The following is a 106,429-nucleotide window of genomic DNA, read 5'->3' as shown; positions in this document are numbered from 1 at the left end:
AGGAGGCCCAGGCCCTCGTTGGTTTGGTATAGATCAGGAAGAGAGCAGGGAACAGAATGGATGTGTCCACAGTGCAATCCAGGGGAAGGCAGTCCGATTTCTACAGCCTGAGGACCCTACACAGCCGAGCTGCTTTCGGCAACAGCAGAGGTTGAGACATGTTGTTTTCACTGCAGAGACACACAACTTTCCTACAGGTAAGAGATTAGGTAAAGTTAGGGAGAAAGGGAAGGTCAAGGGCCCAGGACTCTGGGCTGAGCCTGAAACAGGGAAGCTGTTTGTTCTTAATCCTATGGGTGGTCAGGGTTGGGTTTGTCTCTGTGACACCCACACCTCTTCCCTTTTGCCTTGCAGGAGTGGCCCCCTTCAGTGGAGCAACCACGGGCACAGGGGGCCGGATACGAGATGTCCAGTGCACGGGCCGTGGGGCCCATGTGGTGGCTGGCACTGCTGGTTATTGCTTTGGAAACCTGCACATCCCAGGTGCCATCTCCTTTCTACTCACCTTCTTTCCAGATTCTTTGTTCTGGCAGGCACCAAACTTTTTTCTCATAGGACAAAGTCATCTGGATGTCTTTTCTTAGAACTGGCTTTGTAGAACCATAATTTTTCTTTAGAAACTACCATCCAGCTGGGCACCTCATGCCTGTAATCCTAGCTACTCAGGAGGCTGAGATCTGAGGATCATGGTTCAAAGCCAGCCCGGGTAGGGCAGGAAAGTCTGGGAGACTCTTATCTCCAATTAACCACCAGAAAACTGGAATTGGCACTGTGGCTCATGTGGTAGAGTGCTTGCCTTGAGCTAAAGAGCTCAGGGACAGCACCCAGGCCCAGAATTCAAGCCCCACGATCAACAAAAAACAAACCAAACAACAAGTGGCTCATGCTTGTAATTCTAGCTACTCAGGAGGCTGAGATCTGAAGATTGTGGTTCAAAGCCAGCCTGGACAGAAAAGTCTGTGAGTCACTTGTCTTCAATAAACTACTCAGAAAAAGTTGGAATTGGTGATGTGGCTCAAAGTGCTAGAGTGCTAGCCTTGAGCACAAAGAGGAGGCTGGGGACAACACTAGGCCCTGAGTTCAAACCCTAGGACTTGCAAAAAAGAAAGAAGAAAGAAACTACCGTTCAGGGTAGATCTGTACATCAACACTTTTGCCAGAAATTCAGTTTCTTTTCTTTTTCTTTTTTTTTTTTTTTGGGTCCAGTCGTGGGGCCTGAACTCTGGGCCTGGGCACTATCCCTCAGCTCTTCAGCTCAAGGCTAGTGCTCTACCACTTGAGCCACAGCACCACTTCCGGCTTTTTTCTTTTTGCTTATGTGGTGCTGAGGAATCGAACCCAGGGCCTTGAGCATGCAAGGCAAGCGCTCTACCACTGAGCCACCTTCCCAGCCCCTCTTTTTATTTCCTTTTATTTTTTTGCTGGTCTGGTGCCTTGAACTCAGGGCTTGGGCTCTGTCCCTGAGGCTCACTATGCTCAAGGCTAGAAGTCTACTACTCGAGCCATAGCACCACTTCTGGCTTTTCTGTTTATGTGGTACTGAGGAATCCAACAGAGGGCATCATGCATGCTAGGCAAGCACTCTACCACTAAGCTACATTCCCAGCTCCAGAAATCCAGCTTCTTAAGCTTGAAGAAGTCTGATTCTGGGACTGGAAGGTGTATGTAGCTCAGTGATAAAGAGTTCTTGTTTAGCATGTGCAAAACTTTTGAGTTTCATCCTCTGTCCCATGAAGAAATCTGATGTTGAGAGGAAGGAAGGCTGGTGTGGGAGGTGAAGAGCAAACCAGTACTCAGCAGGCTCTCCACCTCCCACCCACCAGGTAGTCCATGATAGCTTATACTTTTCCCTGCAATGCATCCTCTGTCTTTCATCTTTACAGTCTATTCAGGTTTCTTCTTCCCTCTCAGGTTACGATCTTCCCTGGGAAGATCCAAGCTTCCAGTACCCTGGGAACTTTGCCCGACCCCTGGAGGTTGCCATTGAGGCCAGTAATGGGGCTTCAGACTATGGCAACAAGTTTGGGGAACCAGTGCTAGCTGGTAAGCCTGGGGAATATGTGAGAATATTAGACGTCAATCCTAGAGGGACTTGGAGACAGTGTGGTCCAGGGGTGAAGATACTGGGCTGGGGACTAGTCCCTTCTTCCCACCTGTGATGTTTACATTCCAGGCTTTGCCCGTTCCTTCGGACTCCAGCTCCCAAATGGTCAGCGGCGTGAGTGGATCAAGCCCATTATGTTTAGCGGTGGAATTGGTTCCATGGAAGATGAGCATGTGGGCAAGGAGCCCCCAGAGCCTGGTGAGAGCCTGCCACTTTAATCTGTCTAGCCAGCTTCCTAGTGCAGGGCAGCTGCCAGGAGAGGGTTGTGAAGCCCTTTGGTTGCAGTGTTTTTTTGGTGTTTGTTTTTCCGTTGTCACTGGGGCTTGAACTTTGGGTCTGGTCATTGTCCCTTAGCTTTTTTACTTGAGGCTGGTGCTCTACCACTTGAGTCTCATGGACCTTATTGCCTGTGCTAGCTTCAAACACATCCCCAGATCTTAGCCATTCTCCTAAGTAGCTAGGTGTATTTTTTTCCCTTTTTTTTTGTTTGCAGTGTATGTCAATAAGAAAGAATTGCCTAATCCAAGGTACAAAGATTTACTTGTATGTTTTCTTCAAATACTTTTGTAATTTTAATTTCTATCTTTAGGTTTATGATGCATTTTTCTTTTTCTTTTGATGATTGAACCCAGGTCTCAAAATGCTAAGGAAAATATCTGCCATTGAATTACATCCTTAGTCCCTCTGATACCATTTTGATTTTCTTTTTTGTTGGTCGTGGGGCCTGAACTCTGGGCCTGGGTGCTGTCCCTCCGTTCTTCAGCTCAAGGCTAGCACTCTACCACTTGAGCCACAGCACCACTTCCAGCTTTTTCTGCTTATGTGGTGCTGAGTCGTCGAACCCAGGGCCTCATGCATGCGAGGAAAGCACTCTACCACTGAGCCACCTTCCCAGCCCTTGATTTTGTGTGTGTGTGTGTGTGTGTGTGTGTGTGTGTGTGTGTGTGTGTGTACACACGCGTGCACGCACAGGCCAGTCTGGGGCTTGAACTCAAGGTCTGGATGCTGTCCCTGAGCTTTCTTTGCTCAAGGTCAGCATTCTACCACTTGAGCCACACCTCCTTTTCTTTTTTCTTTTTTTTGTTTTTTTGTTTTGGGTCCGGTCGTGGGGCCTGAATGAACTCTGGGCCTAGGTGCTGTCCCTCAGCTCTTCAGCTCAAAGCTAGCACTCTACCACTTGAGCCACAGCGCCACTCTGGCTTTTTTCTTTTTGCTTATGTGGTGCTGAGGAATCGAACCAGGCCTCAGGCATGCAAGGCAAGCGCTCTATCACTGAGCCACCTTCCCAGCCCCCCACACCTCCTTTTCTAGCTTCTTTTTGGTCTTTAATTGGTGATCATGCCTGGGTTGGCTTTGAACTATGATCCTCAGATCTTAACCTCTTGAGCAGTTAGTATTACAGATGTGAATTATTGGCTCCAGCTAGGTTGAATTATTTGAAGCATTTTCCCAAAGAATAGCTGTGTTTGTGTACTTATAGGCACATTGTCCTGTCTAGAGATTAATAGTTGGCTCTCTTGTCTGCCCAGTGAAGTGCTAAGATCTTGTTCCCCTCATGTTGCCTTTCTCTGTCCTTACACTGCCTTACTTTAATGGCCTCTTGTGTTGTTGTCCCCATATGACCTGATTCTACACCACTCCTTCCTTGTAGGCATGGAAGTTGTAAAGGTTGGGGGTCCTGTCTACAGGATTGGAGTTGGAGGAGGAGCTGCTTCATCTGTGCAGGTGTGTGTGAGTAGCTAGGGTCACAGATTCTGTGTTGTCACTGTGCTGCAGAGGTGGGTGGGTAGGGTGTGGCTTTTTTTTCTAGCCTTCATGAACTGAGCTATGCTTTATGATCCTCCAGGTACAGGGAGACAATGCCAGTGACCTGGACTTTGGAGCTGTGCAGAGAGGAGACCCGGAGATGGAGCAGAAGATGAACCGTGTGATCCGGGCTTGTGTGGAGGCTCCTAGGGGAAACCCCATCTGCAGCCTCCACGACCAAGGAGCTGGTGGCAATGGTGAGCACTGGACCTACCTTGTCTCCCGATAGCTTTCACTCAGGGCAGGTATCAAGGATCTGCAGGCTTTGCCCAGCTCCACATTGACTTCTTTACCCACTGTACTCTGTGTGGATGCACATGCGAGTCTGTGCTGGCACTAGGTCTTGAACTCAGGGCCTGGGTGCTGGCCTTAGCTTTTTTTTTTTTTTCTCCACTCAAGGCTGGCGCTAAACTGCTTGAGCTACACTTCTACTTCTGGCTTTTTGTGGATTAATTGGAGATAAGAGTCTTACAGACTTTCTTGCCTAGGCTAGCTTTGAACCACCATCCTCTCAAATCTTAGTCTCCTGAGTAACTAGAACTATAGGCATGAGCCACTGGCACCTAGCCCCCTTGTACATTTTGGACAAGATTGGGTAGAGAGTGGAGCCAGTTGCCATGGGACAGTTGGACATTAGGGACTGAGAGTCCTTTGTTTACATGGAACTAACCATGACCTGGTCACCACCATCCCTTCTTATAATCCCCTCATTAGGCAATGTTCTGAAGGAGCTGAGTGACCCTGCGGGAGCTGTCATTTACACAAGCTGCTTCCAGGTGAGTGTCTTCCTACCTCCCCCCAGCACCTGGCCTTCCCTATCTTCCTTCCATTCCCATGTGAAGCATGGCAGTGCCCACTGACCTTTCTCCTTCCTTCCTTCCTTCCTTCCTTCCTTCCTTCCTTCCTTCCTTCCTTCCTTCCTTTCTTCCTTCCTTCCTTCCTGTGTGGCTGTGCAGCTGGGTGACCCAACCCTGAATGCCCTGGAAATCTGGGGGGCTGAGTACCAGGAGTCAAATGCACTTTTGCTGAGATCCTGCCACCGGGACTTCCTGAGTCGTGTCAGTGCCCGGGAACGCTGCCCTGCTTGCTTTGTGGGTACTATCACCGGAGACAAGAGGGTAAGTTGGGAACAAAACTTGTAGGCAGGCTTGAGTTGTCTGGGAGGCCAAGGGAGGGAGAAGAGAAGAGGATGGTGATATGGCAAATAGATATGGGAATAGACGTAGGCAGGAGAGAGAAGGTGGGATTCTGCAGAGGAAGCCAAACAAAGGGTGGAGGGAGCATGTCTGTCCTGACATGTGTGTGCGCGCGTGCGCGCATGCGTGCATGCATGTGTGTGTGTGTGTGTGTGTGTGTGTGGTATTCCTTGCTATATTTGTAGTCTCATTCCTTCTGGTCCATAGATAGTGCTGGTGGATGATCGTGAGTGTCCTTTGGGAAGAAATGGCCAGGGAGATGTTCCCCCAAGGCCTCCCCCAACCCCTGTGGACCTGGAACTAGAATGGGTGCTGGGCAAGATGCCTCAGAAGGTATGTGGAATAGAGATGGGAATGTGTTTTCCCTATGGCCATCTTCCAAGGCCCCCCACCCCCACCCTATACACAGGTGCTTTGTCACCTGTGTGCCTCCATACTTGGATTCTCCAACATCCCAATTGCTGTTTCCATCACAGGAATTCTTCCTCAAGAGGAACCCTCCTCTGCTACAGCCTCTGTCCTTGCCACCTGGGCTGAGTGTGCGCCAGGCTCTTGAGAGAGTTCTAAGGCTGCCTGCTGTGGCCAGCAAGCGCTACCTCACCAACAAGGTTTCCCATGCCCTACTAGGACCCCTACATCCTTCCTTCTGCTTATGTCCTCCCTGGCATCTCCCCCCCCCCCACCCCAGGGACTCAGGTAGAGGGCCCTAGGCCTGAGGGCAGGGAGGTACGTGGCAGGGACAAGGTACCCTCTCTCATGGCCTGGTCTCCTTGCTGTTCATCCTCTGCATGCTCTTTCCTACAAGTTGGGGAAAGCCAGATCTCCCACCAACCTGTGTCATCTCCCTGTCCCTTTACCCTCTTGCCAATTGTCCCTGGGTCCACAGGTTGACCGCTCTGTAGGTGGCCTCGTAGCCCAGCAGCAGTGTGTAGGGCCCCTTCAGACTCCTCTGGCTGACGTGGCTGTTGTGGCTCTAAGTCACCAGGAGCTCATAGGGGCTGCCACTGCTCTGGGAGAGCAGCCAGTGAAGAGCCTGCTGGACCCCAAGGTTGCTGCCAGGCTGGCTGTGTCCGAAGCCCTCACCAATCTGGTGTTTGCTCTAGTCACCGATCTCCGCGTGAGTCTCCCTGACGCTTCTGCCCTGGCCTTTTGGCTATTTCACCATCAGTGGCTTGTTCTCCTTCTTGCTCCGTCATTTTTTTAAGCTCTTAAGCTCCCAGACTCTGTGTATCTCTCTTTGCTAATGCCGACATCACTGTTCCCAGGATGTGAAATGCAGTGGGAACTGGATGTGGGCAGCCAAGCTCCCAGGGGAGGGTGCAGCTCTGGCTGATGCCTGCGAAGCAATGGTGGCAGTGATGGCAGCGCTGGGTGTGGCGGTGGATGGTGGCAAGGATTCCCTCAGCATGGCTGCCCGGGTTGGCACTGAGACTGTGCAGGCTCCTGGTAAGGCATGGCGCTCCCAAGAGGGAAGGAGAAGGTTGTGGGGCTGATGTCGTGTTTAATTCCATCCTCTTCCTTGTTATTTTACAGGGTCCCTGGTTATCTCAGCCTACGCTGTCTGTCCAGACATCACAGCCACCGTGACCCCTGACCTCAAGCATCCTCGGGGAAGAGGTATGTATTCATTCCCTTCCCTGCTCATTCCCTTCCCTGCATTGTTTGATTCCATCCTCGGCCTTGTGAGTCCTAGGCACCATCTTCTCGGCACCAGGCCGTCACTTTCTGGCACGGGCAATCGGAGGCATTATGCAAGGCTGCAAATGCTTTAAGGACGGATCTTCCTCTCCCTGTCACCCCATGCCTTCTCCCCAGGCCATCTCCTCTACGTGCCTCTGAGTCCTGGGCACCACCGCCTGGGGGGCACAGCTCTGGCCCAGTGCTTCTCCCAGCTTGGGGACCGTCCTCCCGATCTGGACTTTCCTGAGAACTTGGTACTAGCCTTTGGCATCACCCAGGACTTGCTGAAAGGTGAGTGAGCCTGGGTGTGTGTGGTGATAGGGATTCACAAGCTGAGAGAGCTAGTATGGAGCGAGAGCAATTCAGGCCTTACCCCTGGTTCTGCGTATGCCTGCCTTCTCCCCCCTTCTCCCCAGCTGTTCAGCAGTGTGTGGAGCTGAGCGTCTTCTCCTTCCTCTAGACCGCAGCCTCTGCTCGGGTCATGATGTCAGTGACGGAGGCCTCATCACCTGCCTGCTAGAGATGGCCTTTGCTGGGAATTGTGGGATAGAGGTTGATGTGCCTGCCCCAGGGGTTGATGGTAAGATACTGAGGGTCTCTCTTAGGCCTTAACTGCCTTTCCCACCCTGCAGACCCCATCTGGTAAAGAATAGAATATCTCTGGCTTGTTTGCTGAGTCTTCCCTGTCTTCCGTCCACATCTACCCAGTGGCACTCTGTTTCAGACTACAGCCCTCTCTCAGACTTCCCACAGTCCCTGGCACAACTCCTAGTCCCATCTGCCAGTTCTTCGTCCCACCCTGAGTCTTGGCAGTACCCTTGTCCCCTTGACTCACCCACCTTGCTCCCTCAGCGCTGACAGTGCTGTTTGCTGAGGAGCCTGGCCTAGTGCTGGAGGTGCAGGAGCCAGACGTGGCTGGAGTGCTGAAGCGGTACTGGAGCGCTGGCCTGCACTGCCTGGAGCTGGGCCACACAGGGGCGCCTGGACCTCAAGCCATGGTGAGGAAGCCAGGGAGAGAGCAGTGCCCATGGGAAGCTGGGAGTTAGGAAGCCTTGGGCCACTGTGTCGGCCATGGAAGGATGGTTCTTTCTTCTAGCCCTTGATTGATTATTTTCCCCTCTCCAGGTTCGGGTGTCAGTGAATGGGGATGTAGTTGTGGAGGAATCTGTAGGGCAGCTGCGAGCTCTCTGGGAGGAGACCAGTTTCCAGCTAGACCGGCTGCAGGCAGAGCCACACTGTGTAGCAGAGGAGGAGCGGGGCTTGAGGGAGCGGACAGGTCCTAACTACTGCCTGCCTCCCACCTTCCCCATAGCCTCCGTGCCTAGGGAGCCAGGTAAGGGCTTGGCTTGCTTGGGCTTGGAGCATGGAGTGAGAAGCCTGGATGCCTGGGCCAGCCCTGGAGAAGTTGTTTGGGGAAATAACCCTCAGGTCCAAAGTCACTTCTTCCAGGTGGTCCCACCCCCCGAGTTGCCATCTTGCGAGAAGAAGGCAGTAATGGAGACCGGGAGATGGCTGATGCCTTCCATTTGGCTGGGTTTGAGGTGAGCAAGGTGGCTGGCCAGGGCTGGGGGCCTTGCCTCAGCAGCCTTAGCCTGTGGCTCTTCTGACTTTCTCCCTGTCCTGCTAGGTGTGGGATGTGACCATGCAGGACCTCTGCTGTGGGGCCATTGGGCTAGACACGTTCACTGGTGTGGCCTTCGTGGGTGGCTTTAGCTACGCAGATGTCCTAGGCTCTGCCAAAGGTTAGTGTGCAGACTACTGCAACTCCATGTACATAGAACTGAGGAGGTACCTTGGCCCTCTTCTGGGCTAGGAATTGGCCTGTTATCTCTACAGAGCCAGAGAAGAGTGAACAGTCTGGCTCAAGGTCAGATACTGGCAGAAAGCTGAGGTGGGTGGGCTGGGTGGGGCTATGCCAACTTCGAGGGTGCATGTCCTATCTAAAGGGGCAGCTGCCACCCAGCCTTAGCAGATAGTCTTGTGGGGAAGATGGCTGCGCATGCTCAAATCTTGGAGTTCTTGAGGCAGGGTGTTGCCTTGTAGCCCAGACCAAAATCTCTGAATCTTCCCATCTCAGTCTCCTAAGTGCTAAAATTACAGGCATCCCTACCATGCCCAGCTAAGGCCAGATTTTTGGTGTTTTGAGACAAGTGAAAATATAGTGGGTTTTTTTGTTGTTTCTTCCTACGTGGTGGTAGAGTTTGAACCCAGAGTTTTATGCATGCTAGGTAAGCACTCTACCCCTGAGCTACATGCATCTTCAGGCCAAATCTCATTTTTATTTGTTTTTTAGTTTTTAAAATTAGTTTTTTTATCTGGTTGTCAGTGGCTCACACCTGTAATCCTAGCTCTGAGAATTGCAGTTCAAAGTCCCTGTGAGACTCTTACCTCCAATTACCCACTCAAAAACCCAAAGTGGCGCGGTGGCTCAAGTGATAGAGCACTAGCCTTGACCACACAGAGGCTCAGGCACAGTGTCTAGGCCCTGAGTTCAAGCCCACAACTGACAAAAATAAATAATAAATTATTTTTTAAATTATCTCTAAATCATTGTACAAAAGGGTTTTTCAGTTGGACATGTCAGTTCATGTATGCAATATATCTTGATCATTGTCACCACCACCCCCAAATCTTATTTTTAGTTGTTAGGTAACTAAACTTTTTGTGTATTTGTGTGTTGGTCCGGGGGCTTGAACTCAGGGCCTGGGCATTGTCCTTGAGCTTCTTTTGCTCAAGGCTAGTGCTCTAGCCCTTGAGCCACAGCTCCACTTCCAGTTTTTTTTTTTTTTTTGGTTAATTAGAAATTAGTCTCACACACTTTCTTGCGCAGGTTGGCTTTGAACTGTCATCATTAGATATCAGTCTCCCGAGTAGCTAGGATTGGATTACAGGCATGAGCCATTAGCACCAATAGGAAAAATTTTTTTAATGTGTCTATGGTCAGCAAAAAAGAAAATCATGGGCTGCTTTTGGCATTAGTGACAGCTAATTAAAACAGATGAGGAGGGCTTAGGGTATAGCTTAAATGATAGAGTACTTGAGGCTGAGTTCAAACCTCAGTATTACTTAAAAAAAAAAAAAAAGATAGGGCTGAGCATGGTAGCTCACTCCTGTAATCTCAGCTACTTGGGAGACAGATTAGGAGGATCACCAATTGATGTCAGCATGGGAAAAGTTGGGAAGATAACCCCCCCCCAATCACAACCAATAGGCTGGGCAGGGTGGTGTACCCTATCATCCCAGCTACCAGGGAGGAGCAAATAGAAGGATGAGGTCATGGCTGGCTTGGGCAAAAATGCTGACCAAATCCCCCAAATACCTAAAGCCAAAAGGGCTGGGGACATAGCTCAAGCGATAGAGCACCTTCCTGGCCAGGACAAGGTCCTGAGTTCAAATCAGGTTCACCAGAAAAAAGAGAATGGTAAATAAGCAAATAAGACCATTTCTTCCCTTGAGCATTCCCAGACTTCACAGAGAGGGCAGGCTTGCAGGCAGGAAAGAGCAGTTGCCCCCCTTCATTCTTCATTTCCCCTTTTCTCACCTCAACCTTCATGCTTCTCCTAGGATGGGCAGCTGCCGTAACCTTTAATCCTCAGGCCAGGGCTGAGCTGTCGCGCTTCAGGAAGCGGCCAGACACCTTCAGCCTAGGCGTGTGCAATGGCTGCCAACTGCTGGCTCTGCTAGGCTGGGTGGGAGGCAACCCCAGTGAAGAGGCAGCGGAGAAGGACCATGATTCCTGGCCAGCCCAGCCTGGCCTTCTGCTCCGCCACAACCTGTCTGGGCGTTTTGAGTCTCGATGGGCCAGTGTGCGTGTGGGGCCGGGTCCTGCCTTGATGCTGAGAGGGATGGAGGGGGCTGTGCTGCCAGTGTGGAGTGCCCATGGTGAAGGTGAGACCCGAGAAGACCCGGGGGTGGGAGGGGTGCCCCAAGGCTGGGGGGGGGAGGGCCCGAAGGAACTTGGCTTTCACCATCGTTTCCTTCCAGGTTACATGGCATTTTCTTCTCTGGAACTCCAAGCCCAGATGGAGGCCAAAGGCTTGGCTCCCCTCCATTGGGCAGATGATGACGGGAACCCCACAGAACAGTACCCCCTGAATCCCAATGGGTCGCCAGGGGGCGTGGCTGGCGTCTGCTCCCAGGATGGCCGCCACCTGGCGCTCATGCCACACCCTGAAAGGGCTGTGCGGCCTTGGCAGTGGGCATGGAGACCCCCTCCGTTCAGCACCCTCACCACTTCCCCCTGGCTCCAGCTTTTCATCAATGCCCGGAACTGGACCCTGGAGCAGCGCTGCTGAGCAGGCTAGCGATGACCCCGGCCCACAGCGCGTCTTCCAAGCGCTTGCTGCCCTCTCCTTCATCGCCTTCAGGAGCACCCCACAGGCTTGCCTCCTGGATAAGCAAGGACCAAAATGCCCATAGTAGCTCAGTTGTTAATCTGCATCTGTTAACCTGTTCTCTATTCTGTTTCCTAACCTGGTTTGCCTCCTTCCAGCCCCAGGAAACAGCTTGTAGCTAATAAGACAAGAGTTGGAGGTAATTTTGCTGCTCCCACCTCACTCTCCAGAAATTACCACATTGTGTCTTACTTCCCTCATTTGGGCTCTAAGAGATGTTTTGGGTCCCTGACTCCTTCTCTCCCCCATCTATTTTTCTTTCTTTCTTTAAAAATTGTTTAAAACAGGATCTTACTTTGTAACCCAGGCAGCTTGGAATTTCCTTCCTGCCTCAGCTTATTGGGCCTATGCCACACCTGGCATTATGTCCCCCTTTTCTCATTGGGGTTTAAAGTGTGGAGGGCATATGCAAATCTGCCCTTCTGGAAACAGCAAAATGTATAGTGGTAGAGGTGAGGAAGTTGCTTGCAGGATTTTCTCGTGATGGGATTTTAGGCCATGTCTCAGAGACATCCTGGTGCCTGCCTCTGAAGTGCATATTCCTGAAATTTGTTTGTCCTATCTTCAGTTCATTAATGTTTCTAGATTAGCTATGGTACCCAGCAGTAATGCACCTGAATTTAAAATAACACCACTGAGCCAAGCCGGTGTTGGACCTTTAATATGTATTCTGAGCTCTCATGTAAATTTAGCAAAGTACTTGATAGTTCCTCTTCCCCTTTCTAACAAAGGAAGGTTTATGGGTAATTTTACTGCTGCGAGTTGGTCACTGAATTTCTAAGGAACAGCTGCTTCCTACCACCAGGAGGTCACACTTCCTGGAAGCAGCTGCTCTTGCTGGCAGCTGTCATTCATCATTTCTTGTTTCCTTTGCTCCCAAAGATGTACCGAGGTCACTTCCTCAGGCCTGCTACATTGTTCGAGTTGAATTGGTTGACTCTCTCAAAAAAAGTTGGGACATGTTGATTAAAGAATTTTTTTCCTAAAAAATGAAGCTGGTAATTTTTTATTTATTATTATTATTATTTTTTTTTTTTTTTTGTCAGTTGCAGGGCTTGAACTCTGGGCCTGGGTGGTGTCTCTGAGCTCTTCAGCTCAAGGCTAGCTCTCTATCACTTGTGCTACAACTCCACTTATGGTTTTCTGGTGGTTAATTGGAGATACGAGTCTCGTGGACTTTCCTACCTGGGCTGGCTTTGAACCTTGATTCTTAGATTTCAGGCTCCTGAGTAGCTAGGATTTGTACAGGCATGAGCCATCGGTGCCTGCTGAAGCCTGTAATCTTATATCCCTGAAAGCATGGTACAGCGGGTGGAGGGAGCCTCTAGGAAAAGAAAAAAATGATGGACAATGTCATATTGTAGGTGCCTGCTCTGTAGGCTGGCTTGGCTTACCTTGAATGATGCTCTACCATTTGGGCCATGCCTCCAGGCCTGCTTTTTGCAGATTATTTTGGAGATGGAGTCATGGGCTTTTCTGGAGTGGTCTTGAATTGCGGCCCTCTGGATCTCAGCTTCCTGAGTAGTTAGGATTATGGGTGTGCACCACCAGGGCCTACCTTGCTGTGGTTATTTTTGACACAGTTCTCACTTTTTCCTCAGGACAACCTTGCCGGTGAGCCTCCTGTTTATACTTTTACTATAGCTGGGATAACGCATATACCACCACTCCTAGCTTTTGTTGAGGTGGGGTCTTGTGAACTTCATGCCTGAGTTGGCCTAGAACTGTGATCCTCCCAATCTCAGCCTGCCTTATAGCTGGACTGATAGGCACATATAACTATCCTTACTATTGATGGAGATGAAGGGGGTCTCGAACTTTTTGCCCTGGCTGCCCTTGAGCTTTGAACCTTGATCCTCCTAATGTCAGCCTTCAGAGTAGCTAGGACTACAGTTATAACCACCAGTCCCTGTCCTCAAAATTTTGGAGGTGGGCTGGGAAGATGGCTCAGTGGTAGAGCGCTTGCCTTGCATGCGTGAGGCCCTGCGTTCGATTCCTCAGCACCACATAAGCAAAAAAAAAAAAAAGCCAGAAGTGGCGCTGTGGTTCAAGTGGTAGAGTGCTAGCCTTGAGCTGAAGAGCTGAGGGACAGCGCCCAGGCCCAGAGTTCAGGCCCCACGACTGGACCCAAAAAAAAAAAAACTTGGAGGTAGTTTTTGGTTTGGTAAATAATATTCTCAGCCAGTATCCATATAGTCCTGTCCTTGGCCCAGTTCTTCTCTTCCCCACCTGAGACTTTAGCAAGTCACTTAGGGGAGGGAGCTTTTCCTTTCCTCTGCTTCCAAGTAGGGATTTTAATTTGATAACTTCAACATCACTGGGGAACTGGTGCTGCGACTCCCTGGGCTACCACTGCAAACTCTTCTACCCTCTTCAAAGAAAACCTTGCCCAGAGGCTCATTGCCATTCTATTACACAATCTTCACTCCTCAATGCTACTGACTTCCACATTTCTCCCTGCAGAAGAGATTGCCAATTGGTCTCCAATATCTGATAACCCTCTGTAGATACAGAACATCCAAAATGTTCACTAGGGTTGTGCTCACAGACAACAACCAAGGCCTTGTGGTACACACTTAGACCTTAGATACTAAGTAATTGGATACAGAAGATCATAAGATAGAGGCCACCTCAAGGAAAGGTATTAACATCCTCATCTCTAGCTGAGAGCTGGGTATAATTCTAGCTACTATATAATATTAGCCCTATAATTCTATCTACTCAGGAGGCTGGAAATCTGGAGGATCATAGTTTGAAGCCAGGCTGTACAAAAAATTCTACAAGACTCCATTTCCAAAATACCCAGCAAAAAGTAGAATTGAGCCAGGCATTGGTGGCTCATGCTTGTATTCCTATTTGGGAGACAGATCTAAGGATCAAGGTTCAGTGCTAGCCTGAGCAGTTAAATCCATGAGACTGGAATAAACTGTTCAGAAAAAGCCAGATGTGGGCTGGGAAGGTGGCTCAGTGGTAGAGCGCTTGCCTTGCATGCCTGAGGCCCTGGGTTCGATTCCTCAGCACCACATAAGCAAAAAGAAAAAAGCCGGAAGTGACGCTGTGGCTCAAGTGGTAGAGCACTAGCCCTGAGCTGAAGAGCTGAGGGACAGCGCCCAGGCCCAGAGTTCAGGCCCCACTACTGGACCCAAAAAAAGAAAAAAAGCCAGATGTGGAGCTGTGGCTTAAGTAGTAGAGTGCAAGCCTTGAGCAAAAGAAGCTCAGGGACAGTGCCCAGGCCCTGAGTTCAAGCCCCAGGACTGTCGCACGTGCACACATGCACACACACAAAGCAGGACTGGAGGCATGACTCAAGTGGTAAACTGGCAACCACAAGGCCTTTCCTCAGTTCAAACCCATTTCACCAAAAAGAAAAAGACCTCATATAAAAATAAAAAGGCTAAGGGTGTGGCTTGTATAGTAACATATTTGCCTAGCCTGTGCCAGGCTGAATTCAATCCTCATGCAAAATAAATATAGCATCCTTTATCTGTATGTGTGTGCATGCACACTTGCATGTATGTGTGCAGACACTGAGGTTACTGGGGACTGAATCAAGCATGTCAGACAATTTTCCACTTGAGCCTTGTTTGTATTTTGCTTTTGAGATCAAGTCACTAACTGCCTAGACTGGCCTCAAACTCTGGTTCCTCCTGCTTCTGTTCTCCACCTATTAGTAGTTGGGATTATAGGTGTAAACCACTGTGCTTGGTTTTCTTAATCTCTGTTAATTTTGATGCTTTATGTCTCTAATAGCAAAACTAGTCTCTCTCTCTTTCCCTCCCTCTCCCCCTCCTTCCCTCCTCCCCCCCCCTCCTGTGCTGGTTTGAACTCAGGGGCTGGGCATTGTCCCTTTGATTTTTTGCTCAAGGTTGTTGCTCTATCACTACAACTGTACTTTCAGTTTTTAGTGGTTAATGATCTCATGGTCTTTTCTGCTTGGGCTAGCTTTGAACTGCAATCCTCAAATCTGAGTAGCTAGGATTACAAATTTAGGCCACAGGTGTCTGGCTCTTAATCCTCTCTTCAAATGCATTAGCCCCTGACACCATTTTGCTTTTCACTGAAGTCCCTTCCATTCATTATTCTGGATCATGTCAATGACCACCCAAAACTCACGACTTTCCTCCAGTAGTTTTCTCCATTGTACCTTATCTTGGATTTTGCCATCACCTGATCTCCCACCTCCAGCTTTATTTATTCAAAAGCACCCTGTATCATACCATGACCTTCCTTCCATGTTGCTGCTGCTTCAGAGCCATCAAGGTCTCTGGTCCAACAACTATTTTCTCCCAATCCATCTTTCCTTTTCTCTTTTCCTTCCTCCTCCAACTTCCTCTTCCAAGGTCCTTTTACTTGATTCAGTATCCATTCAATATCGTACCCATCTCACAAAATTTCAACTCAACAGCTATCTGAAAGCTAGAATATGGTAGAGGGCTGGGAAGGTGGCTCAGTGGTAGAGCGCTTGCCTTGCATGCATGTGGCCCTGGGTTCGATTCCTCAGCACCACATAAGCAAAAAGAAAAAAGCCGGAAGTGGCGCTGTGGCTCAAGTGGTAGAGCGCCCGCCTTGAGCTGAAGAGCTGAGGGACAGCGCCCAGGCCCAGAGTTCAGGCCCCACGCCCAGACCAAAAAAAAAAAAAAAAGTAGAATATGGTAGAATATGTGTCATTATGAAAACAGAATGGAAAGGAAAAAGAGATAAAGGCCCTAGGACTACAGCCCAGGCCCAGAGTTCAGGCCCCACTACTGACCAAAAAAAAAAAAAAATCTCTTGAAGTTTTCTGCCCAGGCTGCTTTGAACTGCAATCCTCAGATCATAGCTTCCAGAGTAGCTAGGATTACAAGGGTAAGCCACTACTGCTGGCTTCAAAGTTATCCTGTGTGTGAGTATGTTGGTACTGGGGCACAAAATTAAACACCTGCCTTGCAGGGTACTGGAAGTGGAGATGGATTGAGTGGTAGAGCACTAGCCTTGAATAAAAAAGCCAAAAGGATGGTTTCTGGGCCCTGAGTTTAAGCTCTACTACCAGAGCGCGCGCGCACACACACACACACACACACACACACACACACACACACACACACACACACACACGCCTGCCTGCCTGCCTAGAAGTTTTGTGTGTCTTGAACTGAGCTTATATATATATATATTTATATATATTTTTTTGGGGGGGAGGGAGATGGGGGAACAGTCCTGGGCCTTGAACTCAGGGCCTGGGCACTGTCCCTGAGCTTCTTTTGCTCAAGGCTAGCATTCTACCACTTGAACCACAGTGCCACTTCCAGCTTTTTCTGTGTATGTGGAACCCAGGGCTTCATGTATGCTAGGTGAGCACTCTATCACTAAGCCACCTTCCCAGCCCTAACTGTGCATATATTACTGTCAGTTTTAGTCTATGCCTAATTACAGGAAGTGGACTACTGGCAGGGGTGGCAGGGAGGCAGCAGGCCAGATGCTGGATCCAGAGAAGGCGGTCTCTGGGCAGGCGGTTCAGAGAGGCTCTTTAGTGAGGGCAGTTTTCTCTAGGAAGGCCCCAGCCACAGTATCCTTTGCTTTCTACTAAGGCCAGTCTTCCACTGTAATCTCTCCAAACTTGGACTGAGATATTGAACCCAAGCCAGGGTATGGTCAAGGGGTTGAGGTTGTTGAGAAAGGAAGTGAGTGCCAGGCAGTTGCGAGTCTCCAGGGCTGGTCAACCTGGCTTCTCAGCTATCTGCTGTTCTTTGGTGGCAGGGACCCAAGAACAAGTCTGTCACTGGACACTTGGGGGCAGCAAATAACTGGAGAGTGGAGAACGACGGTGGTGGTGGTGGTGGGGTTGGGCAATCCTTGATGTCTCCTCTTGGCTTCTGGAATCCCCTTCCTTCTGTAGGAATATCCAGGGAACAGAGTCACCCCCCAGGCAGGCAGAGGCTTAAGCAGCTTCCTCTTCTTATTTAGACTAGCGTAGCAGACAGAACAGGCACCATGCTGTGAAACCAGGAGCCCCATACAGCCAATCAGGTGAGTGTTAGCATGGGTCTTGGCCTGCCCCAAGAGAAATGCTTGTGATTTCAAATGAGGGCCTTTTAGGGGTAGATTAGGGCACTTTGGGTGCAGCCCAGACTTTTGGAGATCATCAAAGGAGGTGTGGCCTGATCACAAGTTAATACAAAGGGATTGGCTGGGAGTCAGTGGCTCTAACCTGTATTCCTACCTCCTCAGGAGGGTGAGATCTGAGGATCTTGTTAGAAGCCAGTCTGGGAAGGAAAGTCCATAACACTGTTATCTCTAATCAAATAGCAAAAACAGGGACATAGAGATGTGGCTCATGTAGTGAAGCAAAAAAGCGCAGAGACAGTATCTAGGCTCCAAGTTCAAACCCCAGCACTGGCACACCCATACCCACCCACACTCCCCACCCCTCTCCCCACAATCCAAGGGCAAGTAAAATCTCTAGGAAGGGACAGGGAGGGGGACTGAGAAGAGGGGAGCCAGGCTACTAGCTTGGGTCGCTGGGCCTGTGAGTAGTTTTCTTACTGAAATTAGATTGGAACACACTCAGGAAGAAAGCTGTCTTCGTTTAGGAAGCACTGTGTTTGAGGTGTTGCTGGTACATGGTTATCTAGAGAGAAGAGTGTGGGTGACAGAAAAAGAGGAAGCTGAAAAACAATGAATAGTTACCACTATCTTGTCTAACTAGTTGGGTGGCTTTCCACCCATCAGAACCTCTGGACTATTCTGAGATGCACCCAGAAGGCATCCAGAGCAATGGAAGGAACTCTTTCTCCTTCACAGAGTCCTAGCTCAGCTGCTTCCAGTTTTACCCTGAGGTAAACTCCTCTCTCTTTCAGATCTTTTCCCAACAAATGCTCATAGCTCTTCCCTCTCACCTGTCAGAACTTGCAAGGAAATGGCCTTGGTCAAATAAAGCAGAAGGAAAACAGACAAACAAACAAACACACCTCAAATGGTAAGACTTAGGGGGCGGGGACAGATGGACTTCCCAGAGCAGTTGGAGGAACAATAGGAGGAAGAAGACAGCCACACTTGACACTAGAATGGGGATCTTGGCTTGTAGATGCCAAATATTCGTTCCCATCCTGCCATGATGGGTCTCTGCTTCTCCACCAAGGTCCACCGGGGCCATCAGGGCTGCTATTTGCCACCATACCTCCATTTTCCATTTGGGTGTCTAAATCACTTCCTTCCCCATAACTAGAATCTGTGTTTGGGAGGGGAAGAATTGGTGGGGGAAAAAAAATCACAACTGCTGACTGACTACATCTATAATCCTAGTTACCCTGGAGGCTGAGATCTGAGGATTGTGGTTCGAAGACAGCACAGACAAGAAAGTCCATGAGACTCTTATCTCCAATTAACCACCAGAAAACTGGAAATAGAGTTGTGGTTTTGAGTGGTAGAACACTAGCCTTGAGCAAAAGAGCTTAGGGACAGCACCTAGGCCCTGAGTTCAAGTCCCATAGACTATGATGATGATGATGATGATGATGATGATGATGATGATGATGATAACAATCACAAATGCTGAGCCCAGTGGCTCACACCTATAATCCTAGCTACTCAGCAGGCTGAGATCTAAGGATCACAATTTAAAGCACCAAGAAAAAAAAAATCACAATTCAAATTAAGGGCTGCCAAAACCAAGTTGGGAAGAATAACATATTCAGGGAGTGGTAGGGACAGGTTCTGTTAGCCAGCTCCAGACCCAGGGTCTTTAGGACAAAAGTCCTAAGGTTTATGGTGCAGTTGTCCCTGCCAGGCTGGTACTATTACTAGAATGAGTCTCAAAACTCACATTGAGGCTGGGTGCTGGTAGCTCACGTCTATAATCCTAGCTGCTCAAGAGGCTGAAATCTGAGGATCATTGTTCAAAGCCAGTCTGGGCAGGAAAGTCTGTGAGCAAAGAGCAAAAGAGCTCAGGGATAGCTTTCAGGCCCAGAGTTCAAGCCCCATGTCCAACAAAAAACCAAAACAAAAATAGAAAAAATTTATATTGAGGCTTGATCTCCAATACCATAGTGTTGAAGGTAGAGCTTAGTGACAGGTGTGAGAATCATGACAAAGTCTGAATGAATGAAACTCTTTCAGCCATCAGTTCTCAATGGTGGAACTAGACTGGTTAGAGTAGTTATGGCTAGAAGAGGTTGTTATAAGCAAAGTCTTCCCTATATTTTTGGGGGGCCTGATCCTGGGGCTTGAACTAGATGCTGTCCCTGAAGTTTCTTTCTTATTTTCTTTCTTTCTTTCTTCTTTCTTTCTCCTTCCTTCCTTCCTTCCTTCCTTCCTTCCTTCCTTCCTTCCTTCCTTCCTTCCTTTCTTTCTTTCTTTCTTTCTTTCTTTCTTTCTTTCTTTCTTTCTTTCTTTCCTTTCTTTCTCTTTCTTTCTCAAAGCTAGAGCACTATCACTTGAGGCACATCTCCACTTCTGGCTTTTTGATGGTTACTTGGATTTAAGAGTCTCAGGGCTTTTCTGCCTGGGCTGGATTTGAATCACAATCCTCAGATCTTGGCCTCCTAAGCAGCAAGGATTTTAGATGTGAGCCACTGGCCCCAGGCCATCCTAGGGTTTTCTCTCTTATGTACATGTCCACTTATCTTCTATTTTCTATCATGAGTTGAATCAGCATGAGGTCCTTACCAATTAGATGTGGCTACCAAATCATAACTATGAGTTGAATAACCCTTTTCATCTCCCTGACACTGGGGCTTGTATTCAGTTCCTCATACTTGCTCAGCTTGCTTGCTCTTGCCTGTTTTGGCAATGGAATCTCATAGACTTTTCTGTCAGGGGTGGCTTTAAACCTCACATCTCAGACCCCTGAATAGCTAGGATTACTACAGATGTGAACCACTGGTGGACAATTAGACCTTTTTTTTTTTTTTTGGGTCAGTCGTGGGGTCTGAAGTTTGAGCCTGGGCGCTGTCCCTCAGCTCTTCAGCTCAAGGCTAGCGCTCTAACACTTGAGCCACAGCGCCACTTCTGGCTTTTTGTGTTTATGCGGTGCTGAGGAATTGAACCCAGGGCCTCATGCATGCAAGGCAAGCGCTCTACCACTGAACCACCTTCCCAGTCCCCAATTAGACCTTTTTGGAAATTTTTTTTCATGGTGGCATTCAAGTTTGAACTCATGAACTCACATTTTCTGGGAAGGTACTGTACTGATGATAAATCTATTTTTAAAAAAGATGTGAATGGCAGAGTCAGAGGCATTGGACCCCATTGTTAGGGAGGACATAGGGTCAACTGTCTAGTGACTTATGGGTAAGAACACAGGCACCCTTTCCCTTTCATTTTTTCCTCTCCTCACCATTAAATCCCCCATTTTCCTATTTCGGTCATTGACATCTCCATTTCTCTTGGCCAGGCCTCTTCCTTTAGTGTGTGTGTGTGTGTGTGTGTGTGTGTGTGTGTGTGTGTGTGTGTGTATGTGTGTGTGTGTGTGTGTGTGTGCGCGCGCGCGCGCTGCCACTAAGGCTTGAGCTTAGGGCCTGGGCACTGTTCCTTAGTTTTTTCTGCTCAAGGCTGGTACTCTACCACTTGAGCCATGCCTCCACTTCTGGCTTTTTGCTGGAGATAAGTGTCTCACAAACTTTCCTGCCTAGGCTGTTTTTTTTTTTTTTGTCGGTCGTGGGGCTTGAACTCTGTGCTTGGGCGCTGTCCCTGTGCTCTTCAGTTCAAGGGGAGCACTCTACCACTTGAGCCACAGTGCCACTTCTGGTTTTCTAGAGGTTTATGGGAGATAAGAATCTCACAGACTTTCCTGCCCGGGCTGGCTTTGAACCTCGATCCTCAGATCTCAGCCTTCTGAGTAACTAGAATTATAGGCATGAGCCACCGGCATCCGGCTGTAGGCTGGGCTTACTCTGTCTTCAGATCTCAGTCTCCTGAGTAGCTAGCCGGTTTCTATCTGTAAACCTGTTTTTCATACCTGGTAGGGCACCCATATTCAGACAAGGCATTAAAGAAGGGGATGTCCCAGGGGTACAGAAGCAGCCAGTTGCAGGTCTACAACTAGAAGGCTGAGACCTGGACTCACAATCACACCGAGGAAAGTGGCTAAGGTCCATCTGGGTTAACAGATCTGTCGAGTGATACCTATTATCCTGGACCTATTATCCTGTGGGTTTCTCCTCTAATCTAACCTCTTCCTCTTGATTCATAAATAGGCCTGTGTCCAGTCCTGATAATTCTATGTCTTTGGAGGTCTTTTTAAAAAATTGCTGATCTGTGTGGTTGCTTACAAGCAGTCAGAGCCAGTATTGCCCTGGGAGGGGAGGAGGAACTGGTAGTAGTTGGGCAGAAATGGGAAGAAAGGACAGAAAGGGTTTGTTTCTCCTTGTCTCAGTGAGGAAGCACAGAGGAGGCCCTTATAATAACCCAGTGTCCTTGATTTTTCATGACCAGTCTTCTCCCTCTATGGCCTACAGAATTTCCCTCTAAAGTTCCTTAAGGAACAAAATGAGTTCTGTCCTGAAACAGTTTCAAATTCAAGTACAGCCAATCTCACTTAATCCTAACAGTATTCTAGAGATGAGAAAAGAGGCTCAGAGAGAAGTCTGATGTTTGCAGTAAGAAATGAGTTTGTAAGGCATTGGTGGCTCTGTCTGTAATTCTAGCTACTCAGGAGGCTGAGATCTGAGGGTTGCAGTTCAAAGCCAGCCCAGGCAGGAAAGTCCATGAGACTTTTTTTTTGTCAGTCATGGGACTTGAACTCTTGGCCCAGGTGCTGTCCCTCAGCTCTTCAGCTCAAGGGAAGTGCTCTACCACTTGAGCCACCGCACTACTTCAGGTTTTCTGGTGGTTAACTGGAGATAAGAGTCTCACAGACTACTTTCTTGCTTGAGGTGGCTGTGGACTGTGATCCTCAGATCTCAGTCTCCTGAGTAACTAGGATTACAGGCGTGAGCCACTGGTGTCCGGCTCCTGAGACTCTTTTTTTTTTTTTTTTTTTGGGTCCAGTCGTGGGGCCTGAACTCTGGGCCTGGGCGCTGTCCCTCAGCTCTTCAGCTCAAGGCTAGCGCTCTACCACTTGAGCCACAGCGCCACTTCCGGCTTTTTTTTTCTTTTTGCTTATGTGGTGCTGAGGAATCGAACACAGGGCCTCTGGCATGCAAGGCAAGCGCTCTACCACTGAGCCACCTTCCCAGCCCATCCTGAGACTCTTATCTCTAATTAACCACCAGAAAAACTCAAGTGGAGCTGTGGCTAAAAGTTGCAGAGTGCTACCCTTGAGCAGAAAAGCTCAGGGAGAGTGCCCAGGCCCTGAGTTCAAGCTCCATGATCAACCAGAAAACAAGAAGAAAAGAAAAGAAAAGAAAAAATGAGTTCAAGCTGGACATGGTGGTGCTCTCCTGTAATGCCAGCATTCAGGAAACTGAGGCAAAAGAATAGCAAGTTCAAGATTAGCCTAAACTATATAGTAAGACTATGTTGAGAGAGAGCGAGAGAGAGAGAGAGAGAGAGAGAGAGAGAGAGAAGGAATCGGGGAGTCCAAGCTTCTTACGTTCTACAAAAATTCTGTAGAGAGCTGGGGTGAAGCTCAATGGTAAAGCATTTGCTTAGGATGTGAAAAGCCCTGGGCACTTCAGCAGTACCTAAATAAGCAAACAAGCAAACAAAAACTACCTGGGTTTTGGCAGTACAGGCCTATAAAAGGCTGGAAAGGCAGAGATCTGAGGATCCTGGCTCAAAGCCAGCCTGGGAAGACAAATCCTTGAGACTCTTATTTTCCAATTAAACATCAAAAAATCTAGAAGTGGAGGCATAGCTTAAGTGATAGAGAACCAGAAGTGAGCAAAAAAGCTCAAGTGAGAATGAGAGGCCCCCAATGCAAGCCCAACACATACATACACACGCACACACAGAGCAAACCAATAAAAAAAACTAATCAAACAAAACCCTGTATTTGGCAATGTTCATTGCTTCCTGTTGCCCATTTCTCCCTCCTCCCTCCCTTCTTCTCCTTGCCAAACTGATATACTGACATTCCCCAGCACATACTTTATCTCCAAGTCTTCCCACCTACATTTTATTGGCTAGAATACCATAGGGTGCCCTGGTGAATTCTCTCAACCTTACAATTGGGGTGAAGGGATAATGAAATACAATAGAAGGAGTGAACTGTTTAAATGAAATATAATAGAAGGGGTGAACTTAAAGAACACTGTACGTTTGTATGGAATTATAAAAATGAAAACTTTTTTTTTTTTTTTTTGGTCGGTCATGGGGCTAGAACTCTGGGCCTGGGCACTGTCCCTCAGCTCTTCAGCTCAAGACTAGTGTTCTACAACTTGAGCCACAGCACCACTTCTGGTTTTCTGGTGGTTAATTGGAGGTAAGTCTGATGGATTTTCCTGCCTGGGCTGGTTTTGAACTGAGATCTGAAGATCTCAGCCTCCTGAGTAGCTAGGATTACAGGCATGAGCCACCAGTGCCCCGGTAAGAAAACTCCTTATAGTATCAATGTATTCCAAAAGAAAATGGAGGATTACAGGTGTTAGCCACCAGTGCCAGCTCAGAAAACTCCTTATAGTATTAATGTATGCCAAAAGAAAATGGAAAGGCCTGGCACTGGTTGGCTTATGCCTGAAATCCTAGCTACTCAGGAGGCTGAGATCTGAAGCTCATGGTTCAACGCCAATGTGGGCAGGAAAGTCTGTGAAATTCATCTCCAACTAACCACCAGAAAAGCCTAAGAGTAGAGCTATGGCTCAAAGTGGTAGGTAGAGTGCTAGCCTTGAGTGAAAAAGCTCAGGAATAGCACCTATACTGAGATCAAGCCTCATGACTGACCAAAAAAAGAAAAGAAAATGGAAGGAAAGAAGGAAGGGAAACAAAGGAAGGAGGGAAGGAGAGGGCTGTGTCTCAAATTTCCTCTCTATGGTCAGCCCTTCATATAGGGATTGTTAATGTAAGGTTCTAGTAAGTATGTACCCTTTAATTTCATTTTACTCAAGTGTTAGGCTCCAGATGGCATCAGTATGGGAATCACTTTGTCTAGTTCTTCCTTGGGAATAGGGACCAGAACCTCTGAGGGCTTAGTGGCCTTCAGGGTTCCAGACACTGGCAAATATAGGTTTATTCAGTCACTCAACAATAGGCTTGTTATGCTCTAAATTCTGTGCCAGGTGCTGGGGATCATGATGAATAGAGAAATTAATTGGAAGGTTATGGTTGAACAAATACTTAAAAGAACACTCTGAAAATCTGTAAAAGAAAAACAACAGAATTTAATCTATGCTTCCGTCCAGGTGTGCGGGTAGAAGAGCTTGTCCCAAGCTTTCCCAAAGTGAAGATTTAAGGGGATTAGATTTGTAATCTCAGACAGGGTGTCGCTTTCAGGAAGTAGGTGTGAGGCCTGAATCTTAACCGAGACCTACACCTGGACCTCTTGTTTCTTTAATTCTCAGCATGGGACCCAGGGACCCGTGGTCTGGCTAGCAGCCCACTCGCTGTCAATTGGCCCCAGGACACCCCGTAACGACTCTCTGGACTCGGGAGACCGCACCTAGACACGGGAGCCTTCGATGGATAACTGTCCTTAAGAAGGACTCCAAGTGACCTTGTTAGAAGGTGCGATCCCTTTAAAAGGAGGAGTCCGGCGGGCGCAGGCGTCACAAATCCTAAATCCAGACTGGACCTGCGCGCCTGATCCGGAGGTCCCGCCCCGCGCCCTCCCAAGGCCCCTGCTTCCCAGAGCGGCCTCGCCGGGCCCCGCCCTCAGAGGGCGGACGCTGATTGGCCAGCTCGACGGCGGGGCGGGGCTGAATCTTAAAGGACCAGGAACTAAGCAAACGGAGAAGACCGGGTGGTGGCTTCGAAACCCTGGGGGTGCGGGTGGGAGATGCCACGAAGCCCCATATGGGTTTCTTTAAAAACCCTTTAGTCTCCATACCCTAATCCCGGGACCATGGAACCCACAAGAGACTTCCCATTGTTTGGGGGCGCCTTCTCCGTCATCCTCCCTCCAGGGGCTATTGATGTCAGGTGAGAAGGTCCAGGCGCCCGTGGAGCCCGATCGGGTGGGTGGCGGGAAGAAGCTGGAGTCACCAGGGTCTACTTCGCCTCTTTCCTCTAGCGACCTTCGACCGGTTCCGGATAACCAAGAAGTGTTCTGCCACCCAGAGACCGACCAGAGCCTGATCGTGGAACTTCTGGAGCTGCAGGCCCACGTGCAGGGCGAAGCGGCTGCGCGGTGCGGGGGGCCGCCCAATGGGCGGGCCCGGGCCGAGGAAGCGGGCGGGGCCTGGGCCCGGAAGGCTTTTGTTTGTTTGTTTTGGCTTTATTTTGTTTTCCTGAAGCAGAACTTAAAGGCCAAAAAGTGAGAGACCTAGACTTCAACATGCTCAGGGGTGGGGTGGGGCGCCCAGGGGCCTTGACCCTTCTCTCCCACCCCAGATACCATTTTGAGGACGTCGGCTGGGTGCAGGAGGCTAGGATCCAGCAGGTGGAGTCGGTGCAACCCCTCACTTTGGAGAACCTGGCCCTGCGGGGCTGCTGCCAAGAAGCCTGGCTCCTCTCTGGGAAACAGCAGATAACTAAAGGGAGCCAGCAGGTGAGGGGCTGGGAGGGTAGGATGCCCTAGAAGGGTGTGTGGCTCCAAGGGTCCAAATAAACAGCCTGACTTATCCTTTTAGGTAGCAAAGGATGTGACACTCCATCAGGCTTTGCTTCGGCTGCCCCAGTACCAAACTGATCTCTTGCTCACCTTCAACCAACCCCCGTAAGGAGGCAGGAAAGGGTGGGAATGTTATGACTGGTCTCCAGATTGGGTGGGCAGAGCAGGGAGATGGGCTGGTGGGGTCCTTTTCAAGGAGGGAGGAATAGGCCCGAGGTTTGGGATCAATCCCTGTGGGTCCTAAGGAACCGGAAGTGGGATCTTCCAAACCTCAATCCTGGACGATGTTCTGTCTTCTTCTGTTTTCCCACCCACAAGCTCTGAGAACAGGTCATCTCTTGGTCCTGAAAATCTGTCACCTCCACCCTGGAGCCTGAGTAACTTTGAACAACTAGTGACCAGTCTGACCCTCCATGATCCCAACATCTTTGGTCCCCAGTAAAGATTCCTGAAGCATTGTGTGATGCTGCTGAGAATTTAGGGACCCAGTTCTGGAAGGGTGGAGGAAAAAGAGGTGAATACCCGGGGTTCCTTTTACTTCTCTGTGCATAAACATAAGACACCTCCTCTCTGCAGAAATAAACTTGCTTTATAACCAATATCATGATTGTGCCTTTGAATCTAACAGGACACCTGGTTCTTCTCAGTTCCCTTTGGTCTTGGATGGTAAAGTTTTAAAGCTGTGCGTGGGAACAAGAGGAACCTAAGGCTGGCAGTGGAAACAGGGAAGAAATCACTTTGGAGTGACTGGTTCAGCCCTGAGACGGGTGCGGAGGATACAAGGGGTTGAATGGGAAGGTTTAAAGCAACAACACCCAAAGAAAGAAAGGAAACTACTACTTGGAGTGATTCAACTCTGAGAGAATAGGTAGAGGGTGGGGTTGGCTCTCCCGCTTAGGCGGATGAAAAGACACGTGGTTTATAGTCACCAAGGCATAGTAGTAGAGGCAAAAGTATGTGAGAAAGTGTCAATTTGGTGGCACGTGCGAGAGCCGCTGTTATTTAGTGTATGTGTGGTAGAGAAAGCGCAGCTGGTCCCAGAAGAAGAGGGAGAGGATGGTGTGGGGCCCAAGGCGGAAGTAGGAAGCACCTATACCCTTGTACATGCCCCAAATGCCCTCTGTCCGAGCTGTCTGCAGCAGAGCGTCCAGGATTCCCCGGTACATGAGGCCCTGGACATGTTGGAGGGGAAGGAGCTTGTCAGAGTCCAGCAGCGGTCTCATCTCTGCAGACTGCATTTGAGGCTCTCCCTTCTACACCCACAGTCTGCTGCTCCCTGCCCCCCTCCCAGATTTGCCTGCCTGTCTGCACCCCAAAGCACTCCCTTACCTTGCCATGAGCATCTGTGGGTTGGTTATAGAGCCTGGTACTGGCCACATCGAATGGTGTCATGGCCATGACTACTGCAATGCCACTCACCATGGCAGCGGCCAGAGCCACTTTCCAGCTCTGGGGAGGAAAGATCTACAGGAGAGAAAAGCTTAGTCAGTTTTTGTTTTTTGGGGGAAGTCCAGTTGTGGGGCCTGAACGCTGGGCCTGGGCGCTGTCCCTCAGCTCTTCAGCTCAAGGCTAGCACTCTACCACTTGAGCCACACTGCCACTTCCCACTTTTTTCTTTTTGTTTATGTGGTGCTGAGGAATCGAATCCAGGGCCTCTGGCATGCAAGGCAAGCGCTCACCACTGAGCCACCTTCCCAGCCCCGCTTAGTCAGTTTTATAGTGAATTATTCATCTCCTAGGGCAGGACAGGCCCTGCTTCTACCCTACTAGTATGATAACAGTATGTGGGAGGAAGTTCAGCATGCTCTGAGGGCTCCAGTATCCCTTTCTACGTGGAAGTGACTAGAGAATCTTGGGAAGAACCTGAGAAGTCAGTGAACCCCAAACTCTCCTATTGCTTGTTCCCTTCCTTACATCTGAATGTTGACACCCTCCCCTCACCTCCCTTGGCCCAACCCCTATCCCATTCCCAGGAAGGTCCCACCCCTTCCCAGGAAGTACCTCCCACTGGCTCAAGAGGTCCTTGGTGGATGAGAAGGTGCACAGCTGGGTAGAGGAACCGACGGCAACTCTGGGCAGGCCTCCCAAGGCCCCACGCCATAACCCCATCAGACCATGTTTCTGGCCAATGTCCGTTAGTGCCTGAAACATGCCCTGGTGGGGGGAAGACCATGGGGGTGGGGTTCAGTCACCCCAGCATCAGGGGCTGTCACCACTATCACTGGCAAGGATCAGTCTTTAATAAGCACCTATTGTCCAAACAACCAATTCGATGTGGGCTTAGAGCCCGAGAATATGGGCCTTCAGTATTTGCCACACGTCCCCATCCCAGAGTAAGGGCTGAAGTAAGAGGGAAGTGAGGACATTAGTAGAGCCAAGAGAATGAGGCAGGAGAAATGGGCAGAAGGGTATGTGAGGGTCCAGGTGGGTCTGGATTAATGTTATTGGATAGAATAGTGGTCAGGGTTGGAGCGGCTGGGGGCAGGCAGAAAGCTGGGGGGAAAAATGGGAGAGGGTAGTCAGGTATAATGGTTTGGGGAACCCTCACCTGGTGCTTATACTGGTGCCCTACGGCAATTTCAGAGGCTGCTTGTGCCTGTAAGTGCGTCTTCACCTGGGGAAGAGAGAATATTACAACTTGTACCCCAGTGGCCACTGGCCACTGCCATTGCCACAGGCCATTGCCTGACCCGCTCCCCTTATACTTCTTCCAGGGTATTAAGCAATGAACACCCCCCCCCCCCTTTAATCTGATAATTATTGTTGTTCCCACTTAGCAGATTGGTCTTGAGACTCTGTGTCCCTTGGCTGCAGTCCCAAGGGATAGATCTCCTAGCACTGCAAGATACCCTGCCCCCTCCAATTCCTCCTTCTCCTGGGGCTGAGGGGTGGGGGTGGGGTGGAGAGGTTGGAGAATGACATTTCCTAAGACTGGTTGTTAAGCAAGACCTGGGTTCTGTGCCTCTTATGCCAGTTCCCATTCTCAGGTCAGATTTCCAGCTACCACCTCAATCAGATTCCCCTCTTAGACTCTGGCCACCGTGAACTTTCTAGCTACCAGGGTCCATAGGGGCAGATGATCAGCTGACTTTGAAGAGGCCACTGTCTCTAAATTGAATACCTTAGAAGTGAGACTAAGTGGGCTTTTCCACAAAATGCACTGCTTCTCACTCTCTTAACTACACTAAGCATGGCCTAGCCTCAGCAATAAATAGCTGTGTGACCTTGAAGCGGTCACTTTCCCTCTCTGGGCCTCATGTTCCCAGCCCTTGACCTATAGCTAATAATTCAAAAGAGTACACTGTGAAGTTGTAATTCTGGGGTACCCTGGCCTTCCAGATCCCTATAATCACTGATACATGTTACTCAAATCTTCAGCTTCCCCTCCACAAATCCAACCTAAATAAATAGCATAAAACATTAGCAAAAGGAGGCTGGGAAGGGATGTGAAGGGTAAACAAAGGAGGAGGCTGCAATGCTTGGTAAGAAATGTACGCATTATCCTGCCCATGTAATTGTCACCCCTCTGTACAGTATGTTCGCAAATAAAATTAAATTAAATTAAAAAAAACATTAGCAAAAATAATAAAAGCAGTACTATTAAATGCTTATCTATGCCAGGATTTGTGCTAGTGTCCTCATTTGTCTCCCTCAGTGCTCCCTAGGGTCACAAAAAGGTTGCTGCAATTATCTCAATTTCACAGGTGTGGCAATTGAAGAATTGAAGTTCAACAATGAATAATTCTCCTCTCTCTCTCTCTCTCTCACCAGGGCTTGAACTCAGGGCCTGGGAGCTGTCTCTTAGCTTTTTTGCTCAAGGCTAACACTCTACCACTTGATCCACAGCTCTACTTCACTTTTTCGGTGGTTAATTGTTTTGTTTTTGTTTTTTTTCTTTTTGTTGGTCATGGGGCCTGATCTCTAGGCCTGGGCGCTGTCCCTCAGCTCTTCAGCTCAAGGCTAGCACTCTACCACTTGAGCTACAGCACCACTTCAGGATTTTTCTGCTTATGTGGTGCTGAGGAGTGGAACCCAGGGCTTCATGCATGCGAGGCAAGCGCTCTACCACTGAGCCACCTTCCCAGTCCCTTAGTAGTTAATTGGAAGATAAGAGTCTCACAGACTTTCCTGCCTGGGCTGGCTTCAAACAGTAATTCTAAGATCTCAGCTTTTGAGTAGATAGGATTATAGGTGTGAGGCACTGGCACCCAGCTACAGTGAGTAATTTTCAAATTCAAGCTATGTGTGCCAGGAAGACTGATTCCCATAATCTTGACTGAAGTCCATAATCTTCTTCAACATATCTGACTATTTGCACTGTTTGGGTGTGCACAGAGAAGATCAGAAGGCCTTAACAACCTACCAGCAATTTTGTAATACTCTCCCCTTCTTTGCAAGGGGACAACACCCTGCCACTTGCGCTCTCGTGAAGGACCAGACCCTCACTCTACCCCAAGGTTCTGCCCCTGAGGACCCCAGGTAAGACCACCTCTTTCTCCTTACCATGTAGATGGGACTCCCCAGATAGGCTCCCATGATTCCAGCCAGGGCCCCAGCTGCTGCGCTGTGGACAGGACTCAGGGTGCCATCAGCTGTGTGCAGGTAGCCCTTAGCCTCAGCTAGCCCATAGGTGCCTAGGCGGATGCCATTCATCAGGAATTGGTATAAGAGCGCAGGCGCCAGGCCTTTCTGTAGTGCAGCCAGGCCATCCACCTTGCCGATAGTGAAGAAAGCGTGGAAGACATTGCGGTAGTGTCGTTGGTAGGTGCCCGGGGCCTGCAGTTCTCCCTGCAGTTGCATTCTGGTTTTTACAACCTCCAGGGGATTGGTGAACACACAGGCCCCACAGGCTGCTAGACCGCTCATCAAGAAGTCCATGGTGGGACAGCAGTTGGCCAGCAAAGGGAAGCAAGGGAGCAGGCTTGAAGTCAGGGGAAGACTTGGTTTCTGCAGCCCAGGCTGCAAGAAGTAAGAATTTAGAGGTTTCAAGTTAAGTGTCAGGGTCAAACGTCAAGGAGTGAAGGGTTAGTTCGAATTCGGGAGTCAGAAACTGGCTTAGAGAGAGAGAGGAGTGTAGGAGAGTCTGGCGAGGTTATGACGGGTCCCTGGCGGTCAAGAGCTGTGGAGTCAAGGAAGGGCAGAAGTCAGGAAGGAGGTGGCAGGAGGTGACAGGTGGGATGCACGGGGTTAGCCGCGGGGAGCCGGGGAGTCGCAGGAGGAAACGCAGAGCCGGGATGTGAAAGGTGATGAGGCAGGGGGAAAGAAAGCCCACAGGAGAAAAAGGATCCGCGATCCGCAGGTGTCCTCGAGAAAGTCACCGGGCTGGATCGAGAGAGAAGTCGGGACCCCGGCTCGGGGTGAGCTTTCCAAGGAGCTACTAGCGCCCGAGCACCGCCGGTGTAGTCTTGGGGAGGCCGGGCCGCCACACTCCTGGCACCGCACCGCGGCGCCAATGGGGATTCTCTGACAGCTGCAGCGGGAGCCTCAGCCAATCAGCGCAGAGACAGTCGGCAGCCAATGGGAGGAGCCTTCGGCAACCTCGCTCCGGAACCGGTGACGAACCTTTCGGGATTAACTCTCCCCACCCCGGGGCTGGGGGAGGCTGGAAGGGGGCGGGCGGCCCTACGGCGCTGTGCAACCGCGCGCGCGCGCGCACCTGGGCGCACTGGGCGGGTTTGTTTCTGGCGGGGAGGAGGAGTTGGATCTGGGGCGCAGAAGCAGCAGTACCTCGGGGGTACCCACCCTGAGGTTCTGTCTTCCTCGGTGCATCTCGGGGTGGGCGGTCTAAATGTGTCGACGCCCACCTCCAGCCAACCGGGAAGCTACGTCCCCAGATGGGACACAGCTGCTGACTTGCCACCCATCTCCTAAGACTAAATAAAACGTTCTAGGGTTCTAGCGCCAGGAGTGTGGTTGTGCCTGAAGGGAGCTGCATTCCCATTTGGATTCCTTCGGTCGTGAGGCTTGAACTCTGGGCCTGGGCGCTGTCCCTCAGCTCTTCAGCTCAAGGCTAGTGCTCTACCACTTGAGCCACAGCACTACTTCTGGTTTTCTGCTGGTTAATTGGAGATCAGAGTCTCGTGGACTTTCCTGCCGGGGCTGGCTTTGAACTGTGATCCTCAGAGCTCAGCCTCCTGAGTAGCTAGGATTACAGGCATGAGCCACTGGCGCCTGGCATCTGAGTCATTCCTTTTGTATTTTGCTTTTTGAGACAGGATCTCACAAGGTAGATACTGACAGAGGACTGAAGTGAGGAAGGAATGGGAACTTGGAGGCAGAACATCTGGCTGTGTGTGTGTGTATGTGTGTGTGTACATTTGTACTGGAGCTTGAACTCAGGACCCCAGTCTGTCCTTTAGCTTTTACACCTATGGATGTTGCTCCACCATTTGAGCCATAGCTCCACTTCAGCTTTTTGTTACTTAATTGGAGATAAGAGCCTTACAGACAGGCTGGGATCTAAGGATTGAGGTTTGAAGCCAGCCCAGATAGGAAAGTCTGTGAGCCTTTTATCACCAATAAGCTAACTCAGAAAAAGCCTGAAGTAGTACTGTGTCTCAAGTTGTAGAGCCTTGAGCAAAAAGAAGCTCAGGAGGGCTGGGAAGGTGGCCCAGTGGTAGAGTGCTTGCCTTGCATGCATGAGGCCCTGAGTTCGATTCCTCAGCACCACATAAGCAAAAAGAAAAAAGCTGGAAGTAGCGCTGTGGCTCAAGTGGTAGAGCGCTAGCCTTGAGCTGAAGAGCTGAGGGACAGTGCCCAGGCCCAGAGTTCAGGCCCCATGACCGGACACCCCCCCCCCCAAAAAAAAAAAAGAAGCTCAGGGATAGTGCCCTGGCCCAGAGTTTAAGCCCCAGGATTGTAATAAAAAAGAAAAAAAGTCCACAGAATTCCTGCTGGTCGAACTGTGATCCTTACATCTCAGCCTTCTGGGTAGCTAGGATGTCAGGTACTAGACTGAACATCTTTTTTTTTCTTTTGGGTCCGGTCGTGGGGCCTGAACTCTGGGCCTGGGCGCTGTCCCTCAGCTCTTCAGCTCAAGGCTAGTGCTCTATCACTTGAGCCACAAGCACCACTTCTGGGTTTTTTTTTGCTTATGGGGTGCTGAGGAATCAAACCCAGGGCCTCATGCATACATGAGCCACTCTACCACTGAGCCACCTTCCCAGCCCTAATATGGTTCATTATTATGTAGATACATTATTATTAACTTCGAGTTTGGGGGTATAGATTAGTTGCACGCAACAGGCTCTAGGTTCAATCCCCAGCTCCAGATAAACAAATAAACAAACATTATTGCTTGACATATGGATAGCTCATGTCAGTAATCCTAGTCACTCAGGAGGCTGAGATCTAAGGATCATGGTTCAAAGCCAGCCTGGGCAGGAAAATTTCTGAGACTCTTGTCTCCAATTAATTACCAAAAAGCCAGAAGTGGAGAACATTCTGGTCCTTACTTCAAGTCCAAGTACTGGCACACAGACACAGACACACACACACACACACACACACACACACACACACGTTACCAAAACAGGAGAATACAAGAAACAAAGTTTATTAGGAGAAAGTGAGGGAAGGATGGTATTGTCAAAAAAGAAATGTACTTTATAGCCAGCTGCTTGTGGCTCTTGCCTGTAATCCTAGCTACTCAAGGGGCTGAGATCTGAGGATCACAGTTCAAAGCCAACCCAGGCAGGAAAGTCTGTGAGACTCTTATCTCCAATTTACTACCAAAAAAAAGAAGTGGTGTTATGGCTCAAGTAGAATCCAACCCAGGGCCTCATGCATGCAAGATAAGCACTCTACCACCGAGCCACCTTCCCGTATTACAAGACACTTTAGGCTCATTTTATATATTTTTTTGTCTTTCCCTGTCCCTCCATTCTACCATCAGCCATTTTCCCAAGATGTCCTATTTCCCTTTCTTGGGGAATTTTTTTTTTTTTTTTTTTGGGTCCAGTCCTGGAGCCTGAACTCTGGGCCTGGGCGCTGTCCCTCAGCTCTTCAGCTTAAGGCTAGTGCTCTACCACTTGAGCCACAGCGCCACTTCCGGCTTTTTTCTTTTTGCTTATGTGGTGCTGAGGAATCAAACCCAGGGTCTCATGCATGCAAGGCAAGCGCTCTAACACTGAGCCACCTTCCTAGCCCCTCTTGGGGAATTTTTAAAAAATGTCTTTTATTTTGTGTGTGAGATAGGGTTTCACTACGTTTCCCAGGCTGGTTTCAACTTCCTGGGCTCAAGTAATCTTCCTATCTCAGCTTCCCAAATAATTGGGACTTGGCCTCGGGAACTGTTTTAGAAACCAAGATCTGGATAGTAGGTGTGCTTGTAGCATTTAGGTGTCATTGTTTCTAGAGAGCAAGGAAACACCTGTGTATATATTAACCCATGAATATATACTCACAGGTATTTCTATATGTAATCACTCACATCTCTATTTCCCTAAACATGAATTTGTAATGATGTCTCCAACTCTGATCTAGCTACTCACTCTCTTATCTATGAACAGTAGGAAACCTGGCTCTCATCACTTACCATCCATTCACTTAGTTGTTTAATGCTTAACTGACAATAAGGACATCAGAGTTATTAACTCATATCTGTGTGGGAAATGTTCTTGTTAACTAGAATACATGCTACATGCAGTTCCATTGCTTTTTTGTTGTTGTTGGTCATGGGGCCTGAATTCTGGGCCTGGGCGATGTCCCTCAGCTCTTCAGCTCAAGTTTTTGTTGGTCATGGGGCTGAACTCTGGGCGCTGTCCCTCAGCTTTTCAGCTCAAGGCTAGTGCTCTACCATTGAGCCACAGCACTACTTCCAGCTTTTTCTGCTTATGTGGTGCTGAGGAATAGAACCCAGGGCCTTATGCATGTGAGGCAAACACTCTACCATTGAGCCACTTCCAAGCCCCAGTTCCATTTGCTCTTGATCTGATTAACTTTTATTTCCAGAGTTGCTATGGTCAGCACTGTTCCCATCAACTCCTTTAAGAAAAGATATTTTAGGATGCAAATACCACTTAGTGGTAGAGTGCTTGCCTAGCATGCATGAAGCCCTGGGTTCCATTCCTCAGTACCACATACACAGAAAAAGCCAGAAGTGGTGCTGGGGCTCATTTGGTAGAGTGCTAGCCTTGAGCAAAAGAAGCTCAGGGACAGTACCCAGGCCCTGAGTTCAAGTCCCAGGACATGCCAAAAAAGACAAGAAAAGAAAAGAAAAGGTATTTTTATACAATTATAATATCATTAGGTTTTCCTTTATGTTTTTAGTGCTGGTACAGGGGTTTAAACTTCACACCTCCAATTCTGTTTTGGTTATGGCTTCCTTGCTCACAGCTGGTAATGTGCTATTTGAGCCATGCCTTTGGTCTGTTATTTTTTTTTTTTTGGTCCGGTCGTGGGGCCTGAACTCTGGGTCTGGGCGCTGTCCCTCAGCTCTTCAGCTCAAGGCTAGCACTCTACCACTTGAGCCACAGCGCCACTTCCCGCTTTTTTTTCCTGCTTATGTGGTGCTGAGGAATCGAACCCAGAGCCTCAAGTATGCAAGGCAAGCGCTCTACTACTGAGCCACCTTCCCAGCCCTTGGTCTGTCATTTTGCTGGTTAATTGATTTGTTTGTTTGTTTTTACCAGTCTTAGGGCTTGAACTCAGGGCCGTGCACTGTCTGAGCTTTTTAGCTCAAGATTTTGAGTCACAGTGCCACTTCCGGCTTTTTCTATTTAGGTGGTGCTGAGGAATTGAATCCAGGCCTTCATGCATGCTAGACAAGCACTCCACCACTAAGCCACATTCTCAGCTTTGTTGGTTAATTGATTATTGAGTTTCCTAGACTTTTCTGCCCAGACTGGCTTCTGAGATCCTTCAGGTCTTGGCCTCCTGAATAGTAGAATTATTTTAGGCATGAGCAATTGGGGTCAGCATGGTTAGTGTGTGTGTGTGTGTGTGTGTGTGTGTGTGTGTGTGTGTGTATGTGTATGTTTGTGCGTGTGTGTGCGTGTGTGCTGGTGGTCCTGGGGCCTGAACTTGGGGCCTGAGTGTGGTCCCTGAGCTTTTTAGCTCAAGGCTGGCACTCTGCTACTTGAGCCATAGCTCCATTACCTGATTTTTGATGGTTAGTTTGAGATAGGAGTTTCATGGACTTTCCTGCAGAGGCTTGGTTCTAATTGTGATTAGATCTCAGCCTCCTGTATAGCTAGGATTACTTACAGTTGTGAGCCACTGGCACCTGGGTTTTACCTTTTTTTTTTTTTGGTTGGTTGTGGGGCTTGAACTCTGGGCTTGGGTGCTAGCCCTGTGCTCTTCAGCTCAAGGCAAGCGCTCTACCACTTGAACCACAGCATAACTTCTGGTTTTCTAGTGATTTATTGGAGGTAAGAGTCTCACGGATTTTCCTGCCCGTGCTGGCTTTGAACCATGATTCTCAGATCTTAGCCTCCTGAGTAGCTAGGATTACAAGCATGAGCCACCGGTTCCTGGCTTGCTTTTTTTTTTTTTTTAATGCCAGTCCTGAGACTTGAATTCAGGGCCTGGGCACTGTCCCTGTGCTTTTATTTGCCCAAGGCTAATGCTCTAGCACTTGAGCCATGCTCCACTTTCTGTCTTTCTGGTAGTTAATTGGAGATAAGAGTCTCATAGACTTTCCTGTCTGGACTGACTTTGAATTGTGATTCTCAGTTTTATCTTCCTGAGTAGTTAGAATTACAGGTGTGAACCATTGGTACTCAGCTTAGCTTCTTTTAATTCCAGAATTTTTATGTTGACTTATCTATTTTTTGGGGGGAGGTGGTGGTGGTTAATTGGAGATGAGATTCTCATGGGCTTTTCCACTTGGGCTGGGTTTTGAACTGTGATCCTCAGAGCTCAGCCTCTTAAGTAACTAGGATTATAGATGTGATCCCCTAGTACTAGGCTTCAATTTTTTATTGAATTGGCATGATGGTTTTGGGCCAGAGCCCAAATTTCATGAAGTAAGGAAAGACTTATTTTAACAAAGTCTGCATTTCTTTCTTAGTGGGGGCTCAGATACTTCCAGGGTGTTTGAACTTCATCTTCCCCAGGGGAGGATAGGGAAAGAAGCCTTAAGGGAAGAGGATGATGTGATCCCATGCCATTTATAGCAGCTTCTAGGTTAGAGAGATTTCCTAGCCGTAGCAGAACAGAAGAAAAAGGCAACAACCAGTATATGTTCTTTGAACATTTTGGAGACCAATCTTTGTATCAGTTAAGTATTTGCAATTTTTTTTTTTTTTTGTTGGTTGTGGGGCTTGAACTCTGGGCCTGGGCGCTGTCCCTGCACTTTTCAGCCCAAGGCTCTACCGCTTGAGCCACAGTGGCACTTCTGGTTTTCTGGTGGTTTATTGGAGATAAGAGTCTCATGGACTTTCCTGCCCAGGCTGGCTTTGAACTGTGATCCTCAGATCTCAGCCTCTTGAGTAGCTAGGATTACAGGCGTGAGCTACTGGCGCATGGCTAAGTATTTGCAAATTTTTAATCAGTCGGTAGCTTGTCTTTTAATTCCCTTAACATTGTTTTTGCAGAGCAGAAGACTTTTTTTTGTTTTGTTTTATGGGGCTGGGACATGTACCAGCCTTTTGAGTATAGTAAATTAAACTATTTTTTTTTTAAATGACAGGCTTGGGGCCTGAACTTAGAGCCTGGCCACTGTTCCTGAGAATCTTTTGCTCAAGACTAGTATTCTATCACTTCAGCTACAGCACTACTCTGTATATGTGGTACTGAGGAGTCAAACCCAGGGCTTTATGCATGCTAGGCAAGCACTCTGCCACTAAGCTACATTCCCAGCCTCTTTTCTTTTCTTTCCTTTCCTTTCCTCTCCTCTCCTTTCCTTTCCTTTTCCTTTCTTTTCGGCCATGGCGCTTGAACTCAGAGCCTGCAGGCTGTCGCTGCCTGGTCACTGTCTGAGCTTTTTGCTCAAGGCTAGCATTCTTGCACTTGAGCTACAGCTCCACTTCCAGCTTTTTGCTGGTTAATTGGAGGTAAGAGTCTCAGGGACTTTGTTGCCCAAGCTGGCTTTGATCCTCAATTCTCAGATCTCAGTGTCTTCAGCAGCTAGGATTATATTCTTTTGAGACAGGGTCTTACAATTGTTGTCCAGGCTGACCCCACACTGAAGTTGCTTCTAACCCACGTACTGGTGACTCATGTCTGTAATTGTAGGTATTCAGGAGGCTGAGATCTGAGAATCATCATTTGAAGCCAGCCCACACAGACAAATCAGAGACATTTTTTTTTCTAGTCCTGGGAACTCAGGGTCTGGGCACTGTCCCTGAGCTTCTTTTGCTCAAGGCTAGCACTCTACTACTTGAGCCACAGAGCCACTTCTGGCTTTTTCTTTTCTTTTCTTTCCTCCCTTCCTTCCTTCCTTCTTTCTTTCCTTCCTTCCTTCCTTTCCTTCCTTCCTTCCTTCCTTCCCTTCCTCCCTCCCTCCCTCCCTCCTTTTTCTTTCTTTCTTTCTTTCTTTCCTTTCCTTACTTTCTTTCTTTTTTTGTCAGTCCTGGGGCTTAAACTCTGGGCTTGGGCACTGTCTCTCAGCTCTTCAGCTCAAGGCTAGTGCTCTACCACTTGAGACACAGCACCACTTCTGGGGTTCTGGTGGTTTATTGGAGATAAGAGTTTCATGGACTTACCTGCCTGGGCTGGCTTTGAAACTTTATCCTCAGATCTCAGCCTCCTAAGTAGCTAGGATTACAGGCGTGAGCCACCAGCACCCAGCTTGGCTTTTTCTTTTTTATGTGGTAGTGAGGAATCAAACCCAGGGCTTCATGAACGTTAGGCAAGCACTCTACCACTAAGCTATGTACCCAGCCATCAGAGACATTCTTATCTCCAAGTTACCAGTACAAAGCTGGAAGTGGAGGTGTGGTTCAAGTGGTAGAGCACCAGCCTTGAACAGAAAAAGCTAAGCAAAAGTCTGAGACCCTGAGTTCAATTTCCAGTACCGACATATATACACACACAAATACCCCAAAGTTTTAAGTTGCAAAAGCTGACTTACCAAATTTTTCTTTTAAAAACAGCTTTACTGGGCTGGGAAGGTGGCTCAGTGGTAGAGCGCTTGTCTTGCATGCATGAGGCCCTGGGTTCGATACCTCAGCACCACATAAGCAAAAAGAAAAAAGCCGGAAGTGGTGCTGTGGCTCAAGTGGTAGAGCGCCAGCCTTGAGCTGAAGAGCTGAGGGACAGTGCCCAGGCCCAGAGTTCAGGCTCCATGACCGGACCCAAAAAATAATAAATAAATAAAAATAAAAATTGCTTTATTGTTATTATAGAGATGATGCACAGAGGGAGTACAATTTTATAAGTCAGGTAATGAGTACATTTTTATTTTGTATAGTATCATCTGTTCCCTCATTCTCTCCCGGTCCCTTCCTCCTGTCTCCACCCACAAGTTGTATAATTCACTTTAATCAGTGTCCAGTGAGCTGCACTTTTTCATCCTTTTTCCTTCGAGTTCTGTGCCCTCCCCCAACCCTTCCAAAGATATACACATGAATACACCATACATTAGGTAAAGAGGGCAGAATCATCAAAAACTAAAAGCTATTTTAAAAAGTCTTTTGTTTCCATATCTTGGAGTTGGTTTTAGTATATATAATATTATTTTATATAACTATGAAGAGGCACTTAGGCATTGTGCCTTTGTGATTCTCTCCTAAGACTATCATCTTTTGGTTTCACTGTGAGTACCTACAATCTTCAATAATTTGTTATTAGCTGGATGCTGGAGGCTCATGCCTGTAATCCTAGCTACTCAGGGGCTGAGATCTGAATATCACAATTCAAATCTGGCCCTGGGCAGGAAAGACCCTGAGACTCTTATCTCCAATAAACCACCAGAAAACCATAAGTGGTGCTGTGGCTCAATTGGTAGAGTGCTAGCCTTGAGCTGAAGAGCTAAGGGACAGCGCCCAGACCAGAATTCAGGTCCTACAACCAATAAAAATAAACACATGAACAAATAAATATAAATAAATAAATGAAACAAACTGGGATATAACAATTTTTTTTTTTCGGGCATGAAACTTGAACTCTAGGCCTGGGTGCTGTCCCTCAACTCTTCAGCTCAAGGCTTGCACTCTACCACTTGAGCCACAGTGCCACTTCTGGATTTTTCTACTTATGTGGTGCTGAGGAATCAAACCCAGGGCCTCATGCATGCAAGGCAAGCCACTGAGCCACCTTCCCAGCCCTGTATTTTTATTTATTTATTTAATTAATTTATTTTTGTTTGTCAGTCATGGGGCTTGAACTCTGGGCCTGGGCTCTGTCCCTCAGCAGTTCAGCTCAAGGCTAGCACTCTACCACTTGAGCTACAGCGCCACTTCCGTTTTTCTGGTGGTTCATTGAAGATAAGAGTCTCACAGCCTTTTCTGCCCGGGCTGGCTTTGAACTCTGATCCTCAGATCTCAGCCCCCCTGAGAAGCTAGGATTACAGGCTTGAGCCACCAGCAGCCTTTCTCTTATGTTTATTATGGCAGTACATCTACTAAAATTTCTTTTTCTTTTTTTTTTTTTGTTTTTTGGGTCCAGTCGTGGGGCCTGAACTCTAGACCTGGGCGTTGTCCCTCAGCTTTTCAGCTCAAGGCTAGCACTCTACCACTTGAGCCACAGTGCCACTTCTGGCTTTTTTATTTTTGCTTATGTGGTGCTGAGGAATCGAACCCAGGGCCTCAAGCATGCAAGGTAAGCGCTCTACCACTGAGCCACCTTCCCAGCCCATCTACTAAAATTTCTTAGTATGATATTTAGGTCTGCAATTAACAATTCAAAATGACATTCCAACAACAAAAAAAGTCACCATTCACACATTAAGCAAGCATATGCAATATTAACAGCCACGGGTCTAGAACCCACTAAGTCCCTGTAATTCAGCTCATCTGCACTCACAAAAGGATGCATGTTGCTGAGGTGAGGAAGGCTGGCAGGATGGGCCCAATCTTGATGACAGGAAAGGCCTTTGGAGACTAGAGTATGAGGCTGGAGTTCAAAGCTTGGGGTCTGTGAGTAACCTTGTTCTGTGTTGAGCATCTTCAGCTGGAGCTTTTATGGCCTATTCCCAAGGTTATCTGGTTAGCTTGCTGCAAGCTCTCAATACCACAACAAAGCAACCTTAAGGTTGGCTTATTAACATATCAGAATGTCCTAGCCACTCCTGAACACCTGGGATCCAGGGAGGGGGTGGGTACAGACCCTGGCTCCTGGTCATTAGGCCATCTAGTCATCAGTAGGCCATCTGGTCCATAGGTGGAGTGTACAGACCATGGGTGGAGTCAGCAAGTTCTCTGGGCTGGCTGTTTGTGAACTTACCTGCATTTTGCTGATAACTGACTCCCACTACATCCATGATCAGCTCCTTGGCTGGGAGCATGTCACTTTGTGAATGATGTGTTTAAACCCAGGGATCCCCTTGAGCTTGTAGGCAAGTGTTCTAACACTTGTGTTGTGGTTATAGTCCCTCCCTCCCTCCTCCTCCCTCCTCCTCCTCCTCCTCCTCCTCCACCTCCTCCTTTTCCTCCTCCTCCTCTTCCTCCTCCTCCTGCTCCTCCTCTTCTTCTTCCTCTTCCTCCTCCTCCTCCTCCTCCTCCTCTTCCTCTTCCTCTTCCTCTTCCTCTTCTTCTTCTTCTTCTTCTTCTTCTTCTTCTTCTTCTTCTTCTTCTTCTTCTTCTTCTCCCTCCTCCTTCCCTCCCTCCCCTTCCTTCCTTCCTTCCTTCCTTCCTTCCTTCCTTCCTTCCTTCCTTCCTTCCTTCCTTCCTTCCTTTCTTTCTTTCTTTCTTTCTTTCTTTCTTTCTTTCTTTCTTTCTTTCTTTCTTTCTTTCTCTTTCCCTCTTTCTCTCTTTCTTTCTTTCTGGCTTGAACTCGGGGCCTCACACTTCACTTACTAACAGTTGGCACTCTAACTACTTGAGCTGTGCTTGTAGCCCTGTTTTCTGCTGGTTAGTTTGGAGATACAATCTTATGTGCTTTTCTGCCTAGGCTGGCTTCAAACTGAGATCCTCTGAATCTCAGGCTTCTGAGGCAGATGTGAACCACTGTCACCTAGCTCTAGTTTTGAGACAAGGTCTTCATAACTTTGTCAGGATTGACCTCAAATTCTAAATTCTCCTGTCTCCATTAAGCAGCTACAAGTTGGGATTATAGGCAGGTACTAAGCATTCCTGTCCACTTCTCTTTTCAACCCCCCTCCCAACATGGGTGTTTAATTGTACCAACACCATTTGTTGAAAATATAATTCTTTTTCCAGTCAATTGCCTTTGTTTTTTTTTTTTTTTTTTTAATAATTTCAGCTGACTGAAGTTGAGGTGGGAAAAATCACTTGGGCCTATAAGCTTGAGACCAGCTGGAGCAACATAATAAAATTCTGTTATATTTTAAAATCAGAGCCCAGTATTCCAGTGGCCCATGCCTATAACCCTAGCTACTCAGGAGGTTGAGACCTAAAGCTCATGGTTTGAAGCCAGTCTGGGCAGGAAAGTCCTTGAGCCTCTATCTCCAATTAATTGGCAAAAAGACTGGACTGGAAGTATGGTTCAAGTGGTAGAGTACCAACCATAAGCAAGAACCTGAGGCCTTGGGTTCAATCCCCAATACTGGCATGTGTACGTGGACAGACAGACAGATAGACAGACAGACAGACAGACACACACACACACACACACACACACACACACACAAAGCCAGTTGACTGTACTTCTTGGATTTCTTCCTGGTCTCTGTATCCTATTCCACTGCTCTTTTTTTTTTTTTTTTTGTCAGTCGTGGGGCCTGAACTTTGGGCCTGGACGCTGTCCCTCAGCTCTTCATCTGTCGACTAGCACTCTACCACTTGAGCCTCAGCCCCACTTCTGGCTTTTTCTGCTTATGTGGTGCTGAGGAATCGAACCCAGGGCCTCATGCATGCAAGGCAAGCGCTCTACCACTGAGCCACCTTCCCAGCCCCTCCACTGCTCTTCTTTGCCAGTATCACACTGTCTTGATTACTGAAAGCTGCTACCAATTTTCCCTGAGTGGGAACATATTTTTGCAGATTGCAGGGGAGCTAGAGGACATCCAGGGTTCCAGAGGTCAGTGAGAAGGGATGGTCTCACAGAGAGGGATGGGGAAGGAAGCAGAAATCTGAAAGGCTTCTGTTGCATCTTCCATATGTCTACCTCAGTGGTGTGAACTAAACTGTAATAGGTTTATTCTGGCTGCCAGATCACCTACCTAAAGTGTTCAGATGCCTCCTGGTTGAACAGAATCCTCTGGATCTGTCCTTATCACCTGTGTGAGAATCTGTTGGAATTCAGAGCTGGCAGCTTTTTTTTTTCCTGCTCCCTTCCTGGCTGAACTCAGCCATAGGTAGGCCGCTTACCTTTTCAGCTTTCCAAACAGATGAGCAGGCTCAGGTATTGTGTGTTTCAGAAAGAACTCTGGGTCCTGGTCCTACCAGAGGCCAGTCAGGATTCAACTCTACCTTAATATGAGTTCTTCTTTCCCAATGGGTACTGGTAGATCTTGCCTGTAATTCTAGCTACACATTAGGCTGAGATCTGAGGATGTTGGTTCAAAGCCAAATTCATGGACTCCTTATTTCCAATTGACCAGCAGGTATGGCTCAAATGGTAGAGTTCCATCCTTGAGCAGAAAAAACCAACTGAGAGTTTGAGGTCCTGAGTTCAAGCCCCAGAACTGGTACACATAAATGTGTTCCCATAGTGGATAACCCCAGATACAGAGCTGACTTCAGTCCAATAGGATGAAGCATTCAAATCTGTCACTCTCTAATTTTCCCCAAATTGGATTCATTCTCAGACTCCTTCTTTGATGGTCACCAGAAGCTCTATGGGGGTACAGCAGCTTAGTATCCCCAGTTGGAAGGTCATTTGTTGCTTATCTTTTATTGCAGTTGGGGATCTAACAAGTGGGTTGGTTTGATCCACAGTACTAGAATGGAAGAAATAAGGAAGGAGGGAAGAAGGAAGAAAGGAAGGTAAAGAAAGAAAAGCATTTGTGGCTGGGCACTGGTGGCTCATGCCTGTAATCCTAACTACTCAGGAGGCTGAGATCTGAGGATCACAGTTCATAGCCAGCTGGGGAGGGAAGTCTGTGAGACTCTGATCTCCAATTAGCCACCAGAAAACCGGAAATGGCGCTGTGGCTCAAAGTGGTAGCTTTGAGCTAAAAGAGTTCAGGGACAGTGCCCAGGCCCTGAGTTCAAGCCCCCTGACTGACAAAAAAAGAGAAGAAAAGTATTTGTGTATGTGTATGGGTGTGCACACGGGCGTGTGTTTGTATATGTTGTCAGTATTGAGGCTTGAACTTTGAACCTCATGCTCTTTTTTTTTTTTTTCCTCAAGGCTGACACACTACAACTTCAGCCACATCTGTTTTTGGCTTTCTGGAAGTTAATTGGAGATAAGAGCCTCACAGACTTTTCTGCCTGGGCTGGCTTTGAACTATGATCCTCAGATCTCAGCATCCTGAATAGTTCAGATTACAGAAGTGAGCTACTCATGCCTGGTTTGAAAAGTATTTCTTAGCTAGCTTTCTCATTGCTATGATAAAATGTGTGACATAAACAAGTTAAAGGAGGAAAGAATCATTTCCATAGTCCACAATCTGGGCCCACAGTAGGGCAGACCCACAGTGGGGCAGACCAGCATGGCAACTAAGCCTGAGTCTAAGGCTGCTCACCTTAAGGCAGGCAGGAGGCAGATGGAAGGAATACAGGAAGAGGCCAGGGTAGGATATGTTGCCAAGGACACTTCCCCAGTGACCTACTTCCCCCAACTAGGCCTGCCTCCTACTCTTCACCACCTTCCAATAAGCCATCACATTATGAATCCACTGAGGGTTGAATCTGTGGATTAAGTCAGAGCCCTCAGGATCAAATCCTTCTCCAAAAGTCTGTCTGTTGGCGGCCTAGCTCCCAATATGTGAGCCTGTGTGGAGACATTTCATATTGAAACGTTACCAATGTATTGCTGTTACTAGAGGTAAGAAGGATTGTAGCTCGCTTCCAAAACTATCTATTACAGCTGGGTGCTGATTGCTTACACCTATAATCCTAGCTACCCAGGAGTCTGAGATCTGAGGATTGCAGTTCAAAGCCAGCTCAGGCAGCAAAATCTATGAGACTCTTTTTTTTTTTTTTTGCTAGTCCTGGGGTTTGAACTCAGGGCCTAAGCACTGTCCCTGAGCTTCTTTTACTCAAGGCTAGCACTCTACCACTTGAACCACAGTGTCACTTCCAGCTTTTTCTGCTTATGTGGTACTGAGGAATCCAAGCCAGGGCTTCATGCATGCAAGGCAAGCACTCTACCACTAAGCCACATTCCCAGCCCAAAGGCTAAGATTTTTTTATGCATCTGAGGTAAGCGTTTCTTTTGAATGCCTTTATAGCTGTAGCAGACTGTAGAATGTCGTTGTAGCTGTGGTGGAGGGTGTGCTTTCAGATAAGGTTTTTTGTTTTTTGTCAGTCATGAGCTTGAACTCTGGGCCTGGGCGCTGTCCCTCAGCTCTTCAGCTCAAGGCTAGCACTCTACCACTTGAGCCACAGTGCCACTTCTGGTTTTCTGGTGGTTTATTGGAGATAAGAGTCTTACAGACTTTCCTGCCTGGGCTGGCTTTGAACCCTGATCCTCAGATTTCAGCCTCCTTAGTAGCTAGGATTACAGGCTGTGAGTCACAGGTGTCCAGTGGGGGGTGAGAATAACTCAAGGCCAGGGATAAGATTCTGGGGAAGAGAATTTCTGGAGGGGTTCTGTGGGGGGGGGGGGGGAAGCCGCGGGGAATGCTCAGTAGGCCATGTGAGCAATGTGGTTTTATGAGAACAAAGCTGATTCCCATCATTTGAGATCTCGAAAGGATATAAGAAGTTGAGGGACATCAGGCGCCAGTAGCTCATGCCTGTAATCCTAGCTACTTAGGAGGCTGAAATTTGAGGATTGTGGTTCAAAGCCAGCCCTGGCAGGAACATCCATCTGTAAGACTCTTATCTCCAATTAACCACCAGAAAACCAGAAGTAATGCTGTGGCTCAAGTGGTAGAGTACTTGCCTTGAGCTGAAGAGCTGAGGGACAGCATCCAGGCCTAGAGTTCAAGCCCCAGGACTGACAACAACAACAACAACAACAACAACAACAACAACAACAAAATAACAGAATGCTCCAGAACAGTGCCTAGGCTCTGAGTTCAAGCTCCATAACTGACAAAAAAAAAGAAAAAGGGAATTGAGGGAGGGATGTTGTAGTCTTTTTCAGTTACTTCCTGGGGTCTTCAGGTTCCAGGTCTATGTTGGACAGGGCAGAGTGGTGTAATAAGGGGTTGGGAATGTGGCTTGGTGGTAGAGTGCTTGCTTAGCATGTATGAAGCCTTGAGTTCGATTCATCAGTACCACATAGAAAAAGTTGGAAGCAGTGCTGTTGTTCAAGTGGTAGAGCGCTAGCCTTGAGTAAATGAAGCTCAGGAACAGTGCTTAGGCCCTGAGTTCAAGCCTCAGGACTAGGGAAACAAAAAGGAGGAGGAGTAAGAGGATGACTGTGAAGGGTCCTTGTACAAGGGCCAGCCAGGGACTATTGTGAGATCCCACCAGGATGTCTGATGGAGCGATTCCTCCCTGAAATACTTCTGCAATTGAGTTAGGGTTTCCTGGAGTACTCCTGATTCATTAGCATATAAACAGCACTCTTCCTGGAAAAAGGTACCCATTTCCTCTTCTGCAGCAAGCAGTGAGTAAGTCAAGCCTCTGTCTATTCTGGAGGACAACTGTGAGTCGAACTGTGGCTGTAAGGCTAGGGCTTATTATACGAGGGCTGTGATATTCTCTGCACCCTGCTGGATCAGCCCTGGGTGCTGGACCTGTGACATTCAGACACCAGTGGCTCTGAGGACTGAGTGCGGCATGGGTGATAAGAGGAATGGCAATAGTAGTGCCAAGAATGCCAAGGGAATGCCAAGAATGTTGGGGAGGCCTCCTGATGAGCAGAGCTTCTTCCCCAGGAGGATTGTGAGATCAGGCAAAAGGCTAACAAGGTGGCGGGACTGGTTGATAGGAAAGACACAGGAGAACACACTCTGGTCACAAGCCAGAAAAGGTTCATTTGGAGCACAACCCTGTTGTCCATTGCAGGGAAGGATTTCCATATAACTAGACTGGGGGCAGGTCTGGTGACTGCTTAAGGGAGAGCCTGGTGGACTAATTGAGAATAATCACCAGATATTGTATGGGGCCTGGTTTTGTACAAATCTAGCAGTCAGATGCTAGGGCTGGATTGGAGTGGTTAAGGGTCTGGTTAGGAGGCCTTAATCATTTCCTGTAACTGGGCTATAGATATCTTCCAGGTATGGATGGGAGACCCAGGAAGGTACCAAAGCAAACTATCTGGACTCTAGGATCAGAAAAGCAAGGATATAAGCTCCTGTCCAGTTAGAAGGTAGACAGGTATTATGGGCATTAGATAGGCATGCTTATAAACTGTTCTCCTTTGACCTTCCAGCTTTAATTACTTTTGGAGTGACAAGCACAAGTGACTCCATTCAGGCTCTGACCCCATCCCTTTTTTATTTTTGGTCATGGGTCCTGAACTCTGGGCCTGGGCGCTGTCCCTCAGCTCTTCAGTTCAAGGCTAGCACTCTACCACTCGAGCCACAGTGCCACTTCTGGTATTTTCTGCTTATGTGGTGCTGAGGAATTGAACCCAGGGCCTCATGCATGCGAGGCAAGCACTCTACCACTGAGCTACCTTCCCAGCCCCACCTCCATCCCTTCTTATCTGAGCAGTTCTTCCAACTGTCTCTGGATGGTCCCTTGTTGCAAGGATGAGCTTTGTCCAAGTAGGACTGATAGGTGTATTCTCCTTGCTGGGATAATGTCCCAGTTGGTATTTTCGCTCATTGTTGGGATGATGGTCAAATCAGTTGGTCAAATCCCACATTGGAGGGGGAGACTGACAGGTCAGGTGAGAGTCTGTGCCAATAGACTCTTTTAACAAGATGATTAGAAATAGTTTTTAAGCAGGGATTACCTGGAATTTACTAAGAAGCAAAGCTAAATTTGAGCTGGGTGTTCGTGGCTCATGTATGTAATCCTAACTTCTCAGGAGGCTGAGATCTGAGGATTGCACTTCAAAGCTCTGAATACCAGCCCCATGACTGACCAAAAAAAAAAAAAAGTTAAATCTGATAAACTTGTAAAAGTCATCTGTTCCTCTGTGGGTCTGACTATAATTACTACAGAAGATCAAATCTGTAAAGGCAAAACTCAAAAATAGCCATGATGAGAGTATTGAAACAGAAACTGATTTTAAAAATATAGTTATTGGGCTGGGAAGGTGGCTCAGTGGTAGAGCACTTGCCTTGAATGCTCGAGGCCCTGGGTTCGATTCCTCAGCACCACATAAGAAAAAAGCCGGAAGTGGCGCTGTGGCTCAAGTGGTAGAGTGCTAGCCTTGAGCTGAAGAGCTTAGGGACAGGGCCCAGGCCCAGAGTTCAGGCCCCACGACCGGACCCCCCCCAAAAAAAGTTATTTTAATTGTATATAGTACTTCAGGATACCAAAAACCATTATAGCTGTCACTAAGCCTTTTTGACAATGAGGAATGCAGAAGCACAGCTCTGTATCCAAGGTAGCTTAAATATGTGGGAAACAGAAATATTAAACAGCAAAGAATAATGTTTTAGTTTTACATACTTATTTAAAAGGTGATGATTTGACAGACCTTAACATAAACACTTAAAACAATTACTTTACTTTCATAGATGGATATAAAGAATGCTAATTTTGGCTGAGAATATGGCTTAGTAGTAGAGTGCTTACTTAGCATGCATGAAACCCTAGGTTCAATTCCTCAGTACCACATAAACAGAAAAATCTGGAAGTGGTAGAGTGCTAGCCTCAAGCAAAAGAAGCTCAGGGACAGTGCCCAGTCCCTAGGACTGGCAAAAAAAAAAAAAAAAAAGCTGAAAGAAGCTAGGCAGAAATGCATACACGGTTTTCTGCAGTGGTAGAATCCAATCAGTGGGAGAATTGTTCTGTTATTTGGGCAAGATTCGTGGCTCAACTGGTAGATAACCAGCTTGTTGAGGAGGCTGGTGATATATTAGATTCACCCGTGGATTGCCACCTATGTCTCCTTCAAGGTGTTGTACTTTGCCACCCCCTCCAACTGAAGGTAGATGACGGATGTCTCTCAGTCCTGCCTTTTCCCACTGCTGCTGCTATTCCCCATGGTTGCCATTGAGACCTAGACACCTGTAGGCTGCTATCTGGGATTTTGCAGCTCACTTCCTTGAGATCCAACCAGAAGTTGGCAAATGGAAAGAGCATTAGGCTTACTGATGTGGCTGTAGAGAGGAAGTAGACAAGAGAACTCCATCCCTCCAGAAAAGACTCTCCAAGCTAAGTCAAAACTAATTAGGGGAGGGGGGGGAGTAATTACTAAGTAATGACTAAGATTACTTTGTTACTATTTCAAATGAACAAGGAAGGTTTTGTTTTCCAGGAATGTGTTCAGGGCTATGATTTAATTATGAACCTAGGAGATGAACCTTGGCCTTGAGCATGCTAGGCAAGCATTAAATTGAGGCTCATCCTAGCCCTGCACAATTATCCTAAACAGAAAAGAAAAGACAAAAATCCCCAACCCCTCAAAACCAAATTTGTAGGCTCCTCAACAGTTCTTCAGTAGGGAATAAATTGTTATGATGATTTTTTCAGCAGTGATGGAAATCCAGCTCCAAAAGAGCCCAAGTATAAAATTAGGCTACGGTCAGGTGCCAGTAGCTCATGCCTGTAATCCTAATCACTCAGGAGGCTGAGCTCTAAGGACTGAAGTTTGAAGCTAGCTTGGGCAGAAAAGTCTGTGAGTTTCTTTTTTTTTTTTTTTTTGTCGTCATGGGGCTTGAACTCTGGGCCTAGGCACTGTCCCTCAGCTCTTCAGCTCAAGGCGAGCGCTCTACCACTTGAGCTACAGCGCCACTTCCGGTTTTCTGGTGGTTTATTGGAGATAGGAGTCTCACGGTCTCTCCTGCCCAGGCTGGCTTTGAACCTCGATCCTCAGATCTCAGCCTCCTGAGTAGCTAGGATTACAGGCGTGAGCCACCAGCGCCTGGCTAAGTCTGTGAGTTTCTTATTTCCAATTAACCAGAAAAATAAAATCTGGAAGTGGAGCAGTAACTCAGGTTCTAAAGCATGAGCTTTCAGCGAAAAAGCTAAAGGACAGCACCCAGGCCCTAAGTTCAAGCCTGAGTAAGAGTGTGGGTTGTGGGGAAGATTTATTTAGCAGCTATTGAGTATGAAGGCATGACTTTATAATCCCAGCCTGTACTTCTAGCTATTCAGGAAGGCACAGCTTGTGCCAACACTTTGAAACGAAATGTGCCTGAGAGAAGTAGCTAGGGATTGTATTCAGAGGCTGAGATCTGAGGACAATGGTTCGAAGCCAGCCTGGGCAGGAAAGTCTGTGAGACTCTTCTCTCCAATTAACCTCCAGAAAACTTGCAGTAATGCCGTGGCTCAAAGTAGTAGAGTGCTAGCCTTGAGCAAAAGAGCTCAGGGATAGTACTGAATTCAAGCTTCATGTCAAGGGGAAAAAAAAATTCTTGGGCTTTTAGTTTGAACAAAAAAGAGTTAACCATAATTTAATGCCAACCTGCTAGATTTTCTTCCCAGTCTCTTAGGAAATGAGAAAGTGACACACAGAGAGAAACAGAGTACAAGTCTGAGAAAGACAGGCCCTTGGGTGTGGACAAAGGCCTTCAGAGTTCGTAACAGGCCCTAGGATCTTCCATCCATCACTCTCCTTCCCAGGCCAGGGTGTGGTTTATTCCAGTACCTCAGGTGTTTTTTCGACACACTCCCAGCTCTGGGAACTGGGTTTACTAGGTTTCTCAACTATAGGAACACATTAAAGGTAAGAAAAGCCAGGAACACATTAAAGGTGAGAAAAGCCTCGAATCCATCCCTCTCCCCCTCCCCCAGGGGCACCAGCATCCAGTCGATCCCAGTGAGACAGGCAGTTGAGACTGAGACCCACAGAAACTCACAATACACATGTAAACATCCACCTGGAGACCAGTCTCCAATCCCCCTTCACATCTCTCTGTCTCTCTATCTCTCTGTCTCTGTCTGTTTCTGTCACACACACACACACACACACACACACACACACACACACACACACACACACACACACACACACACACAGGCCCCTGACACAATGGCCGGGTGGGGCTGAGGAACTGGCTTCCTCTGTGCCGATCCCAATCAGAGCCCTCAGTTCCCGCCCCAGCAACACAGCCCTGTACAGACACTTGGGGACCTCCGCCAGCATTTCTTGCTCCCAGAGGCTCCAAGGGCAGGCTGAACACAGAGCTGCACCTCAAAAGACAAAGGTAAGGGGGAGCCTCTGCGGATTGGGGAGGGAAGCAGCGTTCAGAGTCCCTGGGCGTGAAGTCTGGGCTGGCTCACACTCACAGAGACTGGCTGGAAGTGAAGGTTGTGCAAGTGCTAGGAGAGATGGTCAATCAGGCTGAGGAAGGGCAGGCACGGGCCACCGCTTATCTGAGCAACAGGCGTGGACACCCATCCTCCACTACCAGCCCCATCCTATGTTAAGTCCAGCCCATCCTCATCCCAGGACCTGTCCATGAAGTTTGGGCAAGCGCCCTCTTCATGTCTGATTTTCAGCCTTTCTGCAGACCTTCCGTGTGTGTATGTGTGTGTGTGTGTGTGTGTGTGTGTGTGTGTGTGTGTATGTGTGTGTGTGTGTGTGTGTGTGTGTGTGTGCTGGTACTGGGACTTGAACTCAGGGCCTAGGTGCTGTCCTGTAGGTGTTTTTGCTCAAGGTACTACCACTTGAACCACAGCTCCATTTCTGGCTTTTTAATTTTTTAAATTGTTATTACAAAAGGGATGTTCAAAGGGGTTACAGTTATATAAGTCAAGAGTATATATATATATATATATAGTTTTGTTTTGTTTTTGTTTTCGAACAATGTCACCCTTCCCTTGCTTGCTCCCAGCTCCGCTCCCCCAACACCCCCCCAAGTCATTTCTTGCTGGTTAGTAAAAGTTTCATAGACTTTTCTGCCCTCCATGGCTTCTAATCATGATCCTCAGATCTCAGCCCCCTGAGCTGCTAGGATTACAGGTGTGATAGGATTACAAGTGTGAGCCACAGGCACTGGGCTCTGCAGACCCTTTTTAACACCCTGAATCACAGGGCCTCATGCATCTCCCAGAGCCCCAGAGTACGCATGTGGAGTATGTGTATGTGTGTGTGTGTTGTGGGGGGGAGGTGTCCGGTTGGGAGGAGGATCTGATTCCTGTTTCCTGCCCCTACTCACTCAGACCTGGGAGGTGACTGAGAGTGGAGGGGACTCAAGGGTGAGTGCTTGGGGCACCCCTGGCAGGATACCTAGGTTGGGGGGGGGGGCGGAATGAGGAAAGAAGTGAATGCAGGTGTGTGGGGTGTAGGGGGAGAATGGGAACCTTTGAAGGGGCAAAGGGTTGGGCAAAGGGTTGGGGAAGAGCTGGCTAGTTGATGAGGCTGCTGGGCTGCCTCGTTCTGTGGCTTCCTGACAGAGCTGGTCTCCAGTCCCTATCATCTCTTAAGAACCTAGGCCTGGAGGGCAGGGGCTTCTGCTGATGCCTGAACGGAGGTTGGGGGCTTTCCCCCTGCCTCATGTCCCAGCTCTGACCCTACACTCTTTGTGGTACTGCAGCCTCCTTCCCCACAAGAGGAAGAGAAGTCCAAGCAGATTCCTGGATCTCTTGGTCTTAGTCTCTGCTCTGTCCCTCTCCCTCACCTCCCTAGGCATCTCTCTCCACCAGAGCCTCTCTCTATAACAGACCTGGGGCTGGGCAGGGGATAGAGAATGGGGGACCAGAAGAGACCACGTTGGAGCCCTCCTGGTCTCCTGGGGTCAGAGAGGCTCCAGGAATCTTCATGGCAGGAAAAGGAGACTAAAAATAATCCGGAAAGGGAGAGTCCAGAGAGAGGAACTGGGAAATGGGAGGGGGGGTGGAAGTGGAGAGAAGAGGGCTGGTCAGAGCAGGGAAACAGTGATGCATCCCTTCCAGCCCTGGCTGGTGTGTGTGTGTGTGTGTGTGTGTATGCACGCACACACTCCACCCAGAGAACACAGAGCACACACACACTCACAGTCCTACAAAGCACTAGATACAGCACACACCGAAGCCATACACCAACCCCACACCACACACATTTCACCAGGTGCGGGCAAGCCAAATCACCCTCATTGGGCTCACTGATTCTCTGCTCGTTCTGGATCTCTGCCTGGTAGTCCCAGCCTCACTGTCTTCTCTAGCCTGTGGACAAAACAGTCAAAAGACATAGAAATGGAGCTTGGATTTATAGCACACGCTTGTAATCCCATTATTTGAGGTCAGCTTGGGTTATATAGAGAGAACTTGTCTCAAAAAGAGAAAAATTGGGCTGGGAAGGTGGCTCAGTGGTAGAGAGCTTGCCTCGCATGCATCAGGCCCTGAGTTCGATTCCTCAGCACCACTTAAGTAGAAAAAGCTGGAAGTGGTGCTGTGGCTCAAGTGGTAGAGTGCTAGTCTTAAGCTGAAGAGCTGAGGGACAGTGCCCAGACCCAGAATAAAGAAAAATCATGGGCTGGGAAGGTGGCTCAGTGGTATAGTGCTTGCTTTGCATGCATGAGGTCCTGGGTTCGATTCCTCAGCACCACTTAAGTAGAAAAAGCCGGAAGTGGCGCTGTGGCTCCAGTGGTAGAGTGCTCGCCTTGAGCTGAAGAGTTGAGGGACAGTGCCCAGGCCCAGAGTTCAAGCCCCACAACTGACCAAAAAAAAAAAAAAAAAAATCATGTGGTATTTGTGGCTCACATCTGTAATCCTAGCTACCCAGGGCACTGAGATTTGAGGATCACAGTTCCTAGTCAGCCTGGGAAGGGGAATCCCTGAGACTGTTGATCTCCAATTAACCATTGAAAAACCTGAAATGGAGGTATGACTCAAGTGTAGAGCATCTGTCTTGAGTGGAAAAAGGTAAGGACAGCTCCCAGGACATAAGTTCAAGCCTCAGGACAGCACAGAGAGAAAGAGAGAGAGAGAGAGGGGAGAGAGAGAGAGAGAGAGAGAGAGAGAGAAAGGCTGCTCAGGAGACTCCAGGGTTGAGAGGTAGAGAGAAGACAGGAGGCAGAATTGGGAAGTACATCAGATTTGGGGGAACTGAAGGGCTCTCTCTCCCCCAATCTCCTTAGGGGATGACTCACGAAGGACACCCCATTGCTTCAAAGAGCTCAGAGGAAGATGTCGGCCCAGTCCCTTCCTGCAGCAACACCCCCTACCCTGAAGCCCCCTCGGATTATCCGTCCTCGACCCCCTTCTCGGTCCCGAGCCCCTCATTCTCCAGGGCCTCCCCACAATGGCTCCTCTCCACAAGTGCTTCCCAGAAACTCTAGTGAGGCGCCAACCCCAATGTGCACCCCCATCTTCTGGGAGCCTCCAGTGGCATCCCTCAAGCCTCCTGCCCTCCTGCCTCCCTCAACATCGAGAACCAGCCTCGACTCCCAGACTTCACCCGACTCACCTTCCAGCACCCCAAGTCCAGTGTCCCGGCGTTCCATCTCTCCAGAACCTTCTCCTTGGTCTCCAGTCCCTCCACCCAAGCCCTCAGGGTCACCCCGCCCACCTCTGCCCCAGCTCCCCTTACCTGGGGGCCTGACCCAGGATGGTCCTGCCTCTGCCCCCGGCACTGTGCGGAGACTGGCAGGGAAGTTTGAATGGGGGACTGAAGGTGGAGCCCAAACAGCAGACTCACTGGAACGGGGCTCCCAAGGGGGCGTGAATGTGAATGGGGAGAAAGAGGGTCCCCAAGATGGCCTTGCTGGACATGGGTCCCAGGAGAACGGCGCTTCAGGTATGTACTTGTGGGCCTGGCTCCTAATTGTTGTCAATGCTTGAAGAATGGGAGCTTTTCTTTTCTTTTTCCTTTCCTTTTCTTTCTTTCTTTTCTTTTGTTGTGTGAGACTGGGATTCCAAATTGCTATCTGATTACTTGTTTTTACTCATTGGTGGGTGCTCTACCCTCTGAGCCATGCAACCAATCAAACTGGGAGCTTTTTTTTCTTTTTGCCAGTCCTGGGACTTGAACTCAAGGTCTGGGCACTGTCCCTGAGCTTCTTTTGCTCAAGGCTAGCACTCTACCACTTCTGGCCTTTTCTGTTTAGGTGGTTACGGAGGAATCAAACCTAGGGCTTCATGCATGGTAAGCAAACTACCACTAAGCCACATTCTCAGTCTCTTGGGAGCTTTGCTAAAGTGGATTTTGTAGAAGTTGGAGCTGTTGTTCAAAGTGGTAGAGTCCTAGCCTTGAGAGAAAAAGGTAAGGGACAGTGCTCAGGTCCTGAAGTTCAAGCCTTGGTACTGGCAAAATAAGTAAATAAATAAAAGGATTTTGTGTACGGGCACTCTCTACATTCTGTATATCTGAGTGTTTGAAGGCAATCAGGATGAAGATCTGTGGATGCCCAGAGCTGGACTTTAGGGTTGGAGAAGGCCTAGGTGGGGTTGAGACAGAGTCTTTATATGCTGCCTAGGCTTGGCCCAAACTCATGATCCTTCTGCTTCAGCCTCTTGCACAGACAGGTGCCATCATGATTAGCTTCAGCCCAGCTCATTAACAATACCATAGCCCAGAGACCCCCTGGAGTACTGGCCATGCGTATCACCATTACCTTTTTCTGAAAATTTCCTGTCTGCCACAGATGCTGCACTGGCCTGCCCTCCTTGCTGTCCCTGTGTCTGCCACCTAGCTCGGCCTGGCCTGGAGCTCCGCTGGGTGCCTGTGGGGGGCTCTGAGGATAGTCTCCGGACCCCCTGCCGGGCCTCCCCACTGCGTTCCTCCCGGTCCCGCCCCAACCCTCCAAGTATCAGTCATCCCCCAGTGGTCCTCACCTCCTATCGCTCCACCGCCGAGCGCAAACTCCTGCCCCCCCTCAAGCCCCCCAAACCAACTCGGGTCAGACAGGATGCCAGCATCTCTGTGGACCCCCCACAGCCAGATGCTGATCTGCCGGTTGAAGATGGGATCCCAAAAGGTACCGAGTCTGAATGGGGGTGGGGGGTGGGCTTGGAAGGGATGGGGTGGAGGTAGGTGTAACAGATTTAGCCAGCCAGGGTCCTGTGAGCTCTGTTAGCAGGAGTTAGTAGCAAGATGTAGCAGCCAGATATAGTAGGGAGCTTATGTTGGGGCTGGGGTCAGGAGTCCAGGATCGGGAGTCCTGAAGGCTTGCTCTCATTGCTCTGGGTTCTCTTCAGGGGACTGGCCTGATGAAGCTCCTCAGAATGCTCCCTCTGCAGCCTTGGAGAGAAGGTACTAGACTGGCCACCCCACCCCACAGTATTGTCCTTTCCCACCCATTCCACCTGAGGGCAGACTAATCTTCAGCAGTACCAAGAAGGAGACCTCCAGGGCTCTAGCGTTTCCAGTCTCAGATCTGTGCCTTCTGACTATGTCATCTCACATACATCTTTACCTTTTGGGGATTGCAGTGTCCTTGTCTAGGTAATGGCAATATTCATGGCCACTACTCTAGGGGGACCCCAGGGTATGATATTGCTAATGAGATGGGCTTAAGCTAGTGATGATGGCACATGTCTGTGCTTCTGGCACATAAGAGGCCGAGGCAGAAGGATCGTGAGTTTGGGCCACGCCTGGGCCATATATCAAGATCCTGTCTCAAAAAATACAACAAGCAGCCAGGCGCCAGTGGTCACACTTGTAATTGTAACTACTACTCAGGAGGCTGAGATCTGAGGATTGTGGTTCAAAGCCAGCCCAGGCAGGAAAGTCCGTGAGGATTGTGGTTCAAAGCCAGCCCAGGCAGGAAAGTCCTTGAGACTCTGAGCTCCAATTAACCACCAGAAAACCGGAAGTGGCACTGTGGCTCCAAGTGGTAGAGCGCTAGCCTTGAGCTGAATTGCTGAGGGACAGCACCTAGGCCCAGAGTTCAAGTCCCACAACTGACAAAACAAAACAAAAAGCAACAAGCAGAGTGCCAGTGGTTCGAGCTGTATTCAGGAGGCTGAGATTTGAGGATCTGAGGATCACAGTTTGAAGCCAGCCCTGGCAGAAAGGTCAATGAGATGTATCCCCAATTAACCAGCAAGAAACTGGAATTGTAGGTGTGGCTTAAGTGGTAGAGTGTCAGCCTTGAGTGCGAAAGCCAAGTGTGGAATATTAGCACAAGCAAACAAACCAATGAAGAGCTGACCACGAGCCATTTTATTTTATTTATTTTTGTGCCTGTCCTGGGGTTTGAACTCAGAGCCTGGACACTATCCCTGAGCTTGTTTTTGCTCAAGTAAAGCCCTGTACTACTTGAGCCACAGCTTCACTTCTGGTTTTTTAGTTTATTAGAGATAGGAGTCTTATGGGCTTTTTCCACAGATCCATTTTAATTTCCTTCTCTCACCTTGAAAATCCATTGGAATTATGAATGCAAATACAACTGGAAACCATGACCTTTTCTTTTATTTTCTAGGCTTGTTAATCATCTTAGGTTAGCCATGTTTATCAGAATCCTGGTAATCCTGATAAATCATTTATTTAGCCAACATTTGCTAGAGCCAAGGGTGGTGGTGGGGCTGGTGTGAGTTTGGATTTGACCTCTGTGTGTGTGTAGGGGGGGGGGGGTTGTGTGGCTTGAACTCAGCCTGGGTGCTAACCCTGAGCCCTCTTGTTCAAGGCTAGCATCTTACTATTTCGAGTCACTGGGCCACTTCTGGTTTTTAAGTACTCAATTGTAGATAAGTCTCACAGGGACTTTTCTGCCTGGGCTGGCTTCGAACCTTGATCTTCAGATCTCAGCCCGGTGAGTAGCAGGATTATAGGCCTGAACCATATATGCCCAGCTGACCTATCATGAAGGCACAAATAGGACCTTCTAGACAATGATTGCTACATGAGAAGGCTGGAATCAGAGACTTGAGACTCTGTGGTATACAAGAATTGTGTTAACAGAAATCACTGGGTCTCAGTTTAGGGCTTCTCCTACAACTGAGGCATAAGAAAATCTGGAGTTTGATCTAGAAAGAAAGAGTCCCTGCATATACCATGTAAGTGTGTTGGGCATCCATCTCTTTTGGTGTTATGTGAATAGTTCCCATGGAGTAGGCCACAGTGTGTGTGTGTGTCAGTACTGGGGCTTGAACTCAAGGATTAGGTTCGGTCCCTGAGACTTTTTTTTTTTTTGTCAGTCATGGGGCTTGAACTCTGGGCCTGGGCACTGAACCTGCGCTCTTCAGCTCAAGGCAAGCACTCTACTGCTTGAGCCACAGTACCACATCTGGTTTTTTGTTGGTTCATTGGAGATAAGAGTCTCACAGACGTTCCTTCCCAGGCTGGCTTTGAACCGTGATCCTCAGATCTCAGCCTCCTGAGTAGCTAGGATTACAGGCGTGAGCCACTGGTGCCCAGCTCCCTAAGCCTTTTATACTGAAGGCTGGCGCTCTACCACTAGAGCCACAGTTCCATTTCTGCTTTGTAGTGGCTAACTGGAGATAAGTGTCTCACAGATTTTCCTGCCTGGGCTAGCTTTGAATTGCAGTCCTCAGATCTCAGCATCCTGAGTAGCTAGAATTACAGGTGTGAACCACTGGTGCCCTGATCCAGGCCTTTCTTTTTAATGTGTGTGTATGCCAGTCCTGGAACTTGAACTCAGGTTCTGGGTGCTGTCCTTTAGCTTTTCTGTTGAAGGTTGATACTCAAGACCACTTGAGCCACAACTCTACTTTGGTTTTCTGGTGCTTAATCAGAGATAAGAGTCTCACTGACTTTCCTGTCTAGGCTGGCTTTGAACCACCTCAGAGATCATTCTTTTGAGTAGCTAGGATTAAAGCTGTGAGCCACCAGCACCAAACTGCCTTTCCTTTCTTTCTCCATAGAGAGGAGGAGGGGCTGGAGGAGCTGGAGGGGCTGAAGGAGCAGAATTGGGAGTTGCCGCTACAGGATGGTGAGCCCTTTGTACCTGGGGCTGCCCCTGTGGCCATCAAAGCAGCGGGAGGGGGTGGGGGAAGGTTTCTGGACTTCCCTGATGTGCTGTGTCTGCCTTCCAGAACCCCTGTATCAGACATACCGGGCAGCTGTGCTATCAGAGGAGCTGTGGGGTGTTGGTGAGGATGGAAACCCCTCTCCAGCGAATCCTGGGGAAGCTCCCACCTTTGCAAGACTCCCCGGGCCTCGCAATACCCTATGGCAGGAGCTGCCAGCTGTGAGAGCCAGTGGCCTTTTGGAGACACTCAGCCCCCAAGAGAGGCGCATGCAGGAGGTAGGCACATCTGGATGGCACTGGACAGACTGATAGAGGAACGTTGTGTGAAGACCTCTCTCCCAAACCTGAATGTGACCACCCTTTCTTCTACAACCCTGCCCTTCTTCCTAGAGCCTGTTTGAGGTAGTGACATCGGAAGCCTCCTACCTGCGTTCTCTGCGGCTGCTCACGGACACCTTTGTGCTGAGCCAGGCACTCCGGGATACGCTCACCCCTCGTGATCACCACACGCTCTTCTCCAATGTACAGCGAGTCCAGGGCGTCAGCGAGCGGTCAGTGAGGGGAGGGCAGTGGGGGTCCTTCCAGAATAGGATGAGAACATCTCAGTTGAGCCAGGCCTTTCCTTGCATACACAGTTCCTAGCGCTCATCTCAACAACCCCCACCCATGGCTTGCTTTTCCCATCCCTTCAGGTTTCTAGGGACGCTACTGTCCCGCGTACGCTCTTCTCCCCACATCAGCGACCTGTGTGACGTGGTGCATGCCCATGCGGTGGGTCCTTTCTCTGTGTATGTGGATTATGTGAGGAACCAGCAGTATCAGGAAGAGACCTACAGCCGTCTCATGTGAGTCCAGGGGCTCCCCAACTCCATGGGAATTGGGGGTGTCACAAGACCCCACCTGGATGGTGCTATATAGTGTATATATATGTGTACACATACACACTATGTTTTCCCTATATATAATATACCTTTAACTTAGGCACAGTAAAAGGTTAACAGTAACTAATAATAAAATAGAAAAATTACACTGGGTGCTAATGACTTATAGCTATAATCCTACGTACTCAAGAGGCTGAAATCTGAGGATTATAGTTGGAAACCAGCCTGGGCAGAAAAGTCCTTTTCCAATGAACCAGCAAAATGCTGGAAGTAGCTCAAGTAGTAGAGTGCCAGATTTTGAGTAAAAAAGCTAATGGAGCTAGGTGCTGGTGGTTCAGATCTGTAATCCTAGCCGTACAGGAGGCTGAGATCTGAGTATCACGGTTCAAAGTCAGACCAGGCAGAAAAGTTTGTGAGACGCTTTTTCCAATTAAGCACCAGAAAACTGGAAATGGAGCTGTGGCTCAAGTGGTAGAAAGTTAGCCTTGAGTGAAAGAGCTCAGGGACAGCACTCATGGAGAGTTCCCTGGAATTGAGTTCAAGTTCCACTACTGGCAGGGGAAAAAAAGACAAAAAAATTATAGAAATATAATACAATAGAATTGGCAGTATCACAGTTCTTGAGCTATTATTGTTATTATTATTGTTGTTGTTGTTATTTTTAATTTTTTGTCGGTCGTGGGGCTTGAACTCTGGGCTTGGGTACTGTCCCTGAGCTCTTCAGCTCAAGGCTTGCACTCTACCGCTTGAGTCACAGTGCCACTTCTGGTTTTCTAGTAGTTTTATTGGAGATAAGAGTCTCACAGACTTTCCTGCCCAGGCTGGCTTTGAACCGTGATCCTCAGACCTGAGCCTCCTGAGTAGCTAGGATTACAGGTGTGATCCACCAGCACCTGGCACCCATTATTTATTATTATTATTATTATTAATCAGTTGTGAGGCATGAACTCTGGGCTTGGGTGCTGTCCCTCAGCTCTTAAGCTCAAGGCTACTTGAACCACAGCACCACTTCCAGCTTTTTTGATTATGTGGTGCTGAGGAATCAAACCCAGGGCCTCATGCATGCAACACTAGCACTCTACCACTGGGCCACCTTTCCAACCTTTAGGCCCATTATTAAGTAAAATAAGGATTACTTGAACTATGAAGCACTATGATGCTAACACAGTAAATCTGACACCTGGGAAAATAGTAAAATAGTAGGTAGATAATGAATGCAACATGGATACACTGGCCAAAGGCAAGGTTCACATCTCACATCCCGGATCAGATGGAGTGAAGTGGCTTAAAATTTCATCATTACATTACCCAAAATAATGGTCCACTTAAAACGTATGAATTGTTTATTTCTGTATTCTTTTTCTTTTGCCAGTCCTGAGGCTTGAACTCAGGGTCTGGGCACTGTCCCTGAGCTTTTTTGCTCAAGGCTAGAGCTTTACTACTTGAGCTAGAGTTCCACTTCTAGCTTTTTGGTGGTTAATTGGAGATAAAACTCTCACAGACTTTCCTACCTGGACTGGCTTTAAACTGTGATTCTTAGATCTCAGCCTGTTAATAGCTAGTATTACAGGCATGAGCTACTAGTGCCTAGCTTATTTCTGGAATGTTCTATTAAATATGTCTGGACTGGTATTCATTTGGGGTAACTGAAAGGGTGAGAAGCATGGTTGGTGGGGGGGCACAGCTGTATCCCAGAGGTATGGGAGGAAGCCGGGGAGGAGAGTCGGGGTAGCCAGCTGGGTTTGCTTCTGCAGGGACACAAATGTGCGCTTTTCCGCGGAGCTGCGGCGTCTGCAGAGCCTGCCCAAGTGTGAGCGGCTCCCGCTGCCATCCTTCCTGCTGCTGCCCTTCCAGCGGATCACCAGGCTCCGCATGCTGCTGCAGGTACCACCGGCCAGGAAGCCTATTCTTCCCCACCAAAGGAGAACTCACCTCAAGGCCCCACCATGACCACAGGAATCCTCCAAACCCCGAGTTACAATCTGGGCCTCTCCATCTAGGACCTGCCCTGCCCTACACAGAAGTCTCCAGTGCCTAAGGGGACAGGAAAAGAACCTCTAGCTGGAGATTGGTGTTCTAAACTTCCCTCTTGATCTCTAGCAGATCTTACCACCAAAGGGACAGATACTAGTTCTTTGAGGAATGAAAAACAAAATACAACCTTAGCTATTCCACTGGTTGGAGAAGGTTAAAATGCTATGGTGGAGAAGCAGAGTTACTGTGTCTATTTGTACAATTAGAATTTCATGGGAGAACCGCAGGATGTAGCCTAGTGGTAGAGTCAGTACTAGCAGCTGCATGACCTTGGGTTCAGTCTCTAGTATTTCTAAACAAATGAACAAACAAAATCACATCCAGAAAAGATATGTTTGGGTAATACTGGGAAACAAATGGTTGAGAATCTCTCCTCTATTATAAAATATGACTCTTTCCTAACCAGCTCACCCAGCATGGGGATTTTAATGTGAAAAATTCCCAGCTTGAACTCTGGGCCTGGGCTCTGCCCCTGCGCTCTTCAGCTCAAGATGAGCGCTCTACCACTTGAGCCACAGCTCCACTTCCAGTTTTCTAGTGGTTTATTAGAGATAAGTGTCTCATGGACTTTCATGCCTGGGCTGGCTTTGAACCATGATCCTCAGATCTCAGACTCCTGAGTAGCTAGGATTACAGGTGTGAGCCACCAGTGCCCTGCTCCAACTATTCTTTCCTTCCTTCCTTCCTTTCCTTCCCTCCTTTCCTTCCCTCCTTTCCTTCGTTCCTTCCTTCGTTCCTTCCTTCCTTCCTCTCTCATTCATTTGTTTGCTCTTTGTGTGTGTGTGTGGTACTGGAATTTGAACTCAGGACTTTTTTATTGCCAGGCAGTTGTACTACTGGAACCATGACTTGTCTTTTTTTTCTTTCTTTCTTTTTTTTTTTTTTTTGCTAGTTTTCCAATAGGCTCTTACATTTTGCCTGGCCAGTCTGGATTTTGATCTCCTATTTATGCTTCTCATATAGTCGGGATGACAGGTGTCCACATGGCACCCAGTTTTTTGCTGGTTGAGATGGGGTTCTGACACACACACAGTTATATAGAGATAGATAGATAGATAGATAGATAGATAGATAGATAGATAGATAGATAGATAGATAGATAGATAGATAGATAGGTAGGTAGGTAGGTAGATAGATAAATAGATAGACAGACAGACAGACAGACAAGGTCTTGCCTTGAGCTTCAGTCCTCCCGTCTGAGCTGTCTGAGTACTATAATAACAAGCATGGAGGCTCAAGAAGGTATGCAGTTGGTCTGTGGTGAAATCTCTTGACTCTGTTGAAACAAATCCCTCAGCTCTGTGAACCCCAAAGACAGCATCTCACCCAAGCCAGGCTGGGTCCTCTGAGCAGGGGGAGGGTGGGGGAGGAGGTGAGTTACAACCTTCTGTTTTGCTCCCAGAATATCCTGCGCCAGACAGAGGAGGGATCCAATCGGCATGAGAATGCCCAGAAGGCCCTGGGTGCTGTCAGTAAGGTGGGTGGGCAGGAAGAGGTGTGGAGGCAGGGGGAGGTGAGCAAGTGGTTAGGGAGAGATGGAGTGGGTGCTGGGTGCTGAGTTGTCTCCCCTCACAGATCATTGAGCGGTGTAGTGCCGAGGTGGGCCGCATGAAGCAGACTGAAGAGCTCATCCGACTCACCCAACGGCTGCGCTTCCACAAAGTCAAGGTTTGTCTCTGTCCAGATGTGCCCTCCTCCAGATGTGCCCCCCCCCCCACTCCCCCATCCTGCGCTCCCCTCGGTGTGCCAAAGCCACACTCTTCCCTGCATCTTCTTAGGCTCTGCCCCTGGTCTCCTGGTCGCGCCGCCTGGAATTGCAGGGAGAACTGACCGAATTAGGGGGCCGCAGGGGGGGTGTGCTCTTCACCTCCCGCCCTCGCTTTACCCCACTCTGCCTGCTGCTTTTTAGCGACCTGCTGCTCATCACTCAGCCCAAGAGGTAGGTCCTGCAGGGAAGGGAGGACTCCAGGCTAGGGTGGAGAGGAGGAATCCGGCAGGACCCCACGCTCTTGTCTGAATGCCCTCTTTCCCCCGGGCAGTGGGCAGCGGCTGCAGGTTCTGGACTATGCCCATCGCTCCCTGGTGCAGGCTCAGCAGGTTCCAGACCCATCTGGACCCCCTACATTCCGCCTTTCCCTTCTCAGCAACCACCAGGGCCGGCCTACCCACAGGCTACTCCAAGCCTCTTCCCTGTGAGTCATGTCTTCAGACGTGTGTGTGTGTGTGTGTGTGTGTGTGGTGTGTGTGCATGCATGCGTGCGCAAGTGCATGTGCGTGCTTTTGTGCACATGTGTGCCAGTACTAGGGCTGTAACTCAAGGTTCCAATTCTTGCTTGCTTTTTCATTCAAGGCTGGTGCTCTATTATTTGACCCATAGCTCCAGTTCTGGTATTGTGGGCCCTTAATTGGAGATAAGAGTCTCACAGACTTTCCAGCTGGAGTTGGCTTTGAATAGCAATTCTTAGATCCCAGCCTCCTGAGTAGCTAGGATTATAGGTAGGTCTGAAGGCTTGAGCTACAGGCGCCCAGCTTTTTCTTTTGCTGATTAGAGTATTGAACTTATGAGTTTTTTGTTTTTGTTTTGTTTTTTTGCTGGTCCTGAGGCTTGAACTCAGGGCCTGAGCACTGTCCCTGAGCTCCTTTTGCTCAAGGTTAGTTCTACCACTTTGAGCTTTAGCTCCACTTCTGGTTTTCTGGTGGTTAATTGCAGAGACGAGTCTCACAGATTTTCTTTTCAGGGCTGGCTTTGATCTGTGATCCTCAGATCTCAGCCTGGTGGGTAAGTAACTAGGATTACAGGTGTGAGCTACCAGCTCGTGGCTTGAGATTTATTTATTTATTTATGTTGTTGGTCGTGGGGCCTGAACTCTGGGCCTGGGCGCTGTCCCTCAGCTCTTCAGCTCAAGGCTAGCGCTCTACCAATTGAGCCACAGCACCACTTCCGGCTTTTTCTGCTTATGTGGTGCTGAGGAATCAAGTCCAGAGCCTCATGCATGCAAGGCAAGCACTCTATCACTGAGCCACCTTCCCAGCCCATTTTATTTCTTGATTCAAAGCTGGCAGGCACTCTACCACTTGAGCCACATGTCTTTCTGGCTTTTTGTTGATTAACTGGAGATAAGAGTCTCTCGAAGTCGGCTTTCTGTGTGTGTGTGTGTGTGTGTGTGTGTGTGTGTGTGTGTGCATGTGTGTGTGCTGGGCCTGGCCTTGAGCTCTAGGCCTGGGCTTTGTTCCTGATTATTTGTGCTCTTACCACTTGAGCTCCATTTCTGTCTCTTTTTATAGTTTATTGGAGAGTTAAGAGTCTCATGGACTTTCCTGCCCTGGCTGGCTTCAAACTGAGATTCTGATATCAGCTGAAGTTTTCTTTCTGGGCTGACTCCGAATCTTGTTTCTTAGATCCCAGCCTCCTGTGCAACTAGGTTTATAGGTATGAGCCACTGGTGCCTGGTTTCAGGAGTGGAGTTCTTACTTAGCCTGTATAAGGTCTTAAGTTCCTAACCTAGCATGGCAAAATAAATAAAAACAAGACAGGCATAGTGGTGCACACCTGTAATAGCAGCACTCAAGAGGCTGGGATGCTAGGCGCCAGTGGCTCACGCCTATAATCCTAGCTACTCAGGAGGCTGAGATCTGAGGATCATGGTTCAAAGCCAGCCTGGTCAGGGAAGTGCATAAGACTCTTATCTCCAATAAACCACACAGAAAACCGGAAGTGGTGCTGTGGCTCAAGTGGTAGAGTGCTTGCCTTGAGCTGAAGAGCTGAGGGACAGTGCCCAGGCCCAGAGTTCAAGCCCCATGACCACCACCACCACTACCAAAAAAAGAGGCTGGCATGGAAGGATTACATGTTTAAGACCAACTTGGGCTACTTAGAGAGACTGTCCCCCCAAAATACAACAACAATAACAACAAAAATTCAGCTAGGCACTGATGGTTCACGCTTGTAATCCTAGCTACTCAGGAGGCTGAGATCTGAGGATCACAATTTGAAGCCAGCCTGAGCAGAAAAGTTCATGAGACTCTTATCTCCAATTAACTACCAGAAAATTGGAAGTGGTGCTGTGGCTCAAAGTGGTAGAGTGTTAGCTTTGAGCAAAAAAGCTCAGGGATAGCACCATGGGCCCTAGTTCTAGTCCTAAGACTAAAACAATAGCAACAACAACAATAACAACAACAACAAAAACCCAAAGACAGAAACCACCGTGGGACCTTTCTCTTAACCTCTCAGATCCCTCCTCCCCTTACCCTTCTCTCTCCTCCATGGCCTCTGCCTCACTCACCCCCATGGAGGATAGCTTGGGCCAACTGTGCCCCTGTCTTTATTGCCACCAGATCAGACATGCAGCGCTGGCTGGGAGCCTTCCCTACCCCAGGCCCCCTTCCCTGCTCCCCAGACACCATCTATGAGGACTGTGGTAAGTGTCAAAGAAGGCAAGGGGGCAGCAAGAGTGAATCCTAAGAGGAATAGGAGGAGAAGCTGAGAAGACTGAATCCTACTGTAATGTCACTGGTCCCCTTCCAGAGTGTTCCCAGGAGCTGTGTTCAGAGCCATCGACACCTTCCAAGACTGAGGGGCGTGTTCTGGAGTCCAGGGCTCCTCCCAAGCATCTGCACAAGAGCCCAGAAGGTAAGAGAATCTCCTTCCTTCCTTCCTTCCTTCCTTCCTTCCTTCCGTCTGTTGTGGTGCTTTAACTTGGGGTCCTGGACGCTGTCCTTGAGCTCTTTTGCTCAAGAATAGTGCTCTAACTGAGTGCCAGTGGCTCATGCCTGTAATCCTAGCTGCTCAGAAGGTTGAGATCTGAGGATCATGGTTCACAGCCAGCCTGGGCAGGAAAGTCCATGAGACTCTGATCTCCAGTTACCCACCAGAAAACCAAAAGTGGTCTGTAGCTCAAGTGGTAGAGTGCTTACTTTGAGCTGAAGAGCTGAGGGACAGTGCCCAAGCCCAGAGTCCAAGCCCCACAACTGACAAAAAAAAAAGAAAGAAAGAAAGAAAGAAAGAAAGAAAGACGAAAGACAAAAGAAAAAAGAATAGTTCTCTACCACCTTGAGCCACAGGTCCACTTTTGACTTTTTTGGTAGTTAATTGGGGATGAGTCTCACAGACTTCTTTGCCTTGGCTGGCCTCAAACTTGGATTCTCAAATCTCAGCCTCCTGAATGGCTGGGATTACAGGCATAAGCCACCTATGCTCAGCTTGCTGCTGCTTTTTCTACCAGGTGTCTTCATTATTTCCCTTACCCACCATGATCTCCAAGGTCTGACACCCCAGGGGGGAACCTGCTTTCCCTCTTCTCTTGACCTCTGCCCCCACCCACCCTATTTGTGTGGCTATCTCTCTCTCCCCAGGGTGGCTGAAGGGGCTTCCTGGGGCCTTCCCAGCCCAGTTGGTATGTGAAGTCACTGGGGAACAGGAAAGGAGGAAGCATCTACGTCAGCACCAGAGGCTTCTTGAGACTGTGGGACCCTCTTCAAGCACCCCCAGCTCCCCGTCAACCTAATGCAGGCTGAAGATGCTGGCAGTGCTTTGCAAAGAAGATACAACCCATCATCCAGTCACCCGACCATCCATCCGTCTTATAGGATTCATTGTCAGTGGAAACACTACCTCTAGTGGCAACCCTGAGTTTCAGGACTGAGCAGACAATGAAGGCCATCTGACCCTACACAATAGGAAAAATAAGGATGGCTTGGATGTGTTGCCAATCTAGACAAAGGCTTAGTACTGAGTGACCAGTAGGTAGTGAGTTGGCTGAACCTTTGGCCAAGGAGTATTCTTATATGCTCACAGCCAAGGAAGATGAAGCTGAATCAATGAATTGAGAAAGGGCTATGTTGGAGAAATAGTCCTATCATCCAGAAGAATGGAGAGAGCCATCCAGCCAAAGAAGATGGTGATCTGAGCTCAAATGGCCAATAGCCATTTCTGGCCCCATGATTTGAGTCTAAGAAATACTTCCTGTGCCCTCTCAAGACACTTCTCTTCTAGAAGAATCTAGAGTGTGCATCTCAGAGAATCTGTGTGTGCCTGTGCTTGTATGCAGCTGTGTATATATGAATCAGGGAAGGCGATTCTGTTGAGCATGATGTATGTGTGGTGGCTTACCCTTTCCTGTGATTAAATGCCTTATTTCTTCTCTCAACCCTGCATTTTCCTGTTCTTCTCTCCAAGAAAAACATCAAATCTGTGCTCCAAAAGTGGGCTGGGTATAGCTTGATAGTTAGTAGCCAGGGCTGGAGATGAGCGAGGGCCTTGGATTTGGGTGTCTTGGAGGCCATGGGTCCATGATGGTTGAAGGGTGATGTTATAAAGCCTTCAAGAGGCCTGGCAGAGGGGGTTGAGGTACACAAGGTGGCTAGTAGATGGGGCTCCAGACCTCCGAAGCCTACAGGCTCTTCTCCTTCTCCCAAACATTGGCTCCATAATGCATGTCTGCATATCTGCCACCTGCCATCAGTCAGCCAACCTCAATTGCAAGCTGCAAGATGAGCCAGATTCTGGGTTTGGATGGAAAAAATAAGAGGGTGTAGATCACAGATTGGCTGGCCAGTACCAGGGTCCTCCCTTTAGCCTCCCCCTGTCCCAGAAACATAGAGCTCAATGGGAGAGAGAGAGCAAAAACTGATGGGGCTGTGCAGACCCAATCAGAGTGTCAGAGAATGGCCTCGTGTGATTTCAGAGCTAGAGATAGGGGAACAGAGAGTTGCTGGAGAGCGGGGCACCCACACCTGGGACAAGGCTTTCTCTGCAAGAGGCCATCAACCTACTCTGTACTGTATGTATGGCAACTTGCCCAGGACAGAAACTGCCACGACAACAAACAGGAGGTAGAGAGACTCTGGAGACTCAAGAGAGAGAGAGAAGGGCACTAGCATTTGGCAATTCCACAATGTTGGAGATGCTCCTAACAAAGTGTATGGCAAATGGGAAACTCAATAAATGTTAGTGGAAGCTGGGTGCCAGTGGCTCATGCCTGTAATCCTAGTTACTCAGGAGGCTGAGATATGAGGATTGCGATTCAAAAGGTGCTCAAGGTTGGTGCTCTACCACTTTGAGCCACAGTCCCACTTCTGGTTTTCTGGTGGTTAATTGGAGAAAGAGTCTTATGGACTTTCCTATGCAGGCGGACTTTGAACCATGGTGCTAAGATCTCAACATCTTGAATAGTATTATAAGCATGAGCTACCGGCACCCTGCTCTAGGCAGGTTACATTCTTCTGAGAGACCATCAGTCTCTCTCTCTCTCTCTGGGCCACTTTTTCTTTTCCTTTTATTTTGTGGCCATACTGGGGCTTGAACTCAGGGCCTTGGTGCTGCCCTTTAATGTGTGTGCGCGTGTGCGTATACATGTACACACATGCGCGCCCATGCTGGTTCTGAGGCTTGAACTCAGGGCCTGGGCACTGTTCTGAGCTTTTGTGCTCAAGGCTGATGCTTTACCACTTGAGCCACAGTTCCACTTCTAATAAAGATTTATTTTGGTTCATGTTTTCAGAGGTTTTTTGTCCTTGGTACTTGGCCCTTGGGCCTGCCACTAGGTAGTACAGGCAGGGAACAAATGATAGAGGAAGATTGCTCACCTCATGGTGGATGGGAAGCAAAAAAGAAAAAGAGGAATTGGGCCATTCCTTAAGTTTTTTTTTTTTTTGCCAGTCCTAGGGCTTGAACTCAGGGCCTGGGTGCTGTCCCTAAGCTTCTTGGTGCTCAAAGCTAGCACTCTACCATTTGAGCCACAGCGCCACTTCTGGCTTTTTTTTTTTTTTTTTTTTTGAGTAGTTTGTTGGATATAAGAGTCTAGTGGGAACTTTTCTTCCTGGACTGACTTTGAACCATGATCCTCAGTTCTCAGCCTCCTGAGTAACTGGGGTTATAGGCATGACTCATGACCCCTCAGATATTTTTTATGTATTAGAAAACTGACAACACAGTCAGGATTCTGGTTATAAGCAGAAACTGGTATTTCTGGAGAGGATAGTGGGTTTTATAAAGAATCATTGAGAAAGCTGATGAGTGAGATTTACAAATCAAGCAGAAGTAAGGTTTTATAAGTGAACTAAGAGCTGGGCAGCGGTAGCTGTAATTCTAGTTACTCAGGTGGCTGAGATCTGAGGATCTCTGTTCAAAGCCAACCTGGGCAAGAAAGTCCATGAGACTTTTATATCCAATTAACTACTCAGAAAAAGCCAGCAGTGTCCTTGTGGCTTAAGTGGTAGAGCACTAGCCTTGAGCAAAAAAGCTCAGGGGCATCCAGGCCTTGAGTTCAAGCACCAGCTGGTGCGGGGAGGGGGGGTAGAGAGGGGGGAAGTAGCTAAGGTACCTCCAAATGCACCTGCAGCACTGGTCCAGAAACCACATACTGGTGCAACAACCCAGTCCTGGCTGTCAGGATGACAGGACAATCCCCTCCAATACATCCAGGATTATTCACAGCTGATGTGGCTATGGGTGCTACTCATTCCACTACTCCTGGCTCTGTACCATAGCCTCTATAAAATACTTCTTTATTGTCCTTCTTTATTGTCCACTGGCTCTGGAGATAATGGCCAGGGACATTGTGTCTAGCTGATCCTACATTATGTACTTGCTCTCATTTGCAGGTTGAGAAAGTAGACTTTTCTTTCTTCCCTTCCTTTCCCTTCCTTTCTCTTCTTTTCCCTTCCTTTCCCTCCCTCCTTCCTTTCCTGCCTTCCTGTTGGTGCCAGTACTGGGGCTTGAGCTCAGAACCTCACATTCTCACTTAGATTTTTACTGAAGTCTGGCACTCTACAACTGAGCTACACCTTTACTTCAACTTTTTTGCTGGTTATTTGGAGGTAAGAGTCTACAGAATTTTCTTTTATGGGGAGTTGGTCATGGGGCTTGAACTCTGGGCATGGGTGCTGTCCCTGAGCTATTTGGCTCAAGGCTAGCACTCTACCACTTGAGCCTCAGCACCACTTCCAGTTTTCTGAGTAGTTTATTGGAGATCAGAGTCTCATGGACTTTCCTACCCAGAATGGCTTTGAACCTCGATCCTCAGATCTTAGCCTCCTGAGTAGCTAGGTTTACAGGTGTGAGTTTCATGAAAGTCCATGAAACTCTTATCTCCAATAAACCACTAGAAAACCAGAAGTGGCGCTATAGCTCAAGTGGTAGAGTTTCGTGGACTTTCCTGCCCAAGCTTTGAACTGCAATCCTCAGATCTCAGCCTCCTGAGTAGTTTAGGATTACAGGCGTGAACCACCGGCACCCGGCTCAAATATTTCTTTTGGAAGCTTGTCCCTCCCACAATGAGTTCTCAGAGCTTTTTCACTCAAGGTCAGTGCTCTGCCACTTGAGCCACAGTTCTACTTTCAGCTTTTTCTTTTTTTGGTTATTTGGAGATGAAGAGTCTCATGAACTTTCTTGCTCACCTGGCTTTGAACCTCTATCCTCAGATCTTAGCTAGCATTACAGGTGTGAGCCACGGGCACCTGACTTAAAGCTTTATATCTTGTAATAATCATTCCTTTTTATTTACATATAAGATGGTTTTTAGACTTCAGCGGCTAAACTGAGTAGTTGTAATAGAGATTGGCTTACCAAGCCTAAAGTAGCTGGGCACTGGTGGCTCACACCTGTAATCCTAGCTACTCAAGAGGCTGAGATCTGAGGATCACAGTTTGAAGCCAGCCCAGGCACCAAAGTCCAAGAGACTCTTATCTCCAATATTGAGCACTGTGCCTTGAGCAAAAGCTCTGGGAGAGCACCTAGGCCTTGAATTCTAGTCTTAGGACCTGGAGAGAAAAAGCCTAAAGTATTGGTTATCTGGCCTTTCACCAAAAAAAAAAAAAAAAAAAAAAAAAGTTTGTCAGTTTCCTGCTACAGGAAAGAGCTATGCCAGCCTGAGGCAAGGAAGCCAGGAAATTTATTCACCAACTTCTTCCACCTTCCAGCTATCTATTCTAGGCTTTTGCTTGGGCCATGCCAAGGCTGCTATGTTTATTCTTGATATTATTATTGAGTCTTCCGCTCTTTGTTCATCTGATGATGCTGAATTGAATCCCAGCGGTCACTATTTACTTTACATATTGTGATACCATGTAAATATCTTCCATTACTGAGCTGATCATCTCCAGGATTACATTTCCTTTCTTGAACTATTTCCAGTTACCTTTGGAAACAATATTTGATACCTTTTCAGAATGCATGAAATCTGTTCTGTATAAAAGAATCTGTGTATGATCTATCTGCTGTACTTACTACCTAACCCAAGAACTGGATTAATACTAATTACTTATGTGTGCCCCACTCCTCTCTTCCCAGCATATAATATAGTGTTTATTATTCCACTGAAAAAAAAAGCCATGTAGACAGCTCCACACTTATAACTCTAGCTACTCAGGAGGCTGTGATCTGAAGATCATGATTCAAACCAGCCCAGACAATTACCTCCAATTAACCATCAAAAAACCAAAAGTGGAGCTAATGGACAGTATTTAGTCCCTGAGTTCAAGCCCAAGCACTGTCATTAAAAAAAAAAAGCAGGGGCTGGGAAGGTGGCTCAGTGGTAGAGCGCTTGCCTTGCATGCATGAGGCCCTGGGTTCGATTCCTCAGCACCACATAAGCAAAAAGAAAAAAGCCGGAAGTGGCGCTGTGGCTCAAGTGGTAGAGTGCTAGCCTTGAGCTGAAGAGCTGAGGGACAGCGCCTAGGCCCAGAGTTCAGGCCCCACGACTGGACCTCCCCCCTCCCCCCCAAAAAAAGCCAGGCACCAGTGGTTCAAGCCTATAATTGTAGCTACTCAGGAAGCTGAGATCTAAGGATCTCAGTTCGAAGCCAGCCCAAGCAGGAAGGTTGTGAGACTCTTTAATTTGTCACAGAAAAAGCCAGAAGTGGTGCTGTGGCTCAAATGGTAGAGTACTCGGGCTGGGAAGGTGGCTCAGCGGTAGAGGCTTGCCTTGCATGCCTGAGGCCCTGGGTTTGATTCCTCAGCACCACATAAGCAAAAAAGAAAAAAGCTGGAAGTGGTGCTGTGGCTCAAGTGGTAGAGCGCTAGCCTTGAGCTGAAGAGCTGAGGGACAGCGCCCAGGCCCAGAGTTCAGGCCCCACGACCAGACCCCAAAAAAAAAAAAAAATGGTAGAGTACTCATGGACAGTGCCCAGGCCCCAAGTTCAAACACCAGGATGGGAGAAAAAATTGTAAACATATATTTGATTAAAGCATGCTTTGTTCAGTTGTGATTGTTTATGGGCTCTATTAAAAATGGTATCTATTTATAGTGTAATCTTCCAGGAGTTATGATCTTCAGGAAACATTAAATTTCTAAGATTCTTCTACATGACAGTGTGTTTTTGAGAGAACTGCTTGCTATTATTAGAAACTACAGGGGGAAAAACCCAAATAAAGGACTGGAGGAAGGAAACACAATCCTAATGACCACTGGCTTTGTATGAATGACCTTCCAACAGCCCAGCACTGTCTCCTCTTTCAGCACCTTCTCCTCCTCCCATTTTCAAGGTTTAGTCTCTAATCTGGTGCCCTTAGCATACCTGATTTTCTGAGAAAGGCACTTGTGTCTGTCAGGGCTAGAGAATGTTTCACTAAACGCTCCTTGCTGTGACAGCCATGGGGGTCAGGTACACAGCTCTGGGCATAGGGGCCACATTCTCCACCTGTGCACAGGAGCAGAGAAGCTGGCAGGCGTGTGGAGAACGGACAAGATGCTCATCAAGAAGAGATGGGTCAGAGCCTTCTCAGAATTCCAACTATTCCTGAAGTCTAGTTATGCAAGTGACCTTAGGATTCAGAGTTAATGGCCCTTTGCTTAATCTAACTGCAGTTGCATTTCATCCTTTGCTGCCAACTACATGCAGGAATACCTCCAGAAATCAGCCTTTGTTTTGGGTCCTTCTGTTCACTAGTGAGACTTCATAAAAACAACTTAAAATCAGTCATCTAGCCAGGCCAGCTCTCACGTGTAATCCTAGCTACTCAGGAGGCTGAGATCTGAGGCTCCAGATTAAAAGCCAGCTGTGGCAGGAAAGTCCATGAAACTTTTATCTCCAATTAACCACTAAAAAACTGGAAATGGAGCTGTGGCTAGTAGAGGGCTAGCACAAAAAGCTCAGGGACAGTGCTTAGGCCCTGAGTTCAAGGGTTAGGATAGGTATGCACACATGCACACACACACACACACACACACACACACACACACACACACACACACACACACACACACAGAGTAGAGAAAAGGCTAAAAGAATCATCTAAAGTTGGGAGTTTGTGACTCACACTTGTAACCCTGGCTCCTTATGAGGACAAGAGCTGAGGATCATAGATCAAAGCCAGCCAGAGATGAAAAGTCTATGAGACTCTTATCTCTTATTAACCAGCAAAAAGCCAAAAGTAGAAGTGTGGCTCAAATGGTGGAGCACCAGCCTTGAACAAAAAACTCCAAGCAAGAGCACAAGGCCCTCAGGATAAGTCCCGGTACCAACACACAGACACACACACACACACACACACACACACACACACACAACACACACCTCAGAATGTGTCTTCTCTTCTCTGGTGCTGAAAAGGGAAGAAATAAAGTACACAGAAGAAGAATTAGACAGAAGTGAGTAGAGATGGAGAGAGAAAAGGGTTCAGGAAAGTGTGAGAAGGCTTATAGAGGCATCTTTGGATGATGCATCTGAGTTAGATGCAGAGTAAAGGTGTTTTCCTCCCTCCCCTGCTCCATCAGTGAAGATTTGGGGTTGGGGTTAGGGCAGAGGAAGGACACAGGAAGACAAAGGGAGGACTCTCAGAGATGCCCACTGGGGCAAGGAGAAGCAGAAGCTGGAGGGAGACTCAGATCCACAGCTGTAGGCTAGGGTTTGAGGAACAGAGTTTCCAGAAAGGCTTGCAATTGAAGCCGTGGATCCCCTCCCCCGTCTCTCAGCTCCCCAGGAATATTCCACGGCAGTTAGAGGCCCTGACCTGCAGAATGGGCTGAGGGCTTCTGTTGGGTCCTGAGCTCAGGTGTTGGATATGAGTACTTCTCCTCGCATTCTTTCCCAGACACCAGACCCTTTGGTAGAAACTGATCTGTCCCCTGAGAATATTCGGAGGAGGAGGGGCAAGTGCGCAGGGCAAGGAGAGGGGGCTGGGAGTTGGGGTGAATTCAGGAGCCAAGGGGTATATTCCCCAAGGGGCAGAAGAAGAAGACCTGGGAAGGAAGGGGGAGAGGCTGGATGGCAGGAGGAATGAAAGAGAGAGAGTCTGGCACTAAAGGAGGATGCAGACCCCTGTCCCTTCTTCCAACAGCCACAGCTGGCCCAGAGAACGTCAGTACTCTCAACTGCCCTTCCTGCGGAGAGTTACACACACCTTCCGCTGGCTGGCACAAGTGGCAGCGGCAGAAATCAGCCTGCTGGCCTTTATTCTGCTTCTGCTCATGGTCTTCTCCAAGCAGTGGCTGTACCCCTCTAGGAGCCGCTTCTTTCAGCGCTGCCCTGAGAATGTCACCAACACAATCTACAGCTCAGTGTCTATCATGTCCATGGGACTCATGTACCTCTGCAAATCGAAGAGCTGTGCCAATGCAGGCAGAGGTGAGCCCTCCCCCAGCCCGAAGCTTCCAGCCAGTTTGCACCTGGGGGGGATGGGTGAGAGGGACCACCTGCCCTTGTCCTCCTCTCTCCAGTCATCATTTTGTCCTGCAAGATGGTGCTCTATGGATACTAAGACCTACAAAGGCAGTTGGTTTTCTTCTTCCAGTATGGTCAAATAGAGTTGTTAATGGGAAAATGTCACCCCACATTAGATAAGTCCCAGAGGCAGCACTCTGCTTCTAAAAAAAAAGACCTGTGTGTGTGGTCTGCGTGTGTGCCAGATTGAGACTTGCGCTTGGGCCTGAGCACTGTCCCTTAGCATTTTCTGTTCAAGACTGGCATTCTACTACTTGAACCACAACTCCACTTCCATTTTTTTTTTTTTTGCCAGTCCTGGGGCTTGACCTCAGAGCCTGGGCATTGTCCTTGAGCTTCTTTTGCTCAAAGCTAGCACTCTACCACTTGAGCTACCACATCACTTCCAGCTTTTTCTGTTTATGTGGTACTGAGGAATCAAACTCAGGGCTTCATGGATGCTAGGGAAGCACTCTACCACTAAGCCACATTTCCAGCCCACTTCCATCTTTGTTTTTCTTTTTTGGTATTAGTCCTGGGGCTTGAACTCATGGCCTAGATGCTGTCTTCCAGCTGCTTCTTCTTCCTCCCTCCCTCCCTTCCTTCCTTCCTCCCTCCCTTCCTTCCTTTCCTTCCTTCTCCTCTTCCTCTCCCTTCTTTTGCCATTTCTGGGGCTTGAACCTAAGCTCCTTTTTGCCCAAGACTAGCACTGTACCAGTTAAGCCACAGAGCCACTTTCAGCTTATTCTGTGATTTATTAGAGATAAAACTCATGCATTTTCTTGCCTAGGTTGGCTTCAGACCATGCTACTCAGATCCTAGCCTCCAGAGTAGCTAGGATTATAGACGTGAGCCTCCAGCACCCAGTTAACCTGAGTTTCTTTTGCTCAAGGCTAGCATTCTACTAGAAGCTCCACTTTCAGCTTTTTTTTTGGTTGTTGTTTGTTTCAATTCAGGTCCTGGGCACTGTTCTTGAATTTTTTTACTCAAGGCTAATGCTCTACTACTTTGAGCCGTAGTACCACTTCCAGTTTCCTGGTGGTTAATTGGAGAGGCTCACAGACTCTTTCCCAGGCTGACACTGAACCCCTATCCTCAGATCTCAGCCTCCTGAATAGCTAGGATGACAGGTGAGAGCCATCAGTGCCCAGCTACTTCTAGCTTTTTGCCTGTAATTAGAGATAAGAGTCTTACAGACTTTCTTGCCCAAGCTGCCTTAGAACTGTGATCCTTACCTCTCAACCTTCTGAGTCACAGGCATGAGAAATGGGCGCTCAGAAGAGAGATGCGTTTGAATCACACAGGACATGTGAGAGAAGAGCCAGGTGCGAGCAGAGGAGAGCATTTCCTTCCTCTTGGCTTGAATACCCACAGTATTGGGTGGGATATCCTGGAATACTCTTTCCTAATCAAAGCCCTGGTCCCAGCCACTTCCTGTGCCTCTGCCTCCAGGCTTGCTTCTCTGGACCACCTCTGGCTCCAAGGAATTTCCCTTTTCTGTCTAGTGTCTGCTCCTTGCTTTCTTGAACTTTTACAACTGCTTATTTCCTGAAGTGAGTCTCATCTCTCCCCAACTCTTAGAAGTTGAGCCTCTTTTCTCAGTTCCAGGGAAACTAAAGGTTTAGACACCCATTTCTGCATGTTCATTCCCCTGAGCATAAAAGAAAAAAAGCATAGGGCTATTAATTTCTTCTACTATGAAAAACAACCCAGCCTTAGAGCAATACATTTAGGGAAAAGTATCATTTATTGGATACTTAATTTGTTCAATTAAATCTTTACTTATTGCTAAGAGATTTTTTTTTTGTTGTTGTTGATTGTGGGGCTTGAACTCTGGGCCTGAGCGATGTCCCTCAGCTCTTCAGCTCAAGGCTAGGGCTCTACCACTTGAGCCACAGCGCCACTTCTGGTTTTCTGGTGGTTTATTGGACATAAGAGTCTCAGGGTCTTTCCTGCCCAGGCTGGCTTTGAACTGTGATTCTCAGATCTCAGCCTCCTGAGTAGCTAGGATTAGAGGCGTGAGCCACAGGTGCCCAGCTGAGATACAATTCTTGTGTAAGTACTAAGGCTTGAACTCAGGGTGTCATGCTTTTGTTGGCTTTTATTCATCTTTAGTGCCTGTCTTGGGGCTTGAACTCAGGGCTTGGGTTCTGTCCCTGAGCTTTTTTGCTTTTTCATAAGGGTAGTGCTCTACCACTAAGCTACAGCTCCACTTCTAGCTTTTTTGTTGGCTAACTGGAGATAAGACAGACTTTCCTACCTGGACTGGTTTTGAATTGTGATCCTCAGATCTCAGAAGTTGGAATTTATAGGCTTAAATCACCTGCCCTGGGTTTGCTTAGCTTTTTCATTCAAGTCTGGCTCTCTGCTACTTGAGCCATATCTCTACTTCTGATTTTTTCTATTTATATGGTACAGGGCTTCATGCATCCTAGGCAAGCACTCTACCACTAAACCACATTCCCACTCCTACTGCTGGCTTTTATTCCCCACCTCCAACAGAGCCTGTTTCACTTTCCTCTGTGTGGTGTGTGTGTGTGTGTCATGTGAATGTGTCTGTATATACTGAGGCATTGTCCCTTAGCTTTTTCACTTAAGTGTGGTGCTCTAGCATCTGAACCACAGCTCTATTTTTGTCTTTTTGGTGTTTAATTGAAGAAAAAAGTCTCACCGACTTTCCTGCTCAGGCTGACTATGAACCTCTAGCCTCTGCTCTCAGCCTCTTGAGGAGGTAGGATTGCAGGCATGAGCCACCAGCACTCAGCTATTCTTGGTTTATTTAGCAAGTGAAAACATTGTTTTATTTATTTATTTATGTCGATCATGGGGCTTGAACTCTGGGCTGGGCGCTATCCCTTAGCTCTTCAGCTCAAGGCTAGCGCTCTATCACTTGAGCTACAGGGCCACTTCCGGTTTTCTGAAGATAAGAATTTCAGGGACTTTCCTGCCTGGGCTGGCTTTGAACTGCCATCCTCAGATCTCAGCCTCCTGAGTAGCTAGGATTACAGGCGTGAGCCACTGGTGCCCAGTGAAAACATTGTTTTATTATTATAGCAAGTGTCCAGTCTTTGGTGATGAGTGGGCCTGAACATTTTTTTAATTTTGTATATTTGCTCATCTTTTGTAAATCTTGAGTTCATCTGTTTTTATTGTTTTCCCCAGACAGTTATAATCTGTTGACACATCACCCAATCTTTTTGGTGGCCATGATGACCTTCCTTCTGGCCTTGGCCCTGGGTTTCATCCTCACCATCTGGTTGCACCTGCCCTATCTGCCTCATCTGCAGAGTTTGCCTAACTTCAGCTTGATTGGGACCATCCTGAGCTTTTGTGAAGGTGCCTTCCCCGCCACCCCCAAGCTCTGAAGAAGGACCTCCGTTCTTCCTGACACTCCTTTTCTGTGTGTGGGGCTATCGGGCAGGGTGGTGGTGGTGGTGGTGGTTAGAGGAGGTGGGAAAAGAGAACTGAAAATCAAATTACATTACTTCGTGGCCACTGGGAGGTGGGGGTGATTCCACAGTGGAGTCCTTGAATCTGTGTGTTGGTGGGAGCCATGGCTGGTGTCTCTGGCCTTGCAGACAATGTTGAATCTCTTGTGGGATTTCTCAATGAGACTCAGGCCTCTGCTTTCTATCTCCCAGTCATTTTCATCTTCGTCATGCTCCTGCTGTTTCCCATTAACCTCTGGATCTTTGAGTTGAAGAGAAATGTCTCCATTCCTATTGGCTGGAGCTATTTCATTGGTTGGCTGGTGTTTATCCTGTATATCATCTGTGGTGAGTGGATAGGAGGAGGCCTGGGGGAAGGAGGACAGGGGAGAAGGAAGGGAAAACTCTCAGGGACTTAATGGTCCCTCCTCTCAACCTGCTTGTCAATCTTTTGTTTTTGGTCATGGGGCTTGAACTCAGGGCTCTGTCCCTGAACTCTTTTTCTCAAGGTTAGCAGTCTACCACTTTGAGCCACAGCTCCACTTCTGGGTTTCTAGAGGTTCATTGGAGTTAAGAAGTCTCATGGAATTCCTTTCCAGAGCTGGCTTTGAACCGCCATCCTCAGATCTCAGCCTCCTAAGTAGCTAGGATTAGGTAGTGATGAGCCAACAGGACCCAGCTCTGCTTGTCAATTTTATTCCAACTTTCTTCTTCCTGCTCTCCTGGTCTCTGTTCTTCCCCAGGAATCCTTTGCTATCTCAACCACAAAAATTTCTGGAGTCTCATTCTGAATGATATCTCTGTGAAGATTCCGTGCGTTGGCAATTCTGGCATATTGGGAGAGTCCCTGAGTGACCAAGAGCGGAAGACTTTTTCAGACACTTCCAGCTGCAAAGACGAAGTCCTGAATCAGCCACACAATGAACAGCCACCAGTTTCTGACCACTCGACTCAGACTTACAGTTCACTCACACAATCCTTGGTGTAGGCTGGTTTTCATCATAATAGGGACTAAACAAAAGAAAATTGAAGCCATGTTTCCACTCTCCTTGTCCCTGCCTTATCTGTAGCTTGAATGATGTAGAATAAATTGTCTATATCTTCTTTCTTGCACCTGGCAATCATTTAGGTGAACTGGAGAAGGAAGGAGAAAGGGAGATGAAGGGAGAAAGATTGAGTTTGTTTTCCAGTTCTTATTGCCTAGGAATCTTTTGGCATCCGTTGGTCTCTAAACCTGCCCAACCTGTACACAGGAAAATACTTCTTCAGTCAGGCTAAGGAGGCTCATGCCTGTAATCAAGCTACACAGGAGGTTGAGATCTAAGGATCTAAGTATGAAGCCAGTTAGACAGCAAAGTTTCTGAGTCATGTCTCCAATTAACTACCCAAAAGGTGGAAGTAGAGGTATGGCTCAAGTGGTAGAGCAACAGCCTTGAGTTAAAAAGCTAAGGGATAGTGCCCAGGCCCTCAGTTCAAGCCCTAGTACATATCACACATACACACACGCACACGCGCGCGCGTGCACGCACACGCACACGCAAACACACACACACACACACACACACACACACACACACTGCAAGTCCTGGGGCTTGAACTCAGGGCCTGAGCACTGTCCCTGAGCTGCTTCTGCTCTAGCACTCTACCACTTGAGCCACAACACCACTTCTGGCTTTTTCTGTTTATGTGGTGCTGAGAAACGGAACCCAGGGCTTCATGTGTGCTAGGCAAGCACTCTAACACTAAGCCCCATTCCCAGCCCCCTATATACAATTTTTATATTTTGGTTATAAACCAAGATTCACAAAGACACAAGGCAGCCAGCTTGGGTACTGAGATGTAGACATCTTGCTCAAAGAGTGCTTGCCTAGTCGAATACCTGTGATTGATCTTTGTCTTGTGTGAACATTTGCCACAGATTGTTAATAGATTAGTAATATTATAGGCTTATGCCTATAATCCTAGCTACTCAGGACTCTGAGATCTGAGGATTATGGTTTGAAGCCAGCCTGGGCAGAAAAGTCTGCAAATCCATGAGACTCTTACCTCCAATTAGTTACCAAAAAGCTAAAAGTGAAGCTATGGTCATAGTGGTAGAGTTGACCAAAAAAGAGTTGAGTAGCTTTGAGCAAAAGAGCTTAGGGTCATTGATCAGTCCTGAGCTCATTCCTCAGGACCAATACAAAAAAAGCAAAAGGGGGAAAAGCATATAATATAGACTAGGTACCAGTGGCTTACACCTATAATTCAAGCTACTCAGGATACTGAGATGTGAGAATTGAAGCTTGGAGCCAGCTCAGGAAGACAGAGCCACAAGACTCTTATCTCCAAGTTAACCATCAAAAAGTTAGACTAGAGGCTCAAGTGGTAGACTACCAGTTGTGTATGAAAAAGCTGATCAAGAACACAAGGCCTTGAATTCAAACTCCCATACTGGCATATAAAGAAATGGAAACTGGGTGCTGGTGGCTCATGCCTATAAGCCTAGCTACTCAGGAGGCTGAGATCTAAGGATCGTGGGTCAAAGCCAGCCCAGGCAAGAAAGTCAGGGAGACTCTTATCTCCGATAAACTACTCAGAAACAGCTGGAAATGGCACTGTGGCTCAAGTGGTAGAGCATTAGCTTTGAGCACAAAGAGGCTCAGGGACAATGCTCAAGTCCAAAGTTCAAGCCCAGGATGGGCAAAAAAAAAAAGTGTATTATGGTATGGTATGTTGGTGCATGCTTGTAATTCCAGCAAGTGCTCTACCAGTCAAGCTGCTAGGACTTAGAGATTGGAGGATCATAGTTTGAGAGGCAGCTTGGGCAAGAAGTTATTGAGACCCCATCTCACCCAATAAGTTGGGTGTTTTTTTTTTTTTTTTTTATTTGCAGGTACTTTTTTTTGTTTGTTTTTGTGGGTTTTTTTTTTTTTTTGGGTCCAGTCGTGGGGCCTGAACTCTGGGCCTGGGCGCTGTCCCTCAGCTCTTCAGCTCAAGGCTAGCGTTCTACCACTTGAGCACAGTACCACTTTTGCCTTTTTTCTTTTTGCTTATGTGGTGCTGAGGAATCGAACCCAGGGCCTCAGGCATGCAAGGCAAGTGCTCTACCATTAAGCCACCTTCCCAGCCCCAGAACTTCATTTTCCTTAAGGTGAATACTAGTCAGAATGTGGTATGTACATCCTGACTATCTGTATTCCATTAATTCACTGATAAGATCAATGATCTCTATCCCATTAATCAGCATTGGATATCTGAGCTATTTCTAAATCTTTTGGCTATTGTCGGTGATGCTATTGTGAAAGTAGGTCATATATTTTTAATTTGTGATACTGGGATTTGAGCACTACTCCCTCCATTTGCTAAGTGCTCTAAGCATTTCACCACATTTCCAGGCCCTTTTCAACTTCCAGCCCATCTTCTGTTACTTTTTTTTTTTTTTTTTTTTTTTTGTGTTGGTCCTGGGACTTGAACTCAGGGTCTGAGTGGTGTCTTGTGCTTTTTTGCCTCAGGCTAGTGCTCTACCACTAGAGACTCACCTCTACTTCCAGCTTTTTGCTAGTTAATTGGAGCTAAGAGTCTCACAGACTTTCCTACTTAGGCTGGCTTTGGACCTCAATCCTCAGATTTCAGCTTCTTGGATAGGTAGCTAGGATTATAAGTGTGTGCCACTAATATCTGGCTTATAATTATTTTTTTCTCTTTTTTGTCAGTTGTGGGGCTTGAACTCTGGGCCTGTCCACTGTCCCTCAGCTATTCAGCTCAAGGCTAGCGCTCTACCACTTGAGTTACAGCACTACTTCCGGTTTTCTGGTGGTTTATTGGAGATAAGAGTTTCATGGACTTTCCTGCCTGGACTGGCTTTGAACAGTGATCCTCAGAACTCAGCCTTCTGAGTAGCGAGGATTACAGGCGTGAGCCACCGGTGCCTGGCTTGGCTTATAATACTTTTTGTGTGTGTTGGTCCTGGTGCTTAACCTCAGGGCTTGGGCACTGAGCCTGAGCTTTTTTGCTCAAGGCTAGTGCTCTACCACTTGAGTCACAGCCAGCTCCACTTCCAGTTTTTTTGTGTGTGGTTAATTGAAGAGTCTCATGGATGGGGTTGGAGGAGTGGTTCAGGTGGTAAGAGTACCAGCAATGAGTGAAAGTGTCAGATACTGGGTTTTAGTCTTAGTCTTGAACCTCCCTTCATCCCCCAAAAGAAAAGCCTCATAGACTTTCCTGCCCCAGCTGGCTTCCAACTACAGTTGGAATTATACATACATACATACATACATACATACATACATACATATATATATATATATATATATATATATATATATAATTTTAGGCCAAAGACTTTGGTAAAGTCATTTATTTTCCTACGGTAATCACTAATAGTGTTCACAAACAAATTTTCAGCTTTCTGCCCTGTGGGAGTATACTAAGATTACAACTTTGGGCTCCTTTGTGCTGTGGGGGGTGCAAGACGAGTGCTGGCCAATGAATGATGACATTCCTCTGGTCTGATCAGAGCATTTTACTGTGGGTGTGAGTCCCCTTCAACACAGAAACTAACAAACTCAAGCTGGTTATGGATTATTTGTTGCCTTGGGTATTAGAATGAGATGTAGAGCGGGGGCTTTGTCTGATCCATGATGGTTGTCCAGTGTTGTGGACTGAATTGGGCCCTGGAAAACTGCTATTGATATTCAGAGATGGGGCTTTAAGGAAATAATTATGGCTAATGAGATAATAATGATGGGGACCTGATCTGATCTGGGTCCCTGTAAAAGAGAACCCTAGAGTGCTTTCTGCCTCTGTTTTTTTCTCTCTGTCTCTGTCAATGTGTCTGTCTCTGTCTCACTGTCTCTCGCTGAATATGAACCAAGGAAGGGTTATATGAGGACACAGTTACATGGCAACTGTTTTCAAGCTAGGAAGTGTCTCCAGAAAGTGAATTGGCCAGAACCTTGACCTTGAATATCTTGCCTCCAGACAGGAGAAAATTAATTCAGTTGTTTAGCAACTATATAAAGTTTTGTTATTGCAGCCTGAGCAGCCTGAGACATGTAGTCTCTTTTATTTTTCTGTGTTGAGATAGGACCTCACTTTGTAGTTTAGGCTGATCTTGAACTCATGGCTCTCCTGTCTTGGAGATGTGTACCACCATGCTGGACTGATGCAGTTTTAGTTATCACAGTTATGAAGAATGAATTTAGCTTGGTTATTACAAGCTACTAAACTTTTAAGGTTATTAATAAATAACCTTATTTAGCACAAGGAAGAATATTCTGATTGACAATGCCTTTGGCTAAAGGGAAGAGAGAAAGATATCAAGCCAAAGCAGTTTTGCTTTATAAAGGCAACTCCAGCTGGGCGCAGGTGGCTCACGCCTATAATCCTAGCTACTCAGGAGGCTGAGATCTGAGGATCGAGGTTCAAAGCCAGCCTGAGCAGGAAAGTTGGTGGGACTCTTATCTCCAATAAACCACTAGAAAACCAGAAGTGGCGCTGTGGGCTCAAATGGTAGAGCGCTTGCCTTGAGCTGAAGAGCGCAGGGACAGCGCCCAAGCCCAGAGTTCAAGCCCCATGACCACCACCACCACCAACAACAAAAAGACAACTCCAGCCCTCAGCAGAAAAGTTCACTAGATTGTATGTCCAAAATAACTAGCAAAAATCATGGCTGGGGGCATGGTTGGGGGGCAGAGCACCAGGCTAGCAAGGGTGAGGCCTTGACTTCAAACCCCAGGACTGAAAAATAAATAAAAATTAAAATAATCTGATCATATCCCTGCCCCCAAATCTGTTGCTCTTTCTTCCCCTCACCCCCCTTTCATTGTTCTTGCACAAGGAGAAAGACAGAGAGGTGCTGCCCTGAGGGCTGGGTACAGCAAGGAGGAGAGGGAAGGGCCTGGCCTCAGACAGGCTCACCATCTGTGCAAACCTAGAGGAAAGGCTCTGCATCCGCCCAGCACTTGCCCTGTGGAGTGAGGGGAAGTGCGTAAAAGTGAAAAGAAATCTCAGGCCAAAGGTCCCAGCCTGGAGAAATTGTTCTCAGCAAGGAGCTGGTCAGCAGAAAGAACGAGCGATTGAAATGAAATACAACAACACATTTTCCAAAGGAGGCTTGCTCAGGGAAGGCCAAAGCAAAACAGCAAGACCAAATGATTAATGGAAAGGGGAAAACATAATTTTATCCAAACCCTCTTAGACCAAATCTCTCCAAGATCACCAATCAAATATAATTAAGAAAAGTAGCTAGGCACCAGAGTTAAAAAAAAAAAAGCTCAGGGACAGCATCCAGGCCCTGAGTTCAAGCCCCAGGACAGGCACACAGGCACACAGGCACAGACACACATAGACACAGACAGAGACACAGACACAGACACACACACACACACACACACGAACGAATGAGAGAGAAAAAAGAAAAAAAAGAAAGGAAGGAAGGAGGAAGAAAAGAAGAGGGAAAGGAAAAGAAAGATAGGCATGCTTGTAATCCCAGCACTCTGGAGACTTTTAAAGCAGGAGGATCCTGAGTTCTAGGCCAGCCTGGATAATATAGTGACACTTATTTCAAACAAACAAAACCTCCTACTAAGCCAAACTAAGGTGACAATTAGAAATAACTAAATTAATTAATTTAATTAAATGGAAAGAATAAAAGAGAAATAGCTCTCAAAGGCAAAAGTTTCTTCCTAACACTGAAAGCCAGTTTTCTCAGGAAGTGCAAATTTCCTGCCTACTTTGTTTGCTTGGAAAATAGTGGAGTCAAACATCTGGGGTAATTAATTCCAGGGTAAAAATGTCAGAACCTGGATAAACAAAGATTAGCACCAAGATAATAAAAATAAAAACGAAAAAGGAAGCTGGGTGCTGGTGGCTCATGCCTGTAATTTTAGCTACTTAGGAGTCTGAGATCTGAGGACCAAGGTTCAAAGCCAGCCCAGGCAGGAACTTCTAAGAGAATCTTTAACCAGCCAAAAGCTGAACTGAAGGCATGGCTCAAATGGTAGAACATCAGCTAAAGCAAACAAGACAACTGAGTGTAAGGTCCTGATATCAATCCCAAGTAATTGCAAAAAACAAAAACACAAGGAAGCCAGGGTACTAGTGGTTCACGCCTGTAATCTTAGCTAATGTGGAGATTGAGCTCTGAGGATTACAATTTGAAGCCACACAGGCAAGAAAGTTTGTGAGATTCTGACTTTCAGCTGACCACCAGAAAACTGGAAGTAGAGCTGTGGCTCAAAGCGGTAGAACACTATCCTTGAGCAAAAAACAGCCTAGGGATGGTGCCCAGGCCCTGAGTTCAAGACAAGACAGGCATACAAACAAAATAAAACCAAGGAACCAAGAAACCAAGTTCAATTAAGCTCAAAGGAATACATTCTGGACAAAATTCAGAAAACTGCAGAGACAGGCTTATTCGGGTGTTATTTAACTTCCTTCCTTCTTTCCCCCCTCATTCTCTTATTCTCTTTCTTCTTTTTCTTTCTTTTTTGTTGTTGGTTGTGGGGCTTGAACACAGTGCTTGGGTGCTGTCTCTGAGCTTCACTTCTGTTTTTTTGAGTGGTTAATTGGAGACAAGAGTCTCACAGACTTTTCTGCCTGGGCTGGCTTCAAATCGCGATTCTCAGATCTCAGCCTCCTGAGTAGCTAGGATTACAGGTGCAAGCCGCTGGCACCCAGCTCTATAAATCACATTAAAGCAAACTATTCCTGTTTACATGTTACAATCCAAGAACTGAAAATAAAGGTGGGCAGGGGTCACAGGAATAGAAAGAGGACCGATGAACAAGTGCAGTTATAGTATTCAGTATAAACTATGTAAAACATTAACTATGCAAATTGTGAGCAAGGACAGGAGGGGGAAATGGAAAGTAAAGGAAAGGGTGACATTGTCCAAGAGGAATTGTACTCATTGCCTGATTTATGGAGTTCTAACCACTTTGTACAGATTCTTTTTTGGAGGTCAGTCCTGGGGTTTGAACTCTGGGCCTGGGCGCTGTCCCTAAGCTCTTCAGCTCAAGGCAAGCACTCTTACCACTTGAGCCACGGTGCCACTTCCAGCTTTATGATGGTTAAGTGGAGATAATAGTCTCATGTCCTTTCCTGCCCTGGCTGGCTTTGAACCTCAATCCTCAGATCTCAGCATCCTGAGTCATTAGGATTACAGGTGTGAGCCACCCATGCTCAGCTGTACAACTTTTTTTTTTTTTTGGTTGGTTGTGGGGCTTGAACTCTGGGCCTGGGCACTGTCCATCAGCTCGTCAGCTCAAGGCTAGCAGCCTACCACGTGAGCCACAGCACCACTTCTGGCTTTTTCTGTTTATGTGGTGCTGAGGAATCAAACCCAGGGCCTCATGCATGTGAGGCAAGCACTCTACCACTGAGCCACCTTCCCAACCCATTTTAAGCCTTTCTTGCATGTTTTTTTTTTTTTTTGGTCAGTTGTGGAGCCTGAACTCTAGGCCTGGGTGCTGTCCCTCAGCCCTTCAGCTCAAGGCTAGCACTCTACCACTTGAGCCACAGTGCCACTTCCGGCTTTTTCTATGTATGTGGTACTGAGGACTCGAACCCAGGGCCTCATGCATGCAAGGCAAGCGCTCTACCACTGAGCCACCTTCCCAGCCCAACTTCTTTTTTTTTTTTTTTTTCTTTTTTATTAAATTGTTTTTATTACTAGCATGCATTCATTGTACAAGATAATGGGTTTCACTGTGATATTTTCATAAATTCACTTAATGTATTTTGATCGTATTCACCCCATTACCCTCTCTTAACTTCCTCTCTGCTAATAAATACATTTTAAAGCCTCACAAGAGAACATTTGCTTATAGCATTAGCCAATGATGCCCTTTGTCATGCATCCTCCCTACCAGAGGGAAACCCATGAGGGCAATGTCCTTGTCTGCTTTTGTCCTGTGCTAAGCGCCTAATAGCCCTCTATACACTGTATTCAATAATAGAATAAGAGATTCGATTATACATAGTCCTTAAATTTGGGGTGGATAAAACTTTAGGCATTAGAATAATATCACAGAATAGTAAGCAGGAATTTTTTTCTTTTTTTTTTTTTTGCCAGTACTGGGCTTTGAACTCTGAGCCTGGGTGCCGTCCCTAAGCTCCTTTTGCTGAAGTCTAGCAATCTGGTTTTTTCCATGATTAATTGGAGATAAGACTCTCAAAGACTTTCCTGCCTGGGCTGGCTTGAACCATAATTCTCAGATCTTACCCTCCTGCATAGGTAGGATTATAGGCATGAGCCTCTGGCGCCTGCCAGCCCAACTTCTTAATAATAACCAAAAAAAAAAAAAAAAAAAAGGAAAGGGTAGTCATAGTCCATTTTCTTTTTCTTTTCCTTCTGTGTTTTGGCCCTGGGGCTTCAACTCAGGACCTGGGCACTGTCCCTGAGTTTCTTTTCAAGGCTAGCACTTTACCACTTGAGCCACAGCTCCACTTTTTGGCTTTTTCTGTTTATGTGGTAGTAAGGAATGGAACACAGGCTTCCAAAAAAAAAAAAAAAAGACTATTTCCAATTACCCAGCAGTATGTGTGACCTCAAGTGGTAGAGTACCAACTATTGTAGGGTGGTAGAAGTAAAATGAGGGTTCAAGACTCTGATTTCAAACCCTGTAATGGGGGATAACTGAGTAAAAAAAGCTCAAGGACAGTACCCAAACCCTGAGTTCAAGCCCTACAGAAAACAAAACCCCAAAACCAAGTGCAATGAAAAGAATACACTGAACCAGGCTCCTAACTACTCAGGAAGCTGAGATCTGAGGATTGTGGTTTAAAGCCGGCCTGGGCAGGAACGTCTGGGAGATTTTTTGTTGTTGTTGTTGTAGGGCTTGAACTCTGGGCCTGGGCACTATCCCTCAGCTCTTCAGCTCAAGGCGAGTACTCTACCACTTGGGCCACAGCGCCACTTCCGGCTTTCTGATGGTTAATTGGAGATAAGAGTCTTACAGACTTTCCTACTAGGGCTGGCTTTGAATCATGATCTTCAGATCTCAGCTTCCAGAGTAGTTAGGATTACTGGCATGAACCACTGGCGCTTGGCTTCTGTGAGGCTCTTATCTGCAATTAATCCCCAGAACACCGGAAGTGGCACTGTGGCTCTCAAGTGGTAGAGCACTGGCCTTAAGCTGAAGAGCTCAGGGACAGCACCCAGTCTGAGTTCCAGCCCCACGACCACCAAAAATAAGAAGAAGAAAAAGAAAGAAGAGGAAGAAGAAGAAGAAAGAAAAAAATATACTGCATATCAATTCTACCCATCATAGGAAAGCTTAAAGGTGTTTTAAATTTCCTCTCAATCTGGAAGTCAGGTTTGGTACCTGTGACAATAGGAAACCTCTGGTGATTTCTGAGCCAGGAGCTTGCTTATAACATTAACCTTGAACAAAACCACAGGATTTGAGCCTTGAGCTACTTATTAACTTTTTTGAACATTTACTTCTTTGTAAAAGAGGAAAGTAAGTCCTTAAATAACCTTGCCTTTATACGAATTTCAGATTAACTACATTTTATATGGCTTACATTAAATAATTGGGGGTGGCTGCCAGTGGCTCATGACTGTAATTCTAGCTACTCAGGAGATTGGGATCTGAGGATTGGGGTTTGAAGCCAGACCAGGTACGAAAATCCATGAGACTTTTATCTCCGATTAACCAGCAAAAATATGAAAGTGGAGCTGTGGCTCAAGTGGTAGAGCACTAGCCTTGAGTGAAAAAGCACAGGGTCAGTGCCCAGGCCTTGAGTTCAAGCCCCAGTATAGGCATGTGCACATGCACACATGCACACACACACACACACACAACCCAAATGGAAGTTGATTGTTTTCAATATGAAAGCTGAACAAGGAAAGAGGTTAAAATTGTACTGGAGGTAAGGAGGAAGGGGAAACAGTGATGGAGAATAAGATTGATCAGAATATATTGGGCTGGGAAGGTGGCTCAGTGGTAGAGCGCTTGCCTTGTAATGCATGAGCCCTGGGTTCGATTCCTCAGCACCACATAAGCAAAAAGAAAAAAGCCGGAAGTGGCGCTGTGGCTCAAGTCGTAGAGTGCTAGCCTTGAGCTGAAGAGCTGAGGGACAGCGCTCAGGCCCAGAGTTCAGGCCCCACAACTGGACCCCCCCCCAAAAAAAAAAATAATATATTGAAAATGTGTGGAAATGTAACAATGAAATCCCCTTCTGTATAACTAATATAAGCTACTAAAATTAAAAAAAAAAATACCTACAGAAGAGGGGCTGGGAAGGTGGCTCAGTGGTAGACTGTTTGCCTCACATGCATGAGACCCTGAGTTCGATTCCTCAGCACCAATATAAGCAGAAAAAGCTGGAAGTGGTGCTGTGGCTCCAATGATAGAGTACTTGCCTTGAGCTGAAGAGCTGAGGGATAAAGCCCAGGCCCTGAGTTCAGGCCCCATGACTGACAAACAACAACAACAATAACAACAAAACCACCTACAAAACAATGAAGGGCTAGATGTGTGGTGACTAGCAAGTGTTAGGCCCTGAGTTGAAATCCCAGTATTTCCAAAAGGAAAAAGAAAGAGTTGAAAGCACTTAGTCCTGTAAATGAATCTGTATTCAGGGATACTAACAACTATCAGTTAAAACTATCATTAACTGGGTCATTTCCCAGTTAAAGGAAGAAACTATGGTCTGATTGTTAGTTGTTACTTTGTACCATAAAGATATCGCTATATTAGAAATGGGTAACGGTTGAGTGTTTTTCACCTGAAGATGCTCTAAAAATTTTTTTTTTGATGGTATTGGGCTTTAAACACAGGCCTTGTGCTTGCCTAGCTGGTGCTCTTCCACTTAAGCCATATCTCCAATCTGGCTTTTTGTTGCTTATTGCAGACTTTTCTGCCTAGGCTGGCTTTGAACCTTAAACCTCAAGAGTTTAGCTTCCTGGATAGCTAGGATTACAAGTATGAGCCACCAGCATTCAACTTTTTATAAAAGAAACATTGGAACATACAGGCACAGGCAGGAACTTTTTTTTTTTTTTTTTGGGTCCGGTTGTGGGGCCTGAACTCTGGGCCTGGGTGCTGTCCCTCAGCCCTTCAGCTCAAGGCTAGCGCTCTACCACTTGAGCCACAGCGCCACTTCCGGCTTTTTTCTTTTTGCTTATGTGGTGCTGAGGAATCGAACCCAGGGCCTCTGGCATGCAAGGCAAGCGCTCTACCACTGAGCCAACTTCCCAGCCCCAAGCAGGAACTTTTTGCAGAGTACCAGGCGCACAACAAATAGTTGGGAGACTTGACAAATGAGATTTCATCAAAAAAAAATGTTTCTGCACAGCAAAGGGCATAGTTACAAAGACAACTAACAGACTGGGAGTAGATCTTTACCAGTAATTCATTTGACAAAGCTTAATATACAAAATGTATGAGGAACTCAAAAATGAACCCCCAAACAAATAAATCATTTGCTAAATGGGCAAAGGAGCTAAGCAGAGACTCAGAAGAAGAGGTAAGAATGGCAAGGAAACATATGAAGAAATGCTCATCATCCTTGACCATAAAAAGAAATGCAAATCAAAACAACTCTGAGATTCCATCTCACTCCAGTTAGTTGGTGGGGATGTGGAGAAAAGGGAACGCTATTGCACTATTGGTGGGAATGTAAACTAGTACAACCACTCTGGGCAGCAGTCTGGAGGTTCCTCAGGAAACGTAGATCTTTCGTACAACCCAGACATACCATTCCTGAGCATCTACCCTGAACATCAAAAGCCAGGATACCATAAAGACACTTGCACATCTACTATCATTGCTGCTGTATTCACAATAGCCAATTTATGCAAACAGCCCAGATGCTCTACAAGAACAAGTGGATCCAAAACTGTGGTACCTATACACAATAGAATTTTACTCATCCATTAGAAATAACAAGACTTAAGGGAAATGAATGGATCTAGAATGAATCATGTTACATGAAGTAAGCCATGCTCAAGAGACAAACGGGCCACGTTTTATCTCATCTAGATCTAAAAGGCAACTGGACATGATAAGAGGACTCTAGGCATTCACAGTCAATCAGACTAAAGGGGGATACTCTTTGTAGAGGGGATCCCAAAGATGTAATTCCTCTCAACATTTCAAGTATTATTAATGGGAATGAATTCCAGGAAATGGAAACATGGCATTTGTTTATTTACTTTTGTTGATGGTATTTGTTTTTGCTTTTATTTTTGGTCTTCTGAGGGCAGAATGGGGGGAAGGGCACAGGAATGGAGGGAAGAAAACCGAGTGCTGGTCTCTCATGGCTGTACTCCTAGCTATTCAGGAGGTTGAGATCTGAGGATCATGGTTCAAAACCAGCCCGGGTAAGAAAGTCTATGAAAAACAGATACACATGGGCTGGGAAGGTGGCTCAGCGGTAGAGCGCTTGCCTTGCATGCTCGAGGCCCTGGGTTTGATTCCTCAGCACCACATAAGCAAAAAGAAAAAAGCCGGAAGTGGCGCTGTGGCTCAAGTGGTAGAGCGCTAGCCTTGAGCTGAAGAGCTGAGGGACAGCGCCCAGGCCCAGAGTTCAGGCCCCACGACGGAACCCAAAAAACAAAAACAAAAACAACAAAAAAAAAAACAGATACACAATACCCAGGGTACCAAATTAGGGAAAGGAAGGGGGACAAAAAGATGGTGAGACAAAGGACAAAGGGGGAACCACTGCAACCGTGACACTCACAAGACACTCTGTTGGAAATGATCTGTACAAATTGGTGAGGGGGATGAAGTAAGGGAAAGAGGGAGAAAAAGGAGGGGGTAACAAGTTTGACAAGAAATGTACTTACAGGGCTGGGAAGGTGGCTCAGTGGTAGAGTGCTTGCCTAGCATGCATGAGGCCCTGGGTTCAATTCCTCAGCACTACCTAAGCAGAAAAGGCCGGAAGTGGCACTGTGGCTCCAGTGGTAGAGTGCTAGCCTTGCACTGAAGAGCTGAGGAACAGCACCCAGGCCTAGAGTTCAAGCCCCATGACTGACAAAAAAAAAAAAAAAAAAGAAGAAAAGAAATGTACTCACTACCTTACTTATGTAACTGTAACCCCTCTGTACATCACCTTGACAAGAAAATTAAAAAAAAAAAAAAGTCCATGAAACTCTTTATCTCCAATCAGCCACCAGAAAACCAGAAGTGATGCTTTGGCTCAAAGTGGTAAAGCACTAACCTTGAGTAAAAGAGCTCAGGGACAGCACCCAGGCTCTGAGTTCAAGCCTCATGATTGACCAAAAAAAAAAAAAAAGAAGAAAGAAAGTAATGGAGGGAGGAAGGGTAAACAAATGCAGTCATGGTATTCACTATATACTATGTGGGAAATGCACTATGCAACTGTGGGCAAGGATGAGAGGGAAACTGGGGGAGAGCAAAGGAAGGAGTGACACTGTCAAAAAGATTTATACCCATTCCATTGTAAAATGATAACCCCTCTGTACAACACCTTTATAATAATGAAATTATATCAAAAAAGAATTAGATCAAGGGAAGGAAAGAAATCTAGTCATTACCTGACTTATGTAACTGTAACCCTTCTGTAGATCACCTTTATAATAACAATAAAAAAAAGAAAATGAATTGTACTCATTACCTAACTTATAAAATGGTAACCATTCTGTATAACATCTTTTGTTTTTTTTTTCAGTCCTAGGACTTAAACTCAGGGCCTGGGCACTGTCCCTGAGCTTTTTTTTTTTTTTTTTTTATTGTGAAAATAAATTGTACAGAGGGGTTACAATTACATGGGCACATAATGAGTACGTTTCTTAGCATTGTTGCCTCCTCCTTTGTTTCCCCTTCCCATCCCCTCCCAATGCCCCCCCCCCACCAAAGTTGTAAAGTTCATTTTTCGACATAATGACTTGTACATCTCATTATTGCAATGGGTCCACGTGTATCCCTATTTAAACGATTTGTTTTTTCCCTTCCCTTCCTCTCCCTGAGCTTCTTTTAATCAAGGCTACCACTCTACCACTTGAGCTACAGTGCCATTTCCAGATTTCTTTCTTTCTCTCTCCTTCCTTTCTTTCTTTCTTTTCTTCCTTCCTTCCTCTTCCTTTTCTTTCCCTCTTTCTTTTTTTTGTCGGTCGTGGGGCTTGAACTCTGGGCCTGGGGGCTGTCCCTGAGGTCTTTAGCTAAAGGTGAGCGCTCTACTGCTTGAGCCACAGCACCACTTCTGGTTTTCTTGTGGTTTATTGGAAATGAAAGTCTCACGGACTTTCCTGCCTGGGCTGGCTTTGAACCGTGATCCTCAGATCTCAGCCTCCTGAGTAGTTAGGATTACAGGCATGAGCCAACAGCACCCAGCTTTCTTTCTGTTCTTCTTTTTTTGCCATTCCTGGGCTTGAACTCAAGGCCTGGGCACTGTCCCTGAGCTTTTTTTGCTAAATGCTAACACTCTTTCACTTGAGCCACAGCACCACTTCTGGCTTTTTCTGTTCATGTGGTACTGAAGAATAGAACCCAGGGTTTAATGTATGCTAGGCAAGCACTCTACCACTAAGCCACATTCCTAACCCCTGTATAACATCTTTTTTTTTTTTTGTCAGGGTGATGTACAGAGAGGTTACAGGTACATAAGTACATTTGTTATCAGACTTGCTACTCCTTCCTCATTTTTCTCCTACTTTCCCTCCCCCCATAACATCTTAATAACAATAAACATATTTTAAAACTTCTCTGGGCGCTGGTAGCTCATGCCTGTAATGCTAGCTACTCAAGAGGCTGAGATCTGAGGATAATGGTTCAAGGCAGTCCAGGCAGGAAAGTCTGAGTGTCTTATCTCCAATTAACCATCAGAAAACCGAAGTGGCACTGTGGCTCAAAGTGGTAGAGTGCCAGCCTTGAGCGAGAAGCATAGGGATAGCACCCAAGCCCTGAGTTTAAGCCCCAACACGCAAGCAAATTGTTTATGCTTTATGTTTAAGCTTTGTTTTCCCAGGCATCAGCCAACGATCTACACCATTAATTGAATTAATCTCTTCCTACTGTGAGCCATTCCTTTTATTGTTAAGTTCCTAGAGATTCACAGACTGTCTCTGGCCTTTCTTTAGCATTGGGCAACAGAATGCATATTGAGTAGTGAATAGTTCAGTTGGAGTCAACTGGCAAAAGCACACACTGTCTTCCATCATTTGCTGCTAGGTACAATGTGGGTTACATCTTCCAAGTCTCCAACAGGTGCCAACCAGAGTTTTATATAATGTGCTGTAAACTATTATTACTATTTTTGCAGGTACTGGAGATTGAATTCAAGACTTGGCACTTAGCTTTTCCTCAAGATGGGGGCTCTATCACTTGAGCTACAGCTCTACTTTGGGTTTTTATTTTTTGGGTGCTGGTCCTAGGGCTTGAACTCAGGGCCTGGGTGCTGTTTCCAAGCTCTTTTGCTCAAGGCTAGTGATCTACCACTTGAGCCACGGTTCCAGTTCTAGCCTTTTGGTGGTTAATATAGATAAGAGTCTCATGAACCTTCTTGCCCAAGCTGGCCTTGAAACTCCCTCCTCAGATCTCAGCCTCCTGAGTAGCTAGATTACAGATGTGAGCTACTGGTGCCTGGCTAGTTTTTTGTTTTTGTTTTTTTTTAAATTAGCCAAAACACTGCAATGCTTTCCACTGAGGAGGAGCCTGTGTTACTGGCACCTCTAATCCTACTGTTGAAATATGATTCTGCATGTGTCCTGACTGGGCCTGGGAATTCACCTCCAACTCCTGACTGCCAGCAAGCAGAAGCAAAAGAGCAAGTGCGCCTGAAAACCTCTTGGCTCACCTCACCTTTCACCCAGGAGTAGAGGAGGAGGTGCCAAGTTGCTAAGCAACCTGGAGACAGAAGGTTGGCAGGAGGGGTGGTAATATCTAGAATCTGACAAAGGACCATGTGTTGGAAATAGAATGGTAAATTAAATGCTGGCCAAGGATGGAGCAAGATTCTGGACTCCTAAAACAAAGCAGTGATGTCATCTCCTCTAAAAATAATGCAGCTTCACTGGGTACTCTCCAGCCCTGTCTCACCAGACGGCAACAAACAGAAGCCTCCAACTCTTTTTTTTTTTTTTTTAAATATTTCCTATATTTTATGCTGTACTGGGGCTTGAGCTCTTGGCCTCACCCTCTTGCTTGGCTTTTTTAAAGCTCATTGTTTTTTTTTTTTTTTAGTTAATTGGAAAAAGTCTCTCAGATTTGTGTGCCAGGGCTGTCTTTGAACCATGATTCTCAGATCTCAGCCTCCTGAATAGCTAGGAATACAGGAGTGAAAACTTTCTTAAAATTAGTATACATTTATAGTACAAAGGGTTTTCATTGTGATTTCTTAAATTCTTTGAGCAAGTTCACCTCTGCTATCCATTAATCCTCCTCAATTAAGTCCTCAACTGTGTGTGTGTACTGGGGCTTAAACTCAGGCCCAAATATTTTCTTGCTTAGTTTTTCTGTTCAAGGTTAGAGCTCTACTGTTAGAGTCATACCTTCGCTTCTTAGTTGCAGGTAAGAGTCCCCTGAGCTTTTTTGCCAAGGTTGGTTTTGAACTAAGGGCCTCAGATTTCAGCCTCCTGAGTAAGTAGGATTACAGGTGTGAGTCATCAGTGCCCAGCAAAGGAAAAACATTTGCCAATACTGGGGATTGAACTCAGGACCCCTTAATCTTATTGGCTTTTTCCTCTCAAGCCTATTGTCTTGTAACTGGAGCCCCATATCCACTTCCTAAGTCTCCAACTCTTCTGCAAGACAGGATGTGCTAGTGGCAGACAGGCCACACAATAGAATGTCACTGTTTATGGGGAATCCTATGCCTATGCAAGGCCTTGCTTGCTTATTACAAACCTGTGAGGTGCAATGAGAATGGTTTGTAGAGGCTGTAATACACAGGAATATGCATATGCAGAAAACGGACTGCAGGCCCCCTCCTTTCCTTCCCTGTACACACACACAGAATCAATTACTCACTCAGTTCACTATAGGTCTCTCACAACCAGGTTCTGGGAACATAGTGGAATGTGAGCATTATCCTGCTCTCCTTCGTTAGGTTGGTCATCGTCACCCTGACCTATGACTCAGACTGGACTTAGTTTGGGTCTTCTCTGGTTGAAGCAGTGACTTCAAGAGTCTTTTGTGTTTTCCTCCAGAGACTTGGTTGTTTTCCTGACAATTGGTCACTTCCTGGAATGCAGTGAGCTGTGCCAGGAATGCAGCATGCATTTATATGATTGAGGCATAGATAAGCAATGACTTGGACCAAATTCTGACCTACTTTTATTTTTCTGGTCATTCTGGCTTGAACTCTGGGCCTGGGTGCTGTTCCTCAGCTCGTCAGCAGAAGGCTAGTGCTCTACCACTTGAGCCACAGCACCACTTGTTTTCTGGTGGTTAACTGGAGGTAAGTCTCACACTTTCCTGCCAGGGTTGGCAGATCCCAGCCTCCTAGTAGCTAGGTTTACAGGCACTAGCTCGTGCTCGACTTTGTTGGGCTTTTTTGCTAAAGACTGGAACTACCATGTGAGTCACAGCTCCACTTTGGGCTTTTTTTTTTTTTTGGGTCCGGTCGTGGGGCCTGAACTCTGTCCCTCAGCTCTTCAGCTCAAGGTTAGCGCTCTACCACTTGAGCCACGGCTCCACTTCTGGCTTTTTTCTTTTTGCTTATGTGGTGCTGAGGAATTGAACCCAGGGCCTCAGGCATGCAAGGCAAGCGCTCTACCACTGAGCCAACTTCCCAGCCCTGGGCTTTTTGTTAATTGGAGATTCAAATCTTTCTTACCCAAATTGGCTTGAACTACAACACTCAGGCCTCAGCCTCCTGAGCAGTTAGGATTACAGCCACAAACCTCTAGAAGGAATCAACTCTGTTGATACCTTGATTTCAGATTTCTGGCCTATAACTGGGAAAATAAATTTGCTTAGTTTTGGCGGTGCTGGGGCTTTGAGCATGCTAGCCAAGTGCTCTACCAATGTATTCTTAGCCCCAAGTGTTTATTGTTTAAAGCCACCAAATTTGTCTCTCAAGAAGTAAGTGCAAAGTCAAGCCTCTGGTACCTATGAACTTGACTTTTACTTGGGAAAAGCACTTTTATAGGCATAATTAGGGTAAGGATCTTGAGATGACATCAACTTTTTTGGGGGGTAGGAGAGGCCTGAACTCAGGACCTGGGAACTGTCCCTGAGCTTTTTTTCAAGGGTAGTACTCTACCACTTGAGCCACAGCACCACTTCTGGCTTTTTCTGTTTATGTGGTATTGAGGAATAGAATCTGGGGCTTCATGCATGCTAGGCAAACCACCACTAAGCCACATTCCCAGCCTTGCTTTTTTGTTCAAGGCTGGCAGAAATTCTTAACACTTCAACCATACCCCCATTTTAGGCTTGTTGCTGATTGTAGTCTCGTGGACTTTTCTGCCTAGGCTGTCTTCAAGTGTGATCCTTGTATCAGCCTCCTGATAGGATTACAGGAGTGAACTGGGCTGATGACATCATTCTTGAGTAGAGTTGATTCTAAATTCAAGGTTCTGAAGGACTCCATGCCCCAATGTCCTTGTGAGAGACAGGAAACTATATGCAGTGGCATGTGGGAGGCGGCCATAGAAGAGGCAAGGATTGGACTTGCTGCTTAGAAGCCCAAGTACAGCTTGGTTGGTAGCTAGCAGAGAGAAGCATGGAATGGATCCTCCAAGAAGGAATCTACTCTGCAGACCCCAGTTCACATTTATCACCGCAGAAACATGAGAACTGCTTCTTCAAGCAGCCACATTGTGATCACTGATTACAGCAGCTCTCAGAGCAAATAAGTAGATTGCATTCTCTTCTTTCTTCCAAGAAGTACAACCATGCATAACTGGACATGACAATTTGCCATCATTCCACTCTCCTGGGCCTTACTAGAGACAACCTTAAGGTCTGGCCAGAACTCTGACAACTTGGCCTGTGAATTGTATGCCATTGTCAGATATTAACACACGGGGTGTACTAAGTATTGTAAAAATATCCAAGACACTGACCCATCACCACCAAGATGGGTCAAGAGCTCCCCAAGGCCAGCCTGCACAGAATATTTAGGGAGATCCTATCCATAAACCAAGCTGGAAGCTGGGCACCAGTGGCTCATAGCTTGTAATCCTAGCTACTGAGGAAACTGAGATCTGAGGATTATGGCTCAAAGCCAGCCAATTTTAAACAAAACCTGAGACTCTTACCTTCAATTAACCAGCAGAAAACTGGTAGTAACCACCAGAAAACTGGCTCAAAGTGGTAGTGCGTTAGCCCTGAGAAAAAGCTCAGGGACAACACCCAGATCCCGAGTTCAAGTGCCAAGATTGCAAAAAAAAAAAAATCCCAATAACACACAGACACATACAAACTCCACAAAAAAAGAAACAAAACAATAATAAAAATGCTTGGTATGACAGTTCATACCTGTACTCTCAAAGGTAGAATGGGAAACAGGTGAGAAAACTCATGTCCAAGGCTGGCCCTAGGCAAAAATGTTTGAGACCCTATCTGAAAGTATAAATCTGAAATCCTATAATTCAAGTAGCTGGGCGCCAGTGGCTCAAGCCTGTAATCCTAGCTACTCAGGAGGCTGAGATCTGAGGATCACGGTTCAAAGCCAGCCCGGGCAGGAAAGTCTGTGACTCCTATCTCCGATAAACCACTAGAAAACCAGAAGTGTCGCTGTGTCTCAAGCAGTAGAGCACTCACTTTGAGCTGAGGGACAGCCCCCAAGCCGAGTTCAAGCCCCACGACCGACAAAAAAAAAAGAAGTAAAAAGTATTGGGGGCATGGCGTAAGTAGTAGAGCATCTGCAGAGTTCAAATTCCAATAACACCAAAAAGAGAATGAAGGCAAAAAATGTTATCTTTTATACAGAACAAGATGAGTATGTAAGCAGGACTAGTGGCTCACACCTGTAATCCTAGTTTACTCAGGAAGCTGAGATCCTAGAATTGGGAGTTCAAGGCCAGGCTGGGTAAACTAATCAGACCTATTTCCAGTTAGCCAGTGAATAGCTAGAACTGGAGCTATGGATCACGTGCTACAGTGTCAGTTGTGAATGGGGAAAGCAGATGGAGACTGCTAAGATCCTGACTTCAAGCCCTAGTACTGACACAAGAAAAAGGGTATGGAAACGGCATTGCTTTCTATGGCATGATACCCTATAATAAATCTTCCTTGCCATATGCCTCCCCTAATACTATTGTTTAACTTCTTGCAAGGATGGAAGCAGATGCCTTAGCTTTCTGGTTAACAGCTTATAGCTATTGGCCCTTCAATCTCATCTATGAAATGAGGGAATATCAGCATGTACACCAGTTCAGCTATAAAGACCTAGTGATAATGCTGTGTCCACACATTCCCACACAATTGGACCAGGTTGCTCACTACCATGAAGGTTATCTAGCCTGGCTCTTGACACAGAACCCTCTGCCTCCACCTGCCTTTTTCCAACTAGTAATCATCTGCTGGCCAAGGGCAGCTGAAGGAATGAGCCTATCTGGACTGCAGCAAAGGGACATGAGATCGCAGAATTGTTTTCTGTGGGTGGTCAGGAATTCACTATAGCTCCAGGACACACCCATTCCCCTCCTAGAAGCCTTTCTGCTCTCCAGACACAGACTTACTTTTTGTCTCCAGCTCGGATAGCTCTGCAATTAGTGGTATCACAACGGTCTCACCCAGCATCAGTAGAGGCAAATAAGATTGTAAAAGGAGCTCACAGGTAGCTCTGATTTACTGTAAAGAGCTTGAAGTCGGTCAATGCTACAGGGAAATTAAAGCTGCTTCTCTTGTTTACTCTAAGACTTTCTGACAATATAGTCTTACTACACAATGACTTTTTCAAATATGCCATACATTCACACATTAGTTTATTCTGAAGGCAGTATTCTTACTACACTGCTGGTAGCAATTTCAATTAGTGCAGCTATTATGGAATCAGTGTGGTTCCTCAAAAAAAAAAAAAAAAAAAAAAAACTAGAATTAAAGCTGGGTATACTTTCTAGCTACTCAGACTTGAGATGAGGATCAGTTTGAAGCCAGCCTAGGTAGATAAATAAGTGGAGTTGTGGCTCAAGTGGTAGAGAACAGCCTTGAACAAAAAAACTAATAGGCAACACCTAGACACTGAGTTCAAGCCCAGTATCCACACAAAACAAAAATAAAACCCTACAATTACCACTAGATTCTACTATACTACTCTTGAGCAGACTTGAAGGAATGCCAAGTCAGCACTCAACCAAGAATTCCACACTTTTGTGAATTGTTCATATTGAAACCTATTTAAGTAAATGTACAAGACTAAGGAAAAAGGAGAGTGGAGTGATGGGGAGTAAAAGGTAATAGAGGAGGCAACATGACCAAAGTATATGCCATGTAAACTGATGGTCAAATGTAGATGACCATTTATTTGACTTTCAACAGTTTCAGTTTCTAGAATCAAGGTACTGGAGGGCACTAAAGGGCAGCCTGCCTCAAAATATATGCCAACTTCCTTTTCCAGATCCAATGACAGTTAAGCAACTGAAAAGCACCAACATCCCAAAACACATGTATACAACAAACGATATTCATTTAAGAAGTTTTTTTTTTAGATCAAAAGTTGTATATAAGATTATTTTACTCCTGCATCTTCTCAATCGTTTCTTCCTTGTATTTGCCCTTTTCCTTTCCTACTTGGCGGGATTTGGCTTTCCGTTCCAGGATCTTTTTGCGGTCTTTGTCCAGTTTCAGCCTGGTGATTACCACCTGCAGAAAAAAAACACCCCAACTGTAAGCAATAATGAACAAAGGCACAGCACCCAATCTTACCTTCCAAATCCAAGATAGATGCCTAAATATGAACTGACCTAACTTTTACAGGTTCTACCAATGACCTTTTAAGCCCCCAAACCATCTCAATTAAATATTTAACAATTTTCTACCAACAAGGTAGAGGAGGCAAAATATTTGTAGCAGTGATTCAGTTAACCTATTCTGTGCTTCATTATGTTTTCCTGCCACCCATCTATCCCACTTTTCTCATTCTCAATAACACAAACGTGTGATATACAAACATCGGTTTCTAAAGTAACCTTAGAATTATATAGCTGAGCCAAGGTATCTGTAATCCTAGTTACTCAGGAGGCTGAGAGCTGAGGATTGAGGTTCAAAGTCAGCGGGAAGAGGGTCTGTGACTCTTATTTCCAATTTTTTTTTTCTAGTGGTTTATTGGACTATTCTAGTGGTTTATATGGACTTTCCTGCCTGGGCTGGCTTTGAACCTTGATCCTCAGATCTCAGCCTCCTGAATAGCCAGGATTACAGGCGTGAGCCACTGGCGCCTGGCTTCACTTTACTTTTTGATCTATCAACTTTTGAAAATATCTATTAAGTGCAGTGTTGAAAGGCAGTCTGATTCAGAAACACTTTACATGTCAGAATATTCAATACAAAAAGTATATTTAGCAAAGACAAGGATGTCAATACATGGAAACTCAGGGACCATTTCTAGGGATGCTCTGAACAATCCCATCTGCCCAAAATTTCCCTCAGGTATTCTAACACACACACCTTGCTGGGGTGAATGCCCACATGGACAGTGGTGCCATTGGCCTTTTCCCGCTGTACCCGTTCAATGTAGATGACATACTTCTTTCTGTAAACCTGGACCACTTTGCCAATCTGCTGGCCTTTATAGTGTCCTCGTACAACCTAAATGCAAATGGAAAAACATGTGATTCAAAGGAATGTGATTAGCCAGGAATACAATCAGTTATACACAACACAATCACCAGACAAAGAAGACTTCACAATTTTTTTGGGGGGTGCCTGGGCTCAAGTCTAGCCTTAGATACCCTAGGATTTTTAATTTTTTTTTGGGGGGGGGGGGTCCAGTCGTGGGGCCTGAACTCTGGGCCTCAGCTCTAGGCTTGCGCTCTACCACTTGAGCCAAGTGCCACTTCCGGCTTTTTTCTTTTTGCGTATGTGGTGCTGAGGAATTGAACTCAGGGCCTCATGCATGCAAGGCAAGCACTTTACCACTGAGCCACCTTCCCAGCCCAGATTTTAAGTTTTTAAAGACGCTTATGCTAGGTGCGGCTCACAGGTCATACTAACTACTATGAGGATCATAGTTTAAAGCCAAACCCAGCAGGAAAAGTCTTTGAGAATCTTTTCTCTAATAAACTACCCAGAAAATGCCAGAAGTGGAGTTGTGGCTCAACTGATAGTGCACTAGCCTTGAGCAAAAGAAGCCCAGGCACAATTAAAAAAAAAAAAAAAAAAAAGATTCAATTAAAAGAAAAATACGCCAATAATCTTATTCCTGGATTTAGTGGAGAACGATGTAACCTAAAAGAACCTAGTCTAGTTTTCTGAAATTTCAAGGAATGTGTTACTCTACTGCAACACCAGCACTGCTTCCCAAGTATTGTTTACAGACATAACGAATAACCCAGTACCAGATAAATGGCAGGCACTTAATATTTTAAGTGCTTCTAAATAGCAGGTCACAGGTCTTTGCATTCAACCAGTTTACAAAAAAGATTGTTCCCAAGGTCTACTGCCATTTTAGATAGCATGGACTATTGGCTGTCCTCAATCCATACTGCTCTGTTGGGAACTGATTTCATTTTAATTGCCATTAACCTCACAATACAATACGGATTGCATGTAAATTCTTTTACAAACTTCCTGAATTCTGCAGCCATTAGCTCTAAATTACACCTAAGAAATACTCATGGAAAACTTCACCAACATTGATCTGGCCAATCAATTATTTACCAGTAAGCTCAAACCATCTGAACAATGTCCTTCTCTAGACTTTAAATGCCTCAATATACTGACAGAAGAATCCTGAAATAATGTTTACTGCCTGTCATGTCTTTTTCAAACTATTCTGGTTCCACCTGATGCTTCAGAAATTGCTTTAGAATGTCAGCTGGATGCAGGTGGCATCCAAGAAGCTGCAATCTTGTGATTTAAAGACAGCTCAGGCAGCAAAGTTCATGGAACTTCGGTCTCCAATTAACAAGCAAAAAGCTGGAAGTGGAGCTGTAGTTTAAGTGAGAATGCTAGACTGAAGAAAAAGCTAAGGAACAGGGAGCATCTAAGCTTAAATTTACTGCCCAGCAAAAAGACAAAAACAAACCAAGCCCCCCCCCCTTCCCAACCTTCTTTGTACCATAGAATGAGAATTCAGGTAACCCAACTTTCCTGTTATGCTGCCTCAATCTATCTCACAAAGTTTTCCTTTTCCTAAAGTGCACATGGTGGCCTCAAAGACGACTTGGCAAGCAGAAATACATACCTGCACCTCATCATCCTTCCGGATGGGCATAGACCGCACATTGTACTTTTGTCTCAGCTCTTTGGAAAGAGGGGAAGACATAATCTTCCTGCGAATGTGGGAAGGTGCATTGAAATGCCTTTTCCGGTTCTTGCTTCGGTCAGAAGTGACAAAGGGATTGAACTTCATTTTGGCTTAAAAAAAAAAAAGGACTTTTAAATAACCAACGTCTCATCAAGCTAAGGTGTCCTGTTCTAGAATTCCACCGGAAACCGCCAGAACTGAATGAGTGGCTTATCAAGAGATGCTTGAAATGAAAAAAACAAATCCTCCGTGCTTAGAGGGGATTTTGTTATTTGTTTACGGAATGGCGACGTTTCCTGTTAGTAACACATTTAACTTAAGTCAAGAAGTTTGCTTTGAGTCCTTAAGAACTGCATGAGGAAAACTAGCTTTAGAAATACCTCTGGATTAAAGCACGAAACGCAGCGCACGCGTTTGCTAGGTCTGGCCAGCCCTCGCCTCTCGCACTCTAGGGAGCGTGAACACATTCCATCCCTAAGTCGATCGATCAAGCCGGGGGGGCCCCCGCCCCATTCTGGAGCCCTCGACTTGGAATTCCCGAAGATCTCGGGTTCAAAACGCGGGTTAAAGCTAGCGAGTGGAGTCCGGTAAGTGCAGCCGTGCCGGGAGTATCCACAGCACAATGCTCAGACTGAGCCCCATCGACATCCACAGGCCCCCACATCGTCCGTCCCTCCTTCCCACTCCAGTCCGGCCCCTGGCCGAGGGAGCAAGATAGGACATCCAGGCCCCGTTCCCTGGCAGCCATAAAGCCAACAGGACAGTCTCAAGACCTCTGGGTGGACAGCCACCATGGCCCAGGGGCGGATGGCAGCGGATGGCCCGCGCCTTGCTGCTCGATGCTCACCCGCTGCTGCTTCAGCGATGGCCGAAAAGGGGGAAGAGAACTACAGGCCGCTTCCGGTTCTGTAAGTTTACGAGAGATCTCGCGAGATTACTGTCACGTAGAGCGCGAGAGGCAGGGAATTTAAGCCAGGAGGGAACTGGGAGAGGAACTCGTGTCTACTGCCACCTTGCGGCCTGGAGGGGAACTGCGGCCTGCGGGGTGGGTGGTGGTGGGGAAACCTGTAGCTCTCTAGCGTCGCCGTTTGGTGGGTCCCGGGGTTGTAGCTGACCGCCCTGTGCTCCCGGGCGTATAGGGGGGATTGTTTAGGGTCCGCCTACTTGGGTGATTGGCGGAGGAGCGGCTTCAGGGGATCCGATCCCAGATGCGGGGCGATTGGGAAAAAGCCACCAGAGGATGCCGAGTGACCTAGAACTCAGGACCCCAGGGCTATGCACCGCGCACCTGCGCGCCCTGGGACCGCCCCAAAGTTTTTGATCTAGAGGTGAGGGGCCTCCAGAAGACGAGGCTGCTGATCGCTCCCCACTCAACACAAGTAGATCTGACCCCTGATTTCCAGGGAAGCCTCCCGGGTGAGGTCCAGACCACACTTTGTAGGGGCGGGCCTGGGAAAGCTCTCAAGGCGGGGAAGCCTGCCTTGCCAAGTCACTTGCCCACCTGTATTCAGTTCAATTAGGGTCTGATGGAGGCAGGGGGAGGAGGTGCACGCCCCTGCAAATGGATTCTGAGGAGGCATCGGTTTCCATGAATACAGGTGTCATACTGACCGAACACACAGTTCGTAATTAATATACGTGACTGGGGGTCTTGCTGAGTACTTCTACCCCGCCTTATGTCTCCACGAGATTTCCTTTTCCGCACCTCTCTCTAATAAATGCTTAGGGAGCGTTTTTCACAGGCTAGCCTTGAACTAGACGCCAGAGGGACTCAATAAGTCCCAAGTGCATGCTTGCTTGCAGGAAGTCGTCCAAGGTAGACAAGAAAATCCACTGGACCACAGAAAAACTGGAAGTGGAGTTGAGGGTCAAGTGGTAAAATACTAGCCTTGGACGAACAAGCTCAGGGACAGCACCCCAAGTTCTGGGGCCCAACCAGGTTCAGTGAACGCTGAAAGCCATAGGGAAGCCTGGATGGCTCCTACTTTCCTACTTTGCCTTTTTGTCTGGTCCTCACTGTCTGACTGCCTTGCCTCAAGAACTCGATTTCATTTCCTTACCCCAGCCCCCAAATCCTTCTCAGGTCTCCCTCATCATCCCTCATCATCTTTCTCTCTTTCTCCAAAGGTCCACAGTGTTTGGGCCTTCTCACTTCCCTCCCCAGCCAAACACTGAGTCACCATATGAAAACTTTCAGCCCTCAGTTGGGGAAGCATGACCACTTAAACACTGGGAAGATTGTTAGGCTACAAATTGTACCCAGAGATGCAAATTACCAATGGCCTAGTTAC

At 47.2% G+C, this 106,429-nt stretch overlaps 6 protein-coding genes across 11 annotated transcripts in view; 4 read left to right on the top strand and 2 right to left on the bottom strand.

Moving 5' to 3' along the window:
* Pfas (phosphoribosylformylglycinamidine synthase) overlaps positions 1–12,164 on the top strand; it is an 18,458-nt gene extending 6,294 nt beyond the window's left edge. For all 3 annotated transcript variants that reach the window (XM_042670855.1, XM_042670854.1, XM_042670853.1), the window contains exons 8-28: positions 73–197; positions 355–483; positions 1,912–2,043; positions 2,174–2,302; positions 3,756–3,829; positions 3,951–4,107; positions 4,625–4,686; positions 4,867–5,028; positions 5,314–5,439; positions 5,583–5,714; positions 5,993–6,223; positions 6,372–6,552; positions 6,640–6,723; positions 6,922–7,077; positions 7,247–7,366; positions 7,639–7,784; positions 7,912–8,119; positions 8,236–8,327; positions 8,414–8,528; positions 10,351–10,674; positions 10,771–12,164. In XM_042670855.1, the coding sequence (XP_042526789.1) occupies positions 73–197; positions 355–483; positions 1,912–2,043; positions 2,174–2,302; positions 3,756–3,829; positions 3,951–4,107; positions 4,625–4,686; positions 4,867–5,028; positions 5,314–5,439; positions 5,583–5,714; positions 5,993–6,223; positions 6,372–6,552; positions 6,640–6,723; positions 6,922–7,077; positions 7,247–7,366; positions 7,639–7,784; positions 7,912–8,119; positions 8,236–8,327; positions 8,414–8,528; positions 10,351–10,674; positions 10,771–11,081 (3,196 nt within the window). In that variant the 3' untranslated portion in view covers positions 11,082–12,164. The remainder of the gene's footprint in view (positions 1–72; positions 198–354; positions 484–1,911; positions 2,044–2,173; positions 2,303–3,755; positions 3,830–3,950; positions 4,108–4,624; positions 4,687–4,866; positions 5,029–5,313; positions 5,440–5,582; positions 5,715–5,992; positions 6,224–6,371; positions 6,553–6,639; positions 6,724–6,921; positions 7,078–7,246; positions 7,367–7,638; positions 7,785–7,911; positions 8,120–8,235; positions 8,328–8,413; positions 8,529–10,350; positions 10,675–10,770) is intronic.
* Positions 12,165–24,408: 12,244 nt separating this feature from the next.
* Rangrf (RAN guanine nucleotide release factor) lies at positions 24,409–26,404 on the top strand. Of its 2 annotated transcripts, none has more exons than XM_042670826.1 (5): positions 24,409–25,172; positions 25,264–25,380; positions 25,584–25,740; positions 25,823–25,926; positions 26,122–26,210. In XM_042670826.1, exons 1-4 carry the CDS (start codon positions 25,096–25,098, stop codon positions 25,910–25,912), a joined length of 441 nt encoding a protein of 146 aa, XP_042526760.1. In that variant the 5' UTR covers positions 24,409–25,095; the 3' UTR covers positions 25,913–25,926; positions 26,122–26,210. The 2 variants fall into 2 exon arrangements, with proteins under 2 accessions (XP_042526760.1, XP_042526759.1); XM_042670825.1 differs by having other exon boundaries at positions 24,413–25,172; positions 25,823–25,908; positions 26,122–26,404.
* On the bottom strand, positions 26,373–30,961 carry Slc25a35 (solute carrier family 25 member 35). Of its 2 annotated transcripts, XM_042670823.1 has the most exons (5): positions 30,307–30,961; positions 28,352–28,417; positions 27,805–27,957; positions 27,133–27,267; positions 26,373–26,975 (listed from the first exon to the last, which is right to left on the bottom strand). In XM_042670823.1, exons 1-5 carry the CDS (start codon positions 30,679–30,681, stop codon positions 26,802–26,804), a joined length of 903 nt encoding a protein of 300 aa, XP_042526757.1. In that variant the 5' UTR covers positions 30,682–30,961; the 3' UTR covers positions 26,373–26,801. The 2 variants fall into 2 exon arrangements, with proteins under 2 accessions (XP_042526757.1, XP_042526758.1); XM_042670824.1 differs by lacking the exon at positions 27,805–27,957.
* Positions 30,962–51,096: 20,135 nt separating this feature from the next.
* Arhgef15 (Rho guanine nucleotide exchange factor 15) lies at positions 51,097–67,904 on the top strand. The gene is made up of 16 exons (XM_042670794.1): positions 51,097–51,196; positions 54,050–54,708; positions 55,556–55,888; positions 56,109–56,163; positions 58,737–58,804; positions 58,908–59,119; positions 59,234–59,394; positions 59,536–59,688; positions 61,479–61,608; positions 63,161–63,235; positions 63,334–63,426; positions 63,537–63,697; positions 63,798–63,950; positions 66,094–66,176; positions 66,284–66,388; positions 67,111–67,904. The coding sequence occupies exons 2-16, from the start codon at positions 54,099–54,101 to the stop codon at positions 67,260–67,262; spliced, it is 2,544 nt and encodes an 847-aa protein (XP_042526728.1). The 5' UTR covers positions 51,097–51,196; positions 54,050–54,098; the 3' UTR covers positions 67,263–67,904.
* A 7,101-nt stretch (positions 67,905–75,005) lies between these two features.
* Positions 75,006–79,812, top strand: Odf4 (outer dense fiber of sperm tails 4). The gene is made up of 4 exons (XM_042670781.1): positions 75,006–75,321; positions 78,559–78,732; positions 79,038–79,172; positions 79,568–79,812. Exons 1-4 carry the CDS (start codon positions 75,006–75,008, stop codon positions 79,810–79,812), a joined length of 870 nt encoding a protein of 289 aa, XP_042526715.1.
* A 21,542-nt stretch (positions 79,813–101,354) lies between these two features.
* Positions 101,355–105,081, bottom strand: Rpl26 (ribosomal protein L26). 2 transcript variants are annotated; one of them, XM_042670860.1, is made up of 4 exons: positions 104,986–105,081; positions 104,076–104,249; positions 102,338–102,478; positions 101,355–101,533 (listed from the first exon to the last, which is right to left on the bottom strand). In XM_042670860.1, the coding sequence occupies exons 2-4, from the start codon at positions 104,241–104,243 to the stop codon at positions 101,405–101,407; spliced, it is 438 nt and encodes a 145-aa protein (XP_042526794.1). In that variant the 5' UTR covers positions 104,244–104,249; positions 104,986–105,081; the 3' UTR covers positions 101,355–101,404. The 2 variants fall into 2 exon arrangements, with proteins under 2 accessions (XP_042526794.1, XP_042526795.1); XM_042670861.1 differs by lacking the exon at positions 104,986–105,081 and adding an exon at positions 104,912–104,929 and having other exon boundaries at positions 104,076–104,248.
* Between the last annotated feature and the right edge of the window lie 1,348 nt (positions 105,082–106,429).

The sequence above is a fragment of the Dipodomys spectabilis genome, unplaced genomic scaffold, assembly GCF_019054845.1.
Source record: "Dipodomys spectabilis isolate Male_0828 unplaced genomic scaffold, ASM1905484v1 ptg000576l, whole genome shotgun sequence".
Taxonomy (NCBI): domain Eukaryota; kingdom Metazoa; phylum Chordata; class Mammalia; order Rodentia; family Heteromyidae; genus Dipodomys; species Dipodomys spectabilis.
The sequence above is the reverse complement of the archived record's forward strand: the minus strand, read 5'-3'. Positions and strand labels throughout refer to the sequence as shown.

What these genes read in the sequence shown, in the direction of transcription:
- Rpl26 (XM_042670860.1), bottom strand. Translation starts at nt 104,243, where the DNA reads ATGAAGTTCAATCCCTTTGTCACTTCTGACCGAAGCAAGAACCGGAAA. An exon ending in GGAAGGATGATGAGGTGCAG is followed by an intron (nt 102,479 to 104,075) that starts GTATGTATTTCT and finishes ATTTGCATTTAG; the next exon opens with GTTGTACGAGGACACTATAA. An exon ending in TGGGCATTCACCCCAGCAAG is followed by an intron (nt 101,534 to 102,337) that starts GTGTGTGTGTTA and finishes TTTTTTCTGCAG; the next exon opens with GTGGTAATCACCAGGCTGAA.
- Slc25a35 (XM_042670823.1), bottom strand. Translation starts at nt 30,681, where the DNA reads ATGGACTTCTTGATGAGCGGTCTAGCAGCCTGTGGGGCCTGTGTGTTC. An exon ending in TGGGGAGTCCCATCTACATG is followed by an intron (nt 28,418 to 30,306) that starts GTAAGGAGAAAG and finishes TCTCTTCCCCAG; the next exon opens with GTGAAGACGCACTTACAGGC. An exon ending in GGCACCAGTATAAGCACCAG is followed by an intron (nt 27,958 to 28,351) that starts GTGAGGGTTCCC and finishes TCCCCCCACCAG; the next exon opens with GGCATGTTTCAGGCACTAAC.
- Arhgef15 (XM_042670794.1), top strand. Translation starts at nt 54,099, where the DNA reads ATGTCGGCCCAGTCCCTTCCTGCAGCAACACCCCCTACCCTGAAGCCC. An exon ending in TCTGCAGCCTTGGAGAGAAG is followed by an intron (nt 56,164 to 58,736) that starts GTACTAGACTGG and finishes CTTTCTCCATAG; the next exon opens with AGAGGAGGAGGGGCTGGAGG. An exon ending in CACCATCTATGAGGACTGTG is followed by an intron (nt 66,177 to 66,283) that starts GTAAGTGTCAAA and finishes GTCCCCTTCCAG; the next exon opens with AGTGTTCCCAGGAGCTGTGT.
- Rangrf (XM_042670825.1), top strand. Translation starts at nt 25,096, where the DNA reads ATGGAACCCACAAGAGACTTCCCATTGTTTGGGGGCGCCTTCTCCGTC. An exon ending in CAGGGCGAAGCGGCTGCGCG is followed by an intron (nt 25,381 to 25,583) that starts GTGCGGGGGGCC and finishes CTCCCACCCCAG; the next exon opens with ATACCATTTTGAGGACGTCG. An exon ending in TAACTAAAGGGAGCCAGCAG is followed by an intron (nt 25,741 to 25,822) that starts GTGAGGGGCTGG and finishes TTATCCTTTTAG; the next exon opens with GTAGCAAAGGATGTGACACT.
- Odf4 (XM_042670781.1), top strand. Translation starts at nt 75,006, where the DNA reads ATGCAGACCCCTGTCCCTTCTTCCAACAGCCACAGCTGGCCCAGAGAA. An exon ending in CTGTGCCAATGCAGGCAGAG is followed by an intron (nt 75,322 to 78,558) that starts GTGAGCCCTCCC and finishes TGTTTTCCCCAG; the next exon opens with ACAGTTATAATCTGTTGACA. An exon ending in CATCCTGAGCTTTTGTGAAG is followed by an intron (nt 78,733 to 79,037) that starts GTGCCTTCCCCG and finishes TCTATCTCCCAG; the next exon opens with TCATTTTCATCTTCGTCATG.